At 48.1% G+C, this 124,083-nt stretch overlaps 6 protein-coding genes across 13 annotated transcripts; 2 read left to right on the top strand and 4 right to left on the bottom strand.

The window, feature by feature from the left end:
- Positions 1-525: 525 nt before the first annotated feature.
- On the bottom strand, positions 526-4,832 carry AS3MT (arsenite methyltransferase). 3 transcript variants are annotated; one of them, XM_039554261.1, is made up of 11 exons: positions 4,574-4,832; positions 4,288-4,328; positions 3,650-3,777; positions 3,398-3,548; positions 3,189-3,325; positions 2,826-2,895; positions 2,531-2,612; positions 2,313-2,444; positions 2,065-2,207; positions 1,569-1,703; positions 526-728 (listed from the first exon to the last, which is right to left on the bottom strand). In XM_039554261.1, the coding sequence occupies exons 1-11, from the start codon at positions 4,815-4,817 to the stop codon at positions 630-632; spliced, it is 1,362 nt and encodes a 453-aa protein (XP_039410195.1). In that variant the 5' UTR covers positions 4,818-4,832; the 3' UTR covers positions 526-629. The 3 variants fall into 3 exon arrangements, with proteins under 3 accessions (XP_039410195.1, XP_010407779.2, XP_019149509.2); XM_010409477.4 differs by having other exon boundaries at positions 4,602-4,667; XM_019293964.3 differs by lacking the exon at positions 4,288-4,328 and having other exon boundaries at positions 4,602-4,832.
- Positions 4,833-5,132: 300 nt separating this feature from the next.
- On the bottom strand, positions 5,133-8,339 carry BORCS7 (BLOC-1 related complex subunit 7). Of its 3 annotated transcripts, none has more exons than XM_039554262.1 (5): positions 8,169-8,334; positions 7,712-7,774; positions 7,224-7,267; positions 6,802-6,822; positions 5,133-6,353 (listed from the first exon to the last, which is right to left on the bottom strand). In XM_039554262.1, exons 1-5 carry the CDS (start codon positions 8,307-8,309, stop codon positions 6,302-6,304), a joined length of 321 nt encoding a protein of 106 aa, XP_039410196.1. In that variant the 5' UTR covers positions 8,310-8,334; the 3' UTR covers positions 5,133-6,301. The 3 variants fall into 3 exon arrangements, with proteins under 3 accessions (XP_039410196.1, XP_039410198.1, XP_039410197.1); XM_039554264.1 differs by having other exon boundaries at positions 6,261-6,413; positions 8,169-8,336; XM_039554263.1 differs by lacking the exons at positions 5,133-6,353; positions 6,802-6,822 and adding an exon at positions 6,854-7,101 and having other exon boundaries at positions 8,169-8,339.
- An 841-nt stretch (positions 8,340-9,180) lies between these two features.
- LOC104695563 (steroid 17-alpha-hydroxylase/17,20 lyase) lies at positions 9,181-12,732 on the top strand. 2 transcript variants are annotated; one of them, XM_019291611.2, is made up of 8 exons: positions 9,181-9,546; positions 10,023-10,161; positions 10,688-10,917; positions 11,135-11,221; positions 11,312-11,521; positions 11,764-11,933; positions 12,018-12,121; positions 12,362-12,732. In XM_019291611.2, the coding sequence occupies exons 1-8, from the start codon at positions 9,208-9,210 to the stop codon at positions 12,625-12,627; spliced, it is 1,545 nt and encodes a 514-aa protein (XP_019147156.2). In that variant the 5' UTR covers positions 9,181-9,207; the 3' UTR covers positions 12,628-12,732. The 2 variants fall into 2 exon arrangements, with proteins under 2 accessions (XP_019147156.2, XP_020439413.2); XM_020583824.2 differs by having other exon boundaries at positions 9,181-9,531.
- Positions 12,733-17,336: 4,604 nt separating this feature from the next.
- On the bottom strand, positions 17,337-76,646 carry WBP1L (WW domain binding protein 1 like). The gene is given in 5 exon segments (XM_039554085.1): positions 17,337-19,529; positions 19,532-19,764; positions 21,162-21,323; positions 31,992-32,094; positions 76,543-76,646. Coding segments are annotated over 5 exon segments (1,089 nt in total). The 5' UTR covers positions 76,630-76,646; the 3' UTR covers positions 17,337-19,025.
- Positions 76,647-81,260: 4,614 nt separating this feature from the next.
- Positions 81,261-87,115, bottom strand: SFXN2 (sideroflexin 2). Of its 3 annotated transcripts, none has more exons than XM_039554323.1 (12): positions 87,079-87,115; positions 85,669-85,841; positions 85,193-85,363; positions 84,194-84,292; positions 83,966-84,041; positions 83,803-83,888; positions 83,054-83,114; positions 82,916-82,982; positions 82,347-82,396; positions 82,040-82,089; positions 81,753-81,800; positions 81,261-81,360 (listed from the first exon to the last, which is right to left on the bottom strand). In XM_039554323.1, exons 2-12 carry the CDS (start codon positions 85,827-85,829, stop codon positions 81,261-81,263), a joined length of 969 nt encoding a protein of 322 aa, XP_039410257.1. In that variant the 5' UTR covers positions 85,830-85,841; positions 87,079-87,115. The 3 variants fall into 3 exon arrangements, with proteins under 3 accessions (XP_039410257.1, XP_039410258.1, XP_010407834.2); XM_039554324.1 differs by lacking the exon at positions 87,079-87,115 and adding an exon at positions 86,901-86,922; XM_010409532.4 differs by lacking the exon at positions 87,079-87,115 and adding an exon at positions 86,579-86,889.
- Positions 87,116-87,237: 122 nt separating this feature from the next.
- On the top strand, positions 87,238-117,860 carry ARL3 (ADP ribosylation factor like GTPase 3). Its single transcript, XM_039553846.1, has 6 exons — positions 87,238-87,332; positions 97,600-97,743; positions 98,868-98,984; positions 103,085-103,135; positions 105,091-105,276; positions 113,804-117,860. The coding sequence occupies exons 1-6, from the start codon at positions 87,330-87,332 to the stop codon at positions 113,849-113,851; spliced, it is 549 nt and encodes a 182-aa protein (XP_039409780.1). The 5' UTR covers positions 87,238-87,329; the 3' UTR covers positions 113,852-117,860.
- Positions 117,861-124,083: the final 6,223 nt, after the last annotated feature.

Here is a 124,083-nt window from a genome sequence, read left to right on the forward strand (position 1 = left end):
ATGGTCCCTCATTTCTAAGTTTAGCTGTTCAGCAGCCCCCAGCTTTTCCCAAACACCTTCTGTGGGCCAGGTCCTGTGGGATTCATGCTGGGCAGCAGGAATGCAGCCCATCACGTCCCATCACAGCCTCAAAGCCCCTGCACCTTGCTCTTTGCCTGCTGTGGGATGCAGCTGGATGCGTTTCTGCTTTTCCAGAATTGCTGTATTTCCCTGCAGAACTCCGCAGGTGCGATGCCTGCAGGGGACTCAAGGCTTTCAAACTAGATGGGAATCCGGGGGAAAACAGAAACCTCAGTGGCACTGCACAGGGAAGGAGAGAGCAATCCCCATCTCCTGGAATGGGCTGCAGGGCTGCTAGTGAGACAGACTGTCCCTGCCTGTGTGCCCAAGCCACAGAGCCACTGCCAGCCCCACACTGAGGGGACCCACAGGATGGGTCCTCACTGCAACCAGGCACAACCTGCCCCACCAGTCCTGCCAGGGAAGCACAGCACCCCCCAGCCCTGAGGCAGCCACAAGCACACAGCCTTTGAGCTCAGACATTTATTTGCTCTCAGGTAGAAGACGTCACTGGGGCCAAGTCCTCTCACCCCACCGGCTTCCAACGGTGTGGAGGCACCACTCGCCACTCAGCAGCACCCTGGGGGACCACAGGTGCCACCAGGACAGCAGGCAGGACCTGGGGCTGTCAGCCGCTCCAGCAGCTGGAAGGGATCACGGATCTTCTCCTGGAGGGCAGGGAAAAACCCAGGGAAGGATCAGGCCAGTGGGAAGCAAGAGGCACCTGAGAAAGTGGCATTTGCCCCTGGTTCAATCCCTGCCAGCAGAGCAACCCAAGCAGACCCTCCTTAGCTATCATGGGGGGCAGCTCCTGAGTCACCCCAGCTGCTTTTCCCTGCGGCGAGGAATAAGCCAAGAGCTTGTCTGGGACTTTGGCTCTTCTTTTATCTGAGAAATGCCTCCTTGGACAGAGATCTGAGAAAATCTCCCCTTCCTAAGTACAAGGCTGTATTTCAGGGATATGCAGCTGCAGGGTGTTATCTCCCTTGTCTCTCCTGGCCCATCTACAGGCCGGAGGGACCACCAAGGAGAAGGGAGAGGCTTCCAGCAGATAGAATGCTTTGTGCTGCAGGGTCAGGGTTGGCAGCCAGGGCCAGCCTGCTCTTCCATCAGCAGCCGCGAGAGCAATGGGCAGGAAAGAACTGTGAGGATGGGCCATCAGCTCCCTGGGGCAGGCTGTGCACAGCCATGCCGTCAGGAGAAGGATGACTCCCCTTGGGAAACCTCAGGGAAGTCCAGCTGTCAGCCTCACCAGTCTCCATGGATATGTTGCAGTGGTTAGAGAAGACCCCCCTTTGGAGAACTCCAGCTTGGGTAGGGGTACACTTTGTCCCAACTCAGGCACCAGGCACCATTCTTGGTGTCCCATGAGCTCCTGCCCAGCTCAGAAGGACTCAGGTGTCATGGTATCATGCCACAGCCCCTCTGATACCCCAGAGCAACTCTGATGGCATGGGACACCCATGTCCCAATTCCTTAGCCCAGCCACAGAGCTGCCTTCTGCCAACCTTCACTCCCTTGCGACAGCAGCCCTGCAGTGCTGCGGCATTGGCCCCGCCAGCTCGGATCAGGAACTCCTCTGCAAACCTGGAGCTCTGCAAGATTGCAGCCATCTCAGCATCCACGTCCACCACCTCTCCTTCCTGGGGGCAGAGGAATGGTCACAGGCCTGGGGTCCTGGATATATGTCCCAGGGGCTCCAGCCACCCAGCCAGATGATAGGGAGAGTGAAAGCAGGGGCACATCTTGGCCCAAAACCTGAAGAAACACCCGCAAAACCCAAGCTTCTAGGAAGCCACCATGGATGTCCTGCTTCTACCTTTACCACAATGCAGCGCATGTATCTGTCTCCCTTTCCCGCCCATTTGCACTCCCCTGGGTTTACACAGCCCCTCTGCTCCCACCCACCACCCCCTCCACCAAAGCTTGCCCCCCAGATCACAGAGGATGCTGCTGAGTAGCAGCTTCATTGGCTTTAACCCTTCCCTGCACGTCTCCCCTCACCTTGAAGGTGAAGTTGGCATCAAACACCAGCTCTCGCTCGTGCCCCATGATCCTGCCTTTGTAGATGACCTGTCCTGGCCCAGCCTGGGTGCCACCCGGCACCTTGAACAGGCGGAAAGTTGCAGAAACAAAGCGGCAGTCACCTACAAGGGAGAGGGTGGTGGGTTGGGCACCGAACACCTGGGTTGGGATCCCAGCAGAGCTCCCCACAGCTGCCCAGAGCTGACACTGCTTGGCTGGATCCTCACCGACAATGCCCTCCAGCTCCTTGTTGCCAATGGTGATGGGGCTGGCGGTGACCAGGCATGGGGGGCTGAACCCCACCTCCTCAGCAATGCTGTACAGGTCTCTCCAGTACAGGGCTCCTGCCAGGCATTCTCCTGGCATGAGACCACAGACATGGGGGATAGAGGCAAAGGTCCAGTCCCCCCATGCCATGTCACCCCCATCCCACAGCCCTACGCACCCCACAGCACCCGGTGCCTCCGGACGGTCTCGCTCAGGCGCTGGCTGGCATAAATGTCACTGAAGTACATCTCTCCCCCAGGCTGGAAGGCAGCAAGGAGTGAAGGGAGACCTCAAGAAGCAAAGGGACAAAAGGGGCAGGGAGAATTGGGAATCCCCATATCCTACCCTGCTTGGGACCCTCTGCCGAGACACCCTCCTCTGACCCCATCCTGCACCCCTGCCTTGCTGGATCCCATTTGCTGCTTCTCAGTGGCACCCCAACAACAGGGCCACCCCAAGCTTCCCACCATCACCTTCAACACACGGAAGGCCTCCCGCAGCACAGCACTCTTGTCAGGGGCAAGGTTGATCACGCAGTTGGAACTGTGGAGGAGGAGACCAAGGCTTATTTGCAGCCTCTTGCACACTTAACACCACCAGCTGCTGCACATCCACCAGCTGCTGTGTGTCCCATCACTTCACACAGGACTTGGAAACACCAATTTGACCATGAAAAGCGCAGTTTATACTCCCAGACTCTAGCCCAGACTCTGGCGTGGGATTTCCCTTTTCCTAACACGTGCTTCTGAAGCAGGTGACACATTGGGATGCAGACCCAGCCCACAGCCCCAGGAAGCAGCAGGACTGGGGGTGACTGTGCCCTGCACGGCACCTACATGACAATATCGTAGCTCTCATCAGCCAGCCCGGCATCACCCAGCTTCTCCATGTAACCATGGACAAACTCCACGTTTGGCTTCCGGTAGCCAAACTTATCCATGTGGTAGGCGATGTGCTTCTTTGCCACCTCAACCTGGCAGGAGGAAGGGAACAGTGTGGGGGGGTTGCTGGGAGGATGAGGGGGAGCCCCAGATCTGTGCCGTACTTGGCCCTCGGTCATATCTATCCCGGTGACGTGGCCCTGCTCCCCAACCAGCTGGCTCAGCAGGTAGCAGTCCCTGCCACTGCCGCTGCCCAGGTCCAGGATCCAGCACGACGACAGGCACTCAGGGATCACCAGACCACAGCCGTAGTACCTGGGTGGATGCAGAGCTGAGCAGGGTGGAGGTGGCCCATGGCACAGCCGAGAAGGGGCTGCAGCCCATGGGGATGCAGGAGGAGAGACCCTGGGGTTTACCTGGCCACCACCTCCTCATGGACACGCTCCAGAGCATCTCTCACTGCCTTGGGAAGGGGCCTGGCTGAGGTGGTGCACGCATTGGTTTTGAGGTCCTCTGACTTCTGCAGCTCTTTGCCATAGTAATCCTGAGATGGGAAGGACAGAGGCCACTAAACTGTGGCAAGCCATGCCCTGCAAGCTCCCCGTGCTCCAAAACATGGGGCCCATGCCTGCACTCAGCCTGCACATGCCCGCATGTCCTCTGGCACTGGCACTCTCATTTCCACTCAGCCAAAAACTATGCCAAGATCAGGCATCCCGTTGTCCCCATCCTCCCCAGCTCCCTTTGCTCACATGCACAGATGTGTTTGTGCAGGAGGGAATTTAATTCCCATTTGCAGTAACTTTGCATGCTGCAGCCACCATTTTTCTGGCCGAGAAGGGTGCAGGGAACAAGGGCAGGGAGATGCCGGGTTGCTCAGCCCCCCATCCCTGTGCGCAACAGGAGCAGAGCTGCCAACTGCACCTGACATTTTTGTCTGGGCCCCGAAACAAGCATTATCCTCTGGCAGCATCAGGAACCCTGGCACAGCCCAGGCACACACACCCTGCTCAACTGCCCCATCCCTCTGCCAGTCCCCATCTGCACCCCTCACCTGCACGTCCTGGTGGATCTGCTCTCCGCAGGGAGTTGCCACTACAAAGAGAATGTGGGGCTGACACCACAGAGGTGGGCACCACACCAGGTCCTCCGAAGAGCTCTGAATCCCCCTCTTCCCCACTTTTTGCTCTCCCCCAGCAGAACAGAGACCGCCCCCCCACCCCAAAAAAACCCCAGTCCCAGCTGCCCTTGAGAGATGAGCCCCCAAAACATCCCTGTAGGGTAAATCCCCCCTCCCCCGCTTTGCAGAGAGCCCTTGGACCCGAGGGCAGCCCCAGCACTCCCCACAGAAGCCCTGGGCTGCCTTACTGCCTCCAGCTGCAGCGCCTCAGGTGGACTCTGCCCAGACTGGGCCTCGCTCCTCCCCGATACCCTGTGCTGTCCCGGCATCCTGTGCTGCCCGGGCCTGGATTCCGCCCTGACACCGGCTCCCGCCTGCCCAGGCCCCTGGCACCCAGCCCCGCAGGCGCACAGGCACAGCAAGGGCTGCTGGCCCTGCTCCCGTGGTGGGCACGCTGCCGTCATTCATGGTTCTTGATGCACCCACACCCCCAAAACCCACCCTGCTGCCTGTTCCCCAACAACTCTGCACCTCCACGGTGCAGCCCTGTCCCTGCTTGCCCCAAAGGGGCAGGTTTAATGCCACAGGACTGCTGTAGCCTCTGCAGAGGACAGGACCTTGGAAGGGACAAGCCACCTGCGACAAGGTCACACTGCCTCTGCAAAGCCCTCGGAGCTGAAGCAGAATGGGGGACCCTGGGGGGCAGAGACCCACCATCCCAAACAGTCTCTCGATGCACAGGGACCGCCAGCAACGGAATCCAGGACAGACTGCTGCAGTTTGGTGGTGTTCAGGACAGCTTTTATTCCCAGCAAGAAAGTCGCAGGGAAAACTCTCATTCCCAAAGTGCACCTGCAAAGCTGGGGTCAGAATGTCAACCAAGGCAAAAATACTGACAGGGATGGTGAAATCTAGCCCAGGAGGAGGCTCTGCAGCACAGGAGCCAGACTCCAGCAGTATTCCAACAGGAATGCGGCAGGCCAATGTCAGCTCTCAGCCTGCCTGCTCCTATCAGCTGCTGAAAAGCACACTCAGGGAAACAAGTGCTTCCCGTGCACTCCAAGTGCTCCAGATAAGTGACTTACCAAAAACAAGACACAGTATTTATAGTTGGGCCTGGATGTGAACAGGTCACTGGTCTTCAACAGAGCAGTGTAGAACTGAGCACACCAGCTCGTGATGCTCTCCTGCCTGATTCCTGGATGGGCCTTTGGATACATTCCCAACCAGATACGAACACACACCACAGCCAAGGCTGCTCCATCAAGAGCTGGAGCAGCAGCCCAGGAAAAGGAATGCAGTTGAAGGCCGAACGCAGCACACATGGACTGGCAAAGGGATGATGTTCCAAACTCTGGCAGAGTGGAAAATAAGATAACCACTTAGGAGGATGATGGCCAAACTACATCCAGCTAGGCCACTGGCAGATACGTGTGCCCAGATTCCTGGTTTCAGAAATTCTGTGCTGGGACCGGCACTTCAGCCTACACTGAAGCACCTCTCATCCACCCAGGCACTTGCAGCCCACACTGATTAAAATGCCCTAAATAAACTGCACTCTGTGCCACCTCTGTGGCTAAATACAGACCAGTGGCAAACTGCAGGCACCTGCATTTAAATGCCATGCCTCAACTCTGCTTTTCTTGCCAGGGGTGCTGGTGTGGGCTGAGCACCTCACGCTACACGGGAAGTAAGCGGACAAAGGAATTGTTGGGAGGAGCAAAGCTTCAGGAAGTTTGTTTCAGCCAGGTCTGGATGCACAGGTGAGCATTCCAGAGCAGAGGTGTGGATGCAGGCTCACGAGAGGGGGCCATGTGCCCACAAACACAGACTCTGCACATATCCCAGCTGACATCCAGCATCATCCAGACATAGTTCTGAGCCCCGGAGGGGAGAGGACACTTCACTCCCTCAGCGCCAGTCAGGATGTCCTGCCTTCAGCTCCCCTTCATTTCAGCAAGTGACTCAGCTGGTCCTGCAGGTTTGACGAGCGCTCCACGCTGGGCACCAAGCAAGAGGAGATTCACAGTGAGATCTGCTCCCAGACTGTGCTGTGCTACCTGTGCCCGAGGGACCAGAGCAGCTCTAGTACTGCCACTACAGCAAAGAGAAACCCTGGAGTACCCTCTACCCCCTCTGTGTCCCCACAAGGCAAACCTCACTTTGCACACCCTACTGTACACAGCTCTGCTCCCACCACCCTCATCTCGACCACAAGCAGCCTCAGAGGTGCTATCACATCAGTGAAACAGAAGGAAGCTTCGGTATGAATCCCATCTCTTTGCTCAAATTCCCATCTCTTCACACTATTGAAGCATTATCCTGCTGGGCCAGCATCTGCCTCAAAGGCAGCTGCAAAAACCTTCCCACTCTGCTTTCCCCCATCCAACTCCATCACCTTCCCCTTTGCACCCCCACGCATGTTCCCCAGGTCCTCCTAGAACTCACTTCTTTTGAATTGCTTCTTGCCTAGGTAAGAAAAGGAGAGACAAAAAGAGCATTAGAAAAACAAAATCTCAGTCACGGTTTATGTTATGTTGAACAAGGGCTCAAGAGGCCAAAACTCCAGGGTGTTTTTGGATTAAGTCCTGGGGTTCAGAAGCAGCACTGGCTTCTCCTTCTTGGTCCCAGGTGCATCATACACACTCATGGGAGACACAGTGCATGGCAAACACTCAGCTCCCACCCCGAAACAGCCTGAGGAGGGCTGGAAAACTCCACCTCCAGGGCCTGCTCAGCTTTGAAGAACTGAAAAAGAGGGATCAGTCTGAGCCAGCTCCATGCAAAGTCTTTAAGGAGAACAGAGAAGGACTGAGGGATCCACTCAGCCCCCAAGAGCGAATGCCTACTTACTGGTGTCCCCTACTTACTGGTACTGTAGATGAGTAGTTATTATGGCCATTTTTCTTAAACTCTGTGGAGAATAAAAAAAAGAATTAATGTCTACAGAAATCCCAGTGCAAGCTGTCCTAATGGCCCGGGGAGTTCCTCCAGCACAGCCACCACTGTATTGCTGCACTGACTCCAAAACACCCCCGTCAGTGTCTGTCAGCAGTGACACACTTCCGTCTCCTTTTCAGTGATAGGCAGAGACACAAGTGTTCTGTTTCAGCCCACAGTCCCTCGAGCTTTCTGTCAGAGAGGGCATAGCTTGAGGGCTGGCCAGGCTGCAGGACACTCGGAGTCCAGCAGCACTGGGTTTGAGGAAGCACTAAATTATTCTGGCCACCAGCCTTGCTGCCTGAAGTCATGTATTTCACTCCAGGGCTCCAGTAGCACGGCTGCAAACTGTTCTTACCACCCTCCTCTCCTCCTGTCCCTAGAAACACTGCTGCTAGAGCAGAAGAACACAGCTTACATCTTCCGAGTGCAATATGGCATCTTCTTGCATCACCATGTTTCTCGCAGCTTGACCCAGGAGCTAGAAGACAAACGCACAGACCAGGCTGAGACGCTGCAGCTTTGCGTTTCCCGAGGCCCCCGTGACGGCTGGCAGGGTGATACTCGGGGTGACACCGTGCGGGGATCACCGCGGTGCCGTGAGAGCACTCCATCGGGAGCGCCTGAGGCACCGCTCCCACCTGTCACCCTGGAGAGCTGGCAGTCACCCTCCCGCCTGCCACCGCCGGAGTCCCGAGGCGCTGCCCAGCCGTGCCCGCATCCCGGTCCCGCTGTCCCCGTCCCTACCCAGACACGAGAATGTGTTCCCTCCTCGGACTACAGCTCCCAGCGCGCATTGCGCCGCCCGCCCCGCTCCCAGCACCCCGCTCCGCTCCGGCCCTGTAACCGGCCGCCCGCCGGCACCCGCCGCTCACCTCGGCGCTGCGGGAGCCCTTCAGCACCTGCTTAGTGAGAGCGATCACATCGGTGCCGCAGCTCGTCACCTTCTCGGTCAAAAGCCCCTTCACCGAGTGCCCAAAGCGCGCCTGGGCGTCCGCCGCGCCCCCTGCCGCCATCTTACCCCGCCCGGCCCCCGCCCCGCCTACCTCGGGAACCGCTACGGCGAGCGCCGGGGGCCTGAAGGGTCGTGAAGGCACAGAGCTCGCGGTGGTCGGGAACCCTGCCGGGAGTGGCTTCTGTTCCCAAAGGACTCCCCCAGGACACCTCATCACCTCAGGCACAGACACCCACAGGCTGCCCAGCACTGACCAGGGCTGACAAGCACAGACCAAGGCTGACCAGCGCTGACCAGGGTTTCTCAGCACTGCCCAGGGCTGACCAGCACTGACGAGCTCTGACCAGGATTTCTCAGCGCTGGCCAGTGCTTCCCCTCTACTGCCCAGGGCTGACCAATGGTGTCAGGGGCTGACCAGCGCTCACCAGCACTGCCGAGGGCTGCCCAGCAGTGTCAAGTGCTACCTGTGTCTCCCCAGCACTGACAAGAGCTGATGATCAGAGATGCTCAGGGCTTCTCAGCATTTCTAGTGCTGCCCATTCCCTCCCGGGTCTGTCGAGGCGCTCCCAGGCTGGGTATGGATTCCAGTGCCCCACCAGATTCCCCCAGCTCTGCTCATGGCACCCAGGACAGACCTCGAGGGCTCAGCTGTCCCCACACTCCTGGCCCACCACAGGGCCCTGGGGACGGAACCCCAAGGACGGATCCGACCCTGGGCATCCCCTGGCCCCCAGCGCACTGGAAGGAGCTCCCCCATGGCCACCCAGGGTGGCCGTGGCCCCGCTGCCCTCGCCCCCCGCCATGTGCCCACAGCTGCAGAGCTGGCCACGGGCCCAGCGCCCGGCTCCCCCCTCCTTGTCCCCCCGATAAGGAGCCGAGCCCGCCTCAGAGTCAAGGCGACGACCCCGCAGCCGCTATAAGGGCCCCCCGCGCGCCGCAGCCCCGCAGCCGGCCCCGCCATGCCGCTGCTGGGTGCCCTGCTGCTGGCCCTGGCCCTGCTCTGCACCTGGCGGCTGGCGCGCCGGCGGGACTCCCTGGCAATGGCCACGGCGACAGGTCTGGGGCGCCCGCGGAGCCTGCCGGCCCTGCCGCTGGTGGGGAGCCTGCTGCACCTGGCCGGGCACCCCCAGCTCCACCTGCGGCTGTGGCGCCTGCAGGGGCACTACGGCAGCCTCTACGCCCTCTGGATGGGCTCCCACTACGTGGTGGTGGTGAACAGCTATCGGCACGCCAGGGAGGTGCTGCTCAAGAAGGGCAAAGACTTCGCCGGACGGCCCCGCACCGTGAGTCGGCAGCAGGTTTGGGGACCCCTTCCCACTGTGGCGTGGGGTGAGGCGAGGGACGCTCCCAAGAAAGACACTGGCACGCAGCAGGGTCCGTGTCCCCTCCCCATCCTGCGCGCAGCAAGCCAGGGCCAGGGCAGCCCCTCCATACCCTGTTCTCCAGGGCAAGCCCTGTCATCCGCCATCCCAAGGGTGCCTGTTTTTCCTGCAGCTGGCTGCATCCCTGGGCACGGGGATGTGGGTTCAGGTACCACCAGGCTCCCTGCACCCCTTAAATTCCCTGGGCATCCTAGAGCTCCTAACCTTCGCATCTGTCCCCAAACCTCTTTATCAGTCCTTGGCAGGGGGAAGGCAAAGCTCATGTCCTGTGCTTTGCCTGCCTGCACTAACCCCCAGCCCCCCGGACCATCCCTGGGATGGGGTGAGATGATCATCCGTCCCCCGCGGGGCTCCCCAGCAGCGGGGTGACCCTGGGACTGCCTGTCCCTCAGGTGACCACGGACCTGCTGTCCCGGGGGGGCAAGGACATCGCCTTCGCCAGCTACGGACCCCTCTGGAAGTTCCAGCGCAAGCTGGTGCACACTGCCCTCTCGATGTTCGGGGAGGGCTCCCTCGCCCTCGAGAGGATCAGTAAGTGCCTCCCACCAGCCCCAGGCTCCCTCCCAGCTCTGGTTCCCTCCCACGCAGGACTTTTTCTTCTTAAGTGCCCTGATTCCCTGTGAACCAAGGGAAGATTCCGGCTCAGCCCATGCCCCCCGCTATCCCCTCAGCTTGCCAGGCAGGGGCTCTGTTCCTCTCCTTCTATCCCCTGTACTTTACCAACACCTCTCCCTGTGTTTTCCACCCTGAACTTTAGTTCCCCTCACTCACAGATGGGGAAACTGAGGCATGGAGCCAGCAGCTCCCCGCTCCACCCAGGAGGACATCCTTGCACATCTCCATTCTCTCTGCTCCTCCACCCAGCATTGTCCCTTCTGCCCATCCCAGCCCCTCAGGGCCCAGCCCTGTCTGGGGGGTGCCCTCTGCAGGCTGCACATCCTGAATGAGCAGGGGACCCCTCCTTCCACCCCCCAGCTGCCCCTTTCACCCCCTTGGCTTAATCATCACTCCCTCATCACCCCCTGATCACCCCCTGGCTGCCTCTCCTCCGCCCCAGTCTGCCGGGAGGCTGCATCCCTGTGTGAGACGCTCAGCGCTGCGCAGGACACGGCCCTGGACATGGCCCCCGAGCTCACACGGGCCGTCACCAACGTGGTCTGCTCCCTCTGCTTTAACTCCTCGTACCGGCGTGGGGACCCTGAGTTTGAGGCCATGCTGGAGTACAGCCAGGGAATCGTGGACACTGTGGCCAAGGAGAGCTTGGTGGACATCTTCCCCTGGCTCCAGGTGAGCAGGGACGTGGGCACTGCCCATTCCTCTCACCTCAGATGAGAGGAAGGAGCTGGGATGTGTCCTGTAGGAGCCCTCCTGAGTTAGGAGGGTCCCTGCCCTGGTGACCCACAGGAGCCAGTACACTGGTGGGCACAGAGTGACTGCCTGGGGGCCTGCAGGAGCTGGGCTGGGCTGAGCTGTAGTCTGTTGTAATGCAGCTTTTCTCCCTCAGATATTTCCCAACAAGGACCTGGCCCTGCTAAAGAAATGCCTCCATGTCCGGGACCAGCTGCTCCAGCAGAAATTCACTGAACACAAGGTGCCAGAAGGGCCAGGACAGGGAGATGCTGGAGCTGGGGCGGTGAGCACTGTGCCCAGGACAGCCTGGCTGATTCATGTTCCTCTGCAGGAAGCTTTCTGCAGAGACACCGTGAAGGACCTCATGGATGCCCTCCTGCAAGTGAGGCTCAGTGCTGAGAACAGCAGCCCCCCAGAGCCAGGGCTGGAGCTGACTGACGACCACCTCCTCATGACAGTGGGGGACATCTTTGGGGCTGGTGTGGAGACCACCACGACTGTGCTCAAATGGGCTGTGCTCTACCTGCTCCACTACCCTGAGGTAGGCTCTGCACCCCACAGCGGGGGGCCTAGGTTCCCTTCAGCACCAGGGATGTCATGGGGAGCTTTGGGGAAGGCTCAAAAGAGAAATCAGGCTCTGCAGATAAGCAAGATCAGGCTATGGGCACTTTACTTCTGCCCCACACAACATGACAGGACATGCTGATGATGCTGGGTGTACCCCACTATGCACAGGGCACCCTGCTCCCTGGGCTCCCACACCGGTCTTTGCTCCCCTCCCAGGTCCAGAGGAAGATCCAGGAGGAAATGGACCACAAGATCGGCCTGGTGCGTCACCCCCACCTCAGCGACCGCCCGCTGCTGCCCTACCTGGAGGCCACCATCAGTGAAGTGCTGCGCATCCGGCCCGTGTCCCCCCTGCTCATCCCACATGTGTCCCTTGCCGACACCAGGTGAGATCCCCCTGGGGCACATCCAGGTCGTGGGCAGAGACTGCGGGGAGGGAGCGACTGCCTCACTCTGTGTCCTCTTTGCAGCATTGGGGAATACTCCATCCCCAAGGGTGCCAGGGTCATCATCAACCTCTGGTCTGTGCACCACGATGAGAAGGAGTGGGACAAGCCTGAGGAGTTCAATCCTGGTGGGTTGTGTGATCCCCATCCTCTCCTGGGCCAGGGGATGGCAGGGTGGGTGCAGCAGGAGAGGCTGAGCCCTGGGGGACGCTTGGTGCTGGGAGGTTGGATCATGCTCCTGTCTGGGGCACTCGCACCTCCCTGCTCCTGCATCTCCCGCGAGGGACACACGTGTGATGAACTCGGGCAGGTCTCGGGCAGAAGGGATTGATCCCTGCTGATGCCAGTGATGCTTCTTCCCCTTGCAGGCCGCTTCCTGGATGAGCGGGGCCAGCACATCCATTCGCCCTCACCCAGCTACCTCCCCTTTGGAGCCGGAATCCGTGTCTGCCTGGGTAAAGTCCTGGCCAAGATGGAGCTCTTCCTCTTCCTGGCCTGGGTGCTGCAGAGGTTCACACTCGAGTGCCCTGAGGACCAGCTCCTGCCCTCACTGGAGGGCAAGTTTGGTGTCGTGCTGCAGGTGCAGAAGTTTCAGGTGAAGGCCAGGCTGAGGGAAGCCTGGAGAGCAGCCTAGTGATGGGGAGGAGCCCAGGATCCCGGGCAGTGGGGGGTGGGAGGTGGGACCACAGAGGCTGCCCCATGGATGGGGGGTTATCCAGATAAAGCTATTCCCAACACAGCATGGCTCCAGCAATTTTTTGGGCAGGAGATGGCGGGCAGGGTTTGGTGGGAGATGTATGGTGGCCCCACAACTTGCTGTCAGCACTGGGCTGAGCTGGGAGGCTGTGGCCTCTCTGCAGCAGCATGGAAGCTCCTGCCTGCTCACTGTCCTGAGCACTCACTGTCTGCCTGGAATTTGGCCATCACTCCAGCAGCAGCACAACCTTCCCATAACGCAAGGGGCCGTGTTTGCTTTGCTTTCACCAAAAAGTACTGTGCCATGGAGGGCAGCGTGTAATTAGGTTTCTGGTTCTCTATTACTTGACCTCTTAATATTTAACTGAATAGCTGCACAGCTATGGCTCAGGGCCCCTGGAGGGAAAGCAGCCAAGGCAGAGGGGAAAGCCCCACAAAGCCCCAGCACAATGTGACATCCCAGCCCTGCACACCCCCTCATTTTCCCCCTGCTCTTTCTCTTGTTAGCAGGCAGGAAAACAGGCATAAACTTCCCCACCACTGAACTTCCTGCTCAGTGTGTTTGAGTTCTTTCAAACCCCCAGAACCTGGCTTTCATGCAGGCCTTTCAACACCAGCATCCGATGCCAAATGGGTCCTGTCAGCCTGTGGGACAAGGATGATGATGAAGGCAATGCGTTTGCAGTCTGGCACAGCACTGGGATCATCCTCCCTTCTCCCAGTCCATTTTCCTGGGGGTTTCAGTGTGGTAGGGAGGAGCTGGAGGTAAAACTGCCATGCACATTCCTGCCCCAAGGGCAAGCCTTTGGCTGATTTGAGCAGCTGACCCACCAGAAGCTGGGCAGAGGGAGCACACAGCAGGAGCTCAGCCCTACTGCTGCTGCATGGAGTCTCTGATGGCTCCTAAGGGCTGAGCCCCACACACCTTCCTGCTTCCCTGCCTGTTTCCATCACACCAGGGGTGCCACTTGGTTTGCAAGCCCTCCACTTCTGCTAGGGCACACTGAAGCTGGATGGGTGAAGGGGGATGGGACTCAGAACGGGCTTTGGGAAAACCTGTCTAAACATGATGCTCTAGGCTTCCCTGAGGATTGGCACCTCTGTGCCAGCCTGGTCCTTCCTCTGCCCCAGATCCTGTCACTGGCAGCACCCACTGGCAGGGAGGCTCCACTACAGTCTCCTGCAGCATCGGGATGCCTCCAGAGCATCAACAGGACCTCCAGCACATTTGTGCCCCTTTGCCAAGGCATTTGATTTTGCTCTTGGTACGGGAAGGGATTTTCTCCTTGCCAGAATCAACACGGGGCCAACGCCTTGCTGTTTGCCGAGGCACTCACACAAGTGCTAAAAGCCAGTGTTCACCTTGGGGCAGAAATGGGGACCTTTGAACCAAGGATGTTTCTAACCTGGAGAATGCCTCCAGCCACAGCTGCTTGCGTTCTATCTTCCCCATTTGCCAGGGCTGGCATGTGCTGTCCTAGGCTGGGAAACCAGCACATGCTGCAAATCCCAGCACCCCAAGCTTGGCCCTGCTGTAGGGTGTCTTGCCCCCCACCCACCCCACCGGGAGAAGATGCAGCTGGGGGAATTCAGTGCGCAGAACCAGCTGCCTGGCACTTTGTGAGCTGGTAAACAGCCCCCGGCACGGCTGCTCCCTGCTCTGGGAGCAGGCAGAGGCACTGCTGAATCATCCAGCTGGTATTTCTATCCTGACAGCTGCTTCGGGGCTGTGCTGCTGTGCCCAAACCCCTGACTCCACCAGAAAGCTTCACCTGGGCCACTGGCTCCAGCTCCCTGAGGCAAAGGGGGTCTGCAAGGCAGGAATTGGTGACAATGCAAAGAACGAAGCTTTTTCATTCATGGCTGTTCCCACACTATTTCTTGGGTACACCATGAAGCAGATGTGCAGCATGCTGAGGGCACGGGGCAGAGCAAGACTGAGCCTTTCCCTCGCACAAACTCATTTTGGGGGGCACAGCCACCCCCACAGCACTTGGCTGACCCAGCTGTGCCACAGGGCTCAGCTCAGAAGCCCTCCAAGTTTGAGAGGCTTCTTTTTGCATCAGGCACCGGCGGACCCTGGACTGTGCCGGAGAGTGAGGGCCAGCCCAGGAGGAACAGGAGACGCTTGGAATACCTGCGAGCTCTGCAGCGGGCATGGTGCCAGGAGAGCTGAGTAAGCACAGACCTCAGGACACAGCTGTTTGCCGGCTGAAAACAAGTCGAGAAAGAAGCCGGCAGCCTGTGACCCCCCGGCACAGACTGCAGTGCTTGCACCACCGTCGCGACGGCCCCGCTGCGGGCACCCGTCCCATCTGATAAAAACAGATCTGTGCTGCAAGGATAGGGGGAACCAGCTCTGACGAAGAGGCAGCTCATCCTGGCCTTCCCAGGCTGCCCACTGTGGGATTGCTGTGGGGCTTCCCTGAGCCAGGGGCTGTCTGTCTGCCCCCCACTCCCGGCCTGGTCCAGGCTTTTCTTATATAAACCAAAGAAGAAAAAAGAAATCAGGGACAAAACCTCCCTGGGATGTGGTTTAGGTGGTGGGGGGGTAGGGTGGGGAGGGGGAGCAGCAGTCTTGGAGAACCACTCATTCAGGACAGCAAAGGAGTTTATTCACCGGAGCTGGACTGTGCTCCAGCTACCTGCCAAGCTGCCGGGAGCAGATCAGGCTGGGATGAGCCCAGCCAGGGAATGCAGAGAACCAGAGGAGATACGGCTGTGGGAGCCCGGGCTGTGCAGAGCAGGAAGCGAACGCAGCCCCGGCTCTCACCACTGACTCACGTCCCCGAGTGGCGAGGGGGGCGCAGGGAGCCCAAAGCTCCCATCGCTCGGCGGAACAGCCTCATGCCGGCAGTGGAGCCTGCTCATTTTGCTTCTCTCCAGGCTTCCTGCCCCAGGAAGCTTTTGATGACTGTGTAACAAAGAGGCTTAACTGCACCTCGACTTTCCTTAGCCTCCAGTTAGGCAGGCAAAGCTCTGAGAGCAGGCTACCAGCAAGCATCAGGACACAATTCCCTCCTTCTCCATCTTCAGCCAACACCCATCCACATGCAATGTTTATGTAAGGTTGTATAAACATGCAGTGATATGCGGCAGGAAGATCACACCAGTGCTCCCACACGACGGAGAGCTGAAAAGTCCCTTGGGAACACCAAGGAGATGCTGCAGTATCCACAGATCCCAGGAGCCCCCGTTGTGCCCGGGGACACTTGCTGAGCCACCACACTGTGCCCTTCACCTGTCCCCAGGCAACACAACCCCAGCCCACCAGGAGACCTGCGGGGTCCTTGCCCCGGAGCCAGCTTCGGTGGCCAAAAACATTCCCTGTAAGTAGCTCCGCACTGCCACGGATTCCAACAAAAACAGACTGCAAGGAGTACTGGCAGCCACACCTAGAGCACATTGTAAAGCAGAACACCGAGCAGTAGGTTGACACTAATTTGCTGTCAAACCTGCTGCATTATTGCAACTCAGTTTTGAAACGATGACTCCCAAAAAACACCCCTTATAGCTGGGAATGGGTGGGTTTTGGTGCTCCAGTGTTGGAGATGCACATCTGCCCATGTCCTCACACCTCCAGCATTTTACAGTGTGCATTCTCTGGGCCATGCTGGCTTCCTACACAGGGATACATGTGAGGATCGAGCACCCTTCTAAAGCTCCAAAGCTGGAGCTTTGGGAGTCCTCTGCCTGCCTGAAGAGGCAGCAGCTGGGTATGTTCCAAGGAGCTCACCTGCCCCATGTCCTGCCCTGCACCACTCCTTCTCCCCATACCAGCTGCCCCTTGGCTGCAGGTCTAAAATCCTAAAGAACTGAAAGCCATTAACAGTGCTGCTCCTCAGGCACTTGTGAGCTGAACAGACATGGTTGGTGCCCCATTTATTTCTTTATGGTCTCTAAATGCCCAAAAAACCTCCAGGAGTCATAAAAGAGGCACACAGCTGCTTCTTCCTGACTTTTTAAAATTAGAAACATCAGCTTGGCTTACGGGTACTTACCTCCATATCCAGAGGATTCCCCTGCCCTTAGTGGGATGGCTGGAAAGCAAATATGGAGATTTCTGTCTTACGCCAACAGAAATGTTGGCAAAGGTCGCCCACTGGCACAGGGCCATCCCCAGGATTTACAGCAGTAAACCCCATTCTTTACAGACTGATGTGCTTTTTTAGCTTCCTCTGTGGTGCGAGGAACAAAACCAGGTGCCAGTATGTACAGAATTCCTGGGGGTGGCTCTGGGGATCTTTAATTCTCTTCTCAGAAGACACATGTGGTCAGTGTACACAGCTAGAAGTGACCGGTCCCCAGGTAGCCAGGCTCTGGGGCATGCACAGCCTCTCTGTTACCCCTCACCCAGGTATCCAGGCTCCAGACATCCAGGAATGAGGTCTCTTGAATCCAAATCAAAGTCTTTCATTGTTAAGAGCACCCTAAGACACAAACTGAAGAGCTGTCTTTATCAGCTGTTCTGAGGGAAGAGAAAGGCTGTGATGGGCAAAGGAGTGAGATTCTTCCAAACCCTGCAAGGTCAAAGTGCTCCCCTCAAACGTGCAGGTAAAACGCTGGCATAAGCACCACTTCCCTTGCTCTGCAGCCAGCACAGTGCCAGCACACCTCCAGGGAGAACAACAAAACAAACCCACAAACTGAAGACAAATCTTGTTCTTAGCTCACAGAATGATACAAATACACATGGACAAGTTATCAGAAAAGGCATTATATTTTGGTTTCCACCTTATTTAAAACTGATTTTGGTTTTCAATTAATCAGATCTCAGTATGTCCGAGTTCAGGTTTCAATGTTTTTTTCCCCATAACAGTAATGATCTGGATGACCATAATTATAAAAGGGACGGGGAGAAATCCCGAGAACAAGTTACACAGTCTGAACTGTGCTCTCTTCCACACGAGCACTCTAGGGAATGTTAGTTTCAGCTCTTCCTTTTTTTTTTCTTTTTTCTTTTTTTCTTCCTTCAGGTTGTTACTAACAAAAATCTCTACTGTTTATTAAAGCAAAGCTACAGTAAATTTTCTTGCAGTCTTACAGCAGGTTTTCGTATTACCAGTAGAACTCGCATGCATGGATTGCAGTCACACACACACGCTCACAGACATTATACAGTAGCCAGTTGCCACCATAAAAAAAAAAAAAAAAGAAAAGAAAGAGAAAGAAAACAGACATTCATTTCTTTAAGTGGTCATTATTAGAATCGCACCAAACTTTTGGATTAAAAAAAAATACTGCACAGGTCTTCCACATCTACATGGTAAATCATCCCTTTCGCAATGGACGGAGCTCTCGTCACCATTTGTTCAACATGCATCGCTGAAGCTTGAAGGCACACTGGCCAAGGAGAGCCCTGTTCTTTTGTCATCTGAACTCCAGTGTGCTGCTATCGGGGTGCAAAAAAGGACAAAAATAAAGCCAAGCCCTTTTGCAGCACACCGGGAAAAGGTCATTCGGAGACCACAGTACTTGGAAGGCAGCCCAGCTGCCTGGATTCTACTGCTAACTGTGCTCTTGGAGGCATTGAAGGAACACACTTGTCTTTAAAAATGACACATAAAGGCAAATTTCTGCAAACCCCCTCTTTTCAAACTGCCTAAGGTAGACTAAAACTCCTTCTAGAAGAAACTGGTCCTTCAGTCACCAGCTTCAAGTGGGACATTTCCTACCTGCTGTCTTAAACACTGAAGCACCAGAGATTATAGGGCTGATGTGTCTGGGCATCTATCAGCTTCGGGAAAACTTAACATCAGGAAAGAAAAAAAAAAAACCAAAAAAAAAACAAAACAAAACAACAAACAAAAAAACCAAATGAAAAAAGATGGAAAGAAATCCCCAATGCCTCAAGAGCACTATATCAAACCAGAACTCTTGGGCTACTGACTGCCGGCACTGTCAGAAGCTGCTCGCTTCTGGGAAGACACCTGGAGGTTGAAGCCTTATGGTGATCTGGTATCCTCCCAGGGTGAGATTTGCTGAGTTTTACTGATTGCAAGATAAAGCAGTGTTTCAGAAAACTAAAACCAACAAACTCATAATAACCATCACCAAAATCACCATTAGAAAAATTCCGTTTTTTAGAAGGTCTCATTGAGAAACATCAGTCCCTGCTCCATGGAGCAGGGCAGATACGATTAACAAAACCCAGAGTGACCCATCTCCCACAAGCCGGGCCTTCGAGGACTAGTCCCCATATTATATTGGAGGGGAGAAAGAAAAATAAAGAAAAAAACCCCCATTGTATCACCTTTTTCTCCTGTTAAAGTTTTAATCCTCTTATTCCATTTTTATTTGTTTTTTTCCCCCGATTCTCCCTTCCACTCTGCCGCCTTAGCTGGGGGAGTTATTGGTACAAGAGTTTGGAGAGTCCTGCTCATTTATTGTGTTCAAGAGTACACACACCGGCTGCCGGGGCAGGTGGTGGTGGCCGTGTTCGCGGTGCTGCTCCTCTGTGGCACTGAAAAGCCCTTCCTCCTCATCCCCGTGGGGACGGCCGCTGCAGCTGTCACAGAAGTCCAGGGGCCCATCCAGAGCATCATCAATGAGCCCGTCAAACTCCTTGAGGTCGTCCTCATGATGACCCCGGTTGCATACGCAGACTTCTATGCCCGAGTCACCCGTGAAACGGCGCTGCCTGCCCGGCATCTTGTCCTTGGCATCGGGAATGGCGCTGCTCTGCTCTAAGCTCTCAGAGCTGTAACCTTTCAGCAGTTCCTCCTTGCACTCCGTATCCTTATCGGGACCGGCCCTCCCCACTAGCTCGGCTCCCGTGCTGGTACTGCCGGGCTCGATGCTTTGCATTTTGGCGAGGGCTCTCTCGCCCAGCACGGTGGTGGAGGGCTCGGGTCCCCGCGGCCGGGCGCCCCGGTGCTGTCAGTACTGCTGTTATTGCTGCTGGGTGCTGCAGAGCTGCTCTGTGCTGGCTGCAGGGTCCTGGGCGTGTCCAGGATTGTGCTACTGCTGCCTGCTGGGACGCACTGCTGATGTAAGGCACTGTACGGGGGCGGGGGGGTCGGCGGTCGGTTCACCACTTCCTCATAGGGAGGTAGCAAATAGTTTGGCAAAAACCCTAGAAGTGGGAGGCAAGGAGGAGAAGTTATTCCAGGAGCAGCTTATCTCAGGAAACGAGTCACTAATACAGGTCGGTACGGCATCTGTCACCTACCAGCACCTTCCCACTGAACAGCACAACGGGCCCTACGAAGGGGTGCCAGAACTTGACCCAAGTGAGGCGTGTCGTGTTTTAGAGAAGCAGCAAACATGGCAGAGAGGGCACAGGAGCAGATGGACAAACTGGGAACAGCAGCCTGATCTCCTGGCTCTCTCTATGCTTACCAGGCAAACCTCCCTGAACCATATACCCCAATACAGCCCCATAAACCACCCCCACACACCGTGGGTGGCCTGTGTTGGCTGGAAGGAACAACTCCCCAGCACCCTCCAACACTGCCTTCTCAGCCTAATTTCTACCTTCAAGAGCAAAGATTTCATCTCACAAAGCATTGTACAAATATGAAGAGACATGAGCAGTTACAAGGAACTTGGAGATCCTAGCTTTTGGTTTCTGTTTTAATGCTGGATTCAATTCTTCTGGTGCAGTCAGAATAAATTGGCAGTACTGGCAAAAGAGTTTGGCTTATTGTACTTACAGCCTTTCAAATCCATGAAAAATTTTGTTTATTTCTTAAGAGGCAACAAAATAGTCTATACAGACAGAATGTACTTAAACACTGGAAACATTTAAGGATAGCACTACAATTTTCCATGTGCAATTGCATATCCCTGGGGCTGGGGAGGAAAAGGCTGTTGGGGATGATTTCTGAGGTGACTGCCAGAGTTTAACAAGAAAAGCAAGTTCATACATGCAATTCAACAGTCTGTCAGAGGAAATTCAGCTGTGGTACCTCCAGTCAGAAGGAGACTTGCTGTTCTAGCACAGCGTAGCAGAACACAAGGAGAGCACCAAGTGATTGTACTTTCCCTGCGTTGTGGGCAACAGCTCCTTCACGCAGAGTCCTAGGGCTGCTCACCAGCAGTATGGCCTGGGAACCACAGCACAGGGTGGGAGCCAGCAGAGTTTCTGCTGAGACTCCACTTTCTCCCACTCTGTGTGACCGAATTTTATGAAGCCACTTCCCGCATCTCGGTCCCACCAGCAGCAAGTCTGGGCTGGAAAGGAGGAACATCCACAAAGTCTTGAAAGGTATTTCAAGAACCTTTGCAGAAAAACACCCAGGGAATCACCACACTCTCAGGGGTGGGTGCAAAGGTGCTGTAAGTTGGTGTGGTTCAACTCCAGACTCAAGGGGGTTCAAATGCATCCAACACCACCTCATCTCTAAATGCCATGGGGCAGCTTTGCCTCTTGCTGAGTCCAGCTACTGCTCCCTCCTTCCACCCAACACAGGAAACTCGCTGCTGCCATGCTCCCCACAGTCTCCAGGCAAAGCAGAGTGAGGTACATACGGAAATAAAAGGGCAGGGCTGAGTAGTTATGGGCCTCCCGGTAAGCGATCAGGTTGATCTCGTGCTGCCGCTGCTGGGCCTGGAGGCGGTGCTTGGTGCGGCGGTGATGGCAAACACAACAGCAGCTGAGTATGATGATGATGGTCCACACCAGCCAAAACCCTGCAGCGGGGAGAGCAAGTGTTAGCCATTGTATGAGAGCTGCATCCAAACCCAGGAAGCCCCAAGAAGCCAATGGAGATCATCTGAAAGCCTGGACCTGAACCTGCACTGCTCTAAAGGCAGAAATATGTGTTAGGCCAGGAGGCTTCAACATGGACCTTCCTGCCTGTGTGGGACACGGCTACTCCAACAGCCTTGCCAGAATTGGACAACACTGAACACACTCTAGTACAGTGTAGATCATGTTCAATAGGTACAACTCTGGAGAAGAACAAAATATGGAGACAGGGCTCCCCCCCTCCATTGCTCCTACCCTTTGGTTACCATTTCTTCCAGCCAAAAATGAGCAGAGCTGTGAATAGCATTGAACTTGCCTCCCACAGCCACTTTGGTTTGAAAATAACAATCAAGACACAAAAGACACTCTGCAGACTGACCACAGAAGAAGAGAAAAACCCCAAGCACTATGTTTTGCTTTTGTTTGCACTGCTCTTTAATTTCCAGCCCAAATCCTTCATTGTTATGTTTAACAAAAACATACTCTTTTTTCATAAATGTCTCAAAATATTTTTAAAACTTATTTTTGTACTCAATGTCTTAAATTACCCAAAATTAAATTAAACTAGCCTTCCTCTCTGAATCCTCAAGAAACCTAACTTCTGCTCTGTTTGTGGTCATGGCTGGTTTCTGTGCACAGTTGTACCATATGTACACTGCTCCTTAAAAGGAATTTTAGAAGACCACTTCCTGAATTTTACTCACGCCCTCGGACATGTGGAATAACTCTTCCTTTCCATGAATTTCTCACTTACATGCACTACAAAATGTTTCCGAGACACACTTCAAAAAGCTGGAACATTCACTCCAGATTAGGCTTTTGTCTCCTGCAACTGCAGCCCACAGCTTGACCTGCCCCAGTGTCTGTAAGCTCTATCTTTTTTAAGCTCAATTTTTGCATCTGAAGATAGTGGGAGAGCTCTTCCTTTAGAAACACGTAGTCGTGGCAGCCACTCCTCACTAGAGATCACAACACTGTTTTTCTTTCTGTAACACCTCTGCCACTCTTCACTATCCCAAACAGTCAAAACGGAGATTCCTAATGCTACAGCCCATTTTCAGGAAGGCCAGGCTATCCTGTGGTATCAAACTGCTCTTCTCTCCCCACTAAAAACCTCTAGTCACACCTTCACAATACCTTGATGGTTCCAGCACCCCCTGCTGTGTTTGCAAATGTTTTCTCTGCTAAGAGCTAGGTGGGGAAAGGTGAACAGTTTAGGAATTTGAAGAATGAAAGCAGTATTGCTCTGGCTCAGGACAAAGTGCAATGGATCCCTATCACCCATCTCACAGACCTGCACTGGGCTGTTTGTAGGTGAACTGCATCATGCCATATCGTGTCTCTGAGCATTCTGAGTGGGGACTTTCACCTCCCTGTGTTGTAACCTGAATTCCTCATGTATTTTGGCACAACAAACTGAAATTTCTCTCTGTCTTGTGCAATCTATTTCCCTAATCAACTGGAACCTGCCTTACCATCAAACTTATCAAAACCTGCCATCAAATGAAGGTGTTACATATTCCCCCCCCCTCCTTTTTTTTTCTTGGCTGGAAATGAAGGTTCTGGGGTAGTTTCTCTTGCCAGCCCACTCAGCTGTACCAAGACGACCAGAGAGGAGACTGTGATCTTCACTCCAGAGAAGCAAATGACAAAGTATTCAAGATGCTCTTTGCACTTCCCAAACCAAAATGAGAATGTGGCCACTTCGCTCCAAATACCCTGTTTCTAAAAAAAGCTTTTTTATATAAACAAAAAGGATTGGTCCAGTCCACCCTTCGCTCCAAAGCCAAACATTCGCAACCATTTCTGTAGCCTCTACCACTACCAAAATCTTGGTATACAAATACAATACTTTAGCTGTCTCACAGTTTGAAGACTCTCACCAATAAAAACACTGTATTTCTCGCTAAGAGACAGTCCCTTGGCTCTTGCTTGCTGAGGAAGCAAGAATGCACTCATCAAAAGCAGGTCATTGGCACAGCATGCCACCATGCACAGAGGCAGGCCTGCAGTTCATCTTCTAAGTACTCCTTATTTTCGAAGAGCAGTGATCATGAGTTCAATAACAATGGAAAATTACACCCAGCTATCCAGGGATTTTAGCTACAGTTATGAAAACAGATGCTTTTTAACACATTTGATCATGTCCTTTCCCAAGGAGTCCAGATACAATGGTAGCAAGCAGCACTTAGTTAGTTAAGATGTCCTGGAGAACTGCCACTGTTAAGCAATCTCAGCTGTAGCAGCCAAATATTTCTGCAGGGAATAACTGCTCCCACCCAAGCCTGCATCCAGAAGATTAAAAAAGTATTTCTTTAGAAAACTTCTCTACCCGTTCCAAAAAAGAATCCCAAAGTGCTTTGCACACAAACCAATGCACAAGCTCAGAGTAGGGGTCAGAGTAAGCGCAGCCATTCCTGGGAAGAGGTGTGGCAACACTGTTAACAACATGCAGTAACAACATACAACATCTTAGGATAATAAATTAATGTTGGATCCTACTGAAACCACAGGTGGCATTTAAGTAAACACACCATAATTCAGTGGATTGCAATTTGGCCTCGGTGCCAGGAACACCACCTTCATTCTCGTGCAAAGGGTCTGTGCACGCTCACAAACGCGACTGGATGAGGTCTGTTGTTTTTCATGAGAACTTCCAGAAAAAGAACCCGCTAATACCACATTATTGCCTGGCTTCATTAACCACTGACACTTCCTAGAGCTTCTAGGAATTACTCAACCCCTGACTCAGCTTGAGCCTGGAGGACTTGCCTGGATGATCGCAGGAGATGAGCAGTGTGCGCCCACCACGGTCATTTGCTGGCCTGGCTTCTGGCATCCTCTTTAATGGCTGTGTCCCCACCTTGTCACCCAACAGCACATCTGCACCACAGGAAGGCCCCCAGTGCATTGGAAGCAAGGGGATGGGACACCCATGGGAGCTGAGGCACACGAGGGGCTCCCTGGCTGTCACTTGGGCAGAGGTGCCAGTGCTGGGAGAAGGACTGGGCACATCTCTGGTTGCAAGCCCAGCATGGTGCTGGGAGTTCAGGGCCTCCATAAAAGGCTCTACAACACTCCCTTGCCAGGAGTTTGGGCACAGCTGCAGCTTTGGCTGCAGAAAAACTGCAAAAGCCTAGCAAATATATAGTACGGTCATTTATTTGGAATAAAGCTATGCTCCAAGGCCAAGTGCAATTGTAAATATTATGTCTAAAAGTATAGAGTGAACAGTGAAGATGTTCATGGCTGAGCTGTGCATTTGTACACCTGGTGAGGCTTGGCTTCAAACCAGCAGCAGGGAGGTGAGCCAAGCAGACCACTGGCCTGTGCTCGTTTGGCAGGAGGGGAGCTGCAAATCACCCAAAGACAGCACTACACGAGCAGGAAAGGCAGGGGCACAGCAGCAGCACATGCTAACACCTCCTTCAGGGTAAAAACAGGTACCAACTCTGCCTTGTGCTGAAAATGGGTAAAATGTACAGAGGCAACTGATGTTTGGCACAAAAAAGCCTCTAAAAACCAAGTAAAACTGAGCTTCTGGTTGTCTTCCATGTCGTCAAAAGCCTTCACTGTTGCCAAAAGCCTTCCTCATGCTCTTCAAGATGTACCTTCTTCCCAAAGGGATACGAGGTGCTTTTCAGCAGCATTGTGTTGAGCTACTGCTGCAGTCACTGGAAAGGAAAAAAGGTTGGGAGACACATCCTGAGCCAAATTTGCCATTAAATGTCTGATTTGAGGGTATTTTCCACAGCCACCTGGCAGTGACCACTGGGAACAAAAGCTTGGGGCAGCCGAAGGACAACACGACAGATAAAAAACAAACAGTGACTTTGGAAATACAACTTCTGATGGACAGCCTGAGCAGAAGTAAAGTACCTATCTGGAGCAAAACAGGAACCAGGAGACTAGACTTGAAAGCGATTTCAGTCTTGCTCTTGGTTTATGGAAGAGTCAGAAGTTGCAACACTCTCCAGCCCAAAAACGAGTGAGTCCCGAGAAACACTGCTGTATTTTTTGTTAAATTCACTGGTGATGCCTATAGGTGGATAATGATGCAAGCAAAGGTGAAACAGACACAGCCAAGGAGTTGATTATTGCCAAGAGATTTCCCTGCCAGAGCACCAAAACCTTTCATGAAAGTAAAGCAAGCAGCACCAATCTCTTACCCAGCATCTGACAGTCTCAGAGCTGTAAGCCTGACACAAGCACCAAGCTCAGGAAGTCAGAATGGGAGCTGCAGAAACATCTGGGACCAGAATTAGCTCCCATGAAAGCCATCTCTCACAGCCAGAGGTAATACTGAAGAAAGAGAAGGCTGCTACATTAACAGCATTCTTGGGAAAGGGAGCCCCATCACATGGCCATGCACCAGAGATGCTTCCTACCAGCTGTGAAAGAACATGCTTAAAGCTTAAAGAAAACCCTTTCTAGGACACCAACCATAGTTTTGCTCAAACTTCAAAATAAGTAAGAATAAAACAGTTTAAGAATTAAAAAACCAGAGCACTCCTTCCCATGGAAAAGGAGGGAGTGATGTTTGCTTTGATGCTGTACTGTATTTGTTGCCTGGGATGTTGCCATCAACAATGCCGCTGAGGGAAGCTCCTTTTATCCTGTGCAAAATGGAAAATGTTTTCTGGAGCGTTCCAAGCGTACGAACAGAGAAATTTGCCCCCAAGTTCATGGTAAACTTGGGCAAATGCCATGGCTCTGTTGGCAGGAAATCCCCTAAAAGCAAGCCAAAACATACTGCAAAGTGCCTTTGGGTCTGCCTGACAAGCATCTGGGTAATAGCTTTGGCTCCATGAGAGCTGGTTCTGAACAGGAGAAGTGGGACACTTTCACTGACTAAAAAGTGTCCCAAATGATGGCCTCACAGTCAGTCATGGCTGGAAAAAAATTGTCTTTCACAGGGCCAACACTTTAATGAAAAAGGGAAGAGAAATTTACTTGGTACCACAACCTGGATGCCCTTGGGTTTAATCGTGCCCTTTGACAGAGAGGTCACATTGTCTCCTGCCACTGCAGGCATGAGCCTGCATGAGCCAACACTGCTGCTCAAGAATGCCAGGTGAAGGATCCAGGCCATAGGCCCATGAACATTTTAAGAAGGACTAAAAGAAGCCGCTGAATGACGCGATCCTCTCCTGCCTGTCTCAACCATACCTCCCGCTGCTTCCTCCACCTCTTCTTGTGCCAGCACAAAGTTGTGCGCAACTGTGGTTTGAACTGGTTTGAGGGAACCAGAACAGGTTGAAACTCGTTTGGCAAACACAGCAGCAGCAGCAAGAGAAAGACTGTGACCTTCAGTGACAGTTTTATGTTAGTTTAAGTAATTAGAACTGCAGTCCCAGCCTGACCTCACGCAGGAAAAAGTTACTGAATATTTGTAGAGTACAATGGCAAAAGAAAAAAGCTGAAGACATCTCCAACTCCTGCGTGCTTGCTCCCAGACTGGTAACAAAAGAAGATGCAAAAGTTAACTGCGACTGGTTTCTAGTTTTCCAAATAGTGTCCACTATATATGGTACACCCACTGCAATGAGGTAAGATGGAAAAACACAAGTTTCAGAAAAATCCTTTGCCTATCTTGCAGTGAAAGACAACTTGAGGCAGTAAATCTGCAGACACTTTTTATGCCTCTCTCCTAGGGAGGGAGCCTTGCAAGGGCAATTATTCCCATGCTCCAGATGAGACATTTCTAAGTCCAGTTCCTCCCAAGAGATCTGTGTTGGTAAAAATGCATGTTGAACAATAGTCTAACAGAGACCAGAGTGGAACATCCAGCTGAGACCATGTCCTGAACGTCTGTGAACAACAGATCTGGGTAGCTGGTGAGAAGCTGGGTTGGAGGTACGTAGGGCAGGGGGTGAAACAGCATCAGGAAGTTCTCTTGCCTTTCCATGCTGTTTAACACAACTCAGCTGAAAGCAGCCACACAGGTCAAAAGTCAGTATCTGCACAGCCAGGCTATGCCAGACAGCTTGCCTTCTGCTTTGGATCTGGGAATTTTACTGAGCCAGACCAAAACAAACGTAAGGTGATTTGGCTGTCTGGATTAGGCTACAAGAAGTCCAAGGAAATCAGGAAATAACTCCCTCAGTGACCCTATTTATGATGAGTTTCTGTGTGGTTGAGACATCTGTTGTTTGCCCTATACTGTCGGTGAGGCTTTGCCATAGCAGGGTTATCGCTGCAGCACAGCTGAGGAGGAACAGCTGAAGGGAAAGTTTGAGACACCCAGGAAAGAGAAGCAAGTACAACCACACAGAAGGCTGGGTGAAAGGCAAGGAACAGCAAAAATCTGTCTTTGGAAAAGGATGTGGGATAACACAACACGGGGGAAGGATGAAAATGTGGGACTGGTGCATTGTTTGACTGAGTGTTTTGCAGACTGCAGCAAAGTCTTGGACATGAATTCCTAATATAAAGCTGACCTCCTGGAATATGTACGTGGTACAGCAGTTGCTTTAGTTTTAGCAACTAACCGGATCCTTGCCAGAATTTTCTGGCAGCATGCTTTTTGGGAAAAGAGCTGTCTAGTGATTCCAAGGGGAAGCGTGCAGAGATGAGCAGAATGTTCAAAATCAGCAAAAACATTGACTGTGCTGCTTGCAAACAGAACATTTTTTCCTGTACAATCCTTCCACTAGGACCTAAACAGTCAAGATCTTTTTCCTTTTCTTTCTTTCAGAAAGAGGAGCTCAGTACCCCTGCTAAAAAAGACAGTGAAACAAAACAGGCACAAGCAATATATGAACACTTACTCACTGCCAATGCTGGGTTGCTGTGCAGTACCTAAATGACCCAAGACCAGCTAAGCCCTCAAACTTTGAAATCCTACAACGTTTTGCAAGCAGTGAGCAGCTGCCTGTTTCCAAGCTCCATGATTCCTGAGGCACAGTGTACTATTTTTCCAACCACACAATGAAATATACTTTCTACAGCTTTGCTTGCTGTCTTGAGAGCCTCTGGAATCACTTAATGATTCCAAAGGCAAGGAGAGACACAAGGATGGATGTCAGGAGATCTGGATTTAGTTTTCAGTCCACATTATACCCTTAAACCTGGGAAAATCCAGAACCTCTGAGCCTTACTTCTTAACGTGCAAAACACAGGAACATTCCTCGATTACCTTCTCTCCTGTATTTTGAAAAGTGGTATTTTGGAATGTTTAAGCAATAAGACACCTGTCAGGCCTGGGAAAAGGCCAACATTTGAAAACTCCAGCAAATCACAATCACACCACAGAGACTCAAATAAAAACTGCTAGGAAGCAAAATCCAGTGGCTGCTGCGATTCTTCCCCTTGGGGACCATGAATTCTCTGGGGAGCCCAAGTAAATTGTTCAATTAAAATGCTGACCCAGCTCATCCACCATCCAAACATCTTTCCCTGTGTGAGGAAATGCAACAGTAAAGTAAATTTTTCCATTTTATTTTTTATTATTATGTTCCAAGAAAATTAAAAGACTTAATGCAGTTTTCCCCCCACCATGGTACCAGCTACCAAGCTTGAGTTAAGAACTAATTAGACCTTTACATAGTTATTAGACCTTTATCTATAAATCTGTATATAGTTTTATTATTTGGCAACACAGCACTGGGGTTTTTTTTAATAAGAGATGGGTGGGGAATCTGAACTGGGCTGTTATCTAATTTTAAACATGGGCTGTCCACCTGCTTGGCATATCATATTCTCCGTTCCTCTACTCCACCCCTTAACAAAATAATACCTTGATTTTACATCCTATTCCATTGCCCGCAACAACTGGTTTAAAAACACCACAAGCCTAGAATTGCTGAGATCAGCCATTTTCAAAGACAAACTTCCCTCAAATTCCAAAACAGGGAAAAAGGTCCTTTTTACAGGAAAAATTCCAAGTGGCCACAAAACAGGATCACGTTTCAGAAAGCATGTCCAGCAAAGACAGACCAGTTTTCTTTTCCATTTCAAATGCCACCCTCCTCTGCTTCTTCTTCCCACAAAGCTGTGGTGGTAAATAAGTCCAGGATTTAATTCAACAGGACTAGCAAAGAAGGTCTATTTTCAGGCACACAAAAGTACCAGTGGTCTGAGAAGGTTGAGAGAAGCAAAAACTTCTCAAAAGCTACTTCAGTACATGCATACACAAGTTAAAATGAAAACAGAACAACCATGAAGCCATGCTTAAAAGGTGCTGCTATGTTAACTGTTCATTAACCAGAAGTTATTACTAACTTTTAAAAAGCTAATCTATTCTCAAGCATGTAAAGCTGTTGCTCTCCACTGCTCATACTAAGACTATTTACATTTACTATCACCACTTTTCACCTTGAAGGCCTTCAGAGACCCTCACCATATGTACCTATCAAAGATACTCTGCAACTCCTGAGCAGCAGCTAAGCTCACAAGCTCTACAATATGGGCTTACTTTTAAAGGACATGCTCCCTATATGACTCCTTCCCATCCAAAAGAAACTTTTCTCCTACCACACATAATGGCAAAGCAAGCTTTGAAAACATGAACTGATTTTAAATCAATGCTGGATGTTTGCCTGAATTTGCAGAAAGCCTAGAAGACAGGTCTCATGTTTGAATTATTCCCCTCCTCTTGGTGTGGTACACGATGGTCTCCGTGACGCAGAAGGAATGTGAACACACAGAAACCTGTCTCTCCTGAGGAATCATCCAGCAGTGTGTGTGACCAACACGCTTATTCCATGATCTCACTGTGATGTGGGCACCTGCTCTAAAAAGAAGCCTTTAAATTCTGCCTCCTTCTAACAAAATCTGGTTTTATCTTCCAAGAACTTTTATGATGCAACCAGGCACTGCCAAGTATAAAAGTCTGTGCCATATTGAGAGCACAAAGACAGCTAAACCATCCCATTAAAATGGCAGGGGGCTATTGCTTGGACCAGACTGTTCGTATGCAATTCAACTACGCCTCTCCTTCAAGATGTCCATGGGAGAAACATGGTGACCATGCCACCAGCCCCAGTGTGCAGCTGCACTCCACGCTGCTGCTCAATTTAGATCCTGCTTGCCATGGAGCCTGTAAGCCCTTGCACACATGCATCTTCCTCTACATTCCAACCCACACAAACTCAAATCTGGGTTTGACCTTCCCCACTTTCCCCTGTCCATCCATCCCCCTCTAGTCTGAACAAATTCCTGTCATCTGTCCTGCCTGTGCTGCTGACTGCTACAGTATGATCCAGGCAGTCCAATATATTCATGTCTGCTTCTCAGCCTGCTACAGTCCATGGAGCTGCCTCCTGGCCCCCTGTCCTGAATTGTTTCTTGAACTGTTTGGACATTTTGGAAAATAAGTCTGCTGCAAAGGTCTGCACTACATTAAAATCCTGCCATTTTGACACAGCCAGCCACTGGAATCTGAGCACAGTGTGTCTTGAAGATGCTTACTATAGAGTCCTGTTTAGTTTATGACCACATCCTCCATTCACTGGCTAATTTGAGAAGTAAAAGCATGTTTCTAGAGTAAAGGATGAAGTGTAAGCTATTCTTGTCCTTGGATCCAGGTTAAGTGACAGTCTTTGTATGTATAACACATTTCCACACACAAGCTACTTAGGGAAAGTGAAACTGTGGGCACAACAGAGGTATTAAGTAGAAAGCACAGTTGCATAAAAACTAGAAGATACCACTGGGTGTGGTAAGAAAGTATCTCCAGTCTCAAATGTAGGGGTACAATGTTCAGAGTGCCACATTTCCAAATTCCAGGAGCAGAGATGCCCTCCTAGCCTAGGTTCAGGGCAGTACAACAGCACAACATCAGTGTTCAACCTTTTGTGGTCCTCCTTGAGAAAGAAGGCACCATCACACCAAACAAGCTGAAGTTTTCTTTTAAAATTCAGCATTTATTACTTTCTTATGCTTTCAACTTTCCATTCTGCCATATATCTTTATCAGGTTTTGCTGACCACCTGCTTTGACCTGCCTGCTGCCGTCTAAGGGGACTCAGCAGGTACAGTCACTCAACCATTCACTGAAAACTTCGGTATTTTAAAATCCCACATTTTGGCAAAGAGGAGATAAAAGGGGTTGCAATGGGCAATGTGTGTTTCTCACAGCACAGCATTCAGCCACTGCAAACCCACAGGATTTACCCAAGACTCTCTCTAGGCAAGGACTCCAAACACAGTGACTCCTGAAGAGAATAAGCACCCTGGCCCTCCTCTTTGAAAGGACATCTTTTAAAAAATATACCAGATTTGAACTGTTGTGCTTGCCAAGAACTAAACCAACAAGATGAAAGACACTGAATTAATTCCCTGCTTGAGTGTGTCAAGCTCTAGTGTTGTGTGTATGGCATTTCTCCCTCAAGCTGGTTTCCTCACTCCTGTATAATGTTGAGTACCCAAATCAGTGAGAAGAGCAAACAACAGTGGCAAGATGACCCATTACTCCTGAGAAAGCACCCACTGTGACAACCCTATTTCCTTGTGTATCACATCAGCTCCAGATTGTGTTGCAGTGAAATGCAATGGCAACACACAACAAGGGCTGAATACAAAACCCCACGGGACACAAGCCAGACCTGTAGTAAGGTATGAGAGCCATGCAGATTAGGAAGGGAAGCCATACAAAACGGAAGGACTTACACCAGAGTTCATAGTAGTAGTTGCAACACTGGGATTGTCCACAACAGTGGCCCGTTTCACATATGTAACTTTGATTGTTGACACCCATGCAGGTTTCCTTGTCCTAAAATTAAACAGACACACTTTTAAGATGCTTTGTCAGTATCTTTTGGAAATGTTTGACTCAATGATCTGCAAGCATGTGAAAAGTACAGGTTATGGTCTTTGGAAACTCTAAAATACCTAAGGAGGTTAAAAAACATCTAAGGACCACCAAAAACCACAAAGGACCATTCAGAAGAAAATCCCCATATCCATATCTCCAAACCCATGAGTTACACTGCTTTAGCATCTAGTCAGCGCTGTTGTCTCATCATCCCTCTCCTTTTCCATTAAAAGTTACCACATTTTGGAGCCAGGCATTCTCTTAAAAGAAGAGATGACATTTGTTCCACATTGTACACAACATCACTGTATTACTGGGGCTGAATGCCAAGTAGAGGAAAAGCATTCATAAAGGGAACGTTGTAATTTGAGAAAAGACTGCTTGGATTCATTTAGATCTAAATGATAATTACAATATGTTCCTGCAAGATTCCAATCTAAAATGATTCCTTCATATTATTAAAGTAAGATCAGCATTCCTGTAAAACTTCTTCCTGGAACAGCAAAGTAGTCCAGGAGCAGAGCCAAATCAGCTGTAGCATATCACCCAGCAGGTTCTCAAGACACCTAACATGGAAAAGGTCTATGGTGTGAGGCCTCAGCTCCCCACATGGTGCACCACTTCCCAGAAGTCCATGTTTTCCTGCTAGTCTGACAACATGGCTGGGAAAAAGTACGAAACACAAGAAAACAGAAGCATTTTACAGGCTGTGGTTTGTACATCCTCTAATAGGTGTTGGGGCAACCTAGGAGTTCAAAGAACAATACAGAGTTTAAGACACAAACAAATCTTAATTAAAACCACAGTAACAAAGCTTTTATTTTTACTTTCTTTCACCTGAAATTTCTTATAAGGAAAAGAAAATGTGGGTAGGCTTATACTGAAAGCTGTGTTGAAAAAAATAATTTTGAAAGTACCGACCCACTAAAGAACAATAAAACCCCATCAGCAGGCTACAGGGATGCACATCTGTGGATCCCAACACTGGCTGAACAGCACCATTCTTCTCTTTTGTGTGAGTGCACCATGGCCACACTTCCCACAAACCTCTATGGAGCCACCACACATGCAAAATACCAAGTGCTTTTCAAACGTCGAACCACCTCACTGAAGAAGTAACGTGAGGCAGCAGCTTCAATGCGTAAGAGTCCTGCACTAAATTTTCAGTATATTTGGGGACCTGGAGGAACACCAACACTTCCCCACCATGCAGCACCCCAGATGGAGCCACACTGCCCCAACACAGGTCTCTCACCTGAGCACCCAAATTACAGCAGCAACATAACTTCTAAAAGCAGAACAACCTCCTGCCACCTGACACTCAACAGGAAAGATCCCTCATTGCTTCTTTTCTCCTAAGAACTCACACCAACTTTTGAAAGGGTTTTGATCAAGTGAGGGCAAAATTCAGCAAACACAACACAGCATACGATGTACTGCTTCCCCTCCTTCCATGCATATAATGATTTCCACAAAAGGCTCTAAAAAGCACCTTTAAAACTCACCTACAGAGGCAACAAGCCGGAGGGGTACCTGCCTCTATTTTTCAGGAAGAGAAGAACATTTTGCTGGACAGACCAGTCCAACTACTACAGGCAGCTAAAGCAAACATTTAGTTCTTGAGATGTTGCATGTTAACAGTAGAAACACCATTTTCCTATACAGTAAGGAGGTGTTTCCATCTCTAACTGCAGAGGCTGGTGGCAACTTTTAGGAGACCTTGCTGAGCAGGCACAGCATTTTCTGCTTCAAGCACACTATTCATTCCAAAAACTGTAATTTTAGCCAGCAAAAGAACTAGAAATAGGACACATCTATTCTCTTATCTGTTCTTATTAGTTTATTTACATTTTTCCTCATTTTTGTTGGCCTTGCAGAGCTAATCTTACTGATGAACAGCATAGATTTTGGCTCTCATAGGAAGAGAATTGAGAAATTAAGACGCCATTGCAAAACTGCAACCCTGATGATAATGCTCAAGTCAGAGAACAGCTGGCTGAGGTTTGTGGTTGTGACACATGAAGATCAACGTGACCTGTTGAACCAGCAAATGAATCACATGGAGCTGGTGAAAAACCAGATTCTCACAGTGCCATTTCATGATCTCCTCTGCAACACCACACTTGATCCATCCTTGACCACTTCTGGTTTACTTCCCAAAAATTTCATCCATTCAAGTGTTGCCTCCTTCAAAGAGTAGCAATAAGGAACAAATCAGTGTCTTTGGGCAGCAGCAACTTTTAACATCTTCAACTATATTTTTCCCACTTTAAAAACTTGCAGCCGTCCTGATTTCAGAGACTTTCATCACACCATCTTTTTAGCTGAACTTACAGCCTCCCTCTTGCCAACCTCATTATACTTGAAACAACCTTTCCACACATGCTTATGTGCAGGGTTGCTCCTTGTCAACCCAGCTGGCCAACAGGTGTGTCAGTACACGCTCAACAGAGGATCCTGAGCAGCTATGGTGATATTCTGCAGGTTGTTCCTGGAGATCAAGTCTCAGGCAACATCCTGCTTCCCATCTAGAGCAGAGTTTAAATCTTACTGTCCAGAGCTTCTTTACACACTGACTAAGAAAAATGTTCTTCCTTGCTAATGCACCTGTGCTTGTACTTTCAAATAGTCTCATAGTTGGCTTTCAGCTCCCACAGTTCAGAACAGCCAGGGGTTTTAAAGTCCTTGCAGTGCTGACCACCAGTCATGCTCCTCAAAGTACAAGCAGCTCATTTTGGAGCCTTTCTCCAGCCCTCTGCCAGCCCACCACCCAATAGGCTTTTGGGAACATGGAGTTGTCAGTCTTGGGGGCCACATGTCAGGCTCAGAACTGTCACCCGTGTTTCCAAACAGTTTCACAGAATCAAGGAATAATTTGGTTTGGAAAGGATCCCAGCAGGTCACATGGTCAAACTACTGCACAGAGCATGGCTACCTCCAACACTGGGTTACGCAGCCTGGCACAGGGAAAGAGATAAAAGGTAAAGGCAACAGATCTTCAGAAATAAAAGTCTACTAGGGAAAGATTCCGGCACAAGGAGAGCATTGTTTTGGGATATGTTACAGGTGACCCCTTTGGAACAAGTGTTTCAGTCTCCTTTCCCCTTTTAAGTCAAGACTCATTTCTGTGAAAAGCTGAGCCACTGTACAGTTTGCTCCTTTTCTGCAAGTCAAGGAAAAGGTTATACAGAGCCACCCCGGCCACGACAGAGACTGACATTCTTTGTTACGAAATTTCTACCTATTTCCAAGCTCTTTGATCTGGCTCCACTTTCTATTTAAATCCCAGGCTGCACTTTTCATACCAGCAGCATTTTATTATTTCTACTTCCTTCTCCCGTGCATTCTTTGTGTCATAGGCTGCCAAACTAACTACCCAAGGCATATCAGCAATACAGTTATCTAGAGTCTAAATGTCTCCCGGAAACAATGGCCCAAGTGCTGGTGCTATGAAAGCATACCATTTCCTCTCTCACACTAAGAGCTATAGACACATAGACACAAGGCACAGGGCTGAAAGAGTAATTTCATAGGTAAGAAAAAAATATATGGAGGAAAAAACTCTCACGGAAGCAAAGTTGGAGCACCCATATTTTACTGGCCTGCCTTTGTGTTTAATTTCCATTGCAAGCAGCACTTGTAATGGTAATTTTTAATCGTTCTTAGCAGTATGGAGTTTTTATTGAACTATTACAGAGGGTTTTGGAGGTTTTTTTAGGTAGCCTTATGAAAACAAGGAAGGGGGAGGGCTTCTTTCCAAAAGCACTTTCTTCCCCAATAGCCAGTGGCTATTACATTCCAGAGTGGGCTTCCCTGCTGAAGGAGTCTTGTTTTCTTGTTGTCCAGGCAAGCAAGCACATCCCTCCCCACCAGCCTTTGTTCAGCTAACTGCAGATGCCTCCAGGCAGGATTACTAAGCAGGATCTACATGGGTCTGCTCTCAAAGAGCATTCGACTCCATTAGAGCAGAATAGTCTTGTTCAACAACTAAGAAGCCACAACATGCCATCCATTATCTCCCACCTGCAAAGCCTAGGAGATTCCCAGGTCATTCCAAGGGATTCACTTTGTCCTGTAAATCAGCATGTACCCTAGGCTGCATGTGCATCACTGCCTCCGTGGTATCATCTTAAGAGCTGGTCTGAGATACTGGAATCACTCAGTCCCTGACACACAAGAAGCCAGGAGCTTTTGGGAGAACACTCTGCGTGCATGGAGCCTGTGTTCCCTCCCAGCCCAGTCCAACAGAAACCATTTGGCACATGTGGTACAGGCTCCCTGTCATGAAAAGGAGCTGAGCTGGGAAGACCTCATCTGGTGCATTTTGAGTCTCTTTATATTAAGATGCGGCATTTTGGATTAGTTTTCACATGTCATAAAACTTTAAAAAGTAACATTGAATAAAAATAGGATTCTTTTTTTGCTTATTTTCTTGTTGATATTTGGCATTTGTGATAAACCCACAACCATACTGGCAACTCTACAACTCTGCCAGGAGCACACTTTTGCTGTCAAGTGATTTTACAAATAATGCTTAAAATATCCAGCAGTGGTACATATAAGAGAACTCAGGGCAGTGCTGTATGTTGTCACATCTGAAACCACAGTAAACAGTAATGTCAGTACCACGGAAAAAAGCCAATTATTCTCTTCACCTTCCAGTTTACTGGAGGTATATGTGACAAATTAAAGGTCAAAATCTGGGGCACAATCAAGACAAGAGGCATTCATGAAGGTCTGTAGGTTGAATGAGCTGCTCCTCACTGCAAGGAAGGATGGAACAGACCTCCTTAGTAAATGGCTGGGTTTAATAGCTGTAAATCTGTTAGGATTTATTGCATCTGAAGCCAATGCTGGAAATGAAGGGAAATAACTGATTGACAGTGGAGTTCCATCACAGTAAAAGGATCAAGGCACTTCACTCTTTTCTACTCTCAAAAGTCAGCAGTTAGCCTAGGCACGTACTGTTGCTAAGTCAGAAGGGAGAAAGATGAAGATGAGCAAATTCCAGGCTATCGTGGCTGTTTTCCAAGCTGAAAATTAAGATGTGCAACTGCAGCAACAAACACCACAGCCCACGCTCAGAAGTGCATAGTTGGCAGCTAACCACCTACAAAAGTTGACTCCACAGTTGGCATTAATCAGGTAACCAAAACCAGCAGTGGCCAGTATCACGAAATCTAATAACCATTTTAGCTTTTTGCTCTCTCTCCTCTTTCCACAGAAATCCAGCCTCCATTACCCTAAATATGAGCACCTTTATATGGCCTCTGCCAGAGTATCCATTCATCCTAACCCTGGTAATACCCTGGGAAACACTTGGAAATGTGACTTGCATTTACTTACAGCAATTTATAGGCTATTCATGTTTCCTAGGATAGCCAGTTTTTTAGACCTACTCTAATTCCCTAATTTCTCCAAACTCCACTACAGCATTTGTCAAGGCACTATGCAGCAAATTACTATTTTAACTGGAAGAGATGGAGAATAACAACAGGATGACAGGGGTGAGTAAAGGACTGAATAAGAGGCACGCAGACAGAGGGACTCAGAGAAAGCCCAGCAACAGGATGAAGAGAGACTGCCAAAATGGCATCTGCTGAAGGGCAAGATACAACTGGTTTTAACAGGACCTGGGCTTAACTTGTGACCACTCCAGACCTTCTGGTTTCACAGCTCTCATAGGACTTTGGTAATAAGCATCTATTTAATAATAAATAAAAATCCTGACCTAGTTATTTCACTAATCTCATTACCTGCAGGCAGCAGTCCCTTGCTCTCAGTACCCAGTCACACCCATAACAACAAGCAAGATGGATCTAAGCAAGAGACACTACCTTCAGAAAAATATATTAAAGTATGTATTCTGAGTAACTCACAGTCAGTATTTGAACCACACATATTCTTTAAGCATTCTGAGTAACAGAATGGAAGTGGTTGTCAATATATTAAATATGTCAGAAGCAATTATTTGATATCCACTATTTATTAGTACCCACTTGGCTGTTACTCAATCTCACACATCAGACTATCACTAGTGTTGGTTAGCCAAGTGCATCAGCAACAGCTCATGGGAATGCAAACACAAAGCTACCAAAGAAAATTATCTCTGCCAGATAAGGCACTCAAGTGGTAGTAAGTTAAAATTGCTACTTAAAATACTAGAACGCCAAATCTTGCCACAGGGTTTACTACAATTCCTGGTTTGCCAGCATCCCCCCAGTTCCTAATCAAAGTTAATCTTAAATAAAACCTCACTAGATCCTTTCAGAGAAGGACAGCAGGTGGGATCACAGTAAGGACAGGCAGAACTGCTGGGGAACCCTGGATCACCAGGGCAGCTCAGGACCCACCGATACCAGTGTGGCTGAGCCTGCACTAAAGTCTCCAGACATCTCCTGTCTTCACAAACATTACACCTGTTAGTCCTTTGTAACATAAAAGCAAAAATCCACCATCTGAGCAAGTGTCATGTCTTTGGTGGGTTCAGTTTAGCAAAACCACGTAAGACTGCCAAAGATGAAAGGGGCTTTGACTGCTGGGAGTTACTGGAACCTGTGCCAGGCCCTGCCAGCACAACAGGGGATAGATTCCTGTAAGCCTGCCTTATGACAGACAGCTGAGGCCAGGCAATAAATTAAGTCTGGATGCTTCTTCTTAAGTCATCCACCACAAATTTTGTTTTGCTGAATGTGGGGAAAAAGAAGTGTAATGAGTGCAAATATCCAAATACTTAAAAGTATAATAAGTGGGGGAGGAATGATGCCTCTGAGATGTCTCAGGCACAATAATGATCTCCAAAATGGGAATTCTAATCCACAACATTTATTGCTTCACTAATGCCAGCATCAGGAGAATTATATTTAGATCACCATGATTAATCAGCCACAGCAGACCCATCCTCACCCCCAGCGGATGCAGAACCTCCAAGGTTTCATTAACCTTTATCTGAGGAACAAATTGGTTTGTTGCATCCATTTATCCTGAAGAAATACTCCAACTATATTTAAAGGGACACTATCCTTTCACAGATCATGGACACTTCGACATATTTCAGTAAGAGATGGTTTCATTTTTGTTTATTGCAAGTTTCACTTTCAGACTTCAAGAACTACACATTGGTGTTTTAAGCACCATGTGACTGTTTACTTCCTCACCCCTTGCTAGAAGCTTCCCAGCTGTAGTCCTCAGCCCTCTCACATTACAGATACACACTTCTAGGAAATTACAGCTTTGAGGAGGCTGTCTTGCATTTTGTTGGTTTAAACCACCAACAGAGGACCATGCTGAAAACCTCAAGCAGTTAAAATTAAAACTGAAAACGTTAGAAATCCAACATCTTAACCTTTTTTCCTTTTTTTTTTTTTCATTTATGCAGTGAACTAGGTGAATGTGTTCAAGCTTCCACCTCCAACTTTAGGAGGAAATGCTCATTTAAAACTGAAAGCAGAGATCCTCTACAATCATGTTTCCTTGGATGGGAGCTTTAAACACCCACACTGCACTGATGTCAGATAGTGCTGACCTAGCTTTTTAGACATTTAAATATCCACACTGCACCAATGAAAAATCCCAGAATCAACCAAACACCTTCTTTTTACCAGGTGTTCAGCAGTCCATCTGCAATGCTACAATGCTGCTGGCTCCCAAATAAGAAATGAAGGCAGATCCAGGGAAAGCAGCTGTTCAGTGCAGTCATGGGGTACACAAGGGGTGCTGGTCCTGGGGAGCCAAAGATCTCACTCTGATCCTTCCATCCTTGTCACACAGCTCACGGGAGGACATCCCACTCAGCACCTCTTCCCTGAGCCTGCAGCCCAGGATCAGCATCCCTTGTGTTGAGTGAGAACAACAAAGGGCATCCCAGACAGCCAAGTGTTTACAGTCCGAATGCATGGAGTATAATCCAAGAGACAATGGAGGTGATGAGATGTTCCTGAATTCCTCCCACACTTTCAATTAAACAGCACCGTTCAGTATCAACCCTTGGAAAAAGAAATTTCTGCATAGTATATGCATGCAGGACACAATCACAATACTTAGATTTAATTTTTTCAAGACTAAAAATGATTAAAACTGAGAAAAGTTCAAACAGCTCTTTCCCACTATATTCTTTATCAGTGGATAAAAATAGTCAAGAGCTTTGCTCTCGTGTTCTTGAGGCAACACCTTTTTTTCCTGCTTCCTGTAAATACTTCTATCAATGCTGAAAAGTTACCAGCAGAGAAAAAGTACTATCCATCCACTGAGATAACCAGATGTTCACTGTTCCACCAAATGAAGCCAAATTACACCTAACTTCTGCTTTTACACCTTTTACTGCACCCCAACTGCATTGAACACATCTCTAAAACAAAAAGATTAATTTAAAAACAGGAACTTTAGAGAAAAACACACCCGTGAGTCTCGAGCAATCTCACCATTTGAGGCAGCTACATCTCACTGCAGTTTGAGAGTTACCTAAAACCATTCTGCCTTTGTGCCCGAATTTCTACCCCTGGTTCAGTTCCGAGTTTTTAGGGCAAGTCTCTTTGCCCTGAGTGCTAACAAGTGAACGATTATTTATAGCTATTGCACCAATCACAGAAGGTCATTGTGCTAGAGGTAGTTTCTTATGTAAAACTGTTTTCGGACGGGGGTTGGGGGTGGGGAGAGAGCTGCGTTTCACCAAAACTGCACTGATAAGGAAAAAGAAACAGCACTGTTTACTCAGCAGCGCGTTGAAGTCCTTTAGGGCTGCTAAACAACTGAAAGTAAGTAGTTTAAAACACGTTATGGTCCAATCTCGACTTTTAAATTCTAAATTAGAAACTGCAAGCAGCACTCTTGATATCATTCAATATATATTTATTGTGGATTACAGATCACAGCAGTGCTGGAAAGAGTTTACAATTGCATTCCCCTACAGACGTGCCTCCCAAACCAAAAAAAGGGGTTGCTCTCCCCAGCCTAGGAACACATAGTTGGCACCTCCTCCAGCAGAGAGCAGCTGGGCAGTTGCTACCGTTTCTCATTCCACTCGATATTACCAGCTATTAAATTATCCCAAGTTTCTTGTTCAAGCTCAAACTCTCTCAAAACAATTAAAAAATCACCAAGCTGTGGGTCACAGCATGTTGCCATTTTCCATTTGGTGACTTTTGTTAGAGATGAGACACAGACACACACACACACGCATATATATATATATATATATATATATGCCTCTTTCTGGGTTTTTTTTCTGGTTTTTTTCCGTTTTTTTTTTCTTTTAAAAAAATCCACAGTTTAACACGCAAAATAATGCCTGAACAACAAAACAGTTCAAAGTTTGGCATGTTTTTAAGCAATGCAAACGCAATTCCATTTTAAGGACTGTGGAAAGCACCCTAAAACCCAACCAACCAAAAACTGCACAGGAGCACGACACAAAGAGCGTCCCTGCCGCAAAGCCTCCAACAACAACAAGGAAGTTTCTATCCCTGGCTCACAGTTTTGCTCCTTCCTTGCTAATAAAAAAGGTCTCTCACACAACTGTCCTCCCCAATCACACGCCACGGGTGGGGAAGTGCTGATTGTACAGTTCCGTTTTGGGAAAGTCAGAAATCATTTCCTTAGAAGTGAGGGAAATAAAAATAAAAGCAGTCAGTCACATCCTCCACCTGAGCAAGAGCTCCCACCGCACTTAAGCCGGTTACCTGTCTGAGACCCAGGAGGAAAGGCATTCTGCAGGCTCATCCTCCACGCCAGCACATGGGAAGGCAGGAATTTAAAGCCCCACAGCAACCATTTCTTCATCTGCTGTGGGCAGCCCGCTCCTCCGATCCTATTTAAACCAGGGCTTCCTCAGCTGGGAATGCTAAGTAAACAGGGTCCTGGGACACTGCACGCACTCGCTGGCTCCCCCTCCTCCTCCTCCCACTCCCTGTGACATATCTCAGACGCAGCCCAGCCGGAGTGTTTGCAAGAGGGAAATGACATCAGGTCGGGCAGTTCTGAAAAAAAAAACCAAAAACCAAAAAAAAACCCACCCCAAAACCAAAAAAATCAAAACCAGAAACAACCCCCAACACAAAAACACACACACAGACCCCCCCCGACACAAACAAAAAAACCTCCAAGAAACCACCACCCAAAAAAAAAAAAAAAAAAAAAAAAAAAAAAGGCAGCCCTGAACCTTAAGACTGCTGAGTGACACCAAGCAGGTCGCTGCAAACGGGACCTGTCAGGGAGCCCAAGCAGAGCAGAAGTGCTCTCCTCCCTGCTACGGGGATGCTGCAGTGGAGAGCAGTCTATTAAAAATGTTTGTCATGAGCCAACAGCTCGGTGATGATTAAATCTCGTTAAGCAAAATAGACAGTTCATCTATTTCTGAGGAGCAAGCTAAATTTGAAGCTGCCCACTGGACAACACTGGAGCCCTAGAAGCCACCACCATGGCTTCTCCAAGTACCTCCAGACCCTGGGGACCTGGGTAGTCTTCACAGATCCAAAGCACTCCCATGCCACCTTCTGCCTGCCACCACAGCTCCACTTTTTCTGACTCACAGCACTGTTCAACTCTCAGCCCCTCCAGATAACAGCTGTCCCTCTAAAGGAACAGCAACAACTTCCCTGATTTCAGAAGGATCAGGATTGGACCCCACCAGCATCAGACAGGTGATGGGAAGAGTTTCAAATCCACCTCTCCCAAAGGAAAATCTGACTAGCCCTGTTGAAGGTTTCTCATTCTACTTGAGCTCATTTCACATTTTCATGCCAAGGGGCAATTAAGCCTTATAAACAAATTTATCATCCGGTGCCCAGGATGGCATGTCTTGTTTGTCCTCCCCCAAGCAAGGAGTACAGCAAGTTCCACAGTGGTGTAGAAGATGACACTGCAGAAGGTAATCTAAATTTAACTCCCTCTTCTACCTCCACTTTGAAAGTTCAGCAACCTCTTTTTTTTGTGCTTCTCTTTAATCAGCAGCTGTCCTCGTCTGTCGGGGGGGACGGGGACACCATCGCCACTCCCTTATGCCCCAGCAGCAGCTTCCATGGATATTTGACAGAGGACAAACTCCCCTGGCTTTTGGCCTCTTTGGCTTTGGAGCCCAGCACATTAAAATATATGACAAGGAAAGGAATATACTTTTTTCCATACTGAGTTCACTGAATGCCTTTTTTAGTAGCAGTTTTAATAATGATTTCAGTACTTCAGAAGAGAGAGAGAAATCACATAAAATTCTTGGAAATGCTAATTTGCAACAGAAGAAAAAAAATTAAAGAGGACACTAAAAAAAAAAAAGCAGAACAGACACCTCTTGCCACCCAACAGCTAGACAGCTTGCAGCAGTGTCAGAAAAAGACACATATTTTGCACATGCCAAAACCACTCAGTGACCACCACTGCTGCCTCCTCCCAGCCCAGCCCAGCCCACCCCAGAGTGGTTTCCCAAACGAGAACCCCACTGTGTGTGTCCCCTACACAACTGGACTGTGAGACTACACAGAAGCATTACTTATTTTTACACCAACTTAAAGGCACCATCTAAAAATGCTGTTTAAGGGTAAGCACATCCCTGATTTTCCTAAGAGAAAACAAGCAAGGAAGCAATTTCCTGGAAGATACAAATCATCAGCTTTAACTAGCATCAGCCAAGCAATGGGATTTTCCAGATTTTCTGCTCTTGGATCAAACAAACTCTCAAACTTTGCTTTTCCAATTCTATGGACAAACACCAGTGATATAAAAGGGTAGCTTTCTGCTTTAGTAATCTGTTCTGTGGCCTTGCGCTGGCCTTTGAAACATCCGATTTTGGCTGTTGCTATCCAGAGCTCTGGACTAGGCAGATCCCAGGGCTGAGCCAATGCAGCAGTTTCTAAATCCCTACTGTCAGAAGGAATCTAACTTTAACCACCCGCCTCTCCCCCAGCACATACTCAAAAGGCAAAGCATCATTCCAGATCTAAGACAAGTTGTGAAGGACTATCAAAAGCAGTAACTCGGCAGAAAAGCAAAAGCATCCTAATTTATGTGTGAATTTAGCAATCCTGGAAAGACTGATACAAAAAAGGTGGTTTGCAAGCAGGCATTACCACATTCGACTGCAGCAGGAGCAGCCACCCTACCCTCTCTTGCAGTCCCTGAGTGACACCGGCCAGTAACATGCTCCACACCTCTGCTATAGGCGACTATGGAAAAAACCCTGTAGAGGGACAGTAAAAAAAAAAAAGAGCTGGACAAGGTAGCTCATACCCTTATAAAATCCTAATCAATACCCTCAGAACCTTTGCAAAACACCAAGGTTCTCCTAATCATTGCAATTGCTTTGTATATACCAACTGGTATCCTTTTACCCCCTCCTCTTTTTTTAAGCTCGTAAATTCTTGCCCCAAAGCTCTGTCTGGCGGCAGTGAGTTTCAGACAGTGGTCGTGAACAAATAGTTTCTTTCATCAGGAATGAATTCACCACCTCTAATTTGACTTTCATATTATTAGCAGGTGGAAACAGAAGTCCTCATCCATCTTCTCACCCATTCATTACTCTGTACCTGTTAGCTATCTTCTTATAAAAGATATCAATCTTCCCTATCCTCTTAATGTAAAATCTTTTCCCAAAGCCTTCAGCTGCTCACTGTCCATTTCCAAAACCTTTCTAATTTTCTACTGCTCTCCGCTTGAGGGAAACCAGAGCTGAAATGATAATTATTTTAATGAAAACAAGAGTAGCTCCAAGGCAGGCTCAGCATGGATTCACTTCCTTTATACAAACCTGGAATTTAAGATCTGCAAAGGCTACACAAGAGTGCATCTATCCCAGATATAATGAACAAAACAAACACAAGTCTTCTGTTCCTCAGTAGATGACTCTCTTGAGGGCTCTGAAAAGTCAGGACTAATGTCAGGACAGATTATGGGATCTACATTAGTTTCAAAATTTGCTTGTTTAGGCAGCCACCAACCATCCTTTTTTGGTATGTCAGTGTGGATCCCACCACAGAATAATGGTGAGCAGATTTCTACTGGGAAAGAGGGAGTAGAGGCCTCTAGGCATTACCAGTCTGTAATACTGCTCCCCTGAACACGCCATCTGCCCCAAACATGATGTCAAGCAAAAGATGCTGCTCAGTACCTTCACAGGCCAACACACTGTGCCTCATGACCTCAGATATAACACATAAGTGAAGCACATGACGGAAGTTGCTTGGGCCATTTTAGAGTCGCTTTCCATGTTTGATGCAAGCAGGTCTGGAAACCAAGCAGGGTATAGTATTCATTTTGATACCCCCTGAGGAGACAGCCTGACCTTTAAGTGATCCAGTTATGATAACACGAGTGCAACAAAAATTGAAGTTGTGCATCTCAAACCTGTCAGGTTTGAAGCACGAGGCTGCTCCTAGCTGCTCCACTGTTACAGTCCTAGGCAGGGAGAGGTTTTGAACAGTAAATACGGATGATGTGTAATATCCTCTTGATTAAACTTTAATACCATAGTTCTGCAGCTACACACACAGGTTGACCATAAAATTGGAACAATTTTATCTAAATCTTTTTCCATTTGCCCCAGTGCACTCTGTTATTTTCATGTTGGTAAGGGGAGCATTTCTGGAGCACGAGCTATCCATTTTTGCTAGTCAGCTGACTAGGACTGGGACTTCACAAATCTGGCATGCACTCAAAACACAGTGTGAAAGAAGCAACCTCAAAGTCACGAAGGTGACTTTATCTTTCCCCATCCTGGAGATGGTTCTGGGAATAAAGAAAAGAAAAAGGAAAGAAACATACAGAAAGGTGTAAAAGCAGATCTCTGTTTCTCTAGAATAAGACAATATCCAGGAACAACAGGCTCCATCTGCCTTGACAGCAAATATTCTAAAGAGACTTGTTTGCTAGCAAAACTAGCATGAGACACTGGGAGATCACCAATGCTGGAACAGCAATGCCATGCTGCCTACAAACCATTTCTGTCTGCCCACCTGTGCACTTGTAGATCCCTGAAGAGTGAAGGGCAACTTCCCCACCCTAATGATACCATTACAAGAATATGATGACTTTCCAGTGTGAGGACCAGGTGTCCCGGGTTCATGTAACATACAGCATTGGCACTGCCTACCAAGAATGCCATCAACAAATTCCAGAGGACCAAGAAGAACAGGTCAGGCTGGTAACTTCCCAGTACCTGCACGACCTAGAGTATCTACTCTTTTGCTCAGGGAACAAGTGGCCCAAAACAAACCTTTCACTCTGTCTAGTATTACTGTATTGTTTAAGAGTGAGGTAAAGCGGGTCCCCCAATTTGCATGCACTTCAACTACAAAACAAGAACACTGAAGTAATCGCATTTACTATTTTTCAGGCTAAACTGTCTTAATCTTTGTTGGAGAAAGCAAAGAATAATTTCAGGAAAAGACACCAAACATGTTGGAACTAGCTTGTGAGCTAGCACTGCAACCAGTCAGATGGATCAATAAATTTTAATGTGCAACAAAGCACAAGGGCTTGCAGTGGTGAGAAGCTGTCCCTCTTCCCCACAGGCTGTCACTTCTGTCAGCTCAGTGATTTAAAAGTGCAGAAAACTTCTGCAGCTTAGTAAGTTAAGCAAATAGAGACAGTGCATTTCAACCTCACTGCTGTCACCTTTCTCTCTTAAGTAACTGGTTAACCAGGGAGGATGAGACTGTGCACTTCAAAATACGCTCAGTGTTACAGAGAGCCCCAACAGCAACAGCTCGTGCTTGATTCCAATTGACTATTCCAACTGAATCCCAAACAGCAACTGTCAGCCAAGCAGACAAGCACAAATATGTGCCACATCTCCACCCAAAAGCCATGTGTAAGCCCTGAACTCAAGCAGTGTGCACCACAGAGGAAGCCACTTCCCACTCTGTCACCTGCCATTTCAGTGAGAGCCTGTCCTCCTCTTCACTGCTCCTTTGTGGGTGAAGAAATGCCAACAGAAAAACACTTCCCTTTGCACTTTAGTACAGCAAGCAATCCCTCCTCTGAAGCTGCCTTCTGTATTAAGCTATCCTAAGGGCACTCAAGGAAAGAGCAGGGAGCAGACAAGGGGTCGTTGTGGAGGACATATCCAAGAGGAGTCCTCTCCAACACCCATCTGACAGAGGAGATAAAAGCAGCCACATCCAGGCTGTTCAGACACTCCTACCCACTTTGCTGTTCAGCTGATGCGCAAGTGGTGGCAGTAAAAAGTCCAGGCTCTTCTCTGAGACCAAAATAGTTTTTTGTAAGTGTAGCTTGAGGTTTCCAGTCCTCAGTGACATTGTTCCCACTGCTGTTTCCCTATAGAGCAGAAAATGATAGCTACAGGTCCAGCTTTTCTTCACAGCAAGAGTTGTGGCCAAGCCAATGCAACTGTAATGCCAAAGTCTATGTGAATCCATCTACTTTTGTATGACCACTCCTTCAATACCCACGCCTGCCATCCAAGCCCAGATGTGTTAAAAAGCTTTAAAGTCTTTCACCACTGAGGGACTAAAGGGTTGAAAGTGCCCTACTGAGAAGTGACACTAACTGCTTCAAAAGAGATAGGGTTGATTCTGCCCCTTTAGCATTCCCAGGTTTTTGGGCACCTGAGATGCCCAAATGAAGATGTCAGGCTTCACTTTTAGTCTGGAGTGGGTAATGAAGTCACGGGAAAGCCTACTCAGCTTTCTCTAAGCCTGCTGGGCGGGGGGGGGAGAAGGAGGGAGTGGGGAGTTCAGCTGTTAAATATTTGACGAGACTGTCTCAGGAGGGCAAGTGTATCTGGGGTGGTACAGGGACACCAGCTTGGCTCCTTGCTTTTTGGCACTACAGCTCTTGTCTTCCTGATGCCCATGTATGCAAACAGGACTTTGGTAATGGCTCGAGGGGAGACGATCTGCTCCAGACAGGGAAGAAGGCAGAGTCTGCAGGCAGTAACAGGATCCCCTAAGCACAGAATCAAGATGGTAAGCGTCTGTTCTAGTTTTAGAGTCTTGCACCATGTGGGTACCAAAAATACAGCCTGTGTATGCCCTTTGGTCACATCATCATAGACATACATTGTCCCAAAGATGCTTACCAGCACAACCTTGATGGAGATCTTGGATGCCCTACTCTTACAAGTGCTATTTGATTTCTCTACACATGACAGCAACTGACTATTTTTAGTGCTCATCTTGTGTCTGCTTGGCGTTTCCCTTGGGCCTTACTTACCCTTGTTTCACAGCTTTGGTGCCAGCTCCCACGAAGCGTTTTTTTGATGCCAGAGGGGATGATGCCAAGTCTGTCTGTGTTGATGCCAAAATGCCAGCTGGCTTTATTGTTGAGACAGGATTTGCCAAAACTAACAACTCTAGTGCTGGGGTGACTAGAATTGACTTTAAGGTTTTAATCTTCCTTACTCTTCCGTTGCCTTTAGATTGCATGGGATAATGCTGCTCTAAGTACCTTCTGGGGTCCTACAAGATGGATTTTTTTATCATAGTCTAAGTCAATAGGCAATTATACAGCAGACAGTCTTAACTTAGAGATCCTTGAAGAGAAGGATACCTTTATACATGAAGCAATTATCTGGGATGCAGCACTGCTGCTGCTGGGCCCAACTACACAGGCCAAGGCCTGCTGCAGATAAGGCAGGGCATGAACTCTCAGAGCCTGCAAATGTGTTTATAAAGAACCTACCACAAAACCAGACAATCTATTGAAGATAAGGGTGGCTATGTGATATTTTGTTACCAAGATATACCTACAACAGAAGTCTGGAGTGCAGAAGAAGGTCAGGGATCAGCAAAATTGCATTACATCACCATGCGCAAGAAGACCAAATCCAAGAAAGTTCATTGCCCTTTGCCCCTTTTGCACTTCACAGGTGCCGCTGTGTGAAAAGCCACTATTCAGATAAAATCCAGTCTCACACACGATGCACAGGCATGTTGGTCATGGATAACACCCACAGAGATATGAACAGATAGCAGATGTGATAGGCAATCACACGTGCAGATGAATGTGATTGGACGTGGTGGTATCCCTGCAAATTAGGAAGTAATTTGATGTTAACCTCTGCTACTTTTCTTATAAATCTAAAACCCACACCTTGCTCAGAAACAGTGGTGCCAAATGGACACCCGATTGCCCAAAGATGCTCAGCTCTTGCTTCAGGAACAGTGTATTGGTTAACCTGACAAGAGGTAAACATTTGGTTAAAAAAGGCTTTGTCATCAGGTAAGACTTTGCTGGGAGAATCTGTTATGCATAGTCTGGTCAGATCTCTCTTAAGTTTGTTGGCCTTTCCTGGGCTTAAGTTTACATCTTGAAGTTTAGAAAAGCCCCCCCCAAATCCCAGCAGTCTTGTTTTCCACAGCTCATTTTACAAGAAAGAGGTTCTTTTAAGTTCTGAGAATTAAGTTTCTATTTCCAGCAGAGCACCACTTCTATGTGGCCCGAACCCTTCTTTAGAGGAACAGATTTTTCTGGGAAATCCTTCAGGGAAAAAAAAAAGACATCATCAGCTGCCCCTTCCTGAGCACACTGCTGGATATTACTGTTTGGTAATGTTACACTGCAGAGCAATATCACATAGGTTATGCTGAGGCAAATGTCCTCAAATTGCTCTCTATAGATGTACACCCTCAAGAACTTTCCTATTATCCCTGGACTTTTCACTCCAGGCCCTGCTGTGCCACCTACATCCCCACTGATAAATATGTTCTGGTCCGCAGAAGACTGAGTTTGTAGTACTCAAACCACAAACAATTGGTTTAACTGAATCTTCTTCCTCTTAGAAAACACATGCGTATCACAATATGGTATTCCCAAAATTAAAAGTCTGACAATTATCCCAATGGGCTGTGCAGTACCTAGAGTTTTACAGGATTTCTGTTATCTAGCAGAAACACAAACTCATCTGTACTGCTGCAAGTAGGCTCAGAGTTTGTGGCATAAGCATGAGGAAAGCCCCTCCATGTGGTGTGGTAGTTTGACTATTAGAAAGACAGAAAGACTTCTCCTCTTCCAAAATGAAGGGCACTGAAGATCACATATTTCTTCATACAACTAAAATGAAAAATGAAAGGAAATCATAAGTTTAACTATTAAGAAAGGTCAATACCACAAGCATTTAAGAGATCACAGCACAACAGTATTGAAGACATCACTTTTAAATCTCTAGACAGAACTCTATGAGAGCTATTCGGTCAAACTCCACTGTTAAAAACTTCCTTAAAAATGCAACTTTACAGAAAAAACACTTCAGAAAACCTAATTTTAAACAAAAGATTGTATTTTCTAACTTGAATTACTGCATTGCTTATGATCTCTCCAAGTACTTGGAAGAAAAAAATGAGTAAACAAAAGTAAGGAATAAACCAGCGTTTTGTATGATTAAGGGTAGATTCAAGCTGAGTTTACCTGTATCTGTGAAAGAGAATAAAATATAAAATACCTTAAAGCCTAATCTCTCCCCTGTTACAGTACTGGTTTTGTTTTAACTGACATCTTTACCAGGGAAAGAAGAAAAGCTCCCCAAAAGGCCACACACTTTGCTGCTCTGCCAACCAGAGAGCAGATGTTTTGAGGGGGCCCTGAGAAAGCATGATGTACATAAACCAGAGCTGACAAGTGTAAGTTTCCAGGTGCAGATGAAGCTGGTTCAAACCAAGCATACAGGGGAAAAATTCAGTGCCTCCCATCACCACACCTTCACCATCTTGCTTCATTTTCCCTCTCCACAGCTATTTTCCCTAACCATAGAATGGGGATAATGCCTGAGATACTACAACCATTGGACTCAGAATACAATTCATTGTCATTCTTTCTGTGCCTAGCAGAACTGCCACCAGCCACCCAAATATTTCCTGTCAGGCTCAGCTCATCTAGAGGCCGCCCCAGGAAGCCCAAAGTTATGTAAGGAACAGGCGGCTGGGAGGAAGCGATGTCCCGGTGTCGTGTTTCAGCACCGGCCCTGGCATTACACAGTTTGCACTTTGCTTAAGCATTAAAGGCACTGGTGGCACCTGGAATCACAGCCAGTTTCTAAATTTCAGTGACAAACCTGCTGGCCAGGTGGCTTTGCCCTTTCAAGGGCAGATACCTCCAACACCACGTGGTCTCACTTCCCTTCCTTCCTGGTATCTAGAGGATTTTCCCTTTAGGTGTATGCAAAACGTGTTCTCCCCTTGTGTGCATAAGCTTATTTCAGAGAGTTCAGTAATTAAAAACTTAATTCCGGTTTTTTTTGGAAGAAACATTGATAACCATAGCCTGCCTTTATGGGCATTATCTTATCCAAACTGCTGTAATTTCCATTAGTGCTTGTCACTCCACTGGCAGATAAAGTGAATGCGCCCAAGGCTGAGCAGAGCAGGAGGACAACCCACACGGTTTTACCTCTTTCATGCACTTCTCTGCAGCAAGGTTGCAGGAAAAGAGAGAAGACCAAGCACTTGTTTTCTCCTTGATCAAGCCTGGGTCCCAGACATGCATGTGCTCTAGATCACAAAACCAGAGACCTCTTAGCCCTGCAACCATTGCTTCTTTCAGAAATCTTCCATAGCATAAACCAAATAGTCTGAATGCATCGGTATAAAAAAATCAAACCAGATCAAAACCTGACTGACATCCTACCTTTTTATAGGAAAGTAGTTGGTGCTAATTAGAGTGACTACAGTAAAACAGTAAATTAAAAAAAAAAAAAAAAACACAAACAAACCCCAAAACCCCAAACTAACAAAACCCAGTTACTTTCTTCTTCAAAGGGTAAACAATATGTTACCCTCAGCACTCAGAAAGCTCACAGCCATGTGGGTGACTGTTAAATTAAGAAACTCTAAGGCAAGGAAACATTTTCCATTTTTAGAAATACTCACTTCTGACACACCGTAGGCTCCTACAGTAGTATTTTTCCCCTGAAGAAGGTAATTTGGGGAGTAGAAATTCTGAAAATCTCCTTTGGAACACCAGGACACCAACCCTCATTTCCTGGAAACAAGTGAGAAAACTAACACCAATTTAATTTCAGAGACCCAGACTGCACCTTGTAAAGTCATTAGACCATTGAAAAGACATCTTCCAGGTAAAAATACATAAAGAACTTAAGGACAGACAGCAACATTTGTGAGCAGGATTTAGTTACGGATTTAATTACAGACTGACCATCAGACTTGTCCTCCTTTCAGCACTTGTTCCTTAACACAGGCTTCAAAAGTCAGGGCTGTTTGAAAACCAAAGAGGCAAACCCAGAGGCACCAGGCTGTCAAACAGCTCCAGGAATGATTCGCTGCACCCAAAGCATCAACATTTCTCTAACCTATTCTTAAGGCAACTGCAATCTCTCGTGTACCCACTGCCTCAACAGGGGACATGCTCCTGTGCTTGATGCCCTTTAAGCACAAGGATGTTCTTTCCCTTTTACATTAACTCAGGCCTTAGTGCAACATAAGGCAGTAATTTTTTCTTCTCTACTAAAAATGAGTCAACTGATCACAGTGATCTTGTTAACTTAGCTCACCTGGAAGATTGTTCCATTCCTCTATAAGCTGCTTCCAGAAGACAAAAGAAGTCTTTATTTCCTAGACTGCAAGGATTAAATCATGGTTTTACTGGTTTCTCAGCCTGAAACTTAAACCCATCTTAAAATGCAGGATCCAAAATGGTGCATATCACTTACTAGCATGGAGTATTACAAAACACCTGTATAGGACATTTCTACACCATTAAAGATTTGGTAGGTTTTTTACTGAAAGAACTGCATTCAGTTTCTCGTCCAAAACCCCAGACTATTTCACTTTTTCCATCGCTAAGTACTCTGCATTTTTACTTGAGGAAAAGTGAAACAGGCTTCAGGCTATTTCTTCAAGTTGTTCTACTGTTTTAAAAAACACACACAACCTTCCATCTGCATCTCAAGTGTTTTCTCTTTGTCTCCCAAACTGTTGGCACAGGGGCAGAACAAACTCCTCCAGGAACCCAGTCACCAGCACAGACACTCCTTAGCATATATTCATCACTTAATGGACCCTCCTGAACACAGATCCTCACTCAGTATCCCATAACCAATGTGCTGCCTCACTCAGGCTGGGCTGTAAAACATCCACTGAATTAATCAAATTAAATTCATCAGCCCTCTCCCATGAGGTTGTTCCTGATAAATCCACACTGCTCGTTTCCTGTTGCCTTAGAGATGCTTATAAAACCTTCAGGGATTTATTCTAGTACTTCAATAGAGACTGAAGCATTTCACCATTTTCTAACTTCTTCTTATTGTTTTCCTTTAATCTGACCCCCTGTACATTTAGTATTTATTTTAATACGTGTAGATTTACAAACAGGAGTTTGTGCACTTTCTGTTTGGGTTTTTTTTCCCCTCAAGAACCAAAAGAGCTGCAAACCCTTTCAGTCTGTACCAGTTACTGAGTTATTGTACACTCAGTTCCCTCATTAAATTTTAGATCAATACCTTTTTTTCCTTTTTTTTTTTTAATCTAACACTGTTTTGCATAACCTTTTCCTAAGCCTTTGTGTGTTCCTTACTAGCTGCAATACAATTTTTACACCAAAGGTAAACTATACAAACAGTAAAATCTTTACTGTTCCTTCAGTTTTAGATGGCTGGATTTAGTAGATGGTTTTAACATCAGCAAAATATAATGAAGATGATAATAAATTTCAGAATCCTTTTCAAATGCAGGTCTGGCATGAGAAAGAAAAACGTTAACAACTGTTACCACATATACTCCACTTGTGAAAAGAAATCAGCATAAACTGACAGCATGGCTTTATCTTTTAAGAGTTGTCAGTACACACTGGACTATCTATTGCAGTCTGAGCTCACACTGACTTGAAGTCACCATGAGGCAAAATAAGTGGCCATCAAAAATGTCCCAAACTTCTTGGGAAATTCAAAGCAAAGCAAATTCAAAAAAGCTAAAGCCATCTTTTGTAAATATAAAAACCTATTAGTGAAATGGAACTTTTTTCTGCCAAAGCAAGCCAGCAGAACCAGCGGCATTCAGTGCATCCACCATGCACTAAAAAGAGACCCTCAGAGACGCTTGAAGGATTCAGGCTGGAAACCACATCCATAACAGAGACAAATCAAGCAGCTTTGCTGTCAGAAAAAACACGCTGGACAAGGCTTAATTCTCATACATGCAACTAGTGTATGCTTGAGCTGTGCAGTTAGAGAATAGTCTCTGAGCTGTTTTAGGCTGCACAGTCCTGTAGCTCTGCACAGCTGAGCCTCTCTACTTCCCTTTTCAAGGCAGGCTGGAGGAAGCGCAACCCTGCTGCTTCCTCGTTAGTGTGAAGTGCTGCTGTCAAATTGTCTGCAGCCAGCTTTTGAACTACCCCGAGGAACAGCCAGGCCTCCAAAAACTCAACACACACATGGAAAATGCTTCTTCCTAAACTTCCCAAGAGGAGAAAGATGCACCACTGGCTCCAACAGTCTATGAACTGCAGCTAGCCTGGGAGCGTCTGCTGCTTACAGCAGTTCTCACCAGATTCTTGTTCAAGTCCTCCACTCTTTGCTCTCATTTAGATGACCTGGAAGAAATTTCGATGCACGCAGATGCCAAGGACATCCTTTGTGAGTTGCATCCTTAGGTATGAGATATGCCACTTGAGTCAGGGGTTTGACTGAGAGCCCAGATCTTGCAGTAATGTGATAGCTCTGCCGGAGCCATCCTGCCAGGTCTATAAATCCCAGTATTGCACGAAGTAACAGTGGAATCTGAAATAAGATTAGTTTCTGAAGGACAAGTTGGTGGTTGGGAAGTTTGGTTTTATTTCAGAGCATTGCCCTAGGTCAGCTGACCACACAGGCAAGGAGGACAGGCTGCTGCTGTATCACTGCAGATGCCAAGCATTCAGTATCGGCAGTAAACACTAATGCCAGAACAAAAGACAAGACTGTTTCCCAAGTTCAGCAGAGTCCCCCCACAGACCCAGTTTTACTTGGATTGTATCTAGGAACAACCACTTTTTCACAGTAGAGACAGATTTATTCTTGGCAAAAAAAAAAAAATACTCTCAGAGACATTCTGGCATCTTCAAGAAAGGTCAAGAACTCACCCCAACCCCTCTAAACCCTACTAAGAAGGAACAGAAATGAAAGAAATCCTCTCTCTATTCAATAGCACAGATTCAGACATTCTATCAAGATCTGAACACTTTTACCATGTTTTGTTCCCAGCACAGCCTGTGGCTCAAAAACATTCTTGAACATGAAGGTTCATATAAATTTACCAAATTAAGAGTCAGAAAGATCTTCAAATCTAATTTACAACTCAGCCGGTCAGCAAAAATATGAAAATCCCACTACTAAAAGAAAGGGCACTACCCTGTATATTCCTCCCCATATATAAACACTCAGAGCAGCATCAAAATTTGTACTGCAATAATGTCTCCATGAGACAGATGATCTTTAGTGATCTAGGAAGTTGTGGATAAACCTCAAGACTGAGAATGTTTTTGGTGCATATTCTCATTTCTCCCCAGGGAATCTTGATCTTCAGAGGCATATTATGAAGTATGCAAAACATTTTATGGACTGTTTATAACCTAATGACTCCAAGTGTAACCTTAGATGTCATTCTGCAAAGACTTAGTCATGTTCAGCAATCTGAGCAGAGGGAGAATGCTAAAGCCTCTTGGGCAGATCACTTTTATCACTCTTTTAGCCCTGTTCAAGCAATTTCACATAATACAGTTAGCTTATACTGGTATCACCAAAACACTACTCAGAATCAAGCTGACATAAAACTCATGGCCGCATTATTAACTAGTAAAATCCTTCCAAGGACTTGTGTTTGTAAATATCTGTTCACATATACAGCCAAATCTGAAAATGCAGAAGATTCTTACTTAAATATTACTTAATGGTAATGTTAAAACTAGTGTTCTTCTGAAAAAGAGATTTTGAAATAAATACTCTAATCCTTCACTAAAAGACAAACATGGAAACCATATGGTTCTCACTGCGTACGCTTATTGCAAATCAAGTTACCTTCCTGGAAACTCAGTAATTATTTGCTAAATGAAAACAAAACATCTCTTATGGCTTCACAATTAGAATTTAAAAAGCCAGATGCTGCAGGAGTTATGGTTTTCTTCACAATGTGAGTTTACCAGTTATACATCTTGAAGGCTAAAAACAGGTATTTAAGGAGAAAAGAGTGTCACAATCTGTGACGTTAATATTTGTGTTAAAAATACTCATGGAAGAATCTAGCTGTTTGCTTTCCAGAAGCCACTATTTGGTTTCTCCTATTTTTCAAATAAGAAGAGGCCTTTGCAGAATTATAAAAAAACCACTGAAAGCTCCATGTGACTTTCCCATATGTAGTTTTTCAACAGCCAAGTGATTTCCCCTATCCCATCCCCACTGTTTGCATACTAAGGCAATGTTTGGCAAGTTTGAAGTAGAGAGTTTTTAAGCCAAATTTGTAAAACCAAGAAGATAAAGATTTTGTTAATATCCTTTTGATCACAGATAAACCTCCTAAGAAGAGTTAAACTGTGCAGAAGAGCAAGTGAAAAAAAAAATTTATGTTTTGCCATCAATTTGCCAGGAATGTCACTGTGTCAGTGTAGAATATGAGCATGCCAACATCAGCTTCTCTGAGTTTTTGAGAGCCCTATATGTAGCCATCCCACTTCTGCACATGTTCGGAGACACAATACTTTTTAGTCATTGAACAAGCAAGCAGATCTAACTTTAAAAGTGGAGGAGTTAAGAGAACATCTCAGTTTTATTCCTCCAGGACTACTGGAGGAATGCAGCAGACAGAAGGATTTTCCTGCCTGTTGCTTTTCTGGTTACCTTCATTCCCACCACAATATCCAAATATGTGAAAGCCCAACATCCAAATGGCTCTCCATGCTATGTGTCACATCCAAAAAGCTTGTGGAGGTGACTTAAAACCAGGCTTCCAGTTTTCTGAAATGTGGGACCTGTGGCCACATCTACAAGGAACAACACCGTAGGTAATTCTGAGCCAAAAGGAGATGGCAGGCAAGGCTGGAGCACATGTACCTGGACAGCAGAAAGGATTGCCTGCCAGAGGAAAAAGCAGAGGACAAAGTACAGAGCTGATCATCAATTTAACAAGTAGGGCAGGCCAACAAGGAATGCAGGAAAGTCACCTGCCACAGAACATTAAGATGCCATGTTAGACTGAATGCCCCACAGCAGAAGTCCAAGACTTATTCTTCCCAGGACACCAAAGTATCTCTCTTCCAGTCTAAGCTGCAGCACAACATTCATTGCCACTGACCTCACTTTCCCCTTGGATGAGGAACACACCCAAGGTACTATCTTGATCAATGCAATCACAAAAGCCTGTTCATTACATGCAACACTTTAGTAAAGCACATCTGGCAGCATGACAAAAATCTGCACATGGACACCTTGAAATTCTCATGTTTGATTTGACCTACATCAAATCCCACTAATACCTAAATACTCCTGTCACTGGGAGTGGAAGAGCTGTGGCTGTGAGCTGGTGACAGCCTGCAGCTTCACTCCACATGGCCCCCAGTCTGTGTCATGAACAAACTGCACACACAAAGGGGATGGAAAAGCCTGCTCCACCCTTACAAAAGAAGGTGTTCTCTGGTCCTACTTACAGACTGAAAAGTGAGGGGAAAGAGGTTCTGTCTTTATTCTCTGCAGTCTTGCTCAGCCATGCTCGATGCCTGCACTTCTCCTAAGTTTATGGTTGCTTCCTGTTGACAAATATGCTCTTCTGCAATCTATTTCACCTATTTCCAAAAAGACAGGTAACACTTTTTTTTTATATTAGCCAGGTTTATTTTGCAAGACAATTATGGCCTCTATACAAAACAGAACTGGGATTCCAAATAACTAGTTGTCCATTCTCAAAATGTACTGGGCTTCATGTCTGGCAAAGTCTTCTATTCTTTCCTTTTCTACCAGCAGAATAAGAACAGAATTTACTATGTCAGAAACAGAGTAAGTCATTCGTGTTTATAGAGAACACCTATTACTTTACATTACACAAGAGATTTTGACATGTTTCATTTTTCTCATTTGATATTTTTCATACTAGTTCAGTGTATTAATATTTGTATATGTACTGAAAACAACCAGAATTCTTAAAAGCTCACAGGTTTCAGAAAAGGACATTCTGTGATTTGGTCATTTGCATATAATAAGGGAAAACAAATACAAAATCATACTGTTTACGAAAACTAGCAGTTGATGATGATCATATTTTTAAGGCCAATCTTTGGAGAACTGTCAGTAAAAAAAAGCACCTTCCTTTTACTTACCCCTGTCCTATACCAAATATCTATATTAAATATAAATTTAAAAATCAAGACAACTCTATTTCCTTTTGTTCTTCCACAGTATCAAGGAGACTGAAAGTATAAGTCACTCTAATATTTTCTGTAAAGGAAGATTTCATTGTTAACTATAGTAAACAAACACCAGATTTAAATTTTCCCTTGAAACTTGCCAATCTTCTCATGATTTGGCTTAAAAAAAAAAAAGTTTTCTTTCCACATCAGTAACTTTCCTCTCTCGATCTCCAGCAGAAAGATGGATGATAATTTAGAAAGATTCCTAGCCGTGCATCATTTCTGGCTGATATCAGTTACAAGCCAAAAAGCAATCAGAGATTTAAATACCGGCAGAAATAGTTTAGTAGTTGGTATTCCTTTGCTAAGGCAGAACTTCAATACTGCCTTTACAAAATCAGCATCAAAAGAGAATGTACTCAGTGCTCCTGACATACTTGATGGTAACTGAATATTCTAAGTAGGAAGTCATAAATACATTGCCAACAGCCACTGAGATAACCAGCAAAATGGTAGCAATAATTGGCATCATGACTGAAAATGAATGATATCATAATTTCTCCCAAAGTGCCAAGAACTCAGAGCTTCACATGACTGAAGACTCTTTACACAGTAAACACACACGAAAATATATATTCCAGACTCACAGGACTGGAACCTGGGACGTAACAAAGTGCCTCAGTGATAACTCAAGTTCTATGGGCAATTTTTCTCTCTCCACACCTCACAACCTACTTTTTTGTACCTCAAAATACTGACAAAAGTTAGCAGTGATCTCCCATGACACGAGATGCATGGGAAGCTATGCAACAGCCGTTGGGGTGGGGAAGCCAGCTCAGATCCTAATTTCTCAACTCAGGAGCACAAAGAAAAGAACACTTGTACCGGCTTTCACCTCTCTCTTCTTCACATCTTGACGTCTCTGCTAACAGATTCTAACAACCAGGACACCAGAATTCATACTTCAGCGTCTTCAACTTCTTTCCTGCAGGACTCCAGCTACTGATTCCTGATAACGCTGCCAAGCTGGTTCCTGAAACAAGCCAGAGAGCGCTCAGGAAACATTCAGGAAAAGGTTGGAAGTAAGACGCAGTTGCAGGCAGATCCCAGCACACAAGAGGTCAGCCCCTGACTGCAGGGATTAGCAAGGCTTTCCATATCCCAACACATCTCAAAGAGACTGCAAGGACTTGCCAACTTCAGAATAACAACTCGACAAAGAGGAACTGTGACGCTGCAAAAGCCCGTGTGGCTGAACTGAACCCTTCCAGCTCACTGCAGCCTGGGCAAGGTACAGTCCAGTGCATTATCACCAGATGTTACTCTACACTGAAGTCCACACTTCTTGACGAGAAACCTGAATCTAGAGGTCAGATTTAGCAGTGCAGCTTTGTACAAGGATTCTGACATGAATGCTAGAAGAAACAAAAAAGAAAGAAAGAAAAAAAAAAGCCAACCAACCAACCAGCCACCATTCCTTAGAAAAGCAGCTGCCTGGAAGAGTTTCAGAAATACTTAGTCCACAAGTGTTTCAGTTGCCATTCAAAATACTCCCATTGCACTTCCAATTTCAAAATCTCTTTGCCTTCTAAGTCTGCGTCCTCCTATATTTTATTCAAAGGCTCTTGCAATTTAAAAGTCATAGAAAAGCATACCAAAAGTATCAGAATTGACTAAATGCATCCATTTCTCTGCAACCTTTATTCCTTCTAAAGCTCCATGTGTGCTGACAAGCATATACAGATACTAACACAAGCCAAACAGGATTTTCTGCTATAGAAAGAACAGTTTCTAGTGTTTATTTTCCACTTGAACCATAATTTTGAATAGCAGATGCTCCAATTTTAGTTTAAGCAAGTAAACATAAACCCTGATGAAAGGCATTAGGGGTATAAAAATGCCCATTACCTCTTTGGACTACATTTGAACTGGTGACCTAATGATGTGACACTCAGTGGTTCTGTAACTGTGATCACAGAGATTTGCATCAGCAAATACTTAAATCCCAGGAGATGATACTTCCTTGGGAAGAAATGAAATCTTCAGAAGTAAGAGTCTACATTTGTGTAATTTTAACAAGCAAGAAAATACAAATAACAGTCACTTGATTCCTATGGGTTTCTAGAAGATCCTTGTATTACAAGTGCACAACACATGAGTTCGTACCAAAAGCCAGTACTTGCAAAACTCAGCATTCACTACCAGACAGGAATAAACACAGGAAGTCCCAAGAGTCTCTGTCATGGCTTTAGAAATTTACTAAAAATGAAGACACACTTTGTATCAAAATGCACAAATAGATCCACTTTGAGACAACTTACTAGGAAACAAGGTTTTCACAAGCTGTTCAAATCTATCATGCAAATATGCAAAGCCTGGCATCATAACATCTACCCTACCAGAACTATCCAGGCTCTTGGCAATCCAGGAGCCTTGCATCAATACCCTGGTGCTACAGCAGTGCAGGTAGGTGCAGGTCCCAATGAGGCAAGCACATGCTTCTCACCTGGTTTCGAAGAGGCATCAGTTGAAGACAGCTATCAGCTTCCTCTTGAAGAGAAGCATTCTCTGGTATTTTATTTGGCTGTAAAAATTTCACAATGGTACATCTCCCAGCGAGGCAGATAGAGCCAAAAGCACAATTAACAATTCCCAGCAGAGGGCAGATACTATTTAACATTTTTCAAAAAGTACTGCATATGTACAGGTGCTCCATTTCATTGGAGAATCTCCAAAGCCATCTCCTAATCAATAGCAATATCTTTAATCTCCCTGATGAATACTCCCATGAACAGCCATCAGCCCCTCTCCCCATCACATACGCAAACTCAACCACAAGTGTGACCAATCCTACAAAAAGACTCTTGAGAAGAAGCATCTGTACAAACAGCGATCTGCCTGCCAGGGGATGAAAGTCCTTTGCCTGGGTTTGGTTTGGAACTACAGATGTGCTTCAGCTGCCCTACACTCATTCAGCCACCCCAAACATACCAGCCAAAACAGTTAGGCCATCCACATGAAGACAGTCATGTTCTCCAGTTAGCATCCAAGAAGGGTGCAATTTAGGACTTGCCAAGAAAAGGTACTTATCATAGGTAATTTTTACAGTATCACACATAGCATTAAAATAACTTCAAGAAAGGAAAGAAAAATGTAATATAAATTATGAAGGCAGGTAATAAATTTTCCAAAAGCATTCAAAAAGATCACAGTAAAAGCTCGTAAGGGTGAGCGACCTGATTTCATAAACATGCTTCCAATTAACCCTTTTACAGCTTCAAAAAGATACAATCTCTGTTGCTCCTAAGCACATCTGCCAGAGCTTGCCAAGGAAAGCATGAGCAAACAGCTTCAAAGGCAGGATGACGTACCTATAGCAGTAAACCCTAATCCTTGCTGGGGAAACCACGCAACTGAACTTAGTCATAGAAAATGGGATTAGAAATTCTAAAACAAAACAAGGCGTTGAAGGAATTAGCAGTCATCCCAAAATCATGTTGAGCAACATTTAAATAACAACTTTTGTCAGGGCTGATAAAGAGGAAAATAAAACTAACATCTTGCACAGGAAACCCTTAATGGATGGGGATATGAACAGGCTATCTGTGTCAGCCTAAAACCTTACACACTGGATGGTGGCTTGGCAAAGAGCAGAGGTGCCAGAGAGCACCACAGCCATCACCCCTAGAAATTCAGGCGCATGGACCCCTTGAAAAAGGTTTCTGTGATTTGACCATAGGAAAGATGGCATTGATGGAAGCAGACAGTGCTCTGACGATGAAAGCGATCGCTCACATGCAGGGGCAGAGGGAGAGTCTCTGGGAGGTGATTTGGGAAGCACAGCATTATTCTTTCCACAGTTCATAATGTTATTCAAACTCATGTATACAAGAATGTTGCAACTGCTCAAGTGATCATCTCCACTAGCCTCACACACATGGCAGAAACACAGAGGTCAGGATTTCTGAAGCACTTCCCCAAGGAGACAGCTAATGTGACTTTCTGAAGTTCCCCACATTTCTTGCACTGGAACTTCCTGGACAACAGTGTTGCATATTTTCCGATGACCGGATCTAACCCAAATTACATGTTTACACAACCCACATGAAATTCAGGTTTTGATCAATGTGTGTTCTCATTTTTGGACAAGAGCTGATTTTCTAACTTAAGACAATCTTTCTAAAATAAACTATGTTTGCACATAGGGTCAGGGTGCCTGGAGAGATCCTAAAACAACAGCTAGCTTATGTGAGGTTACCTGACCTTCTCACTGACAAGCAAGCTTCATTAGCAAGTACCCAGTATTCAAGTCCTGATGGCTTCAACAGATAAAACAGAGAATACAAAGATTTGCATTGGGAAAAAGAAGGTAGTGGAATAACGTAGAAAAGCAAGGAGAGAAAATAATACCTTGAGAAAAAAAGGCAGACCATCATGTTCTGAGTGCTGATTAAATCTGCTCCCAATCGATATTCAATGAATGTGACCATAAGACACAAGTCCAGTCTAGCAACAGAGAGCACATTTCCCCTTTGACCATGCTCTGGTGTCAATAGAAACTCACTGGGGCTTGAAGAGATACCAAGTCTTTGAGAGATGAGCATCTAACTTAGCACACAGAAGGTGAATAGAAGTAAATTTGAGTTTCCACCCCACATCCTCAGGTCCAGGACTATCACTTTCGTTTAATGAAGTCAGAGTACTCAGATTTCAGTCACCTCCCTCTGCTTTCTCCCTTAGCAGTCAACAGTCTCTTCTTTCCTAGATATCAGGCTCTTCTTCCCTTTAGGAAGGCCTCCATGCCTCCCAGTCTCCAAAGTGAAAAGAGGACAAGACAGATACCAGGTACCACAGCTTACATGCAGCTAGTTCTTCATGCCAAGCAGTACAGCACAGGGCTGTCCAAGTTCAGGGCAAGAGCAGAATGACTGTGTTACCTTTCATTTATGACTGACACTGCCATGTGAGTCTTTTCTCCCATGCAGTCTCACAGACCTCAACAGAGCCCTGCAGAAGAGTGATCTTGCAGCAACAACCAACTGTACAATAACCAACTCTACAATAGTAGGAACAACTGGGAACCAGGTAGTTCCTAAACCAAAAGTTGTGGTAGCTTTGAGTGGAGGAGTTTGGAAACTGCTTATCTAAAGTCTCTGCAGGGGAAGCACAAAGACATTTAAGGATTACCCTGCAGAGCCCCTCTGAAACCTCAAAGGTAACCAGACCTGCACATGAACCTAGGAGAACTATGCAAAAATTCAGCTTCCACCAGTAGCAGTATCCCGATTAACTAGCAGAGCCTCTTTGCTGTACCTAGACAAAAAAAAAAAAAAAATACAAGAGAAGATAGGACACTTCACACTCTGCTCAGTCTCTTGAAAGATGAAAGCAAAGAAGGGATTTTTTTAAGTACTTGCTTAGAAGTTACGGAGGAAAAGAACAACTCTTAGCTTTCCTTCCATATTTAGGCTGAGACTTTTTCAGTATTTCCACTGTTGCGAAACAGACACAGAGGAAAACAAATTTACTTTGACTACACAGAAGCGCCAACCAGAAAATAAGCCACAAAAGCTTGTATAAATACATGCACATCCCAAAAACCAGATGCACCTATCAAAGCATTGTTTAAAGTTTGTCTGAGTTGAGAGTGTAACTGAACTCTCTGTACTTATTGCTAAGAACAATTTTACTCAAAATAATAACCAGGATTCAAACCAAGTAAGAAATAATGAATTTGGGTTTAATTGGTTTGCGAGAAACCCAATTTGCAAATGCTATCCTTAGCCAGCTATTGAATAAGACTGAGCCCAGAAGGCACTGTGATGAGTGACTTAAGTGGAGGGACCCTACACCCACCAACATTCCTGCTGAATGAATGTGAAATCGGCAAGAATTGCTTTTATTTATCTTACTAAAAGCATTTCTTGGAAGGGCTGGAAAAATTTATTTCAGATGGATTTTTCAGCCGAGAACAAAGTTGTATTTATTGTAATTATGCACTCTCCAGTGTGGCCTGCCTTTCTGAGAAAGAACATTAAATTCAGCTGTGCACAAACTCACGGAAGTGACCTTTTGAATGAAAATGCTGCAGCAAGAGACTTGTGGAGCATTCTCACTAAATAATAACCTACTGTCTTGCAACTTGCAGATTAGGGCTCAGATCACTGATTTCAGCTGCTACTTACACAGGCACAAGTCCACATGAGGTCAGTCAGCTGAGAATAAATCGTGTGTGCTGCAGAATACAATATGGAAAACTGTACTTGGTCTCCAGTCCAGTATGGGTTTATGAACTTTTATTAACCATCACGTAGCAGCAGAACATTGCAGGGCACTTTAAAGAGAGGTCTTTTCTGCAGGACACCCAGTGTTCCCTTTACATAAGAGGATCAAAGGTGTTATTGACATAAACTGAACAAGCTCTCACTTTAATGAGAGCAACAAATGCAAGCATGAACATCCACCACCCATGCAGAAATAGCCTGCTCCCTCTTTGTGGAAGGACAAGGATTATCTGAAAGACTTCTGCTCCATGGAAAGCCCAGAGACTTGGGGAGAAGACAGGTCAGCACTAAAGAACTAGCAAGTTAACTAGAGTGCTCGTTTCATCACCTAAATGAAAGGTGAAATGTGTAATAGCAAGAGTGCAAGATGCATGCTTGTTTGGAAATTAAGGATGTCTTTTCAGTGTGTACATATAAAATGTATTCCTTAGACACATCAGGTAATCTTTGCAGAAAGATTGGGTATCTCATCCTGTAAAGAACTTAACACAGATGTCTGAGCCTTCCCAGCACTGGGCTGCTGGATAGTTAAATTCCTGCTGCCAAAGAAAGCAAGGCAAGCTTTCGTGATGACGTCCACAACATCTCACGGGCAATTGGAAGTCATTCCTCTGCCTGTCCAGCCCAAGAGCATCCCACAATGATCAGGACCTGCTGGCAACCTGCTCCAGGCTCCCTCTCCCTTCCACTCCCAAGGTATGCATGGCAGGCTCTTGTGGTTCATGGCCATCTGAAGATTTTGGTATGCAGTTCAAAGGCCTAGAAAAAGAGACTACCCTGTACTAAGCTTCCAGAAACCAAAATGAAGCTGTAAAAACAGTCTGCACTGCCAGTTTGGGTTCTGCACTCCCTTTTCAGATTCTGTATTTGCATTTCAGCCAGCTCGAGCTCCTCCCGCTGCTCTGCTCACTGAACCTGCTGCTTTGGTCCCAAATCTGCATCTCTGTGTGCTGCTGTCTCCAAGGGGAAATAAGATATGAGAAATTCCATGTCTTGACTTTGCTACACAACCAATTAACTCAGCTGCAAAGAAGGAAAAGCTTTCACTTGAACTAATTGTTTTCTATGCAGTAAACAGAGCACATGCAATTCGTGAGGGGCACTAAAGCTCAATCCTCATGTGTCTTCACATGTTGATTATTTACAGTAATGCTTTCCAGATAAATAGAAGAACAGTCTCCGCTCAAGTACAGAAGAAGCCAAGAACAATAAAACTGTGTCTCAACAATTAGGTAAAGTTTGACCACAGTACCTGAGGGCATTAAAAACCTTTGGACCAAAACCTTGCAGAAGAAAAGCAAGTGTTTCTTAGTTAACAATTAATAATTTAGACCTGAAGACTTTCATCCAGACATCCAGCTGAAGAGGAAAATTACACAGTATTTATACAGCTGGTACCACACAATCCCCTGGTATTTTGATACAAAAAATACAGTTCATAGTAGATTTGCCATTTTAATGTCCCCATTGTAGATGAGAAACGTGAAATTACTTTCTTAATATCATGTGATAAACCAGGATCACAACTGAAGAGTTCTTGCAAAACTACTTGTGTGTCAAAGGCATGACTTGAGAGTACATTGGGGATTTCTAAAAAAGTTTTTAAATAATATTTATAAATTCACCCTAAAAAAACAAACCAAAAATTTACTAGTTTTTTCCCATTGTTTACCTTTCCATTAATCTTTTGATTTAAATAAACTAGCAAGACACTTCACCCTTGAGAGCCCTCGTGTCTGTAGCATATGCAAGATGCCTGCTGCCAGATAGGGAAAAAGCTGACCAACACAGAAACAGTGCAAGACTTTTAAAGGAACAAGTTAATAGGTTGAACCAGATAAAAGAAGTATGTTTAAAGACCATTTCTTTAGAGACATTAGTTAAAATCATAAACAAGTTTTACCTTGCACCCCATCCTGAAGGAAAGTGCCTTCAGGACTGTTGGCAGGCAGTGCCTGTGCGACAGAAGAGCTACTGATAATAAGAGCTCTCAGCACAAGAATACAAATAAACAAAATCTAAGGTCATTCATTTCACAGTCTGGCTTGTGAAGTGCCACTAGAACTTAACGTTTCCAGAACGGTAAAATCAACTTTTTCTGTGCAACAGTAACGGCTACATCAACAGCAGCAGCTCAGCCAGCCTGCAGATTGCACTCATGCAAGGTACACAAATACACCTTCCATTTGTTTGGTTCCAAAAGATCAAGATGCAAGGGGCACACACCACCCAGCCAGGTCACTGTGAACATCTTGTCTAGTATTGCTTTCCTCCCCTGAGGATATCTACATTTTCCAACCAAAGCCAAAAGGTTCATTGCTTGCATATGCAGATTTAGTCCTGTTTTATTAGAACACACTGAATGTATTTAATCCTCTGGTTGCACTTCTAAAATCTTGTAGAGTAGGATCACAGCAAGAAGAGTTTTAGTTACATACTGTTAGATAACATAACACAGACAAGAAACCACCACTCACTCTTTGTGTTCCCCAAAGTTTATCTGTTCTGTTAAAGGCTGTGAAAAAAGGAGATTGGTCTGAGCCTCATCCACACCAGGAATTCAGCAAGCCCTTACATTTCATACTGGCCTGAAGTTACATACCAGCAAATGTGAAACAAGGCAACAACAGATTTGTCTTAAACTAAAAACTAAAGTTTTCCTGGCACAATGCTTCTCAATAAATACATATCATGCTGAAAATAAAGGAGGACTGCTTCTTCAGCTAGTCCATCTAAAGAAAACAGACTCCAGGTTTCAGAACAGAAAATGATTGCTCCAGACCTCCTGAATTCATCTTTGGCAGGATGATCCTTGGACTTTGCAGTCAAAGGATGGGCCTAAGAGCACAAAATGGGTCTGAGGAGAAAAATCTCCCAACTCTTGTTCAACAGCCTAACCAGTGGTTTAGTATGATCACAGACTCTGGAAAGTAGAGATACAAAGTGCAGAAAAGCAAGAAACTCAGTAAAAACAATGAGCCACAAACATGAGTGATATTAATAACCAAGTATGTGAGATGCAAAAATTCCTAGTGAGATGGGTAGGAAAAAGGAGCAAAACAATGAGACAAAGAGAAAACAATACAGCTAGGAAAAAACTAGAGAAAATAAGAGCTCTTATTTTTGACACAGTGATTTAAGACAGGCTCTGCTGGAGTCCAAGTGCTAAGTGTCAGTAAATGGAGAGAATCAGCAATAACAGCTGTCTGCAAGCCTGTTTTATCTAAGCTGCAGATCACAGGAGGTTGGAGAGTCAAATGCAAGCTGTTTGTGAAGTTTGCATCTTCTAAAAAGGCAGAAGTCAAACGACAAGGTATTTGAAGACAACACAACACAGGCATAACCCTCCTCCTCCTCTTCGGCATTCACTGTTTGAAAAGCAATCTGCAAACAACAAATGAGACAACCACTAAGAAAAGGAGGAATTCATCACACAGGAGACCCAGACATGAGTCATGACTTTCACATGCATTCAGGTAGTTACATGCATTCCAAGCAGAGTAAAGGTCTTTCAGATCATATCTGAAGAAAATTCTTTCCTTCCCCCCAAGAAGAGAGGCAAATTTGTTAATTTTACAGTTACAATTGGTACACAGGATGCAATGAAGTCAGCCCGGGATGAAGTCAGCCCAGTGTCGTGGCCTTGAAGACTCTGCCTTCTTCAAAGGTTTTGTTCAGTGTTTACAACACTCCTGTACTATGCCCACCACCTCCTCCAGCCCTTCCCTTACCTCCTGGCTCATTCTGATCTCAGCCCCCATTTAACCCTTCTGTTCCACACCAGTCACTCCCAATTCTTTAGCTCAGCTCTAAAAGGTGCTTTTACAGACTGCTAGCTCTGTGGGACAGATTTTCTGCCCACCACCAGTGGGATGGCTGTCACAGGGGATAATTTATGCAACAGGATGGCCTGATCTTCTGCTGGAGGCAGAAGACATGCAGTTCCTGTGGGTTCCTGTTGGCAGTCATCCACCACCTGGAATTTAAAGAGGATCTCAAACAGAGAAAGAGGTTTTTAAAAAAACAAGCAACTACTGATGCGAAGTAAACAAATCAAAAGCGTATTACAAAGAGCGAGGAATACAGAACTTAGCAAGGGAGAGCACTTCTGCATATTTTGCACTCTTTCTGTATCAGGCCTCTGGTGTGGCTGCCTCAATTGTTTGACTGGCAGCTTATCCAGACTGTCGTGATTATGAGCTCTGATTCCACAGTAATTTAAGAAAAAAGATCTCTTGTGGACAACAGTACTTGACCTGCTGGTCGTATCTGCGTGCTGGGACATGAGAGAAAAGAATGAATCAGTTCTGCTCACTAAAAAGTCTCTGCACTGTCTGCAGGCGAGTCATTAATGGTCAAGTGTATTCCCTGCTTCCAAAGAAACACTTGACACCTTTCACACAAGGAAAGCTCAGGATGGCTGTTGAGATTCCTGGCAAAACACACTCTTCATAGCTGTTTCTACAGCTTATCAACCTTTTCACCTTCAATTTGCTCTTCAGCCAGTGGGAGACAAAAAGAAAAATAAAAGTAATTCTGTAACCACTGGAGCTCCATAAAGCTGACCTCCCATTAGTGTGCTCCACAAGGCTGACTGACTTCGCAGGCTCACAAACTGTGAGCTCCAGCTGAGGCTTTGGTAAGAGGTAGGGCATGTATCAAGTCAGTCAACCCAACTCACAAACTTCCCAGTGCTAATAAGCTTGCTAGTGCAACTTTTCACTCAGTGATTCCCTGTTTGCTCGAGTTTTTTAAGGTGTCTCTATGCCTATCTGTTTTCAGAAGTTCTGTTGAAATTTTATGCATCTTTGAGGTATCTTCCAATCAAATTTCATTCAAGTTGGTCAGTAGCTTCAGAATGGATGGGGAGATACACACTGATAACTACATAAAGCTCACCTTCTTCTGTGAACTATCTTCTTTCATTAACAAAATCCACTTTCCTGCTCAGGTCACTCTCTCCCTCTCCAGGACATTTAGCAAATCAGTATCTTGACAAGCTCCCTCAGCCTGAAGTAGAGCCAAGAGAGGGTTAGTTTCTGCTTTTCCCATGATCCCTCCCAGATCTCAAAAATAAACTCCAACAAACAACAAAACAAACAAAAAAACCCCAAACCAAAATGCAAAAAACCAAACCCAAACAAAAAACCAAACCCTATGGACCTCTGCTCTTGAGTTGCCTCTGAAGTTTTTATTACTGCCTTGCACACACCAGAACTAGAGATGAAATAAAAACACATCAACACTAGAAATAACAAACTTCCACCTCCTAGTAATGGAGAAGATTAAAGAGGAAAGAAGGGAGAATCCTCTTCTTTATTGCTAGCAGATCTTTCCTTTCTTGAGGTTCACTCTTTCCTCTGCTAGTCCTAAAGACTGCAGTCAGGAACACAAGGTCTTGATCCTCTGTGAGAAAAGGAAAGATGCCCTTGTCTCTTATTCCCTAAACCTAGCACCCCGCAGCTTGTCAGTCCTGGTAGCTGCTTGCCCTACCCACCTACACCTCTGCAACCCACTGTCAGCAAGATGCCATTTAAAATGCTGCTGGCCAAAGCTCAGTCTCCAGGGGATCTGCCCTTGGGATCTCCTCTCAGTCACTTGCTCATAAGCTTCCTGTGCACCGTCAGTGTTTGGATTTGGTTTACAATATGCCAGTATCAAAGTGCTTGGGAAGAAGGAACAGTCAGAAAACTGCATCTGAATCTCCTACACAACCCAGTTCTCACATCCTTTATTTTTCTGGCCAGTTTGGACCAACCTTGGGCGATGCCAGGTGGATGGATATGGGCTCAGCAGAGAAGGTCTGCAAACAAGCAGCACCACAAGCTGCCTCCACACAAAATAAAGTCTCTCCCTTCTATTTGCAGGTGTTGTTCAGGGCACAGCATACCAGAGAATATTGACCACATTGGCATTAAATAGTTTGTCCTGCTCCATCAGTCTGCCACCATCACCTACCTCACTTTGCACCTAGCAAACCCCTGCATGCGAACTGCTCTGTTACAGTTCCAAAAGCCATTGCACAGACCACAGCCATCATCTAAAAATAATATTGAAGGTGGTGATCCCACTGATAATCACATCATTAGAGAAGAATCAAGTTTCTCCTTGTCCAAGCAGATAAACAGCAGGTCTCTGCAGCACCTTGAGCCTTCCTTTGCAGTCAAACAATACCTGCTGCTGAAATCATGGAAAGAGCTTCATTTGTTACTGCCACACCAACACACTTCTTTTAACAAGCAAGGTAGGGGCATGCAATTCCCTCTTGGCAAGCCCATCCTCTCCAGCCAGCTGTTATTTCAGGCATGTTTGTTACGTGCACTGTTCACAGGCTCGGCCACACAATCACCTGTCAGAGCTCTGCTGCCACAGCACGCAGGTGATGGCATCTCAAAATGTCTCTTCTTAGCTGTGGGCTTTCTAATCACACAAGACAGCAGTGGGAAGGAGGGACCCAACTTTCCTGTCAGCATCTCTCAATGAACTCATACAAGAATACCGTCCCTCACCATGCGCTCTTTTAGTTCTGACTCAGAAGCACAGAACAAAACCTGGCACAATCAGGTTGTTCTGCAATGTGCAATGAGCACCTCTGCCCTGCCATGACTAATAGCCCTTCCAAGATGGTCACCAGCCCTACCTCAGAGACAGCTTTTGAGATCTCTGACATGCTGAGTCCTTTCCCCCACAGTGCAAAAACAGCCGCACGGCTTCCCTGGTTGTCTTGGATTCATGAACCCCCTGAAACAAATGCAAGACAGGACTGTGTAGAGCCATAAAGTCACAGGTTAAATGCACTAATAAGCTCAGAGGATTCCTATGCAGCTAACCAGAAAGGGCAAATTCTTACCCTGTAAAGCAGGGCAGCTCAGATCAGAGGAATATCCCCAAACCTGGTACCTGGTTGTACATGTTGTCAGGAGACAGAACAAAAAGCCACGTGCAGCTCAGCATTCCTGAAACTACTGGACATCCCTGACAAGGAGACCTTTGCATAGGCACAGCTACAACCACAGGGCACATCAGCGACAGCACTGCATGGAGAAGTAGGCCATGGGATCATTAGCCCAATGATAGCTTTTTGCCACAAGCGAATGTCTGTTCAATCCTGCCAATCCTCCCAATGTGACTTAAAGGGAACAAAAAGGCAAAAAGAAAAGGTGGGCGGTTTGCATTTACTAAATATATTGCCCATTACCTCAGAGGGTGGCCATATGGAGGATTATAAAGAAACACAAACTATTACCAACATTAGTGCCTTTCTAATACCACAGAAAGGCGAAGGTGAACATCAACATAACACTGGGTTAATACAGGCTGACGGAGCCATATAAAAGAGCAGTGTTTCCACTTTTGCCAGCAGAAAAGCAGCTGTTGAAGATGCTTAGGGGAGCAGTGCTTCTGGGAGTCAAAGTAGGGTTCAGTGGGCGTTTTAGCCAGGTCTGAATAACTACTGTTGAAATGTGGCGAAACACTGGGCGCATCCATCCTCTGCCTCCCTAACAGGGCCGATGGCAGGATCACCACTTTGGGCAGGATCCCTGCTGCCCAGCAGCACCTCATACAGCAGAGCCACTGCTCAGGGACACTCAGTACTGGATGCTCCCACTAGCCAGATGTGGCTGACCTGGCCCAACAGGCTGGGAGGATGGAAAAAACCCCAACCAAAACAACTCTGGCAGATGAAACTTTCCAAGTTCCCTTCTGGCACTCCACAACTCCGCAACAGTTGCCAAAGTTCATTCTTAAAGAGGTGCTATATTTTTGTTAACTAATCTTTGCAGGGTGGCAGGGAAATTCTCAGAAAGGCAATGCCAGGTGCCAGGCAGAGAGATGCCTTGACTCTGATGAAGAAATCTGCTACTCTCCTCCCCAGGGTTCACTGGACATTTTCAGACCAGGCTTTCCATCTGCTGCCCAGCTGCAGAGATGCAAGTTGAAATTCTTACAGCATTTCGTGTAATTATGAGTGCAACTCACAAACAAAATTTAATCAGCAGGAAAGCATGCTATACAGATGAGACACCGGAGTTCACGGTGGTAAAATCATCGCAGAAAGAGCGGTCCTTAACCCAGCCTGCAGTTATTTAGAGGTTCCTCTTCTGAGCAAGTACATCACGTACTTTGATCTCTGCTGCCTCCTGCCAAAATTGTGGATATTAGCAAGCCAAAAAACCAAGTCACAGACAAAGATATGGCAGGCAAAATACATCCTATGGTTACTCAAGCAGCTCTCCTCCTGAAGGAACCTGATGCATTTCAGGACACACAGAAGTGCAGCTGTAACTAGTTACCTTCACCTTAATCAAAAAAGTGGTTTTAAATTTACAGATGAGGAGACTCTGTTACATGAGAATTGAAACTTTGCTGTTCAGTTCACAGACTACCTGAAGTGATGCTCTGAAAGGGCCTGAATCCAGCCAAAGCCTTGGATGAAGTGTGGTAACTCCACATTAGTGCAATCAGATCTGTGGTCACAGCCTTGGACAGAAACTCTGTGTTACAGGGGTGTTAGCCACAGTGACAGTCATGCTGAGTTATTCCTTAAAGCAAGGATCTCTTCTCTTTGTCACATATGATGAATCATGCCTCAAGTCACAGTACTTCAAGCAAACTCTTTAATTTGGGATGAAATCAGTCTTTAAGAAGAACACATGCTTCAGCCAGATTTTGGCTCAAAACCACCTTATTAGAGAAAGATGGATTCCACAGACTTGTCACATAGTTAACATTCACTTAAATCTCTTGTTTTTAAAGAAAACAACAGTTGAGAAAACTATGTGATAATTAAGCTGCAGGCATGGGAAGCAGACAGATGGTTGAGATGGTCAAATAACCTTTATTCTGCCCTGTAGAGACAAACTACAATAGAAAAATGATTAATGTTTGAAGTTTTTCATTACAAATTTTATCCAGTTCATTTTACAATATATTGATTTCTTATTTCCTTCTGCCTCAAACCAAGAGGGAGCAAACAGCTAAGGTGTGCTGCTAAGGCTATACTTCTACAGCTGCTACTGAACACGGCTAGATTTCTTCTTCCAGTGATGCTTATCCTGATTTTATTACAACATAATTGGAATACTTCTGCCTGTAATCTACTAATAAATGCTTCCACTCAAGTTAATAGAGTTTTGTGCTCTGATTACAAGTGAAACTGCAATGAATAGTCATGGAGACAGATAAACTTGGACTCGGGATAGAAGGTAATAAGCTCATCATATCCTCCTCCATCCACCTTAGTTAAAAGAAAGGTTTTTGATGATCCTGGGCAGTCTGGACTTATTTTAACCTGAAACATCAGACCCTCCTGCAGAGCACAGTGTGTTCTCCTGAATGTTTGTTCAGTGCTAGGCAGTACAGCTCCACCTCCTGAATTATTTAAAGGACACATTTCTTGCAGCCCAGCCTTAGACCACTGGGTCTGTGGTACGGTTCTTCCAGGTGAGGGGGCACAGACCCTGAGCAAGAAGCTCTCCCTGACAGCAGAAGCAATCAGGACATAGCAAATGTCTGCAAGGTATATGGAAGGAGGCAGCAGTCACCAGACGTAGCAAGGGCAGCAGCACTCTGGAGAGGACAAGAGACAAATGCTGTCAGGGTTTCAGGTAGAAACACAGGAACCTTTGGTGCAGAGATCTTCCAAGTCCAGCACTGTCCTGCTGCAGGCCTTCTCTATGAACTCATTGGCTCTGAGGAAATCAGGCTCTAAGGCAACACCAAAGCAGATGAAGTTTTGTTACATGCTCATTTCTCAAGATCCTACATTACCACTCTGGTTTTTGAGTGGGCAGCTGTCAATCTCTAGTGTGCAGTGAGATACCAGCCTTTTGACAGACAGAGTATACACTTAAGATCTAAAATAAGCTGTGGGAGCTTTATATAGACAAACTATGGAAAGAAAATGAGTAAAAGATGCATCCCTATCCAAGTGCTCTTAAAGAAAACGTAGGCAGCCAAACCTGTTCTCCCCCACTCTCATGTGTTGTACCACTCAAGGCATATTATTTTAGGATTATTTCTGGTGACTGACTAGAAAGTATAACAAGTCAAAAATGCCACTGTTCCACATGAAATCCAGCTGTATGATTGCTTCCACGCCCTCCTCCTTTTTCCTTTCCTCCTTTTCTACTTCCTATTCCTTTGACTAATGTATAAACTGTCTGAGGCAGGGAGCATCTTGCAGTCTTCAGAGCAGGTATGACATTTTTATTAGCATGTATAGGGTTGAAGAGACTCACAGCTACCATACAGATAATCCTACCACCTGACCACTGCTCACAGCTGGGTACCACAACAACCAGAGAGCAAAACGGTTCTGAGATGTGCTTGTTTACATTCAGTTTATATACCTCGGCCTGCAGGTGAAATGGAGAAAGCACCAGGACTTCCATCTGTTAAAGGCAGTTGAGACAATGTGGAACACACAAAGCTCAACACAATCCTGCATCTGGCCCCCTAGGGAAGCAACAGTCAAGCCTTAGCCTCAGTGTGGCTGAAGGGGATTTGGGACGGCACTACCAACAGCAAATTACACAGCTTTTAAAGTAGATGTGGTGCTCTCAACACCTTGAAAAAAGAACAGAATTCAAAAGAGGAATAACATCTGTAATCATAAACTCCTCGCCTCCTCCTTCTGCAGAAGTCTTGAGAAGTATTTTAGTGAACGCCTTCAAGAAGGACACACATCTGTCTGCATCCCTGTGACATTAAGCACAATGCACCCCATGGCACCTGTGACCTACAGTGACAGATCAGCATCTCACTATCTCTGACCTTCAACAAATGCAAACTCTGATTTGTACCTTACACAGAATACACCATATCAAACCAGAAGTCATCATATTCCATCCATGCTCTCCATGGGGTGAAAAAGACATACTGACTCCATGAACCATAAGATCCATGTCGTGCACAGATTGCTTGGCCGAGTGCAGTCCTCGCTGAGTGTCACTGAACATACACATCAAGCTGGGAGAAGTTATAGGTGTCTACACTGCTGGACTCAAGACCACCACTGAAGATGGGAACAGTACATATTGCAGCATAGACAAGAAATAAAGAGATGAAAAAGAGGGAGCAAACTTCATTAAAACCCTTTCCAGGCGTGACAAAAGTAGTAAGCAGGTGCTCAGAGCCTGCAAAAACAAGGCCTAGCTCCCCTCATCCCAGCTGAAACACGCTCCCTCTTCCTCCCCGCTGCCCACAGGTTTGCGCCGAACCTCCTCTCCGCTGTTCCTGCCACGGGAAGACCAGCCCACCTATCCTGGGCAGCACCACACAAGTCCCACTTTCCTGCTGACCCATGTCCTCTGGCCAGCTACCCCACTGCCAGCCTCCAGCTCACTCCAAACCTCCTTCAGCCCTGTCCCCTGACAGGTCACCTTGCTCCCTGTCACCACCCCCAATAGACACCTGCACCTCCACCCGCAGGCCCCTGCGCACCTGCCAGCTCCCGCTTCCTGCCCTCACTACAGCCACCTCTCCCTTGGTGTCCAGTCAAACACCTTTCTCCTTCGTCCTGCAGCCACTCTGCCGCACAAAGCCCCTGCAAGGGGCACTGCCAGCCGTGCATGGACCCCTACACCACCTCTCCATCCCCCCGGTACACAGCAACCGCCAGACCCAGGGCTCTGCATCTCCTCCAGCTTCACTCAAGTCACGGGGCTCCCCAAACCTTAGGCGGGCCCCCAAAAGCCTCTTCCCTCTGGCACCTCATGCACATCCTGCCAGCCCCGCCAGACCCCCTGTCCCAAGGGGCGGCGCAGCTCCCCGCACTCACAGCCGTCCCCCTTCCCAGGAACGCAGCGCCCCGGCACGGCGCGACCCCAGACCCCCTCGAGCAGCCCCCCCATACCTGGGCGGGCTCCGCGCCGGCGGGCAGCCCCTCGGGCAGGGCCTGGAGCAGCAGCAGGGCCATGGCGGCGCGGAGCCTCCTCGCCATCCCCCCCACCCCCCGCTCCCGCCTCCCCGGCCCGACTGCGGCCCGGACGGGAGCCCAGGGGCACCCCGCGCCCGGACCCACCCCCGGCGCTCGTCTATTGGGCGGGCGACGCGGATCTCGGCTTCCCATTGGCTCAGCGCGATGTCGCTTAGGGCAAAACGGGGAGGGGCGGGATCCGCTGGCAGCGAGCTACCATCTTGAGTGTGGCGCAGTGGGGAGGGAGCCTGCGGTCGTACTCGGGCCGCCATGTTGTGAGTGGACGAACTGGCTGGAAAGGGGTGCGGGGCTGCACCCTCCCCTGCAATGGAACCCCGTGAGCACAATTGGGCACTGCGAAAAGGGAGTCCACAGGCATCCTCCTGCACAGCCACAGCCTCCCTATGGCAGCCAGGCACTCATCCTCATTCACCTGGTCACTCCTGCTCACCATGACCCCTGCTCAGCCTGCTCCCCAGTGCTGTCACATTGCCCCAAACTCCAACAGCCCGCCCGGACCTGGGGTACACCGGGAATAGGGGCATGGAGAGGGTGCTGGGATGGCAGCAGCAGCATGGCACTGGACTTAAGGCATCCAGTGGGCAGCAATGTGTTGGTGCCAGCACCACTGGGAGACAGGAGCAGCATGGAGAAGAGGATCTCCCGCTGCGGCTGTGTCCCTGCGTGTCCCCACATAGTGAACGTGCACACTCCCAGCAGGAGTAGGGGCACCGGCACTTGGCATTGATTCACAGCTCGGGTGAGACAGCCCATGTTTCTGGGGCAGTGTCAGAGGGTTTCTACACTGCCATTCCCAGCGTGCCAGACGGCCTCCAGGCTGGATCAGCAAGAAAAGGTTTATCAGATGCTCAAATACATGTTAGGAAAGGCCAAGGAAAAAAAATCGATTTAGCATCTTATCTCCTGCCCTGGCATTTTTCTATCAGGGCAGTCCTCGGGCACACCTAGCCCTGCCGGATCAGCTCACCTGCCTGCTGCTGGCATGGGCCAGCAGGCGTTCACCCATCACACCATGCTCGCTCCTCTTCCTGTGCCAGCCAGATCCCGGCCTCCCACCAGTCCTTGGCCAAGCCCTCCCGCTGGGACTGCCAGTGCCTGAGAGAGCCCAGCATTCTCCCATGCCTCCCCAGCCCCTACTCAGGCTCTGCTGCAGACCGACGTGACATCTTTGGTGTGGTTACCATTTGAAGTGAGGTCGTAAACATGCTGGAACACTGACATTTCCGCCACACACAGTTATTGAAGGAGCTTTATTCCTGTTCCCAGCCAGCCCTGAAATTAGAGGCACAGCAGGGAGAAGTCATGGAGTTCACCAGAGCACAGGACAAATCTAGATCAGGTGTGACTCATTGCCGGAGAGCAATTAGCACTTGCTGCGCTTCCCAAGCGGGGATTTGTCTGGCTCTGACTCTGCAATGAGATTTCCTTCCTGTTGCAATGGGAAATGGAGGCCAGGCTGGCCACAGCTTGGAAGCAACTCCTCTGCTCCCCAATGAGACCAAGGCAGGCTGCGGAGTTATCTGTGGTTTTGGGGAGGGCTGGCAGGCACTGGCTGCAGTGACCATCTCCAGAGTGATGTGAGCTGTTGAGATGACTTGAATCCTCGGGGGGGTATTCCAGCTACAACCTAGAAACCTAGAAACCCTGCTGAGCTGAACTGTCAGCTGGCATAAATCCATGTCCATCTGAAAAGGGAATCCACTGCTACAAGCTCAGGGAGGTGGGGGGAAGGTCTGTCTTGAGGATGGCTTGCCAATTCTACAAGCCCAGAGCAAACCTCTACCTCTGTCCAAAAGCAATAAACTGCACCATGTCCCACTCCCCAGGGCAGGGAAAGAGCTGATGTGAGATGGCAACAGCACTTCAGGGTCTCTGTGCTCCATTGCCCCTCCAGTATGGCTGGGGACAGGAAAAAAATGAGTGGCCAAATGGCTGAGGCGTTGCTGCCATGGTCCCAAGCTTGGCTTCGTGTGGCTGCTGCCCCAGAATCACTGGCTACAGAGCCCCCTGCCCTGCCAGGACCCCTCCAAACTGCCAAGGCAGGAAGGGTGAACAGCAAGAATGTGGCTGTGATGCACAGGGGAAGGGCAGTTTTTGGGTGCTACAGCACATCATTTTACAAATATCATTGTGCATGCCAGGGGCACCTTGGACCCAAAAGATTGCTACAGGTACTTTTCTGAAAGTCCTCACAGCTCATTTGGGTGTAGGACAAGAGCAGCTCGAGCTAAGGAGCTTAAGAAAAGCAGAGAGCAGAGATGTCTTCTTGTGGCTTCTCTCCACTCCCAACAGGGGTGACATCTGTTTAATTTCATGTGCTTAACTATTACTTTAATTGTGCTTTAACAAGAGATCTAATAATGTCCAAGGAACAGATAGACAAGTTTGGACATGTTTTCCTACTTTCAGCTCCACTATTAATTGTTTCAGAGCTCTGTTTTAGCTTTCTAGCAGTAGCTACATGTGGTTGGAGACATTGTCCTTTGCCTGTTGCAGCTTTGGCAGAAGGAAACCTGCTGTGGATACATCTTGGCACTTCAAGAGGTACCTTTTGGGTTTGGCTGCTCTCCCTGAAGGAGCAGAGTGGTTAATGTGTCTCTACTCAGGCATGTGGCTGATGCGAGAATGCTGCTGCCCCAGAGATCTGACACGGATCCCTGACTGGAGGGAGGAGCACGGATCATCTACTGGGCCATGGTGCTCTCGGAGCAGCCACGTCATATGGCTTTTTAGAAACAGGTTTGTCCCACCAAGGGATGTTCATCAGCAAGCAGAGAGCCTGGATGCAGCTGATTAAAAGCAGCGGCTTTAGTCCAGGATTTGGGCTCCTTTCTCTCCCAAACTAGGCTGCAGCACACTCAAGCTGGTCTTCTTTGGAGTGGGAGAAGCCTCATGACAGACCCAAGATAGCATCATGAAACTCTGACTGGCCATGAAGATAAACAGCACCCATTGGTGTAGGAAGGGTCACCCAGTGTCATCCTCCTGAGGCCCACAAGAGGATGAGTGTCACTGGGAGCATAGCACAATTACCTTTTGTCACTTGCCCTGGGACTCTGCAGCCCCACAAACCTCTTGAGGAAGGCTACCATTGAATGCCCAAGAGTTTCAGAGCTCATGCCATCCCTTACACTCTTCCTCCTTCTCCTGGCCCCTTTGCTCACCCTCACCCTGATGATTGGTCAGTCACAAAGCCCACACCTTTCCCTTCCAAGGCAAGCTTGAGATCCACACAGCAGCCCAACCCAGAGACACACAGAGATCAGCCAGAAGCACAACCCACAGCTGTTTCTTGAAAATCACTGCATTTATTTTTCAACCTTCCTCTGTCGTTTGCAGTGCTGCTATTCAGAAGCCTGAGTTAATGTCTTGACAGCTCTGTGACAATAAAGAGAGAAGCTACTGGAGAGGGTTCAGTGGAGGGCCAAAAAGATGATGAGGGATTTGGAGCATGTCTTATGAGGAGAGACTGTGGCAGCCAGGCCTGTTCAGTCTGGAGAAAAGAAGACTGAGAGGGATCTCATCAATGCACATAAATGTCTCAGAGGCAGGTGCCAAGAACACAGTGCCAGCCTCTTTTCAGTGGTGCCCAGCGATAGGACAAGGAGCAATGGCCATAAACTAAACCACGAGAAGTTCCACCTCAACATGAGGAAGAAATTCTTTACATTGAGGGTGGCAAAGCACTGCAACAGGCTGCCCAGGCAGGTTGTGGAGCCTCCCTCTCTGGAGATACTCAAAATTCACCTGGATACATTCCTGTGTAACCTGCTCTAGTGACCCTGCCTTGGCAGGGGGTCTGGAATAGATGACCTCCAGAGGTCCTTCCAACCCTAACAGTTCCGTGATTTCTGTGTCTTCCCCACATCAAAAGGGGCACAGAGACAATTGTCCTGTAAAGCTGCAGTTTCATGGTTCTAGGTGGGGACCAGAGATGTAGGACAAGGGTGACAGCTACCTCTTGTGCTCAGAGGAATGAAAAAATTAGAGCTTAAAACAATTAGCTATTTCTTCCTGGGTTGTGGCAATCACAGAGTGAATAGAACCTGAACCTGAGAGCAAGGAAGGCACAGTCCAAGCATTGGCCTCTGGACTTTGGGATGGTCACTCTCACGGTACAGACAGAACAGGTCCCTTCACACCTGCCAAGATATGATCTAGCTCTTGGGAAGAGGCTACTGTGGTGATTAAAGGCAGGAATGTGGTTTGGTTGCTGGTACCATGGCAGGATACCTGCTTTTGGAGGTAGAACTGTGCTCTGAGCCCCAAGGGAGAGAGCCTCATGCCTCATGGGGCCAAACCAATGAGGCCCAGACAGGCTGGGCAGATCCTCATGTGCAGGGCCAAAGGAAGGCACAGGAAGTGCAGGCATCCCTCAGGGCAAGAGGGACATGGGAAGGCTGGGACGTGGCCAGCAGCAGATGGGGGTGGCTCAGGACAAGCCGAAGTGCTGCATGGAGAGTCAGATCCTGCTTCTACGGTGGAAGAAGGCTGCAGAGAAGGTGTTGGGTGGGGGAGCAGATCTGGGCTGGACTGTCCTGGGCTGGACTGTGCCTCTGACCCTGCTCAGGGGACATGGGATTGGTGGTGGCAGGAGGCCAGAGGGGTGCGATGGCTCCTGAGGTAGTCTCCATTCACAGTCCTTTGTTAAAATAGACATATGGTACTTTGTCCCCGTGCTTGGCCACAATGCTGTCACGCAGCTCCAGCTCAAGGTCAGCCAGTGCAAGAGAGCTGTGGGGAGAGGGGATACACACTGAGAGCCATGATTCTCCTCCCCAACCACCAGTCAAGCCACCCTCCCTCCCTATTGCCATTTGAGGTCATCTGCAGTCCCTGGGATCTTGCAGGCTCATGGCAAGACCCACAACCCTTCCCTCCCAGGGCTGGAAGGCAGAGAGCTGCCCATGGAGCTGGCTGTCCTGATACTCCCAGCACAGAGCTCACAGAGCAGGGGAGGCACATGCTCTCCTGCTGCCCTGGGCACCAGCATGTACAGGCAGGCGCTGCCTCGGGTTGAAGGGTGGGTGCCCATCATGCTTCTCCTGGGATGGGCTGAGAAGAACTAGGGGAGGAGGAAGGCTCCTGAGATCCCATGAAGGAGGAAGAAGCAGTGGAACAGGTACCATTGCTGTGGGAAGAGGGCACAGGCTGCTGGCACCATGAAGAGGAGGCTGTGGGACAGAGAAGAGCAGAGCATTAGTCTTGGGATCACAGCCTGTTTGCCCTCCAGCCACAGGGGTTTCAGCCCAAGAGGTGCTGCTCACACCCCATGACTCCCAATAACTGAGGAAAGCCCAAGCTGAAATGTAAGCAGCTTTGCAATCCCTTCTGGGAAAGAGGTATTTTTTCAAGCATCTCTTTGGAGCCATACTCCAGGCACTCACAGGCAATTGAGCAGTGAGATACTTACAAGCCCCCACAGAGCAGCACCTGCAGAGGCCCATGGAGAACCCGGATCCGCTGCAAGAGAAGAGCCAGGAATGAGTTCCTGGCCTCACCAGAAGACCCAGTCACAGCGTGAGAAGACTTCTCCCCTCAATAACGCTGAATGCCCAACACCTCTGGTGTGCACCAAACCCTGCCACCCTCCCATAGCCTCTCCATGTCCCTTCAGTGACTCAAGTAGGGAGCAAAGCAAGCCGGGCTCTGCAACTCCCCATTTGATCCCCAGCATACCAGCAGCTGGGAACCCACTGGCAGGAGAAACATGTACTCACCTGCATGAAGGTGAATTTCTCCAGTCGCTCCATGACAATGGGCAAAATAACTAGGTACAGAGAGCAAAGGTCAGCCCAGATCCCAGAACAGCTATCCTCTAGCCAGCCTGCAGGGCTGTCCCAGCAGGACCATCCATGTAGAGGCCATGGCAGCAGCTAGTTGTGCTGGGGGCCACTGGGTGTTTGCTGACAGCAGGGACCTGACACAAGACCCCCAAACATCCATCATCCAGGCAGCATAGTCTGTGCTCCTCATGCTCCCATCTCTCCTGCTGGGTTTGCAGCATTTCAAGGGTCTCAGGAGCAGAGGGGATGCCAGGCTGCAGGATGAGGAGCTGGGGCCAGAGAGCACGAGATGCATCCTTGAGGGGCCAAACTGCCATAGGAGCACCCCCTGTGTCCCGGGTTGTGGTTTGGCACAAAGGGGCTGGGGGCGTGGGGGCCTCTGATGGGAATGGCAGGATGAGGAGAGCAAATGCCATCTGGGATGCAGGGACACCCTCACTCTTCATCATGAGGGAAACTGAAGCAGGGGAGTTCAGTTGTGCACCCTCCTGCCCCGCACTCACTCATGCCCGGTGCTGCCATGGTGATCCTGGAGAGCACAACCTGTGCGATGCCCTTCACTGCCGCCCTCTGCAAGCAAAAGCAGTAGGTGAGCCCCAGCAGAGACATGCCCCAACCCACATCCCCATCCCCAGACTCACCCTGGAGCGGCCAAGCTCATTGTTGTTCTCATCTGTCACTGTGATCCCGTTGATGATCTCCCTGAAGGGGACAGGCAGCCGTGAGCGGAGGACAGGGTGGCCGGGAAAGCGTGAGGACACAGCAACGGGGTGATGGGGTGCCAGGGGAGTCCTTTGTGCTGTGCTGGCGCAGCATCCCCGGATGGTCCCATGGCACGGGGCTCCACCACCCCGGGGCACTACGGTCCCCAGCCCAGCCGATGCTGCCATCTTCAGGGCACAGCTGCCAGCAGGATCTGGCCGTGCTAGGGACAGACACTGCTTGGGACACGCAGCTGAGCCAGGGGACATTCCCTCACAGAGCACCTGAGCTCCTTGTGCTGTGACTTGTGGGGGATCCCGAGCAGCAGACACAGGTCACCACAAGGACCCAACCTGGGGTGTCCCAGCACCAGGATATCGTGGACTGGGGTTCTCCCATGACATGCAGGAGATCTTTGGGTCTGAGGGATCTTCCAGCACAGATCCCAGAACGGCTATCCTCAGCCAAAAATCCCCTCCTGCTCCAGGTGGAGGCTGAGCCATCCCACCCAGCATCCTCCACCACAGGCACAGCATTGCAAATGCACAGACCCCAGTTCACCTCCCTCCAGCTCCCAGGATGGGAATCCAAGGCAGGGAGCCCAGGCAGCCCAGGAGCCCGGCTGCCACCAGCTTGCGTTTGGAGGGACCTGGGTCCCTCAAGCGCCCAGGACACGTGTGACACTTACTGTTGCCGCATCATGGGGATATTGACACAGTTGGCAGCAGCCACAGCTGCAAAGGGGACCCAGCGGGCCAGCAAGGGGGGAGCTCGCTGCAGGAAACAGGCTGGCATCAGCATGAGAGAGCAGGATGTGCCCAGCTGCCTCACCTGGCCCTGGCCTGACATACCTTGGTGTAGAGGTTGAGTCCCACTGCAGTGGCCAGGGCTGCACTGGTGGCTGTGACATAAGCCACCCCGATTTGCCTGGACAGCGATTTCAAAGAAGGGAGAGAACAGAAACACCAACTCTGACTCAGCCCTGTTCCTTCTGTACCCAAAACACGGCATAAGGAGTCTTTACAGGGCATCCAGGGGTGCATCAAATAGACACACTCCATCCTGTGGGGCCCGCTCACCTCAGAGAGATGGGGGAGGCAGCGTTGCGGTTGGTGTAGTTGACAAAGGCATTAAATGACTGGTTCACCCACTGCCAGAAAACCACGGCAGGCACTGTCCTGCGGAGGGAAGGGACCGGGAGAGCACCCGAGGGCTGTCAGGGATGCCCTGTGCCCATTGCCAGGCTTGGCAGGGAGACAGCCAAGATGCCTGCAATCCACTCATCATGGTGTCTCCAAAGGAAAGCTGAGGAACTGTGGGAAAGTCACAAACCAGTGGGAGAGCTGGGAAGTGATCCCAGCAGTTCTGGTTGCCCTGGGGAGCATAGGAAGGGGGGCGCCCAGTCCTGCAAGGCACTTGGGCAGGGGTGGGAGACACAGCTCTCAGCAGGGTGGCAACCATCCTCTGCTGGACTGAGATAAGCCTTTGTCAAAGCAAGCAGCAAGGAGGGAACACATGGAGACAGAAACGGCTCTGGGGGATGAGGGTGCCTGGGTTTCTACTGGTGTCTCAGGGACACTGATGTGGGGCAGGAAGGGACACAGGGAGATGTGGGTCTGAGCAAGCTCTGGGATGCAGGAGGGTGGAGAAGGGAAATGCAGGGAGGTGTCAGCAGGGGCTGGGGATGCTGAAGCAGCCTGGCCTGGCGGCACATTTGATCCTCGGTTCCAAAGACTGCTATGGGCCACAGACCAAGAGCATGAGCCAAGTAGGATTTGGTTGTATTAATCATTACAGGGGCTCTGGGAAGAGCTGAGGGTGAGGTGACACCATCCCCAACCATGCCAGGGACCAAGGGAATCTGTGATGCTTCTACTACAAGCTGGGTGCTGGGGACAGAGCCCAGAGACATGGGGCTTGACCACAGGACACAGCCAAGCACAGCAGCCATGGGCATGCCTTGGCCAGCACCCAGCCCCAGAGGAGGCAGACTGGCCATGTTCTGGCCACTGGCGACCTCGAGAGGGGCTGGGGGCTGTCAGGGCTGTGTCCCCAACATGGTGTACCCAGGAGCTCACCGATAGAACTGGAGCATGCAGCCAGTGATGGCCATGCCCCCCGGAACCTGGAAGGACATCCTCCCAATGAAGTTCATCTTCTCACCGCTGTCAGGGTGGAAGGCTGAGTCGTACAGCTTCTTGGCATAGAGCAGCTGCTCCTGGCTGCTTCCTGGAGGCACCACCCCGGCCCTGCAAGCCCAAAGCCCATCAGGGGAAGCTGCACAGACCCGCCAGCACCTGGCACTGCCGAGGCAGAGCGCGCTGGGCACCACATGAAAGGCAGGGGAAACATCTCCTGAGGAGGATGCATGTCACAGCTTGAGGCTCCTGGGATAAGCCTGGGAACCCCCCACAAAACTACCTCCAAAAGATGTTACATCACAGTGTACCTGCTTGGGAATGACTGCCTCCATCCCCCTGCAACACTGCACAGTGGTTGGGATGGCCATGAACACAGGCATGGCACTTGCCCCAGCTGCACCCCTGCCCCTCACCTGCAGCCCTCCACCAGGGCCTTGGCCCGGTCCAGCTCCTCCTCCGGCACCAGCACTGTCCGAGGGTCGGTGATGTTGAGGAAATGCTTCAGGCGCCCCACGAACGTGCTCTGGTCCCAGCGTGGGGAGTCGATGTTGAAGCCAAGGGGAATGGTGGCCATTTTGCTGTGAGTCTGGGCAGGGGGAAAAAGCCACTCAGCAGGATCCTGCCTTGCTTGCTCATTGAGTGCAGGCCTGCCACGGCCACAGGAGCAGTCAACTGGGTGAGAGCCGTGGCAGGTTTATGTTTAACAGGACAATTGGACTTTCAGCAGCCCTAAGCCCAGGAGGCCCCTGCACTCCTGCTGTCAGCAGAACACTGCAGTGAGGCTGCTCCTCCACACATCACCCTTCTTCCCTGTGGTCCCCCCACTTGTGCTGCACCCCACAGCACCTGGCACCCCCTCCTTGGGGTGGGATGGTGCTGCACAGCACTGTAGGGCCCAGCTCACCCCTCCACAAGGCTGCCCTCCAGGCACTCCCACAGGGGCACTGCACTGCAACCCCCGTGTGTGCAGAGCACAGCACCCCCACACTGTGCTGTGTCCCCCACGGCACTGTCCTGCACATCCCTCTGATGCTGCTCTGCACTGCCATGGCATTGCCCTGTGTGCTCCCTGGGGTGCTGCACCACATGCCCACTGTTGCACAGCACAGAACCACAGAATGTATTAGTCTGGAAAATACTTCTGAGATCATCTGAGTCCAACCTATGACCAAACATCACCATGTCAACTACAGCATGGCAGCAAGTGCCATGTTCAGTCTTTCCTTAAACACCTCCAGGGATTGTGACTCCACCACCTCCCTCGGCAGTCCTTTCCAATGTCTAATCACCCCTTTGGTAAAGAAATTCTTACTAACGTCCAACCTGAACCTCCCCTGGCACAGCTTCAGACTATATCCTCTCGTCCTGTCGCTGGTTGCCTGGGAGAAGCAGCCCACTCCCACCTAGCTACAACCTCGTTTCAAAGGTAGTTGTAGACAGCAATAAGGTCCCCCTGAGCCTTTTCTCCAGGTTAAACACTCTTAAACACGCCCAGCTCCCTCAGCCACTCCTCATAAGACTTGAGCTCCAGACCCTTCACCAATTTCCTTGCCATTCTCTGGAAGGCATAGCACAGCTCAGCACACCCCCAGGCTCAGGTCAGCACACCCCAGGCTCGGCCCGGCATGGTACAGCCCCAGCACACCTCCGGCCCGGCCCGGCCCGGCCCGGCCCGGCACGGCACGGCCCGGCACGGCACGGCCCGGCACGGCACGGCACGGCCCGGCACGGCACGGCCCGGCCCGGCACGGCTCGGCACGGCACGGCGCACCCCCGCCCCAGCCCCAGCCCTGCCCGTCCCGTCGCGTCCCCACGTGTCCCACCTGCGCTGCCAGGCCCCTCTCCCGCCTCCCGCCCACGTGTCCCTCACCCGCCCCCGCGCTCCGGGGCGTGGCCGCCCTCAGCCAATCACAGAGCCCCGAGCGGCCGCGCCCACCGCCCCCGGCAGGGCCGCCCCGTACGCATGCACGGCTGGGGGCGGGGCCGCCGCTGGCTCCTCCCCCCGGCGCGGGCACGTCGGCGCGCGGGGCGGGTGTGACGCAGTTGCCCATGGTAACCCCGGGCCGCGCCGAGGATGGTGAGCGGGGCGGGGGCGAGCGGGGCCGGGGCGGGGGCGAGCGGGGCCGGGGGGTGCCTGAGGTTGCGGATGATCCCCCCGCGGAGCGTGGGGTGATGGGGGCCGGAGGGTCTGTCGGGCCCGGCCGGGCTCATGGCAGGCACGGGCAGGCCTCGGGCCATGAGGGGGGGTGCCAAGGCGATGGAACCAAGAGGACGGACCCAGGCTCTGCTCGGTGCTCTCTGGCAGTAGGACAGGAGGTAACGGGCAGAAACTGATGCACGGGAAGTTCCACCTGAATACGGGGAATTTGCTGTGCGAGTGACTGCGCACTGGAACAGATTGCCCGGAAAGTTTGTGGAGTCTCCCTCACTGGAGATATTCCAGAACCATTTGGACACGATCCTGTGCCATGTGCTCAAGGGGGACCCTGCCTGAGCAGGAGGTTGGACCAGATGATTGACTGGGGTGCCCTGCAGCCTGACCCATCCTGTGATGAGTCTCCCGCCCAGGGACTCTGGCGGGCCTGGGGTGTGAGTGCCCACCTGGGGCGTCCAGTCCGGTGTGGGGGCCTGGGGCTGTGCAGCTTGGGGGCACCCATACAACGGGATGAGAACTGTGTAAGTTTGGGGCCTCCAGCCATGGAAGACCCTGGCTGGGGTTGGGGCCCTGGCAGGACAAAGACGTTATGGGGGACACAAAAAAGGGGGTTGAGTCCCAAAAAAAGGCAACAGAACTGGTGAAGGGCCTGGTGCACAAGTCCTATGAGGAGTGGCTGAGGGAGCTGGGAGTGTTTAGTCTGAAGAAGAAGAAACTCAGGGGTGACCTTATCACTCTCCAGCTACCTGAAAGGAGGTTGTAGACAGGTGAGGATCAGCCTCTTCTCCCAGGTAGAAGTGACCCAAGTGACCGGACAGGAGGAAATAGCCTCAAGCTGTGCTAGGGGAGGCTCAGATTGGACATCAGGAAGAACTTCTTCACAGAAAGGGTGATTAGACGTTGTAAAGAACTGCCCAGGGAAGTGGTGGAGTCACCATCCCCAGAGGTGTTTAGGGAAAGATTGGAAAGACTGGATGAGGCACTTGGTGCCGTGCTCTAGTTGACATGGTGGTGTTTGGTCATAGGTTGGACTTAATGATCTCAGAGGTCTTTTCCAATCTAATTGATTTTGTGATTCTGTGTATTGGGTCTAGGCAGAGGCTGAGAGGCTTGAGGATGCTACGAGGGGGTCTTTGTTAGAATGGAATCAGTGTGCCTGGAGTTGATTCAGTCAAGGTGTGGAAGGTGTGGTGGAGGGGTGGGTGCTTGGGAGGGCTGGGGAGCAGGATGGCAGTGGCCTGAGAAGGGAAGGAGAAATGGAAGAGTCTTGCAAGGATGGAAGGTAGTGTTCAGAGATTGACTGTGAAGAGTCTGGGAGCAGTTGCGACTCTAAAGGGACACCGGACAACCCAGCCGAGGTGGGAGGAGGCCACCCTGGGACTTGATCCTGGCTATAGGAATTGAGGGAGGTAGAAGAGAGCTTGCTGAGGTGGAAGGGCTGGTTTTTGATACACAGCCTTAGAAGGGGAGTTCAGTCACGGCAGAGAGAGCCTGGATGAAGGGGTTGGGTATTCAGAGATGGCCAGGACTGAGACAAAGTGCTCAGGGACTGAAAGGAAACTGCCGGTTGGGTGGGATGGACAGTCTGGTGAGTCACTGGGAAAACCCAGTCAGTGCTTGGCTGGCTAGGATCGTTTGCTGGGATGTTGTGTGCTCTGGGGTTTTCTGCCATGGGCTGGCGAGATGAGGGACAGTCTGGGTCGAAAAGAAGAAATAAAAATAAACTGTGGGAAAGACTGGAAGTGGAGTTTTGATGCTGATGAGAGAAAGAAAGATCCCAGGGAGAAAAAATGTGTTGGAGGAGAGAAATGAATTGTTTGAGAAGTAGCAGTGTGGATTGAAGGAAGAAACTGGGTTCTTGGGTGAAGGGCAATGCTAGGAGACAGGTGAGATGATATGGGTATGGTGCAATCTGAATTGAGGTTGAAGGAAGCATCGGATGATGGACCAGAGTCATCCAGGTGTTGGAAACAATTTGGGTTTAGATGCCAGAGTAGTTGGGGTGGGACAAGTGGGATGCTGGTAAAGTACAAGGAGGACTGGAAGGAGGGGTTAGAACTATGGGTGAGGGGTGGTGAGAGTGAGCTGCCGTGGATGTGGAGCCACCCCTGAGAATGCTGCATGAAGAGAGAGCACAAGGAGAAGAAAATAGCAATGGGAAAGGCGCTTTCCCAAGGGCAAAACTTTGTTTTGTCCAGGAGCCCTCTGGACACAAGCTGGATTCATGCACGTGGAGGGATTCATGCATGGGAAGAGGTGTAAACAAGAGCACCAAAGGCAGCTTCTCATCTTCACTGGGTTAATTCTGGCTGCATCCCTACCTGCTGGGCCACAGAGAAAGAGATTGAGATAAGGCCTGTGGGATCTGCTCTATTTTAGATGAGTTGGTGATGGGGCATGTCACACCAGGCACCAAAGCCATCACAGGATGGACATCTGCTGTAAAGATGAGGGCAGCTGCCTCCAGCAGTGCAGTGCTTTGTGGGACACATTTGGCCTGCAGCTGCCAAATCTGCTCTTCTGCCTTATGATGTCCTGATAAACTGGTGTAGTCTGGGATCTGGCTGCTCTTATGCAGGCGCTTTGTGTGCGGAGAGGGCGGACTGGGTGTTCTCCAGTTTTCATGTTATTTGATACAACATTTTACTGCCTCTTTGTCTATTTTCAATTTCTTGGAGTTGTTTTTTGAATTGTAGCCTCTCAGGCAGGGTGGGTGGCACTTTGGGGTGCCTGGTGGGCTGGCCGGACTGGGCAGGGGATTGGAGAGTGATGCACTCTCTCTCTAGATTCTCAACTTTTCACTAAAACAGAATAATCATTTGTGGTAGAAACTCTGAAACAGCAGCAGATATATCCAAAGCAGCTATGGCAGCCTGGGGGTGTGGGTCAGCAGTCAGAAATGATCCAGACAGCTTCATGTAACAATTTACTGCTTGTCATCTGAGCCGTGGTAGCTGCCCATTCCTGCCATATCCTGATTGCGCTGGGAACTGCTTAAACTCCCCTCAACGACTGCTTGCTCCAACTCCAGTGATAAGAGGGTTAATGCTGAGGTTTAAATTATTTCAGTGTTCATCCAAGTGAGTAAGTACAGAGGGGAAGTGTCTCCTTCTGCAGAGCATACCAGCATTTCTCACAGCTGTGGGGCAGGGGTGGTGGAAGGTCATAGTTGGAGCATGGAGGGAAGGATGAGCCATAAAACTGCAAAGCATGAGAGATGTGTAGTGCTGAAGTCTTTGGCACCGTTAAGCAGCATCTGCAGTGGGCACATGGCAAGGACGAAGGGAGGCTGCTACATGAAAGGATATGCTGCTTTCCAAAGTTTAGGAAATGCTGTGTGAAGCAGAGCTTGTGGCTTTCTCGTCACTGTAATAACAGTCTTTACCAAGAGAGATGGTATGCTATCCATAGATGCTGGGGCCAGAGGATGGCCAGTGTTTTTCTAAAAGCATTGATTGAAGATGACATCATTGCGTCAAAACCAGATTTGTCAAAGTGTGGCCCCGTTTTACAGTTGAGGAAACTGAGTCACAGAGTGTCTAGCTGACATTAGGCACATCTGGTGGAGAGGATAAAATACCAGCATAGCTAAATACATAGGCATCTTTCTTCTAGTCCTGAGCTCATGTTTCTAGGAAAACCAGCATCTATGTCTTGCCTGCTCTAGGTGTACGTCATACCCAGAAATTCTTTCTTTTGTCCCTTGTTCCTTGGCAGTAAGGCTCTATTTAAAATGGTCCCATAAAAAAAAAAATGCTTTCAAGGGTTATAAGTGTCTCACTACTTTAGGTTTCAGTACAGTTCAATGTCATGTTTTTTGGTTTATTTTACTGATTGCTGAGGGATTGATACGAGAAACCACCTGCAGATAGGAGAGTATACCAGTCACTGGCCAAGACTTTGAAGTTCTGAAACCAGACGGAGACTGCTGACATTGTCCAGTGCAGGGCATTGGCTCTTCTCTGCACAGGGCAAAATACTTCCTTCAAACCTGCTGAAACCAGAGGAGTTTGATTTTAATTATGAAAAGAGGATTCATGCTGGTATTGGTTTATGTATCAAACTGGAAAGTGCTGTGTGACCTCTTTGACAGAAAACTATATTAGTAGGTTTGAGCTGGAAAAACTCTGTAGGTGACTCGACTCCATTAAATTTTGGATTTCAATGCAGGCAAGAAAGTCTGCATTGAATGACACCATATGGTGGAGACATGCAGCAAGCAAATGATTTTTTGGGAGTTTTGCCAGAGTAAGAAGTATTGAATAAACTGTGCTCAATAGATTAATTTACTTCGGTTGTATTTTGAAAAAGACTGGATGATTTTATGACCATTAGTGACATTTGCAGTTCTGCAGCCGAAGATAAAGGTAATCAGACGTCATTCTTCAGGGCACCAGCTAATCAGTGCAGTTGTGAGGAAGGACTCCCCTCCTCCAGCTCTGTGTGTGCAGGATTGCACCCTGGATGACAAATGTAGCCTCATATATCCACTGTGCAAGGCAGGATATTTGGCTCAACTAAGCCCCTTGTCCTTCCCTGTGTCAGCTTCTCCTGTGTGACTTTGTGAAATCGTCATGTGTACCCTCTGTCTTCAACTTACTCTTTAAAAATTGTGAACTGCTACCATATTGCTTAATTAAAAGTAAATAAATTGGTGCCCAAAGCTGTGCTAGGTGCTGTGCTGGCACAGCATGGAGGTGCTCCCATGCCATGGAAATATGGTCTCTCTGGGGTGAGAGATAGCCAACTGATATGAATAAGGAGAATCCAAGACAGGTTTGAACTTGACATGTTTGCTGCCTAAACCTCATCAAGGATTGTAGGTGTGGCAGAGAAGGAATTAGCAGAAGAATCATGGGCTGGTTTTATGGATATTTTGTGAAGTTTCTCCCACGGTTGTAGGAAAGGCACAGAAGTTTGAGAATCGAGCTTAGCAGTGCTGGGGAGCTGTGGGGAGACAGGTGCTGTCACCTCAATGGCAAATGTGCTAGGCTGAGTGTTGAGGATAAAGACAAGTTACTTGTGATTGCAGCAGTGGGGAAGATGGCGTCTCTGCAGGGGTGTAGAGATGGGGGGACGTGGTCGTAATGGCAGGCTGAGCTGCTGAGCTTTGTGGCTGTATTGCAGCTTGGTGAAGTGATTTGATTCTACCTAAATATCCACATCTAGTAGATAAGCAATTGGTGGTGACTGAGGGTGGTTTTATTTTAAATTCATTATCTGAGCCTTGTGGCTAATAAAGTTAAACAGAATACATTTACTTCTCTTTCCTAATAAGAATCAACTGTGCTCTGCAGCAGCTTGTGGGCCATGCTTTTTATCCATGCCCCCTGTATCCAGCCCTCAGTACAAGGGAAAATTGTTCTTTCCATTATGGCTTTATATTGCCAATCTGATACAATATTTAAACAGATTATCTCAATGCTCTGTTTGTCCCAAACCAATTTTTGCTTTGGCCTATAAAGTGAATCTTCCTTTCAGTGGCTTCTGTGGTATAGGATGTAGTTACATGCATCAACTAGTTCAAAAGATCCATATACAGCGTGGATTTAAAGCTGAATAAACCCACAAAACCCTTAGATAGGACTATAAATGTCACTGTATTTTTATATATGTCTGATTTTTTTTTTTTTGAGAGAGAGAATAGGATTATTGCATGCAGCTATAATTGAAAGTCCTTTGATAATTTGGTGGGTATTTTAAACCTAGGAATGATATTCTTTCATAAAACCACACATCCCTGTTTTCTGAAGGATGCTAATAAGATGGTTAGCTTTGCTTTCATGCTTGATGTGTTTATGAGTGCTCTTGCCCATTTAGTTGCCTCGCCGAATTTAATGCCCCACTCTGATTTCATAATAATTGTCAGGAGTCTCTTTTTCTTACTGTATGTCCCCGCTCACTGTCTGGAAAATGCAGTCTCCTCATTGCTGACCCCATCAGTCTGTCTCCTCATGGTGCTTGTAAAGAAAACCCTCTCCACCAAGGACAAAGATGTTTTTAAACAAGCCAATCTGATATAAGACATAGTTTGCTTAACCCAGAGGTGACCAAGAAGCGGTTGCTGGCTGACTGTGCCCAGCCTTGAGTTGCTCTGTCTGGCTGCCCTTCTCCAAAGGCTGCACACGCTGCCGTGCTGTGCTGTTCATTATCTGAGCAGCATCTGCAGTTCCCTTCTCTGTTACAGATGCCGCAGTCTGCTTAGTTTTGTGCAGCTGACATGCTGCCCTTACACTCTTGTGAGGCGTCTCTGCGGCTCCTCAGCCAGCTCACATCTACCCTGGCCTGCTCGAGACTTGTCCTGCTTCTCACCCTGGACACTCCAGTGAGCGAGTGCCACTGGCCTGGCTGCCGTGCAGGCATCCCGGGAATCCTCCCTTCTCACTACTGGCTAAGTCCCAGCACGAGACATTTGTTACCTGCCCTGCTTCAAAAATGTGCTCCTCCTCTGTTGCTTCTGTGCATCTCCTTTGCACCAGATCTTCTCATTTCATGGCTTTCTACCTGACATCTCCCATCAATGACAAGGCATTGCTTTCAGACTCTCCTCAGCCTGTTAGTTTCAGCATTGTGTTTGCCAGCAGAGGAGTGCTTGTCCATCAGTGTGTGTGCAACAGGGGCTGCTTGTCCCACATAGTGGTGGCTTGCAGCAGGGAACTCTGCTGAGTTATTTTTTCCAGTCTACTAAGCTGTCAGGAAATGCCTTCTGTCTTTCTAGCCAGTGTGCTCATAAGACCAATTAAAAAACTTAAAAAGAAAAAAATGATAAATCCATCTGAGCATGGCCTTCCTTAGTTTTAAATCTTTGCTAACTACGGGGAGAATGCTGGATTCACGTTTTAAACACGATTTACAAAATAGTAACAGTCGTAGGAACCAATACTATTATTTGGCTCTTGATTTAAGTTGTATATACAGACCATGTAACCTGTGCCGGCAGCTACTGAAATAAAGTCCACTTCTCTATGTTGGCTTGCTTGTCTTCCAGCCTTTTAAATCAGCTTACTTTATACCTTAGAGAATACTTTTATTTCTATATATATCTTCTCTTCTATTGGCTACCCCAGATAATCCTGTGATCAGCCATGCAGCAGTGTCACTTGAGAAGAATATGGAACGATGCTGATCGTTTTCTCATAGGCTGTCATACTAGCCCAGAAATAGCATCCATCTACAATGGGAGAAGCTCTATTAACATTTACAACTGTTCCTCTTCCCGACCCTTGAGAATTGCTCCATGGTAGATAAGCAATACTTTGTAATACATTTCTTTGCGCTCCGTATTTTGGAGTTGAATTCTGAAATATAAAGGCACCTAATCCTGATCTGCTCTGGGATACACTGCTCTGCTCTTAGCAAGTGGTGCTGTGAATAGGATTAGCATTTCAACAGCTTCTTTTTTTAACTGTGAGCAATAAACTAAAATAATAGGGCCTGATTCAGAGCTCTCCAGAGTCGGCAGTAATGCTTTGGCTGATGTACACTGGCTTTGGGTCAGGCCCATAAGAATGGGAAATTCAGTGTTTCCCTAGAAAGGAAGGAGAATGTGTGAATTTTAGAGTTCCTGCTCCTGTGGAGTCTGTCCACACTGAGCTGAAATCCACAGATTTACAAGCCAACAAACACAACTGTAAATTTGACGGCAGGTGAAAAGAAAATGTGTTGCTAGTCATGCAGTTAAAACTTGTGCTTTTTAATGATGTCAAGGGCACTTAGGACATGCATATAAGCAAGTAACCGTTAGAGGTATTTTTGCTGCTGTTCCTTTTCTCTTCCCTCAGACGTGTGGAAGTGCAGACCATCACTGGGGCAGAACATGGGTTGGGCACTGTGGCCAGGGAGATGAGCTATTGGGCTGGCAGGGCTTGCAGTGACTGGCTGCACTGAACACAACCCTTCAAATTCATTAGCCATGGGCCCATGGGTGAGAGCCAGCTGTGAGCATCTGGCCCTCAGGGCCCAGCACGTGGTGTTACAGGCCTGTACACTTCAGCTAAAAGCTGTTTGGGGATTTACTGTGCCTGTGCCTGTACTGGGCAGCTGTGGCACCCTCTACCAAGCATAGCCCATTGCTAATTAACAGCTCTTGAGCAGGGCCTGGATTCCCAGTTTTTTACTTGCATATCACCTATTAAATAATAGAGCCTGATTCAGAGCTCTCCAAAGTCGGCAGTAGTGCTTTGGCTGATGTACACTGGCTTTGGGTCAGACCCATAAGAATGGGAAATTCAGCGTTTCCCTAGAAAGGAAGGAATATCACCTATGAAATAGGTGATACCTTGAGCCTGCTTATTAGTCAGTAAGACTGCAGTTTTGCTGTTCCTTGCACAAGCTCTGAATTTTTGAACCTCAGCTTTCCTCAGTGCTTTTTAAAAGCACAGCAACAGTGGCAATCCTGCAGCTTTCTACAGATGTTTTTCAAACCCTGTTTTACTAAGTTCCTTCTCTTCTCCCTGTTTCTTACACATTACACATGTATTTTGAGCCGTGGTATTAAATTCTGGTAATTTAACAGAAACCAAATAAATTACTCTGAAATCTAAAAAGCTTACAGGGGTGAATTGGATGTCACATGCCTTTGAATCTCTGAGCGTTACTGAAAGCTTTAGCATCACGACCTGTAGTGCCGTGTCCTTTCCAAAGCACTCCCACCTGCGAGCAGTGAGGTGAGCAGTTGGAAGCGGCGTTTGCCAAGTGGCTGAGGCTGGGCTCTCCCGGAGTGGGCAGAAGGACACTGCTGGAGATGGGGGATGCGTTGCAGACAGTTGTACTGCGACATGCAGCTCTTTATCTTGAGGACAAGTTTCTGATTGCTGCGATCTGGAGGGGATCGGGAGCAACCTTCAAGGCTCAAATAGTCCTTGGCTCTCAGCAGGAATATTTAGAGGGTTTAGTTCCTCATAGCAACAAAGCACTTCAAGATATTTAACTGATTACACCCTTGCAGGTCGACAAGAAGCATTGTCTCCATTTTGCAGTTGAGAGAACAAAAAGGCTTGAGATATGGGCCCCATGGGCTCAGGTTTCTGCTGATATTTGAACTTTCTTCCTGGTTCTGGATCTTAGTGGGCCTCAACAAGGGAATTGTCTGGGAGAGATGGAACAGGAATGCTGAGGGCTCCAGAAGGGGCTGTAGATGTATTTCTTTCCTATATTTTCTCAGGCAAATTAGTAGCAAGAGCACCTGTGTCCGCAGGCAGGGTCTCAGAGTACTGTGTGCTGCTTGGGCTTTGAGGAGGGATCCCTGACATGCAGGGACTGCAGAGCAGCGTGGCAGCGTGCCCAAAGACACCCAGGCATGCCTGGTGTCACAGCCTGCTCCTGTGCCCTTGGCTGCAACAGCCCCTCTCCTGCGGGGTGGGCTGGGCAGTGAGAGGCAGATGGAAGTCGGGTGATTTGCATCTCTTGGTTATGTGCCAGGATCCAGAATATTTTTCCAGCCATTTTACAGAGGTGCCGGTCTCTGACTGGTGGCACTGACAGAAGCTTGGGTGTGCTTCTGTAAGGTGCGTGGTTGTAAATGAGCTGACCTGCATATTCTGTTTCCTAATCCTGAGTGATACTGTCAGCTCAGAGAGCTGAGCCTGGCTAATGACTGGAATCCACTGTGCTTTTCTTAGCGAGGATGTGTGGTGATCTGAGGTAGTTGTTAAGTGCTACATCCTGAGAATCAGAACTGCACGTGCCCCATGGGTCCAGCATGTTTTAGACAGATAAACGGGGTTTGAGATGACCAGGGAGTTACTGTGAAAAGAACCAATGTCAGGTACATAGTAACCTGCAGTTAACTAGGAGGCAGATCAAATTCATGGGTTTTTCCCTCTGATAAAGGTAATGAAGAGCTTGCAAGGACTTGGTCTGCAGCTTCTGCACAGGGTATGCGTAGGCACTGTCTCTCTGGCACAGGGAATGTCAAACAGCTGTGTGACAAGAGCAGTGTAGCCAGCGGGGCACCCTGCTGTGTGACATTTGTGCTGTCTGAGACCTTGTTGATGCTCTGAGATGGAAGAAAATAGGGGCAAAGGGAGGAGTAGGAAATTAAATGGGAATGGGGACTGCAGAAAGGTATTCAGGTGTCTTGGGACCCACCACCAGACAGAATCCATTTCAAGGGAGGAGAGCTTGACATAGTGGGGGGGCGAGAGTTGGGGTGGGGAAATAACAGCTATGATCTCTCTTGTGGATTTAGGGTTTACTGTCAATCCTGCGCAAACTAAAAAGCACCCCAGACCAGGAGGTGAGAATCCTCCTCTTGGGACTGGATAATGCAGGCAAGACCACACTCCTGAAACAGCTGGCATCAGAGGACATCAGCCACATCACACCAACACAGGTGAGGAAGGCCTTTCCTTCTTGAGGCAGTTATTGTGGTCCCACCTGCCACCTTAAACACTAGTGATTCATCAGAGTCTGTCAGTAAAAAAGGGAGCAACTGAAGCCTGGTGCACCATTAAGTTTGTGTCTTTTCTGCCTAAGAGGAGGCTTCCTGAAGGAGCCAGAGAGCTTCGGGCCCGATCGGTCAGGTAGTGCAAAAGTGGATGAGTGCTGTGGAGTTCTGCAAAAGGCTTTTGGGTCATGCTAGGGTTGCATGGATGAGACTTTGTTCCTGTTGTCCTTGCCAAACAGGGGACACGTAGAGTGGACGCTGCAGCACTGGGCAAACCCTTGTCTCTTTGCATCTTTCACCTAACCAGCTCCAAGGGTCCTGCATATAAAGTGCTCCCTTCCTAATATCTCTCATGCCCTTTTGTTGAGCTTTGGGGTTGAGGAGAGGGATGTCTCCCATCAGAAGCACTGCAGCATTGCTCCAGAGGAGGTTGCTAGAGAGCTATGGGAGATGCTTCCCCCCACCCTGTAGCTGCCTCCCAAAGCTCCCAGCCCTGGCACCCTAATTCCAAGCCTTGGTCCCCTGGGTGGTGTGGCAGCACGTTGCCAGCCCACGCCACATCCTGTTTTTCTACTTGAATGCACTTTCAGTTGGTGCTCTAATTGATGAAATGGACCCTTCAGACGTGCAGCTGTTGCTCTTTTAAGCCCAGCATTAGCTGTGTCGTGTCGAATTGAGCTGAGACCTCTGGCTTCATATTAGTTGTGACTGTCTACTCAGCTTTCACAAGCTCAATCCTGCTTCTCACAGTGCCCTTGTTTTCTCCTTATCTGTAGCTCTCCCACCTCTTCCTGCACCCACCCTGCTGAGCCCTCTCAGGGCACTAACTGCATCATATGTCTCCATAGCCATGACAGCATCAACCTTTGACCCAAGAACACTGACAAACTGATGGTTTGGCAGCTGCTTTCGCTGGTGCCTCTCCCACAGCTGATCCATCTTTGTGGCTATCCAGCCCATCTCACTGCATGTTGCAGGCATGGGATATATAAGGCGTTAATGTCTGGCTATGAACATGCTCCAGTCACTCAGGTTTATGCTCTATGTGGCTTTGTTTCTGCTCTTTCCAGGGCTTCAACATCAAAAGTGTACAGTCTCAAGGCTTCAAGCTGAACGTATGGGACATAGGCGGACAGAGGAAGATCAGACCATACTGGAGGAACTATTTTGAAAACACTGATATCCTTGTGAGTATTGGCTGCAGTTGAATGCTGTGTTCATGCAATGGCTTTCCAAGGTCTCAGCCAGAAATTCAGAAACAAGTAATGTAATGTCCCAGCCCTCAGCAACACCATTGCCATTGTAACAGGAGTTATTCTGGGCTAAATGGCAAAGTTGGTTGGGTGCAGTAAGAAAAATACAGTTATGTTTGCAGAAATCATTCAGTTGCATGTTTTTACTTTCACAGGATGGTGCTGTTTATAGCCAGTTCCTTTCCTCTCATCTCAGTCTCTTTCAAATGAAAGAACATTAATAACTTGTACTTTACCCATCTATAGCTCCTTTCACTGGGGACTCTGAGGGCCTGTCATGGGCATTAGTGACTTAAGCATCATGTGTAGAGGTAGGTCAGTATGGTGCCCTTGTTTTATAGGTGGGGAAACTGAGGCATAACAATTAAATGCTATGTCTGGCATCAGATAGGAAAGCGTCTGACTGAGGGACACAGAGACCTCTTGTCTTTTCTTTTGCTCCTTTAATCATAAGGCTGTCTTTTAATGGTTTTGACAACTTAGCTGTAATTACCTTACAGTTAGGTACAGATGACCACAATTATATTTACAGTGCAGGACCTTTGTTTTTCCATGCCAGAGCACATTGCCCTGGGATCCTCCAGGTGCTGTCTTGGCTAGTTTCAAAGATCACCTCTAGCATGCAGCCACATATGCCAGAATGAAGGCAGACGGGGGCTGCAGGCCTCTCCCTGCCCCAAGCAGTATTGCCTGTGGGAACAGAGAAAAGCCAAGGTCTGCAGGCTCCCATGGGAAAGTGGGAAGCTCTCTCAGAAAGATGCCATTCCTCCCTCCTGTCACACACATACTCAGTAATGTGTCAGGAGCTTCAGTGCACTTGCATGGAAGGATCAGTGCAACTAGGAACAGGAATCTCTACACCAAGGCTCGTGTCCAGTTACTGAAAGGCCTGGCTGTGCCTGCAGGCTTAGAAAGCATTGTCCAAATGAAGCTGTTATTTTAATGTGACTAATAAACCCTTGGTACTCTCTTTTGCTAATCGTCCTTTTTGAGCCTTAATTTGGAATCTAAAGTTCGAGGGCAGCCACCACTGCATAAACCCAGTTGATTGCTTTTGCAAAGAGGAACTGTGAGGTTTTCCATGGGGTAAGATTTGGGTTTGAGAAATGAGCAGGACACAGATTGTGCTCCTCTGTGGCCACTGAGGACAGAGACATGGCATGGCTGTGAGGTGACTGTGCCCACTGAGCCCAAGCTCTGGCACTGTGTGTGGTGGGGAGGCAGTAAGTGTGCAGATCAAAGTCAGCCCTGCAAAGCAGCAGCGCTGGAATCTCTGCCTGCTGTGGCAGGTGCTCAGGCTGCAGAGGCTGTGCAACCACAAAACAGTATCTGGAAGACTCTGCTGGCAAAGGCAATGAGCTACACTGGCCTGTGGGCTTCTACCCTTCCCAGAGTGTGCTGCATGGGAGGTGAAGAAATAAAGGTGAATTTGAAGACTGAAGGAGATGAAAGCAGTTGTTTTCCCTGCCCCTTTCACCTTAGTTAAAGCAATGTACGGAGAATCCTCTTCTTTTCATATGAGTAAGAAAATGGGTGGATAGAAGCAGAATCAGTTTGGGGGAAGCAGCAGTGCGAATTCAGAGAAATAACTGATGCACAGATGGACTTGAGTTCCCCTAGCTGCTTCATGCTGACACCCAGTCCCAAAGAGGGAGATGTTGGCATGTTGGGGCAGTGCTTTGCTCTTTCCATACACACCAAAACTGGGATCATGTATATGCTGATGGATTGTTGTCTTCTGCCAGTCCTCACCCCCGTTTTAGCCAGTAATTTTACCCTCTGACAAACCTGGTGCAGATTGTGCATTTGTAAATTGAGCCAATTTATCCCTCATGCTATTTCTTCATCTAGTCCCACCGCTTACAACTTCTGCCCAACCCATTTACTCCAGGTTGTGTTTTGGCTTGCTTCTCAAAGGAGGTACCCAGCTTTACAGGAATTTCTTTCTCAAATCTCCATTCTCCAACATGGTGTTCAAACTGGCAAACTATGTTACCAAGCACCACAGCCAAAAACAGGCTCTTGCGTGGCCTTGGCCGTAGAAGGAAGTTGGAGATGAGATACACTACAGTTCCCAGGACCCCCTGCTTCTCTCTTCTCCTAAACAGTGTTGCATAAAACAGAAAGGACCCTCTAAAGAGTATTAAAAAGCAGGAAGGAATTACAAATTCAAATCCATGCAGGTGCCTTTGAATGAGAGCTTGGTCTTGCATCACACACCTGTGATATTTGGAAGCTTAATGCAGGCAAATAAGGTGTGGATATCTGGCTGATTGCATATTCAGACAGGCACCTGCAGCTATTTGGCACAGTGCTTGCTGGTTTGGAAGTAGGCACTCGGCACATACTTTACTTTCTCTGTGCTGTGCTTTTGTGGCTTTTGCCCCAAGCACTGCTGTCTCTAGTTCTCATCTTGCAAAACAGCTCCCTAGCGAGGAATGAGCAGTGCAGGAGAAAGCCCGGCTGGTTGGGACCCAGAGCTGTTCCTTTCCAGTTAGACAAGCACCGTAATATGGAAGGTGCTGCCTTTCAGTTCACAAGTAGCACTCGACCATTGCATTCACGTTTTGTGGACTTCCGCAGGGATGTCCTGAGGGAGGACAGATGACAGTCCAGCCTTGCCCCAGAACACAGCTGTCAGCCCTGCAGCTTCTTCCTTTCTTTTGGTCTGTGTTTCCTACCCCAAATGCACAGAGGTGGATGCTTGGTAGGGGCAGGGAGGACGTTTGTAGCTGATCCAGTATTAGTGCACGTGCATGGGATCACATTGCAGGGAGAGGCCTGTGTGTCACGATGTGCCCACTGGGCTGGTCCCCATCACGTGGCACCGGGTGCGTGCTCTGCTGACGCATCCCCGCGCAGCTGTGTCCAGCCCTGCCGCGTGTCCCCCAGCCTCTGTCAGTGCACATCAGCCCCCAAGTGATCTGCAGAGCGGCTGGGAGGTTGCTGGGTTACTTCCTCAGGCCTGGCATACAGATTCTCCTGCTGTGTGTTTGGTCCCATTTCAAACAACTCAAATGCTGCTCATTAAGGGAGTGCCTATAGTTTAATAGATATTGCTGCTAGAGATCTTCCCTCCCCCTACTATTTGGTTGAAATTATGCTGGAAGCATGGAGTCTTATGCTGAGACTGCCTGCAAGGATACCATTTATCTTGATGGCGGGGTGCTGTGCTCATCTATTCCCTGAAAACCAGGCTGACACTTGCTCCCTGTAAGCCACCAAAGAGCATGCAGATGCCATGCTAGCAGCTTCAATCACTACTGATGGGGAATGGCAGCGACTGGAAGCAAAATGCTCAGTGTTTGTCACCAGTCCTGTCCCTGTCTGCTGTCCGAGCATCCTTCTTCAAAAACCTTCACGTATCAAGCAGTGAAAAAGGGATACCAGTCTATTCTTCCCTGCATATTATACTGAGATTCCCTGGTTTTTTTTAGATGGCAGCTGAAGATGGAGTCTTGCAGGCTGAATCCAGCCCTCATCCCCAACCACCCTCTCCAGGAGGCTGCAGTAGGATTGCCTGATGGAGATGAACTCAATGTCCCCAACACATTCATGTGTCCCCTGAGTGCCATTGTGTGCGTTGGTGGCTTATTGAGGAGGTGATGCTAGAGGGCAGCATGGCACAGTCACACCAGGCTGATGTTTGTACACTTTGCTGGGGTGAAAGGCTGTGTCTGGCTCCCCGGGTTTTGCCCTCCTATGCTCAGCTTCAGCTTGTAAGCTGGTCATTTGAAACAATACCAGCAGTCTCCTGTTGTCTTCAGATAATACATGCTGTGGAGATGGTGACAGCATCCCCAGCACTGCTGCCTGCTCCTTTCTGATTCTACCCACATGGCTGTCCACTCCCCCAGCTTTAAAAGAGGTGGTTCGTTTCCTTTCAGAACATCATGAAGTTTTGTCAACATTTGCTGCAAATAACAGCAAGGATCTTTGTGCTCAAAAGCATAATTAGTAGGTTCAGCTCACTTTAGCACATGCTAAGAGAGTTTTCTGGGAAGAGTAACTTTTCCTGTAATTTCTTTTTTCAGATCTATGTCATTGACAGTGCAGATAGGAAGAGGTTTGAAGAAACGGGTCAGGTAAGTTACTTGTGCCCAGCTTCCTTTGAAGTAACTCAGTGCTTCTGAGTGCCCCTTGCTCACAAAAGTTAGGAAGAGGATTTTGTTGTTTATGAAGGAAATTTGCATTTCAAGAGACTTGCCTTTCAACATCAATACAGATTATTTTGGTGGATCTGAAACAAGGAAAATAGGTAGCCTAATTCTGTTTAAATAGAACAGTGTTCATTAAAGTTATACAATAATAGCAAATGGAGCCTAATACTGAAAGCACAGACTTCTCTAAGTCCTTTAAACCTTGCCAAACCAAGACCCTGAGGAATCCTATTTTCTTATTTACAAAGCTGAAATGGAAATCATATTGACTTGATTGTCTTTTGGATGGAATTGAAAAAAAGCTAAGAACTTTTGAACTAGGACTGGCCAGAAAATATGATTTCCGTTTTGCAAAGTTTTGCTGTTTTGTAACATTTTTTGTGTTAGGTTGGAACAAAAATAGGACTTTTAAACTTTGTTTTGTAAAATTGAGAAAGTGACAGTGTCCCAAAATAGCTAGCAATAGGTTTACCCCACAGAAATGTAAATTAAAGCCTTCTGTTCTGCCTGATTTGAAGGAGACACTTGATCTTTTGCCTCTCAAGTCTCATGGACACACCCCAACAGCAGAACTGTTGGTTGTTCTAGGGGTGGGGGAGCCTTTCCCCTGCTGGAGCTATTACATTTTATATCAGTAATTAAATACTCATTGGGCAGAAGAGATGGAAAAGAAGCAGCAGCTTAGAGCACTTGCCTGAGTCAGGCAGAGTCAGCCTGGACCCCTCCTCATATTTCCGCAAACACTTTTGGTTTCAATAAATCAGCCGTGTCAGATGAAAGACCTATTTTGTTGAAAAATTCCCAGCCAGCTATGTTTATAACTCCATCCTCTTGTCCTGGTTTCCAAACCAAACATTGCTTTTGGGGGGTGGAGTTGTATTTCCACTGCAGTTTAGCATCTCCCCAACTGTACTTGTTTAATCCAGAAGTTTCTATTCAGTGGATAAAAGATGTCAGTATCTGAGAGTGTGAGAACTTTCTAGCTAAATAAGGAGGCCACAAAAATCTCCTATACTCATCTGTCTGCAATGCCAGCAGTCCCTACAGGTTCAAGTTCTGCTGAGTTTGTCATATGTTCCCATAGGGAAGTGACTTGAGACTGAGTGCTGGTTTCACATGAGACCATTGCACAACCCTAGACATGAAGTATTTCAGCCACCATTGATCCACTGCAGATTCAGATTTGAGCTATTCAAAAAATCTTTTTGAGTCAACCTGTTTTGAATGAACAAATCCATTTTTTAAGATGCCACCCAATGCGTGCCACGCATATGGAGCCAAAATCCAGCTATTAAGGCTGATCTAGCTTGTCTTTAGCTAACCAATGCCTTCAAAAACATCAGCACTTTCCTGTGGGAGGGAGATTTCCATTTTGGGGGGTGGTGGGGGTGGGAAAGTCCTCTCCTGTTTAAATTGCAGTGATTAATACTTCAAACAACCCCTTGAAACTCATTATTAGCAAAGATATCAGGGCCAGTGTCAATGGTTGCTCAGGTACAAGTGCCAGTCAGGCAATAACTTAAGACAGATTCCTCATACTGCCAATTTACATGGTTTTTTGCTGTTTCATCAGTTTTGGTCTCCTGGGATCAGAGACTGGTAAAACATAGAGTTGTAACCTTTAAGGCAACTGCTAATTTCAGACCAAAATGAAGATTTTTCTAACCTGTAATTGGAAGAAATAGTTTTTGAACCTTGGGCAGAGATGATTGTATACATTTTTGCTCTCTTATAATAAGACCTAGGTTTCACTGGAACACACTCTTCTAGCATTTGCCCTAAATATATTTCTAATTAGAGACAACCACTGGTGGTTGAAGGTTTTCTTCCCTTCGCTCTCACCATCTTCCCCCCACCCCACTCCCTTGTAAATGATATAGGAGCTGGCTGAGCTTTTGGATGAAGAAAAGCTTAGTGGAGTCCCCGTGCTCATATTCGCTAACAAGCAGGATTTGCTGACGGCTGCCCCTGCTTCGGAGATTGCCGAAGGACTGAACCTCCACACAATCCGGGACAGAGTCTGGCAGATCCAGTCTTGTTCGGCCCTTTCAGGAGAGGGAGTACAGGTGAGGCTCTGGAGAAGGCTTGCTGTGCCAGCAGGCCATCTGTAAGGATTGTTGATCTGCAGGGTGGGGCTGGACTGGCTGCCTCAGCAATGAGGGTCAGCACATCCAAAGCCTTGCAGTGCACAACGTGAGGAGTTGCGTGTCTTGGGGCCTGTGCAAAGGGAAGGGAGAGCTGTGGGCCCTTGGGATCCCTCCATCCCTGGGAAAGGGGAGAGCAATTGCCCCCCCCAACCCAGGAGCCCTTAGCTGGCCCAGATGAAGGCATTGATTTCTTTTTTAAAGAGACTGTTGTCAGGTTAATCATTCTCACAAAACAAATCGTCTTTTACTATTAACCCTTTGACTGGTACGAGTGTGCACTCTAGAAATCTGATTTACCTTTGCTACTGATGTCATTTGGTGTTTTGCTCAACCCAGGCGCCAGGGAGGAAAAACGGATCAATTTTTCTGATCCAGAGAAATGCAAGAGTTGCACATGGAGCAACGACCACTTCTAATGGCAGCATGTGAGGCAGCAAAAACCCACCGAGGGGCCTGCGCTGTGTCCCAGTCCTGAACTGTAATAGCTGAGTCTTGGGCTCCTGTGCTGTAGTCAGTTCCTGCGGTATAGTGGCTCTTTGTAATGTAAATGGGACCTAGGTTTGTTTATTTCACTCTTAGGCTTTCCTGAATTAATGAAGTATTTGCAGAGCTCGAAATCTGAGTACTCCCTTCACTGATATTTAAAGAAACAGAATGGTGAAGACATTTATCTTCATTGCAATTTCAGTAAATCCTTATTTGCAGATGCTACAAAGCAATACAGGATAGTCAGATCTCAAGCTGAGTATGAAGAGTTACAGAAGCAGCCCTCTATGCTGAGTGGGCAGTAAAATGGCAGATGAAATTCAGTGTTGACAAGTGCAAAATAATGCACATGAGAAACAACAATCCTAATTATACATATACGACGATGGACTCAAAATTAGCTGCCATTACTCACAAGCAGATCCTTGGGAACAGAGCTCCTCAAAGGCCAGAGAGGAAAATTCAAATGCTAGACAATTACAAGAAAGCAAACAAGAAACATATTTTCTAGCAGGTTAAAGTCATGGTGAACCCATACCTTGAACATGACCTTAATTTCTGTCTCTTGCTGCATTTAAAAAGGTTTTAGTAGTAGCAATAGGATCATAAAATCCAACAAAAAATTGGGTGGAAGGGTCTTCAGAAGATCTTTAGACCAACTTAATGTTTAAAGCAGAGATAACTTGAGTCTAGAGGAGGTTGCTGAGAGAGTTGTCTAGTCAAGTTGTATCTCTAAGCATGGAGATTCCACATCCTCTCTAGGTAACCTCTTCTAGGCTCTTAACTACCCTAATCAGAAAAAGTTATGGTCCATATATCTGCTCAGAATTAGGAGAGATATGAGGATCCTCTGTCAGGAATGATCAGCACAGTGGCATCTGTATACAGGGATAATAAATAAATTAGGACTAGCATCTTGGAAGAGGGAGAACAGAGAGTGGGAAGATCTCCATGATTTAAAAAATAAGGTATAAAAGTGCCAGATAGACTGTATGCTATTTTTTACATTGCTAGAGGAAGCGTGTTCCTAATGAAATAATCAGAAAACGGTTTAAAAGAAATAAAAATAAGTGCTTCTTTGCAAGTTGCATAATTAAATTCTGGATCTCATTGGCACAGGATGTGGGGAGACCAAAGGTATCAGGAAAAAAAAAAAGGTGTCAGAAAAAAACTTAAGTGAATTTCTTCACTTAAGTGAAGAAGGGAGCTGCAGGCAATCACTGACCACTAAGATCTGGAGGCAGCTTTTGACTGAGGAACAGCTTAAGCCATGGTCTGGGAGGGAAGAAGAGAGTAAGGCAGATCCTGTTCCTACATGGCCTTTCCCCTGGCATCTAGAAAGAGGATGCTGGCCTGGATGAACTGTTGGTCTGACCCAGTACAGCAGTTCTGATTTAAAATTCTCAACCTGATTTTTAGACCTGAATGTAGTAGATGGCATCCCCTAAAAGGGCCTTTAGTTAGCTCAGCTACAAATTCAGCTATGTTGTAGCCAGTCTTGTGAAAGGTTTCAGCTCTAATCTTTGCTCTGAAATTTCCAGTCCAAAGAAATGTGACTAGGAAAGCGAGGCTGCAGCTGACAGGGTTTCAGGCAAACATAGGCCACCTTCCTCCTCCAGGCCCTTCTCTAGGTTATGGAAGTCCAAGGGGGCTCTCCAGCTGCAAAGGGGCAGTAAAGAGACAGATAAAGTTCAGAGATGAGTGCTGAATGTGGAAGAAGTAAATGATACAAAGTGTCACTCTCTGTTCCTGTGCTTTGAAATGTGCTCCCTTCTCAGGCAGGCCTGTGAGCTTTCTGGAGTGGGCTGCACACTTCTCCATTGACAGCACCTTCTTACTGTTCCTCCTCCCTGAAGCACAGCACATCCCTAATCATCCAGTAGTGTAAAATACTCAGCCCAATACCCTCTGCCAGGGAAATGAAATCTGCTTCTGCATTCACTTCCAGAAAAGAGAAGACCAGAACGAAGTAAAAGTATTTTCAGGCCTATATATTTTGTTCATCATGCTTATCTAGACAAATTAGTTTAGATGCAGGCCAGATAACATCCCACTTTGTTGTAGGTAGTCTCATTGCCCTAAGTACTGTAGCTCATTCCATAAATGATTATTGCAGAAAAGCCAGGAAATTTGCAAACTCTCTATAGCTTATAGTAGAAGAGCCCCTACATTTCTCTTCAGCCATAACTTCAGCCCTATCATATCAGACAGCAAGAATGTCAAGCACTCCCTTCCCTTGCAAATTGAACAAAATGTTTTGGGAGATGGCTTTTAAACTAAACCCAGATCAGCCTAGGAAGAAATGGTCTTCAGTCTTGGGATGTTAAGGAGACGTCAAATGTCAGAAGAATCAAAGAACTTGTTTAAAGAGTGAGATTAGGAAAGATGTTTCTGAGGATTGTGGTACACCAGGGTCACAGGTACCAGAGACTCAGAACAGGAGCTCTCCATATGTGGTTAAATCTCAAGTCACTGCTTTATGAACTTCTTTGAGAAGTGACAATGAGTGGCAATAAAATAAATGAAGACTGGGAAGCATCAGGTGTTCAGCATGAAAGACAAGGAGTGAGCGCTGCAACCGTCACAGCTGATGGAATGTGTTAGCTGAGGTAGAGTTGGAGACATTGCTGATGGATTTTGCAAGGAAGAGTGGTGGCATATTTTGTACTGAGCACATGCAGGAACAGAGTTTGTATGGGAAGATGTTTGTGACGGCTTCAAAGAAGAGCAATGAGCAAAGATAAATAATGCCAATACATGAAGGAGAAATAGTTTGAAGGTCATTTAATTAGTTTAGCAGCTAGCACCATTGTGTATAGAACTGGGTAGTTAAGACTGGGGATTTCAAGGTTAATGAGATTAGATTATGGTTAATAGAATGATATAAATTTAGAGAATTTAACTATTATTTGAAATGGGTTATTTAATAAAGTTGTTAATTAAGGGGGGAATCCATATAGTCATCTTCTCTTTTAAAATTAACCATTAGGGACTCTGGAAAAAGGGCCTAGCAGTGTCCTGAGCAGGCTCAGAAGAGAGGTGACTGGGTTAACTGGAAACTCCACGTAGTGTCTCTGGATGCCAGCTGGCAGCCCCTCTTATGCCAGCTGAAGACTTCATTACCTCCCGACTGTAACTGTGGGCAGCACTTGTCTTGTTAATCAGACTTCATGGTGCCATCGAGGCTTTTTCAAGCAAAATGTCTGCTTGGGTCTGATCTTACCCTCAGCCCCAGTCACAAAAGCAGGAAAGCCTTTTCTCCTTGCCACAGCCATCTGGGATCTGCCTCTGGAGCGGAGTCCTGACCAGCCTACACCGAGACCCTGGCACAGAGTACAGCAAGCGAGGGAGGTGATTACTGATGACAGCAGAGGAACATAAGGGAACTGTTGCCTCACAACGACTCTCTGGTGCCACGTAGGCTCTCTTGGGGTTGTATTTGTGACCAGATCTCAAACTGTAGCCCCTGGTGTGCAAAAGCTATTTACATTCCACCCTGGCCAGCCAGGGTGGTGTGAAAGCAAGCAGGACCCCTCTGTTTTGCTGCCTCCTCTCTTGCTGAGGTGTTATGTAGGGGCCAGGGTGTGATATTAAACATGACTTAAGGCTTGGGACTGATCTGTGCTCTGCAGCTTGTTTCTTGTCTGAAGCAAGATTCTCCCTCCAATCAAGGCAGTGGGAGTTCAGCCTGCCCCGAGGAACTGTCCTCCAGAATGATGATGCAGCGTATTGTGTCCAGAGTCTCCCAAACATAATGGCCCTCTGGAGATCATTAAAAGCCAGTGAAACTGAGAGTAGCCACTAAACTTCTCCAGTTTATGCCAGAGCCTGTCTGGCCCAAAGGACTGTGGGAAGGGCTGAGCCTCTGTCTCCTCCCCGGCTGTTTCAACCCAGTTGAGAATGAAGCCCAAGACCCAAGTAAAGTCTATGCTGCAATTCAGCACTTTCATAAGGGCGAGATTCAGAACAGGACCATCCCTGGCAATGTGGTATCTGCAGAGCTTAGATTTTGTCTTAAAGGTGTCTTAGCCAGGACAGGCTGGATGGGGATCTTCCACATCTTAACAAGGTTCTGGAGCTACTTGTAAATGTGATGTAAAACCAGTTTTGATGACTGCAGCTCTCCTGGGGCAGGCAGAGCCTGTGCATGTTGAGGAAGAGCAACCATGTTTCCAGATTACAGGGCAGTGTCTTCTGATTTTTAAGTAGGGTAAGGAGGGAGCCTACAGTACTGCATCAGGGATACAAGGTCTCAGAGGACAAAAAAAAAAAGCTTTCACCCAATCAAAAACCAATGGATAATGTACTGGCAGGAGCCTGTAAGAGCCAGCCTGTGTGATCACTGGAGGTGCAAGGAAATAACAGATAATGAAGGCACAGTCCTGGCTGTGCAGAGGGAGAAGAAAGTGACAGTTAAAATAACGCATACCAAAAATGCTAGAGATTGAGAATTTTGCACTTGCCTGACCCAATTTGTTATGGCAGACAGAGGATTACATGAAAGGATTAAGCTTTGCTGTCCTTAAGGTCACATTAGGGGTCACAAGTTTGTGGCCTTGCCTGATCCTGAGCTTGCAGGGGAGCAGAAATTGCGAGGCTTTTTATGGGGTGGAAAGGACTTGTTCACTGTGTTTGAAGTCAGATTACTTCACTCCCATAGCTGCAAAGCTGATAATGCAGAGAATAAGCAAGCAGTGGGCTAATCTTAAGCAGGACTTTTTATTTCTCCCAGGGAAGGCTCTGCCAGTACTTTCCCAAGGGGCGTTGGAGTACAACTCCCTTGGCACAATAGCAGATGGGACTGCAGCAAGGCGGGGTTGTGTGAGCAGCATTTCTCTGCGAGGAGTGTTATCCTCTTCCCTGGGATTCTCTCTTTGCTTTGGTAAAGTTTACTAGCTGCTTGTTAAGGAGCTAAGAGGGGCAAAGCTGAAAGATCTGAAATCTTTCTCTGGCTCAGTTTTCCCAGGGTTGACTTGAGGCTGGAATACTAATATTGTATCCGCCTCGATCCTCAGAGTACCTGCCAATGTCTCTGTGTCTCAACAAAGCAGCACAAGGACGTCTATCAAGATCTAAATGTTACTGTAGGGATTATACTTTCTTCACAGAACCATCTTTTAAACATGCAGATAGAGGGACAGAGTGTGCAGGGACAAAGGATGACAACAGTTGACTCCTTGAGGACTTGACTCTTTCAAGCACTGTTTCCTCCTTCCTGTGTGCCTTTCCCATAGCAGCTCTTTGTGTTTGTAGCAGCTTCCCTGGATTTCTTTACCTTACCAATGCTCCATCCTGCTTCACACCATAGGTAGAAATACTGTAAATGTACCTTTTAGGGTTTTTTTGGTTTCTACTGCATTTGGTATTCTCCAAAGCATCTGGGGATACTGCAGAACAACACCCCCCCCCCACCCAAAAAAGCTGCAGACGTGGCTGAGGAAGGCATCTCACATACACCTTTTTGATACAGCTGAACATGTTCATTTTCCCTTTATCACTGTCAGGCAGGGGGATATTTACAATTAAATATGATTTTTCCTGTCAATTAACTCATGCCATAAGAGAATTTTTAAAATCTATTCCTGCTTTAAAAGTTTGGTGACCTACTTACATATTTCAAGCGTGTTTGGAGTTCACCTTTCCTCTTGCATTTTGCTTTGTCATTCTTTTGCCCTCGTTAAATGCTTCATGCAGCCAGGCTCCCAGCCATGGTAAATCCCATCATAAACTCTGCTTTATGACCCTCTCCACGCTGGTGCTGCAATGGTCTGCCTTTCCCCTTGCCGAGCTCCCCAATGGCAGCAGGCAGAGTTTTAATCACTGTGAATTCAGGTTGTGGTCAGATTAGGTAGAAGATAGGATGCGTGTTTGTTGTTTTGCAGTGATGTATTGTCTCTGGGATTACTGTGCTGAATAGCAGAGGGTGTCAGCTGATATTTATTACTTTAAGCTGTCTCAGCTGTTCTGGTTCAGCAAATAAACCTACATTCAAAATGAATGAGGAGCTCTGCTTGTCTTGTATGCCATGATGTGTGCAAATGTGATTATTACTTCCGAGGCAGGGGAAGCTGAAACTATTGTGGGAGCATTTTTAGTTATTTATTTATTTTTACTCTTTGCAGGCAATCATGCAGATTTCTAAAGCACACAATCAAGTCAAAGGCTTGACACCTCTCCTCCTAGCCCCATTGTTAAGCCCTGGCATTCCTCATGCTGGGAATCACTCGCTCCCTCTCTCTCTAAAGTGATAAGCTTTAAACCATGCTATTGATTGCTTAAGGCATTACATGTTTTACACCTAGGTTATCAGTGTTATTGAAAGGGGAAGACACAAAGCTACCGGGCCTTAAAATGAATCTACCGCTCATCTTTTCCCATTTGCTCTGAGGATTTCAGACAATTTGTTTTACACTGATCTCTGCTGGGGAGATAAATAAATGAAACTGGAGACACCAACCCTCCCCAAGGTTAGAGTTAGAAGTGTTATTAGTGTAGGGTCTCATGTGCACCCCAGCACAAACTGGGCTCACTTATTCTTTATTTAACACAGCAACAAGGGCTGATTTCAAAAGTTGCTGCTCCCCTTCAGATAAGAAGTGTCACATAGCACAGTTATCAAGGTGAATTGGTATTTTCAAGTGAGAACCTCTCTGATTCTGATTAAGCCCTGAGGACTCCCTCTCTTCTCTCTTAACTCTTTAGCTCCCTTCTGACATGGCCACCACCTTTGTGGCTGAGGGACGACATAGAGGCACGGCAGTGAGTGTCAGCTCACCCGAAGGGCCTGCCATACTCTGCCTTGGGCCACCTGTCCTTGGAGAAGTTGAGGTCTTTGGCAGCCTTTTGGCAGTCTGGGAGCAAGGGTATAGGACACCAGCAACAGTGCTACCGTGTGGCTTCCGTGATGTTTGCCCAAAAGCTCTGACCTTTCTTACGGTCTAACTAAGCTTACTGTTGTAATGATACAAAAATGACCACTGAACATAATACAGTGAAATCCCCCCACTCTGAACTCCAAAGTGACATTTGCCTGGTTTCCAAACACAAAGATGTCCTGCTCCCCTCTCATCCCCAAAACCCTACCTTTTGCCTTCAGCCTCCCCATCCACAGAGATACCTTGTAGGAGGATAGAGGTAAGGGATTTGATGGGACACAAATATGAGGAGACTGTGCATGTCCCCTAATGGATAAGTGACAGGAGCAGATGAAGTGTTTCTTTGGCTTTCAATAGCATGTCCCATTCTGGGTTCTCAGCAATAAACTCACAAATCGGGTATTCACAGCACAAGTGTTGCCGTCCTGCTTGCAGTGGCCAGAGAAGTCACCCACACATTTTTACAGAGATACCTTAAAGACTATATCAGCCTCTTAAAACATGACTACATAACTTCTCACTGAACCCCTGTGGGACCCCTGAGGGCCCACTTTCTGTGGGGACCCTGAGGAACAGGGTGCGAGGTCCAGGTCCGGCTATTGCAGTGACTTTCATGGATCTGAATTTCAAGGTTTGCGGATGAGCGGAGAATTAGAGCTTAATTTTGTTTTCTTAACAGGGGGCTGACTGTATAATAAACAGTCCCCTAAAATCCAGTCTCAAAGATAAGATGACTTGCCCGAGGTTACACAAATCATCTGTAGCCAAACCTGGAACTGAGCCTTCATCTGCCACTGACATACCTTGTCTGCAAAGTGATCCTTCCTCGAAGGACCTACACATAGCGATGTGATGAGATGATGATACTTTTTATGGTCAGATGAAAGATTTAATAACCTCTGTGTGACAACATCTACCAAGCAAGGAAGCACTTATTTTTTTAACCCACAGTGGTTTTGGGCACAGAAGGGCAGGCAGGGGGTCAGTGAAGAGGCAGAACACGGTGCTTGCAGAATGGTGGTGGGGTGGGCTTGGGGGATTCCTCCTCCCTTCGCTTGACTAACATTACCTTTCTCTGTCTGAAGGACGGCATGAACTGGGTGTGCAAAAATGTCAGTGCTAAGAAGAAGTAAAGCGTTCTGAGCTGCATGGAAATGGAGGAGCGGTGGGAGCAGAATTCTAGCCTGAAAACACTAATTTGCTGCTTTCTGACCAAATGTTTTTCCATCTGTGCACAGCTACAGCTGTTTAAAATAAAAAAAAAAAGAGAGAGAAAAAAGGGAACAACATCGGCTTAAACCTACTGCTGGATTTGGAACTTGACCTGCTCTTTAGTATCATTTTTTTAATCCCAATAAAGGAATTACATATTTCCTCCCTATGCATAAATAGTATTAAATGTCTGATTAGCAAGCAAGTTTGTAAGCAGAAGCAAGACTGATTCGATGTGGAGCAGAGGGAGTGGTGAGTTACTGTAGTGGCTTAGATGCATAGGAGTGCCCTATACGTGGAGTTGCTGAGGACACGCTCGGGTGTCAGTCACAGCTTCCCCTCAGTGACAGATAAAATGCAGTTGTGTTACCAGTTGTGGGTAGTTTCTTAAAATAAAGCTGCTAAGGAGTCATTTGTGTAACAAGGGTAGAAGACTTCCACATATTCCTATAGCCATAAAAGAGGAGTTTGATGATAAGGAGGCACTGTTGCATTGCGACACCGCTGTACAAGGGAGAGGAGGGTTATATGTGTGTAATTGAAGCTCTTTACAGTTGGAATAATGCAGAATGAGCGTGCCTAGGGCTTTTCTCGCAGCTGAAGGAGAATTTAGCCCAGCATTTCACCTTGAGCCAGCAAAAACGTTGTTCCTCCGTTCAATAAGTTCCATATGTGAGATTAGTCTTGATGTTGAACAATCCCTGTTGATTTTCCCTTGATGTTAAGGCAACTCTGCAGGAAAATGCAATTAAGTCCATGATTACTTTCTAGAATGAGATATCAGGTCCCAGGTTTCCTTCTTTGAAATGTGCAAAATGTATCATCCTACCCCACCACCTCAGCATGACTTGCCTGGCGCTTCCAGGGACTTGGGGGACTGCCCCACAGCGGGCTGGCTGTCCAGGGCCTGAGGTCCCCCCAACCTGGTGCCAGCTGTGGATTGCCCTGGTGGAGGGTGAGGATCCTGGTGAACAGCAGATGGGAAGTGCCTTTTAAAACGAGCATTCATTCTTCCCTGAGCTGGCTTCCCTCTAAAAGGACGCAGTTGCTGAAACAGGAAAGAGAGTGTGGTTTCCACCTCCTCGTCCCCAGTTCAAATCTAGCCCCGGACTGACAGGGAGCGGGAGTGATTAGCACGCCAAAGCAGCCATGTCCTGCATGAAGCGAGCTTGGTGACTCCTGGGCCAGTTTCTAATGCACAGATGGTAAAATAATCCCACTGCCCTGCTTGCCAGCTTTGTTTGCTGCCTGCCTGCGAAAGGCCAGAGAATGACTGGGGACTGCATTACCCCTTCCACCTCCTGGAGATGGACGGTCACGCAGGATGGGGAAAGCTGCATGTACTAAAGCATGTGGCTTTACCACGCGTCAGCGAGTTGACTCATGGACCCAGGCAGACGGCTGACACCCCTGGAGCTCCCAGCTCTTTTTTCCTCTCTTCCCCTGGACATCTCCACCTCACGGCACAAACATCTGCACTGTACGTGAAGCAGCCCCTGGCCGCCTACGTGTTACAGCTTGGCGTACTAAAATCATCTGGGGCTCGTTCCAGGTCCCCCCATACATCAGGATGTACAGTAGCAGTTCAGGGCTGGTCTGTGTGTAGTTCAGCTGTCTTTGCTGTGGCTGGGGGCACTGGGACAGCTGGGACAGCAACTGCTTTAGCAATCCAACTTTAATCTGCCTGCGTCCGTGAGTCAGCACCCTCCGAGTGCATCTGTCTCCAGCAGGGAGGCAGGACATGCATGCCGGAGTAGCACAGCCTTGCTTTAAAAACCAGACGACTGGGGAGCGGGGTGGGGGGGAAGAGCGGGCTCAAGTGAGCTGTTAAGCAATCGCTAATGACACAAAGTGACACAGCTCCGGCTTTGCATGGATTGAGTAAGGAGTCATAAGATGAGATGTTCATTTAAATGCAGCTTGCTCGGTGACTCCCCGGCTGCGCAGGCTTATCGGGAACGCTGCAGATTTGAGCATGGCATGTTCCTGGGTCAGTCCAAGGAGGAGAAATTCATCTCAGCATCAACTTTTCCTTGCAAAAAATGCATTTGCCTGATGCAAGCAATGTAAAGAATTGCAACCCTTTCCTGTGGGCAGGCTTCTGCTGGCTGAGTGGCGGAGCTTTGTGGCAGATATTCCCTGGGCTTTGGATTTGCCCACATAGCTTACCAGATGCAGAGGGAAATACTTGGGTGCCTCTCCTCTGGCCCACGCAGGACAGGGCAAAGCCTCCTTTGGGGCTCAGGCATTGATCCTTCACACTTGCAAGGGACTTGAGTTGATGCTTTCTTGCTCCCTACTCTTTTAGCAGTGGCAAATTTAGTCTGTGACACCCCACCAGTACCACAGTTGGCTTCCTGGGGCTGAAAAGATCCAGGAGGGTAATTTGTTTTTTTTAAGTCTCACATTGGTTAAACTTGGAAATGTGTGCAAAATAAATATGTAGTAATTTTCCTATCACTTTAGTTGGGAAGGGAAAATTGCCTTATTGAACTCAGGATCCAGAAACATTTGCTGGCTCAGTTGTTAGTTTGCGTGTAGCCACACGTATTGGTTGTGTGCATCTGTACCTGCCAGAGTGTCACCTGTAACCCAGTAGTTAATTTGGTTTTCCTGTGCCAGGTGGTAAGAGAGGAAGACCGTGATAGAGTGAGCTGTGCTGGGACAATGGAGGTGGAGGGTTAAAATGACCGTGTCTTAAGTACATCATCCTGCAGTGATGGCTGTAAATGTTCGTTGTATTGTAAACGTTTCTCTGTGCAACCTGGTGAAAATGTATAAGGATTTGAGGTTCTGTTCACTTGCTGCTCCTTATCTGAATGTATTTCCATCTGCTATGGCCTCTGCAGGGCTCTCTGCCCTGGGCAGCACCTGGCTACAAACCACCTGGACAACTGTCTGGGGCCAGCCAGAAACGCCCGCCACCGATCAGCGCAGCCCCTGCCCCTCCGCCAGCCCTTCAGCCCCGCCCTGGTTTATGGCAATGGCACACTCAGGGCTCCGTCCTTCCAGCGCTGTCAGCTTCACCCTCCTTTAAAGTGAGGCTGGGGGGACCAAGCGTCTCATTGGTATGGGTGGAGCTCTGCCACGCGTCACATCGATTCCCAGATTTTTAAAGCCAGAAGGGACCGTTGTGTTCCTCTCTCCTGACCTCCCGGATGACACACCCCATCAAACCCCACCCCGCCGTGGTGACTCACGGCTGAACCAGAGCCCCTCTGGTAGGAAGAAACCCAGCCGTGATTTAAAGGCTCCGAGTGACAGACAGACCTCGGGATGTTTGTCACAGGGGTTAATTCCCCTCCCATGCTTCACTTTCACATCATTAAATCTGGTTCTAGCTTTGCGATAGAGGAAAGAAGCCTCTCCTGCTCCTGCCCCCTTGTGTTCCCTGGAGGGGAGAGGTGCTGGAGAAGTGAAATTCTCCAAGGGCACGTCAGAAAACCTGAGTCCAAGCCCCTGCTTTGACCATGAGTGCTGGGTGTGGGTACTCATGTCCTCCCTCAGCTGTGGCTGTGCCCTCCACTGCAGCTTCGCTGGAGAATGTCTCTCCTGCCCTTGGAGAATGCTTGCCAAAGCCTCTTGCAACCTTCTCCCATTTTTCCCACTACCTATAATGTTTCTTGCATGTTAATGACTTCTCTCTGTGTCAGAACTGTAACTGGTCACCAGACTCTTTTTATGAAGTGTACTGGGATGAGACCAGCCCACTCCAACAGGCTCACTCTTCTCCAAAAGCAAAAGGTGGCGGCTGTTGCATTCCCTGGGCCGGCCAGGGTCCACGCAAGCTCTTTCTTTTATGTTCCCTTTTTGTATTTCACCAAAAAGGGATATTTGCAATATCTGGTCATGTTGTTACTCAGTGTATAATTTAGATGTCTTTGTTAAAAAAAAAAAAAGGAAATAAATTAAAATTTAGTAGAAAGACAACTGGTGTTTGGGAGTGATCCTTTTTTCTTCAGCAGGTTCATCTTCTGACAGGATTGTCTTTTCCCAAGGAGCCCCCAGTCAGTCTGCGAAGCTGCTCTTCCATTGCTCCCGTCACCCCACCAGAAATGGTTGCTGGTACTAGAAGTGATCAAAAGCCTTTTTGAGGAAGCCTTTTTCCTTTGCATTTTCACTTGTCCAAAACTATCAGAGAAGTCATCCAGCGAGAAAGGGAAACTCTGGGAGGATCTTCTTTTTTAAAAAATCATGTTGTAGATTAAAAAAAGCATGTCATGAAACACGTTCTCCACTGACCTGGCAGGAAAAGGGAAGGGGAAAAAGGAAAGCAGCAAACTATTTGGGTTTGGTTCAGTGAAATGGGGTTGGGAGGAGGTTTGGAGGGAGGGAAGCAAATCTGAGGTTGTTGCTTTCCAACTAATCTGACTCATTACTGTTCCTGCAACACCCAGATGGGCCAAAAAGCGAGAAACTGTTAGAACTCTTTAAAGCATCAGCTCCCTCCCTGCACAGTCAGGATGCCTGGAAGGCTGTCAGAGCCACTGGAAAAAAACCATTATAGATGGTGACACTTAATTTCTTTTCTCTTTTTTTTTTAAGGCACGCTTTATACTCAGTCCTGGTATTTTTTCAGCAAAGTAGGAAATACTTTTTCATCTTGTTTGCCTAATGGATTGGATGTGAAAAATATTTCTCTGGCAAGTGAACGCCCTGAGAGTTGTTTGACTTGTCACAACGTTATGTATCGGCCCCTGCGGCCCCCGGCCCCCGAAGCCGCCGCGCTTCCCCTCTCCTGTTGCTGTTTACGGTGGGACGCGGTAATTTATGGGGAGGCTGCGTGTGACCTTGCATGCGTCTGCTCGAGCGAACCGCGGCTCCCTTCCCCGCACAAGCCCCGCTTTACATCCACATGATGAATTTAGTGCTCCCGAAAGGACAAGGAACCGAGCGGATTGGGTGTGGGGAGGGGAAAAATAAAAAGAAAATAATAATCTGAAGCCTGCAGGAGAAAAAAACACAGAGATTTTTGTTCCTCTTTGACCAGTATTTCCCTGTTCACGGCCTCGCAGCCCCGGACGCCTGCCTTTATCAGCGCAGAGAAGCGGTCTGTGGCCGCAGAGCCGGATATTTCAGCCTCCGCATTCTCGCCGCGTTGGCAGCCCCCAGCCCGGCCGTGCTCTGCTGGGACACGTCAGAGCGGGGCAGCTGGACCGATGGCCACGGCCGTGCTCCAGCCCACCCACCTGGGCACCCACCCAGGCGCTGGCTGAAGCTTTTTTTCATTTTATTTTGTTTTGTTTAAGTGGAAACAAGCGCGCACCGCAGCCTCGTGATTGGCTCCTGCCGAAATGGCAGCTTCGGGCTCAGTTGGCTGAATTTGGGCTTGTTGGATTTTTTATTGCAATCTGTTCACTTATTTCCCTTCCCAGCACCGATTGGAAGCAAAACTCTTGTAAAGCTGCGGTCGGGCTGTGCCCGTGCTGGGGGACGCTGTCAAAGGCTTGCTGGAAACAGCACGGGTTGGGGGGTGTCCCCTCTGCATTTCCTATGTAGTTGTCTGATCGAGATGAATATCTGTATACTTTTTAATGGGAAAAGGAAAAAAAAATTCGCATTCAGAAGAGGAAAGGTTGGAAGGAGCCCCTCTGCTTGCAACGTGCCGTGACCGCATGCCTCCGAGCTGCAGCCCTTCAGGTGGCACAGCCAGGCAGCCAAACGCAGCCCCGAGTAAATAACCCTGGGAGGAAGGGGAGTTGGCAGGTGGGTTAGGCCCCAAGTCTGAGCTGCATTCGGAGCTGGCAGGAACGCCCTGCAAATAAATCACCTGGATGAGAGAGATTTTTAAATAGAAGTTGTTCTTGCTGCTTGGCTTTGCAACCTTTTATGCTACTGATGGGAGCCACGGCCTGCAAGCTTTAATGCTTCTCTGCCTGGCGTGCCGAGGGGGACACTGCTGGGGACAGCGGGTCCCCCCATGTCGAGAGCATCATTGTGGGCTGGGACACTGTGCTGTCCCCAGCTTGCGACAGCTGGGTCCCAACCGACCAGGCAAAGCTCAACGTCCTGGGGTGGCTGAGCCAGCTGTCCTGCCCCGGCTCCATCACCCTCCCTGATGTCAGACAGGAGGATTTATATGTATTTTGGGTTCATTTTTATAGCTGGCACCTGTGAGGCCAGAGCCAGGCAGGGATAAGCAAAGGGGCCTTACTGTGAGGGGCTGGGTTGGTGGCATGGGCATGGAGAGCTGGTCTGGGGAATGGGGAAACAGGCGTGGCAACCTCTGCACGCGGGGACAGTGCTTGGGTCTGGGACTGGGCAGAGAGCTGGGCCTGGCTGGCGGCTGCTTTTGGAGCTGGGGCAGGAGCTGCAGCTCTCGCAGCCCGGGGGGGTTGGGGGGGCCCTGAATTGGGTGCATTCAGCGCGGCACAGCTGGTGTGGGCTGCGGGGTGGGGGGGCCGCAGTTGCTCCTGACACTTTTGCCTCTGAATGTGATGATAAACTCCCTTTCCCGATTAGCGCTGATCCCTCTGCCTCCAAAACAGTTGGCCCTAATGAACATACGGCCCAACAGCTGTAAGCGGTTATACATATGCATGGATATATATATTTATCCCCCCCCAGCCCATCCATATATACTGGAGATCACAGCTGTTGCTATTCTTCCTTGCAATGCAGATCAGACGCTCTCTCTCTTTGGAGTCTTACTTGACCTATTTTGCAGGCGCAAGATTTTTTGTGATGATGATTTCCCCAGTTGGTGCTTTTGATTCTGCCTGAAACATCTTGATTGAAGGCAAACAATGGCAGCTCCGGCAGCCGGCAGCGCCCCGCACCCACGCGCCGCCCCGGCCCCGCCAGCCGCCACGCGCCGGGGGGGCCCCGGGATGGCTCCGGCCCACAGCGGCTGCCGGCTGGTCCATCCCGACCCAGCTCCTCTGCTGCCGCTTCCCTGCACCCATGGGACACCTGGCCGCCTGGCCCATCGCCTAAGCCATCAACCAGGACCTTGAGGCTTGTGCTGGTGTCCCCACCCTGTGCCCGGCTGTCCCCTGCTCAGCCCTGAGCCTCTTCCCACCAGCTGGAAACTGCTCCACCACCCCAAAATCTTGCAAATCAGGTGGTGATGCCCCTTGGGGTCCCAGGGGTGTCTTAGCTGTAAGACCAGAGGGGAAGATGGTGCCAGAGCTGGCAGGGATGTCAAAACCCCAATGGCGGCTGCATCCTGCAGTGCAGCATCCCGTGGGTGGTGGAGACATTGGAAGTGCTTTCCCCAGTGACCCCCAGCCTCTGCTCACTGCTTAACACAAACTTTTGGGGCTGTGAGGGAGCCTCCTCTGTCCCTACAGCCCTCCCCATCCACACAGGGTGCCCCAAAGAAGGGCCCCAAAGCCACCGCATCCTGGCAAGGAGAAGCAGCCATCCGGGCGTGCACAAAGCCATTTCTTGTTTGGCATTTTCGTTTGAAGTGTGTCCTTCATCTGGGTTTCTACAGCAACTGGGAAGTTCCTATCCTGGCCCAGCTGGACGGAGTGAAGCAGCCAGGGGAATGGAGCAGGAGGGCAGGAGATGAGGATTGAGGGCAGGAAGGGAAGAAGCCAAAAATAATTTTTTTGAGAAGTGGGGTTGCACTTTCTGCCTCTATCTTGGTCCCGAGGCTGCTGCAGCTGGGACAGGACTCCAACCCTGTCCCTCTGTCCCCAGGGGCAGTGCAGCCAGCTGGGGCCAAATCAGGAGGTGTAAAACACCAGCTTTTAGGGTCCCTTCAGGTATGGAGTAGTCTGCTATATCCCACCCTGGTCAGCCCTGGCATGGCTGCATCCTCTGAACCCGTGCCAGCCTGGGTTAAAATGAGTGAATTACCTTAGAAACACACTTTTCTTAAAAGAAAGCAACAAAACCCAATGAGCCACCAGTGGTTCATCTTAGGCAGTGAGTCTCTTCATTTATTCATTATGAGATAATACCCAAATCTGGCTAATTAATATTCCTGCATATTTTCCAAGGGCTGATGAGGTATCTTAAACATCTCATGGAGATGGGCTTTCATATTTATAAGGTTGATGTGCAAACTTAAATTGACACTATCTAAATATACCCTCATGTTTAAGCATGGGGCTTTCACTCCCAAGGTGCTGGGGGCATTCCTGGGGTGCACACCCTGGCTGGAAGTGGGACCTGGGGCTCAGTGGGTGGGAGACCTGCCCAAAAAGGCTCCTGCAAGGCAGGGTGTGATGTTGTGTGGTCCACCTTTCCACAAAGATGTGGGATTTCTGTTTGCTTTGGTAACGGGAACAGAGTGCAACAGGCACTGACCTGTGGTGGTCGTGGGATCAGCGGTGTTTTGGGGTGAAAGATCAGTGTGAGCACCCACATGGCTGGATGTGCTGACGGGTACCAGGGCAGGGCCTGCAGCTTCCTGCCGAAACCCTTTTCCAAGGTTAAAAATAGGACTTGGTTGCAAACTGAAAGCCTGGTTTGTATTTGCCCTCATTATGTTGATTGCTTATTTACATGTATGCAAATGGAGGAAAAGGCAGTGGCTCCTCCACCTGGGGACGCCTTGGCACAGGAGAGCCTGAATCCCACCTGGTAAATCCCTGCCGAGGGCTGGGCCATGGGGCTGTGTTCCCTTCCCAGGATCACCCTGAAAGTGAAGCATCAGCCCACTTGCCGTGCTGATCGAGGGCTGAGCTGCACCCGTGCCCTGAGTGCGGTGGCCGGTGGCACGGTGGTTACAGCAGCCGTTCCCTCTCCCCTCACCCTGCTCCACCAGATGTGTGTGTCCGGCTCCAGCTGTTCCCCATCAGCCTCCCCCATGCAGCACCGCCGGCCCCAGGATCCTTTTTCCACCAGGCCCCACGTCCTTCATCAGACACCAATTTGGTCTGGCCCAGCTGCTCATTTTTCTTTCCGCCGTGTGACATGTTTTCACCTGGCTCCTAATCCGTCTCCTTCCATTCACAACTCGAGCTGTTTATGGATGTGCCTCTGCTCCCCCTGCTCTCCCCACCCCCCAGGACAGAGCCATCCATCAATAAAACCCCACTGTGCACCCGAGCATCAGCGCTTCCCCTCCCAGGACACCAGTATCCCAGTGGGGCCATGGGCACACATTCCTCCTCTTGCTCCATGGGGTGAACCCACAGGGCCATTGCCTCCCTCCTCACCACCTCAGCACATGGGGCTTGATGGCACTGATGGTGCTGCAGGAAGCTGGGGCACCCAGGACACCAGGGGACTCTTTCTGGATGAGGGGTCAAGAGAGGGGCTGTGGCCCCTCTGCTCTGCAAGGGGCACCCACTCTTTTGGGGCTGGTCCCTCCAGTGAAGGCGTGGGGTGAGAGTGGCCCATGGCAGGGAGAGTCCTAAACCTTTGGGGGTCACCCTGCAGGGTGGGGGCTGTGCCTGTGCCCCCCCATCAGTAGGTGACAGGTGCTTTAGTATCTGCCTGGGCTGGCAGCTGCTGCTCTTGCAGCTGTGCCAAGGAGGAAGAAGATGATGATGAGGAGGACAGCTGGGCAGTCAAACCTGAGGCACCAAGCATAGGGGCCATGGCTGGGGAGTACCCTGGGGTGGGGGGTGGCCCTGGCTGTGCATCGGGGACCCCCCTCCACAGGGAGGGACATCACTCATCTCGCCTGTATCCCCGTCACCCTGGGGCTCTTCCTTACCCCCAGCAGCCGCCCTGTGAACACGGAGGGGAGACATCATGGGATCCCTGTGGAATTTGGGAGCATCCTGCTCCCTCCTGCTGCCCTGCAGTGCTTTGCTTTTGACTGAGAAGCAAGCCCCCAAATATCCCAATGGATTGGGGGTTTCCTGAAGAGCCCGAGCAGGACAGGGTTGGGAAGAACCCAGCAGGACAGCAGGGCTGAGCTGCCAGGCTCTGCAACCTGTGTGTACAGGAACACACAGGGGCAGGAGGTGTCAGCTCCCCAGCCCAACACTGCCTGGGAAGTTGTCCAGGGTTGTGCTGCCACCTCTGTTGGAATGGAATGGGGGGAGTTAGTGAGAGGGTCCCCCTCCCTTGAACCCACTGTTCTCGTTTCAGCTCACTGAGACTTTCTCTCCTTCCCAGTTCCCACTAAAACAGCACAGGGGGAATCCAAACCGGAACTAAACCAGGGGTGTTTTGCAACCAAGAAAAAATAAAGAAATCCGAACCCGAAGAGAGCAATGGAAAACCCCTCCTGCCTCTAGGACACTGC

This window comes from Corvus cornix, chromosome 6 (assembly GCF_000738735.6).
Source record: "Corvus cornix cornix isolate S_Up_H32 chromosome 6, ASM73873v5, whole genome shotgun sequence".
Classification (NCBI taxonomy): domain Eukaryota; kingdom Metazoa; phylum Chordata; class Aves; order Passeriformes; family Corvidae; genus Corvus; species Corvus cornix.

Coding starts and splice junctions, on each gene's coding strand:
- LOC104695563 (XM_019291611.2), top strand. CDS start 9,208: ATGCCGCTGCTGGGTGCCCTGCTGCTGGCCCTGGCCCTGCTCTGCACC. Junction 9,547..10,022: donor GCACCGTGAGTCGGCAGCAG/GTTTGGGGACCC, acceptor CCTGTCCCTCAG/GTGACCACGGACCTGCTGTC. Junction 10,162..10,687: donor CCTCGCCCTCGAGAGGATCA/GTAAGTGCCTCC, acceptor CCTCCGCCCCAG/TCTGCCGGGAGGCTGCATCC.
- AS3MT (XM_039554261.1), bottom strand. CDS start 4,817: ATGACGGCAGCGTGCCCACCACGGGAGCAGGGCCAGCAGCCCTTGCTG. Junction 2,613..2,825: donor AGGCCTTCCGTGTGTTGAAG/GTGATGGTGGGA, acceptor GCTGCCTTCCAG/CCTGGGGGAGAGATGTACTT. Junction 2,208..2,312: donor GGAGCTGGAGGGCATTGTCG/GTGAGGATCCAG, acceptor TCTCCCTTGTAG/GTGACTGCCGCTTTGTTTCT.
- ARL3 (XM_039553846.1), top strand. Junction 98,985..103,084: donor TTGAAAACACTGATATCCTT/GTGAGTATTGGC, acceptor TTCTTTTTTCAG/ATCTATGTCATTGACAGTGC. Junction 105,277..113,803: donor TTTCAGGAGAGGGAGTACAG/GTGAGGCTCTGG, acceptor CTCTGTCTGAAG/GACGGCATGAACTGGGTGTG.
- BORCS7 (XM_039554262.1), bottom strand. CDS start 8,309: ATGGCGGCAGGGGGCGCGGCGGACGCCCAGGCGCGCTTTGGGCACTCG. Junction 7,268..7,711: donor CCATATTGCACTCGGAAGAT/GTAAGCTGTGTT, acceptor TATTCTCCACAG/AGTTTAAGAAAAATGGCCAT. Junction 6,354..6,801: donor CAAGAAGCAATTCAAAAGAA/GTGAGTTCTAGG, acceptor CTTGGTGCCCAG/CGTGGAGCGCTCGTCAAACC.
- SFXN2 (XM_039554323.1), bottom strand. CDS start 85,829: ATGGCCACCATTCCCCTTGGCTTCAACATCGACTCCCCACGCTGGGAC. Junction 84,042..84,193: donor GCCTCCCCCATCTCTCTGAG/GTGAGCGGGCCC, acceptor ATCGCTGTCCAG/GCAAATCGGGGTGGCTTATG. Junction 82,090..82,346: donor AGAAATTCACCTTCATGCAG/GTGAGTACATGT, acceptor CTTCTCTTGCAG/CGGATCCGGGTTCTCCATGG.